At 46.3% G+C, this 125,971-nt stretch overlaps 1 protein-coding gene and 1 long non-coding RNA gene across 7 annotated transcripts; one reads left to right on the top strand and one right to left on the bottom strand.

Annotated features, from left to right (window-relative positions):
• On the bottom strand, positions 8,236–73,062 carry LOC8061248 (helicase and polymerase-containing protein TEBICHI). 6 transcript variants are annotated; one of them, XM_021445863.1, is made up of 28 exons: positions 72,905–73,062; positions 72,504–72,823; positions 72,253–72,370; positions 72,094–72,162; positions 71,045–72,001; positions 67,580–67,644; positions 67,335–67,440; positions 67,052–67,252; positions 65,582–65,779; positions 51,356–51,517; positions 51,024–51,263; positions 50,595–50,807; positions 50,098–50,448; positions 49,870–50,022; positions 44,010–44,216; positions 28,882–29,100; positions 28,680–28,797; positions 27,472–28,448; positions 25,604–25,798; positions 25,052–25,311; positions 20,644–20,833; positions 20,445–20,555; positions 19,977–20,329; positions 10,876–10,984; positions 10,659–10,799; positions 10,464–10,560; positions 8,887–9,084; positions 8,236–8,625 (listed from the first exon to the last, which is right to left on the bottom strand). In XM_021445863.1, exons 1-27 carry the CDS (start codon positions 73,046–73,048, stop codon positions 9,011–9,013), a joined length of 6,348 nt encoding a protein of 2,115 aa, XP_021301538.1. In that variant the 5' UTR covers positions 73,049–73,062; the 3' UTR covers positions 8,236–8,625; positions 8,887–9,010. The 6 variants fall into 6 exon arrangements, with proteins under 6 accessions (XP_021301538.1, XP_021301542.1, XP_021301539.1 ...); XM_021445867.1 differs by having other exon boundaries at positions 27,472–27,560; XM_021445864.1 differs by having other exon boundaries at positions 71,045–71,998.
• Positions 73,204–76,915, top strand: LOC110429632. The gene is made up of 5 exons (XR_002446732.1): positions 73,204–73,804; positions 75,121–75,173; positions 75,250–76,091; positions 76,405–76,487; positions 76,574–76,915. It is a non-coding gene; the product is annotated as an uncharacterized LOC110429632 (long non-coding RNA).

Genomic DNA, 125,971 nt, shown 5'->3' with positions numbered 1-125,971 from the left:
AGCTAGTTTAGAGTACTCTTTGCAAGTACTTTAGCCTAGTTTGTTCCCTCTAGAACACTATTAGCATAGCTTACCATAGGTTAGAACTAGAACCCTTAGATGTCTTCTCTATATCCCTTTAGTTCCCTTGTTTGATACTCGGGGGTTAAGTTTAGCCTTAGTTAGTCATTGCACGCTTTCTCCTTGTGGATAAACAAATACGATACTCGAGATATCTTTCCCGGGTGAAGTGCTACTTCGGTATATCCGTGCGCTTGCAGATTATTTCTTTGATTCTTCTGTAGTGCGTAATAAATACCAACAGTAAAAATAACCTGGTTCCACATGTACATGTCATTATTTGTATGTAGGTGCTCAATCAGGTACTTCATAGGGTCTTAGAGATAAAAATGGAAGAAGTAGCAAGACTATAAGTTTTCTACACAATTATAAACATCACGAGAGCATAGATCAAGGGGAATGGAGCAAGGCTGACACCCTGGTCCCACAATGAGGGGCTCGCCCAACCCCCACAATGTGGGCCTAGCTAGTGCCAAGCTGGCACAATCCATGCCAAGCTCCCCAAGCTTAGCCTCAACACTTGGATTACAAGTACAACCCAAATCAATGATCAAGGAGCAAAGTATATGGATCAATGGACCCACAACATAGTCATCGAAGCAAAAAATCAAATGGCACTTTGGATGGCAAGTGGAGACAATAGGTGAAGGAAGTTGGTGCGACCACCCTAATAAAGTGGGATCGACCAATCCCCTAGTTATGGGACCCACACATCCACTTCAATCCACCGACATTACCAACCTTCTAGAAGGCTTGGGTGGGCCCACCTATCAGATCCAGGGGTCACTCGACCCCTGCATGTGGGACATCCAATGTCGGTTTTCTCCAAGGTGCGCCTCAGCGGATGCGAGTCTTTTTGTAAGTCTTACATTCGAGTCTGTTATAGCATTTAATACTCTGGTCTAGTTCTTTGCATATAAACCTCTTACTGAGCACGCTGTTTTACTTTGGTAAATTACTCAAAGCATTGACCATGCTTAGAGTAGTAAGATAGTATAGACGTGGTGTCTAGACTATATCTTATCAGTGTGGGTTGCTTGTTCCACTACAAGACACCTAGAACGAGAGTAACAGTCCTCTCTAGGTGGAAAGTTCCTTGTTAGTGTGTTAGGCAAGTTAACTACAGTGAAAGTCGGGCTAAGTATAGTACCGCCTCGGTAGGAGAGGAGGTGGAAAACCTCTTTAACTCGATCTACTGTTTCGGTTACTGCCCCTAGTAAGGGAGGTGGTAATCCTCACTTTACATAGAGTGTCACGACCAGATATTAGTGCAAGTTAGACCTCTCTATACCCAACCTTTATCCTTTGATCACATCCTAGCGATCTCAAACCTACTTAGTTCACTTCATGTTCCCTCCCAGTGAAGGCTACATTGACTACCGTACGCTTACGGTATAACCGTTTGCCACTTTTGGTGTCAACAATGGAGTAATGTGAGACATGCCTATTGCCATGTGGGGCTAGGCTAGGGTGGCCACCCTACCCCCAGGGCAGCCGACCTAGGTCAATGCTAGGTGGGCCTCACCTCTAGTGTTCTCTAGAATCTTCTTTTGGAGTTGCTTTTTACACTAACATCAACCATATCTTCTCCTATTTTCCTATTTAAACCCTAAAAACAAAAATATACCAAAACTCATGGAACTCTATCAGTTTAACCCCTATCCTATGCATATATTTCATTATGAGCATCTATTTCATGTTTAGTTGACAGTTAAAAGTGACACTTAATAACCGTCAACAGTGACTAGCATGACCTCGTCCTTTCACCGCATGACACATAGCATGGCACGACCTCTCCTCCATCCTGACGCCTAGAAGGAATGGGGAGATGTCGAGCTCCACCAAGAACGCCAGCTCTAACAAAGGTAGGCACGCCCCACTCACTTTGCAACGATTGAAGAGACCACTATACCTTTAGTTCGGACAGACATCACCTGCTCTCGGACTGATGTCACTAGAAAGATGAAGATGATAATGAAGGCCATGACAAGCCCATGTCACCCTACATAGCTGGCGAACCAACACCATGCCAATAGTGTCATCACGTCTCGCATTATAACATCATGTCACACCATACTGCGACTTGGGAACAAGACCATGATGACAGCCATGCTAGGACAAGATGGCCCTTCCTTGCAAGCCAAGTTTACTAGATTTCTTCCTCCCATAGCATCACAACCACATGGTTGAGAGAACCTATCTCTTTGTATCGTGGCCTGGCCTCGGACTATAGGGGCAGCCAGCGCACCCTTCTAGATTGGGGACGTACTCTAGAGACTTCATTTAGGCAGTACTTCTCCACTCTCCTACCTCTTTCACTCTTCTTGCATACCCCATTATAAGAACTTTAGATCATTCAACAGAGGAACACACACTCGTACTATCTCTAAGTCTAGACATGGCTTGAACCAGTATAATTTTTTGTGTCTTTGGATGTAGCATCATCTTCCTAGAGCACTGTGACATATGTAAAAATTCACTAGTCAAAGTTTTGTAGAGAAGTGCATGATTTGGTTTAGGATAGATGGCCATACTATGAAGAGGATAAACTTGTTTGCATATCGATCATCAAGTGCCACTTGAGCGATCTAACTCTGCATATTCTTGGGGCGCATTAGAAGCGATGCTTGCATTGTTCTTGGGCTGACAGGTGAATAGAAGACTGTCTAATCCTATAAGGGTAGACTATCTGCCGTCTAATTTTCAAGTAGCAAGGTTGGTAGACAGATTCTATACAAGTCAACGAGTTCGAACGATGGACTATCTGGGATTTGGGACGGACCATCCAGGATAGCTATTTGAAACTCCAGTTAGGTGAACGATGGATTGTTAAGACCTATGGCGCAGACTATCCAGGGTGACCGTTGCAGCTCCCAATAGTTAGTTTTAGCATAAGGGTAGACTATCTAGGCCCTAGGTGGATTGTTCGGTGTACAAATTCCACCACACTTCCAAATGTCTAGTTTGAGGCCTTCCTCTATAAATAGAGGGGGTGGCCAGCCATTTGGTGTGTTGGGCACCTTGAGGACTTAGTGCCCTTGTGTGAGAGTGCTTGGGAGCCCACCAACTCACTTATGATTAGTGCCAATCGTATCCGCTAAATGTAAGAGCAATTTTATTATGGTGAGTGAGATTGCAAGTGTTGACACAAACTAAGCATATGGTGCTTGTTAATCTTAGAGGTTGCCACCTCCTAGATGGCTTGGAGGCTTGTGTGCTCCATTGTAGCATTCTCGGAGATTGAGTGGTGCTCTAGAAGCGACCGCTTTGTGAGGTGTGTTGTGCTTGCCCCATGGGAGATTGCGAAGAGCAACGCTAGAAAAAGCGAGGTGTAAAGAGCGTCAAAAGGTTCAGTTGGATCAAGTGCTAGAGCTCATGGTGAGAACTCCAAGTGGGAGAGTGTGACTTGAGAGTCAACACTAGGGAGAAGATTGACGGCAACCTTGAGCTTGCCTCAATGGGGGTTATATGGTTGGCAAGACACCTAACCTCAGGATAAAATCACCATGTCAACTTATCATCATCTTTCTTTGGTTTGCAATCTCCATACACAAGCTTTTATTTACTTGTTCATTACTTGTGCTTGTGTTGTTGCTCTTGCATAACTAGTTTACTTGTGTAGCAAAGTAGTTGCTCTCCTTGCTTGTGTAGCATAGAATGAGATATCTTGTATAACTAGTTAGCTTGTGTAGCCTTGCTAGTTACATTCTTAGTTTGTGTAGCTAAGTATTTTTTTAGCTTTCTAGTTTGGCTTGTGTAGCATTGCTGTTGAGTAGTGCTAGTGAGCTTAGTAGTGAGCTTAGGCATTGTGTGCTTTGTATACTAGCATGTGTAGGTGCTCCCAGTTGTTTGAGTACTAGTTCCATTAGTTTGTATGACTTTGCTAACTAGAGTTGCTTATGTAAGCTCTACCTAGCCTAGCACCTTAGTTGCTCTTATTAGAATCTTTATAAGGTTCTTGAGAACTTAGAAAGAGGGATGTAGTCTTGAATAGACCGATAGCTTTAATTCCATATTTATTTCGGTTAGTCATATAATTAATCTTTAGAAAAGACTATTTGCCCTCCCCTCTAGTCCGTCATCTCAACCCTACACTTCTCTGGATCAGCTTCTCCAAGATTCATTTGCCCACTAGGCTTCTCCTTTTGACCAGCGGGGAGTTTCTTATGTTGACGTGCACTTCGGGGAGTTTCTTATGTTGACGTGTCACACATTGGGTGTGATGATGCCAAGGAAGTGAATGACCATGCCTCATGTCTATAGAATAGGATGACAATGTGGTGCCTCTGCGCCTGTCAAGCTCCAGGCACCTAACAGATTTTGTATCTAGCTTCTGGCCTAGCCCGAGGTGAATGTTTGCCGACACCTAGAGTTGTGTGGGCTATGGGTCTACCAGGACACCCCTTGGCCCGAGAGTCTCCTCATCTCGGCCAAGTCCCCGGGCCCTAAGTGAAGGTGGCTAGAGCGGGCGCTTTGCCTTTCTTGGCTTGCCCTTCTAATATTAGATACTCCCTCGAGGGAGGGACATCTGCGTGCTACCAAGTCATCCCTAATTTGCTAGGGGGTGCATGAGCGCACCCAGTGCGTCTAGCCCCGAGCCCTTGGTTAATTTAGAGAGACAGTTGAGGGGCTAGCCAAACTGTCGCACCTTTAATCCAAGGACTTCACATACCCCTATGTTAGACTCTTGTCACTACAATATTAAAAGTAAGGCCTCATATTAGTAAGCTCTTTGCTAAAGTCTTATTGTCAAGCTTGCTCCACAATTAAAGCCTTCCATATCCTTTGGTGTCTCTTCTATTTACTCTATGTCGGGTAAATCTTGATGAGTACACTAAAGTACTCAGGGTTCTATTCCACCTAGTTGCAGGTGAACCGCTATATCTTAGTGCTATTCTTGCCCTTGTGGAGGGTCATGAATAAAATGTCGATGGACTCAACTAATATTCGATATATCTCATTTTTGCTTTTGCTTGGAGGATATTGTTAAAGGTAGCAATGTATTTTGATCTTATCGTTTGTAACCATTTTAAAACTTTGTTGATATAACATATCAAATTTGGAAAATTGGTATTCTATTAATTATTTGTGAACTTGGTTTGGTATTATTTTCACTGCAAACTCTATGTACGTGATTTGCATTTGCTTAATCAAGTACAACCTTGGTTATAAAGTTGATTATCGATATCCTTCATGACACTTGATTAACTACTAGGTTTATATGGGTTAACATGTGAGCATGCGGTCGTGATACTTGAGTTGTTAGTGTGATAGTGATGGGTGTGCACACGAGCACACATGAGATGTGTAGCTCCCGAGCCCTAGTAGATTAGGAGGATAAGTCATGGGGTTAATCGTACTATCAAGATTCATCCAATGGTTTAGGTAACTCCTTGTTTGATTTTGAACAAGTAAATAGTCTTTTCTAAACTTAATTATGTGGGCTAGACGAATCTAATATAGAATTAAACTATTCAATCTAGCCAAGACTACACACTTCTATTTATCACAAGCACCTTATGAGAGACCCTATACAAGGTGCCAAGCTAGTGGAAGCTCCCCTACACAATTCTAGTTAGCAAGGTCACACAAACCTATGCAATGTTAGATCGAACAAGTGGCACTAGATAACAGTTATCGGTATGGCTATCTGTCCAAGACTCCAATGATGAACTAGTGCCACTAGATAGAAATTAACTAAAGAAATATACTAGATCTCTCCCTAACCTCACTTTGGACGAACAATCAAGCCTGGAAATGAGTGGGAGGTGTCCTCGAGCTCATAATATGGATTAATGGTTCATTTAGAATGCCATCTCCGTCTCTGTGGTTTGGCATGAACTCCCGGACAAAGGCACAAAGTGGGAGAGAAGACATGAGGTCGCAAGCAGTGGACGATGAGAGTGAGGTGGAATCACGAAAGTAGTGTCAAACATCGAGAAGAAAGGTAGAAGAGACAGGATCGGATAAATGGGGTTGTTAAAGTGAGCAAGGGTTCCCAATCTTTCGATATCTTCTCATAACTATCGATTTGGTGGAGTTGAGACAAATTCATCCAGCTCCGAATAACAGGTTAGCAACCAGCGATGCATGGTTGACCTCACCAAGAAGGCTAATCTTTGCCCATGAATGGAAAAATGCAAGCAAGAGCAAGAAAGAATGCAACCAAATTATAGATGTATGATTAAACTCATAAAGTTAAGGTCTCACAGACCGATGAATGGCAAAATTGTTCTTGACAGGATAATCTAAGCAAAACTCTAACACTAAATGTGTGACCATGGGCCACGGCAATTAAAGAAGACCCTAGGGTCATGCAAGACCCCTGGCCATGCAGCAGCAGTAGGCCCACGTACCAGGCGCCATCTCAGGAGGTATTTCGGCCATGCAGTGGTAGCGCGCACTCCTACAAGGGCATCTATTCGACCTTGTAGTGGCACGACACCAAGTGCTCCTACCAGGTCGTCATCGCAGGAGGCATTTTAGATAGGTTCCATATTTATGGCATGTAGTTCCTTTCCCATCTCCATGCCTCGGTGCATTCCATATTTAGACCCATATTTAGCTTCCTATTGCTATGGCATGTAGTGCTTTCCATCTCCATGCCCCTGTGTATTCCATATTTAGACAGATTTTGAACTTGATTTGTTTTGATCATTCCCGATGACTCTAAATGAATTTGGACCTGCTACCGGTGCCATTGGAAAGGTTGTCTTCTTGGCTTTCTGCACATATAAAGTACGCCCAAATCTGAGCCCATATGTGACCTAGGCGACCAGTTAACACAAATTGCTCCTAGGCTTCAAAACATACTCGAAGTCAACTTGGTTTGGGGGGCCGTCTTGATTAGGACACCCTTGCTGGTCCTCATTGCCTACAAACCCTTCTCCAAGCATCTTATTGTCCTCTCCAAGGTTCCTAATCATTATTTAATCACTAGTTAGCAATCTATTCTCAAAATCGTAATAAAGAAGTGCTTAGGAACGAGCTCACCTCTAGATTCAATTGTCGCACGCGAGCTCTTGTGATTGGAACTTGAAAGATCAACGAAGGAGTGTTATGTGTATCCAAAGGAGTGATATCCTCATCAATTGTTGTGTTGAGCTTGATCGTTGGAGGTACTAGATAGGCTACTTTGTTCCAAAAGCCTGGCCGCACCTAAGGTTGCAACATCCCTCCTCTCTAGCCTCAAATCCACCACTCCTTAGAGCATCTCCAAGAGTACCTAATATTTTCTTTCTAATATGAAGTTTTAAAACTCCTAAAAAAGTATTGGAAGGAATAAAGAAGGCTATCTCCAAAAGTTTCTAATAATCCAACCCTAAAATATAGAAGACAATTTTACATAAAAAATCCTATACTATTTCTAAATTATCCCACCACTTTTTATATTCTTTCTTGTACATTTGCATCAGAAACCCTTTGCCACTCTTTATTCTATCCACACCCTTCCCCTTTAGATTAGTCGACAAAAACACATGGAAGAGAGGATATACGCTACTCTAAAGTGTGTAATTTTACACAGAATGGGGTAACTTTTCCTAAGTTCTAAAAGATTAAGAGGATGGATTAGAAGTTATTGGAGAGAAGTTTTTTCTCATCTTACTAAAAACTAAGGATTGAAGGGATTTAGAAAAATCTTGGAGATGCTCTTATAAGCCACAAGCTTTATTGCAATCACTTGGAGGAAGTTGTTGAAAACCTAAGGGAGCCACAAACAGTAGCAACTACAAAGAGAGAGTGGCCACAGTGTTTACTCGAGTGTAGACATGCACAGGGCTTGATTAAGGCATAGGAATAGGCGTGCTTGGTGTGGCACTATGGGCATGGCCTCAAAAGTGTTCTAGCACGCGGCAATGCTCGTACAAGGCTGTCACAGAAGATGGCCAATGCCATGGTGGGATGAGCAAGCACTCAAGATGTCCATGAACGTGTGGCATGCACTTGATTGAATTTCTAGATATGGTTATCCATGTTGCTTGTTTGGTTAGATGGATAGGGTAAACCATTTTTTCGTTTGTTAGATGAATAAGAATAAGAATACTTAACTGGTTGTATCTATATTATTTAAACAATAACCAGTTATAAACTAATAAATATGCACTAACACTCATTTTGTTATGATAATTACTAATTACAAGTTAAATATGTTAATTAGCACCGCCATTACCCTAATTGGCATACAAAACATGCATATTCACACTTATCAAATATAATATTGCTATCATAATTACAAGTAACAATATCACAAACCAATAATCCATAATTTTTTTGCTAATGACAGATTACAAAACATGGATGAACTCGCTAGGCAATTTTTTGGTGGCAGGGATACCAACACCTATATCTATATCCAACTCGTAAGCGAACCAAACATCCCTTTTCCATGAGGATATCCATCAAACCAAATGCACCTCCAAGAGATGCCAGCACGCCCTTTGACAGCATCTATTGGTGATATGATATACAAAAGGCCTAGATATATATAATTGCTTCTGGCATACCACATGGACCATCCATCATAACCACAAGTCCATAGCAAATTCTCAGTAATGGAGCTGGACACTGTTGCATTGATTTCACATATAATCAGCGATGACAGAAGACAGTGTATACATAGGAAGCAGTGAAGATGAACATCGTGAAGATGAAAAGGTAAACTAATTTCCAAAACCAAGAATAGCATTTGCGTGCAGATATATGGTTCACGGCATGCTTTATATCAATAGGTAAATACATGGACAATGCAGAACAAGAAACGATAGTGTTAAAAGGCTTCAAGAGATTAACTCTGCAGGGGGTGAATCAAACAAGAGTAGGGTTTACCATGGTCCCAGTGGGGCATATTGGAACTTGTTCAGCCTTCTTACAGAAAAATCATCTAGGCCCTTGCATGTCATGAAAAATTGGCATCCATGTAGCTTACTCCAAGTGACATTCACCATTTGCATCAACAAGGCTCAGGATAGAAGGGTTCTAGTGAACCCCAAGTTTTTCCCACCTTTATTTTTGTGCGCAAAGGTACTGAAATAAAGCAAACAACAATTCAGTTTTAGCTTGGTTAGAGCATCTCCAAGGGCTCCTTAAAACAAGACAAAATATGTTGTTGGACATGCCAATTGATGGCTCTTTACTGGCGGACACATATTTTCGAGCGATTTCTGTTCTTGACAAATAGATATAAAATCATATATACCATAAAATCTTCTAGGCTCTACATGATGAGAACCACACAGTAAAATATTAATTTTCACTGAAATGAATATTTTGCCTCTCTTCATAAATAAACAAAGTTAACAATGGTTAATTTGTTCATGTATTTGTAGGACACTAAAAATCATAAGATTACGTACATCACCAAATCATGACGATGCTAAAAGTATCAGCTCAAAATAATAAAGTTTCATATATCAATTAAGCTTGACAAGAGATATATCTATAACTCAGTTATGGTAAACATACCATTATGAACTTTATTATTTTGAACTGATATTTTTAGCATAGTCATGATTTGGTGATGTACATATTCTATAATTTTTCCAAAATTTTTAGTGTCCTACAAATACATTAATAAATTAACCATGGTTGACTTTGTTTATTTATGAAAGAGACAAAATAATCATTTTCAGGGCAAAACAATATTTTACTGTGTGGTTCTCATTATGTAGAGTCTAAATGATTTTTATGGTATAATTTTGAGGGCACTTATATGATTTTATATCTATTTAATAAAAATATTTTGTTAGGTACGGTGTCCACCAACCAATTTGTCAAGAACTAGAGTGTCTTACAAAAATCGCTCAAAAATAGGTGTCCACCAGTTAAGAGCCATCACTTGGCATGCAAATTTTGCCTTAAAACAACTCCCTAACTCTCTCTCTCTCTCTCTCTCTCTCTCGCTCGCTCTCTCTCTCTCTCTCTCTCTTTTGGGGGTGAGGGGAAAAAAAGGGCCCTTCAACACTAAAGCAATTGGTGCATCTGCCACCTCAACTCAGAAATATGCGGGTGCCTTCTGCTGGCCTTGGCAGCCATGTTCCCGTGAGAGAACAGGAACACGGAATGGAAACTTTGGAATGTTATTTTATAACATGGGAATGTAAATGTTCCCGTTGGAACATGGGAACGTGAAACGTGGCCATGTTCCTGTTCCCAGGCTTCTAAGTTCTATGCTCGCTATCAGTGCCCCCTTCATCGCAGTCCTTGCATGGTTCCCCCACCCCCTCCAGCCCAGGTTTCGAGTTTTAGGAGGCTAGCTGTTGAAGAAAGGCAGAAATAGAACTTCCAATTCATTTTGTTCACTTGGCATAACTATTAGATTACCAAGTAATTTTAAAGAGCATTTCAAGATGTTTCTCACGGACCGAACATAAGACAACCACCCAAGTTTAGATTAAAAGTGATACCCAATAGTGAAGCTGCTTCTTCCATACATATCTGTAACAGCCTTCCAGCCTGTGCTACCATGCATGGAACAACTTCCAATACCAACTCGTCATGCACCTACAAAGAAAAAAAAGTAGTTACATTCAACCATATTTGGAGCCAAACAGAGAAAAACTCAAAACGAAAATAAGTATCATGCAAGAGTCTTAAAAAACCTGCAAAATAAGGTGACACTGGCCACCAAATTCTGAAAATTTTCTTGTAACTTCATCTGTGGAATCAGTTGCCCTAGTTCTGTTGGTAATTACTGAATGAAGTCTAATCATAGCCACCTTGATAATATCAGCAGCAGAACCCTGGTAACATATGCACATTAATCATATAATCAACAAAATCGATCATATAAAACTATGTGAGACACTGCTATATTACCTGGCAAATAGAATTTACAGCTTGTCTCTGTGCTTTAGCTTTCTCTTTGCTATTGCCAGCCGTTATTTTTGTAAGAAAACGTCGGCGGCCCAATAAAGTCTCCACATATCTGAGAAGTGATAATGAATTAGAAACTTCTTTGATGTATGCCTAGCTGTATCATCTATATTGTGGTCCCCTGTTTAGTATCAAAACGCCTACACAATTTGTTCAGGACTAAAAGGTTCAAAGGCACTGTTGTAGTGTGCTAGTTGGAGAGAGAATTAGGGACCCATTCTTCTGTCTCCACTGGCCGTGCCCAGACATACACCTCTAGTGCTGCACAGTCTTCACCAGGCCAATGAGCTCGCGCTCGTAGGTGGCAAGTTTGGAAGGCTGGGGCACCATGGACAGACTGAACAAGCCGACTGGACAAGACCACGCCAAAACCAGCGCCCGAGGCATCGCAGTCGATGATGAACGGAGCCGTGATGCCCAACAACTGCAGCACCAGTCAAGAGGTGAGAGCCACCTCGAAGCCTCGAAGGCTGTAGCCACCACAACAGTCCACTGGAAGGCAACACGCTTGAGGGCTGTTTGTGGCGCGTTGATGACGCCATAGCTGTTGATGAAGCAGCGGTAGAAGCCTGTGAGGCCAAGCAAGCCATGCTGAGCACGGTGGGTCCATGGTGTTAGCTAGGACTGCATGGCAACAATTTTGGCTGGATCGCCATCCTTGGAGATGAAGTGGCCAAGGTACTCCACCCAACGCTCAGCAAATGAACATTTTGTGTGCTTCAGGAACAAGTTTTGCTCGCCATAGTTCTCAAGGCGTCGCCTAGGCGTCCAGGCGCCCCCCCATCGCCTTGCAGAATGGGCGCCTAGGCAGGCGCCTAGGCGAGCAAGGCGGGCGCCTAGGCGTCCAGGCACCCCCCATCGCCGTGCCTCGCCTTTACGCCGTAAGAACTATGTTGCTCGCACAGGGTGCTGAATAACACACGGATGTGCCCCAGATGTTTCGAGAGGGACATGTTGTACTTCAAAATATTGTCCAAGAACACTAGCACAGGGTGGCATAGGAAAAGGCAAAGAAACTCACTCATGGGGGACTGGAATGTTGTCAACCCATTCCTCAAGCCAAATGACATGACCACGAACTCGAAGTGGTCATGGTGCGTCCTGAAGGCCGTCTTATGGATGTTATCAGGTGCATCAGGACTTGGTGGTAGCTGCTGCAGAAGTCGAGCTTAATGAAGATCCACCTCGCGGAGCTCATCCAGCTATTCGTCCATGACAGTGACCTCGTACATGTCGGGTAACGTTTCAGCGTTGAGGGCGTGGTGGTCGATGCAAAACCACAAGAGTCATCATTCTTGAGCACGAAAAGCGCAGGTGACGAGAACGACGACATGCTCAGGTGAATGATGCCCTGGTGGAGCATGTTAGAGCACTGCTGCTCATGTTCGTCCTTCAACAGCTGCATGTAGCATCACAGGTGGACCACAATCGGACTCATGCCTGTAAGGAGATTGATCCGGTGATCCAAGCCCGATGGGTTGTCAAAGATGTCGCCGAACTCAACAAGAAGCAATTGCAGGGTCTTGAGCTAATGGCATCCTAAGACAAGCTCGTAGTCATGGAGAGGGAGCCTGACGTGCATACATGTGTGGAACACACGACTACAGCTTGTATTGCCCAATCTTCATAGTGGAGCCTAAGAAACCTTGATAACTATCATTACATGACCTGATGGAGAGGTAGCGCACTAACAATCAAAATAGCGACAGACACTAAACCTATAGAAGTGGAACAGTAGAACTAGTACCATAACCTTCGCGACTGCTTGCACCCTGGTGTCGCCTAGCTCGTAGGATCTGAGCGAGGGCGGGTCGCGCCCGTACATCATGCGGAAGGGAGTATTGCGCAGGGAGAACTGGAACGCCGTGTTGAAGAGGTACTCCGCCCAAGGCAGCCACCGGACCCATTGGCGTGGCCGATCCCCCGTCAAACACCACAGGTACATAACGATGACGCGGTTGGCCGACTCGGACTGCCCGTCGGAGTGAGGGTAGAACGCCGTCGTCATGTGTAGCTTGGTGCCCATCAATCTCATGAGCTCATGCCAAAAGGAGGATGTAAACACCGTGTCCCGATCAGAGACGATGAACTGAGGGACACCATGTAGGTGGACGATGTCGGCGAAGAAGGCTTAGGCGACGGATTCTGCCAAGTACGGATGAGCCAGGGGAAGGAAATGGCAGTACTTGCTGAATCGATCCACCACGGTAAGGATCACCGACTTGCCGCGTACGCGAGGGAGGGCCTCCACAAAGTCCATTGCGATGTCCGTCCAGACACCCTGAGGCACCGGTAGAGGAAGGAGCAGGCCCGCCGGCTGAAGGTGCTCGGATTTGTACTGCTGACACACCGTGCACTGGCGCACCATGTCTTGCACCCGTTGCTTCATGTTGGGGAAGTGGAAGTCGCGCCGGAGCCGATGCAAGGTGCGCTGGACGCCCTCGTGGCCGTCCTCATGGACCGCCCCCATGATTTCCTGGAGCAGCAGGGAGGCGGGCGGGATGTACAGCCTCCCGGCGAAGTGAACCATGCCGTCGACGAGACGCCCAAGGTGCCTGGTGGGACCCTGCCGTGATCTCAGCCGGGAGGGCGACGAGAGCCGGGTCGTCGAGCTGGGCTTGGCGTAGGCGGTCGATGAAGTCGAAACTATGAGACACAGGAGAGACCTCGAAACGTGTTTCTTGTTAAAGTAAATTAGACAATGCTAGTGCCATAGTGAGAGTACATGAATTATGAAGCTATTATGTAGGAGTTGAATCATATTCAGCTTGTATACCCATGAAAAAACTATATGTATATAGTGCAGTGACAGGGTTAGCCTAGTGTTAGCCTAGTTACCTTTACTTTGCTGTAATTGTTTTAATTTACCTAATAGGTTCCTTGGCAGCCAAGTTGAATATGGTGCCTTGTGAACCAAGTTGCTGGTGGACAGCATCTCTAGTTTGTTAGAGTCTGTCAGGGACATGTTGGAGTGCTGTCTGCCCTCTAGGCTATATATGCAGCAGCCCCCTCACCCTTGTATTCGTGTGGTTCTGGTTTTGCAATTTCAATACAATCCAAGCGGCCTCTCTTGACCAAGCTGCCCTCTGGCAGTTCAATCTTGTGCTTGCAATCCAGTTCATGCCAACAATTGGTATCAAAGCGATTGAGAGATCCTAGGAGCCATGTCTACCTCAAGCCAGAGAGCCAGAGCAGCACAAGCTGCAGCCGCCGCCGCCGCGGGCGCCTACCCAGAGGTTGGCGCCGTGGTGAACCCAGGGGGCGATCGCGCCAGGCGCTTGGCAGCGGCAGAGGCCGCAGCCGCGCAGGCAGCACAGGCGGCGCGGGAGGCAGCAGCAGCAGCTCAGGAGGCGGCCGCCACGGCCGTGGCTCTCCGCGCGGAGGTGGAGCCGCGCGCGTACGGGCGGAGGAGCCCTGATCCGCGCCGCGGGAGCCCGTCGCGGAGCCCTGAGAGGCATCGCCGGGCTCAATCCCCGTCGCCCGCTCGCCGTCGAGGACGAGGAGGCCGTCGCGGATCTCCGGTGGTCCAGACGGTGTACAAGGATGGCGGCGCGGGTACTCCATGGCCGATGCTGACGAAGTCGAACTACCATGAGTGGAGCACGCTCATGCGACTCAAGATGCAGGCCCGCCAGCTCTGGGACGCCGTCGAGTATGGCGATCTCCCGTACCACGACGATCGGCGCGCGCTGGAGGCCATCATCGCGGGAGTTCCGCAGGAGATGCAGGTGTCGCTCGCGGACAAGCTCACCGCCAAGGACGCCTAGGACTCCATCGTCGCGGGGCGCATCGGCGTCGACCGCGTCTGCCGCGCCACGCTACAACGACTACGCAAGGAATGGGAGAACCTCTCCTTCCATCTAGGGGAGCACATCGAGGACTTCGCCCTCCGCCTCGCCACGCTGTAGCAGCAGATGATCCTCCACGGCGAGAGGAACATGGACGAGGAGCGAGCGGTGGAGAAGCTTCTTCGTGCTACGCCCAGGAAGTACGCGCAGCTCAAGATCGCCATCGAGACCCTGCTCGACTTCCAGGACCTCACCATCGAGGAAGTCATTGGGAGGTTGAAGACGGTGGACGACCTCGACGACGACCCTGCGCACGAGCCCGTGTCCGTCGGCGGCAAGCTTATGCTCACAGAGGAGCTGTGGCTGGCGCGCCAGAAGAAGAAGAAGGACGCGGGTGGCGCGGGCGGCTCTGCTTCCTCCAGCGGCGAAGCACGTCGACGGCCGCGTGGCGGAAGGAAGCAGAAGGGCAAGACCGCCAAGGGAGGAGAACGTGACGGTGGCGGGCAAGGAGCGAAGGCAGGGAGGCGCCGGCGGCGACCATAAGGCCAACCGTGACGACCTCTGCCTCAACTGCCGTCGCCCCAGTTACTGGGCAAAGGACTGCCCCGAGCCTCAGCACGAGCGTGGCGGAGCAGCTCACGTCGCGCAGGCCGATGATGGCGAGGCGGCCCTCTTCCTCGCCCACGGCTTCCTCGAGTTGGACGCGGACCGCGGTTTCTGCTCCAAGGCCGACGTCGACATCAGCGAGCCCAGAGCACGCGCGTTCCTCAACAGCGGCGGCGAAGATATGCTCAACGGCTGGTACCTCGACAGCGGCGCCACCCACCACATGGCCGGACGTCGCGAGCTGTTCTCCGACCTCGACACATCGGTGCGCGGTACGGTGCGGTTTGGCGACGCGTCAAGGGTGGAGATTCAAGGCGTCGGCTCCATCGTGTTCCAGGCGAAGAACGGAGAGCATCGCGTGCTGCAGGGCGTCTACTTCATCCCGGCACTGCGCAACTCCATCATGAGCCTGGGCCAGCTGGATGAAGGAGGGTCCAAGGTGGAGATCAACCATGGCGTGCTGCGCATCTGGGATCCACGCAGGCGTCTTCTGGTCAAGGTGAACCGCGGACCCAGCCGCCTCTACGTCCTCCACCTCGACGCCGCGCAGCCGGTCTGCCTCGCCGCAAGGAAGGACGACACCGACTGGCTTTGGCACGAGCGGTTCGGCCACCTCAACTTCGAGGCACTGCACCAGCTCGGCCAGCACTCCATGGCACGTGGACTCCCTCTCATCAAGCATGCAAAGCAGGTCTGCGACATGTGCCTCGTCACCAAGCAGCGCCGGCGGCCGTTTCCACAGAAGGCCCAGTACCGCGCCGAGGACCCGCTGGAGCTCGTCCACGCCGACCTGTGCGGCCCGGTGACGCCAGCAACTCCTGGCGGGCGCCGGTACTTCCTCCTGATGGTTGATGATGCCTCGCGCTTCATGTGGGTCGCCCTCCTCTCCACCAAGGATGCTGCAGCAGATGCTGTGAAGATGATCAAGGCGGAAGCAGAGAAGGAGAGCGGACACGCGCTGAAGGTTCTGCGCACCGACAACGGCGGGGAGTTCACTGTCGCCGAGTTCGCGGACTACTGCGCCGGCGAAGGTGTTCGACGCCACTTCAGCGCACCTCACTCGCCGCAGCAAAACGGAGTGGTTGAGCGCCGCAATCAGACTGTGGTCGCCACCGCCCGTGCGCTGCTGAAGCAGAGGAGGTTGCCGGCCAAGTACTGGGGAGAAGCGGTCGTGACGGCGGTGTATCTGCTCAACCGATCGCCGACCAAAAGCTTGCTGGGCAAGACCCCGTACGAGGCCTGGCACGGGCGCGCGCCGTCGGTGAGCCATCTCAAGGTCTTCGGCTGCGTCGCCTACATCAAGGACTTGGGCCAGTTGCGCAAGCTCGACGACCGCGGGAAGCCGGGCGTCTTCATCGGCTACGCGGAAGGGGCAAAGGCTTACCGGATCCTTGATCCGGCCACGCAGCGGGTCAAGGTAAGCCGTGACGTGGTCTTTGATGAAGGTCGCGGCTGGGATTGGTCCACTCCGGGCGCAGGATGCTCAGCAGCGGCAGGGAGCGAGTTCACCGTCGAGCTCTGGACGCCGGGAGATCAAGGAGGGGCTCCTGAAGATTCCTCGTCGGCAAGTCAAGCTCCGGGGGAGTTCGAGCAGAGAGAGCCAACTCCAATTGGGACCTCTGCTCGGACACTGCCGCCATCACAAACGGCGCCACCACGCCCTGCTTCCCCTGCGCCACCATCGTCGGCCCCTGCTTCGTCTTCGACACCAGCGGCTTCATCAGGTCCAGCTGAGGACGGTGGCCGCGTGGAGTTCGCCACTCCGCTTGAAGAAGATGAAGACCGCCTCGACACCTTCCACGACGATGATGAGCCACTGCGATACCGCACGGTGGGCAACATCTTGGGCGACGCGCCTACACCAGAGCCTCCCCCGCGCCTCTTCGCCGAGCTCCACCTGACGCACGCCGGAGAACCGGGTAGCTACGCCGAGGCCAAGGAAGACCCTGCCTGGCGAGCGGCAATGGAGCGGGAACTTGCGTCGGTGGAACAGAACTCCACCTGGGAGCTGGTCAATCTCCCTGCCGGTCATCGCCCCATTTATTTGAAGTGGGTGTTCAAGCTCAAGAAGAACGAGCTGGTCGCGGTGGTCAAGCACAAGGCCAGGCTCGTGGCGTGCGGCTTCGTCCAGCAAGAAGGGATCGACTTCGACGATGCGTTTGCTCCAGTGGCACGCATGGAGTCTGTTCGGGTCCTCGCGCTGGCGGCTCAAGAAGGGTGGCGTGTCCATCACATGGACGTCAAGTCCGCCTTCCTCAATGGCGACCTCAAGGAGGAGGTGTGTGCAGCAGCCGCCAGGCTACACCGTCGCCGGAGAAGAAGGGAAGGTCTACAGGCTGCACAAGGCTCTCTACGGCCTGCGCCTGCGGCAAGCCCCGCGAGCGTGGAACGCAAAGCTGGACGGCACCTTGAAGGCCATGGGCTTCCAGCAGAGCGCCCACGAAGCAGCGATGTACAGGCGGGGCAGTGGGCGCACTGTCCTGCTTGTCGGCGTCTACGTCGACGATCTCATCATCACCGGCGCCGAAGAAGGTGAAGTGGAGGCGTTCAAGGCTCAGATGAAGAAGACCTTCGACATGAGCGACCTCGGCGCACTCAGCTTCTACCTCGGCGTCGAGGTGCACCAGGATGCCACCGGGATCACTCTGAGGCAAACTCACTATGCCAAGAGGATTCTTGAGTTGGGGGGCATGGATGGCTGCAATCCTGCCAACACTCCGATGGAGGAGCGTCTTCGACTGAGCAAGAACAGCACAGCTGCTCAGGTCGACCCCACTCACTATCGGCGCCTCATCGGTAGCCTGCGCTACCTGGTGCATACTCGCCCTGATCTGGCCTACGCCGTCGGCTTTGTGAGTCGGTTCATGGAGCGGCCAACAGTTGAGCATCAAGGGGCAGTCAAGCGAATCCAGCGCTATCTCGCTGGTACACTTGACTTCGGCCTCCACTACACCAAGGCTCCAGGCGGCACTCGCTTCATCGGCTACACCGACAGTGACCTTGCCGGCGACGTTGATACGAGCAAGAGTACGAGTGGATCACTCTTCTTCCTCGGCAGCTGCCTGGTCAGTTGGCATTCCATCAAGCAGAAGGTGGTGGCTCTCTCAAGCTGTGAAACTGAATACATTGCTGCTTCCACTGCTGCTACTCAAGCACTGTGGCTGTCACGGCTGCTGGCTGAGCTCCTTGGCAGAGGTGTCAAGGTGGTGGAACTGAAGATGGACAGCAAATCTGCACTTGCTCTGGCCAAGAATCCAGTCTTCCATGAGAAGAGCAAGCACATCAGGATCAAGTATCATTTCCTTAGAAGCTGCCTGGAAGATGGAACCATCAAGGCTGAGCATGTGTCTACTACTGATCAGCTCGCTGACATTCTGACCAAGTCTCTGGGCAAGGCAAACTTCCAGGAGATGAGGGGAAGAATTGGCTTGAGGCAGATCATCCCCAAGGCACACAAGGCTAAGGGGGAGAATTGACAGGGTTAGCCTAGTGTTAGCCTAGTTACCTTTACTTTGCTGTAATTGTTTTAATTTACCTAATAGGTTCCTTGGCAGCCAAGTTGAATATGGTGCCTTGTGAACCAAGTTGCTGGTGGACAGCATCTCTAGTTTGTTAGAGTCAGGGCATGTTGCAATCCAATTCCACAGGTACACAATGAGGAATCTGATCAATCACAACACACCCTCTGTCTTCTCTAGGGAGCTGATGCCAGAGAAGACAACCACCTGCCAATCCACAGCACAGAAAAATGGAGGCGCAGACAAAGGCAACCTTGTAAGAAGGATGAGTGGGCAGACACTAGAAGGCACAGATTCCACGAACAGGCAGATGAACAACAAACCAATCCGCAAGGGGCAGGAACTGAACGGTAACTGTGGAATATGGGGCGAACAAGCGGCGACAATCAGAGATGGGGCAAATGAGCAACAACACGCGACGGGTCCTCCTGCATGGACTGCACAGACAAGGGCAGTGACGAGTGGACATGATCTGCAATCCAATGTGCAGGTGAATGCGGTCCTCGATGGGCCACGCACTACAAGCAGGTGGAAGTTGTGAAATAGTAAGGGTTCACACGTTAGGCCACAACTAACTGAAGAAGGCCGGTAATGGGCATAGCCGAAGGTAAAAAGAAAATTTGGTCATGAGTGGATTAGATGAACCTAAGCCAAACCCTAATCCATGGCTTTGTTATCATATGACCAACCTTGGGAATTTCATAAGACCACTACTCTAGTAGTGGAGATGACAATATATATATACAACCTCATGGGCCATATGGGCCTATAGATAGATGGGCCTTACACTTAATATGTGCAACTGACCTTAAGCGGTTGTAGTATTAATAAAATGGCCTAAACTTAAACATCCAAATACAACCAAATTATCATGCATCATATTCACCTTAAATTATTTTGAGAAGCAGCTCACATACTAATGTTGTAAGACATGATAATACATGCTTAAATATGAAATATCTACAAAGTTCAAATATGAAATATCTACAAAGTTCAAATATGAAATATCTCAAAAGTTACATCTGGAGTAACACATTTTTCATAGAGCTCATTCAATGTTAGCATCAAAATCAAAGGGGCGATATTATATATAAAGAAAGAATAAACAGAAATTGCTACCAAGTAGACTAACCCTTTTTGGCGACAAGATAACACAACTTCATGTAACCATGAGGAAACACCAGGAAATAATCTCCTAAAGCTTTGAATCTTCTGTGCAGCATCTTCAGTGCTGCACTCAAGTTGTTCTGCAAGGGAATTTGCACCCATTCCATAAAGGATGCCGTATATCAATCTTTTAGTGTTCTCTCTCTCTTTGGAAGATATCAAAGCCTCTTCTTTATCAGCCCATCTTGAAGCAATCATGGTAAAAACATCACCATCAGGTTTACTTAGAAGTTCAACCAATGTAGGATCTTTAGAAAAGTGAGCCATTAAACGCAACTCAATCTGTGAGTAATCAGCAGTTACAAATAACCAGTTCTCCTACAAAATAAGTAGATCATGACATTATCTAAAGCATTGTTACAGGAAAAATATAGTCAACTATCCTAATTAAAGGGAAAACTTAATAAATACATAAAAGTCAACGGAGGAAAACCTTGGTCGGTATGAAAAAATCACGGACATTGATTTTATGATGATCATCCACTGACATGCAGTAATCTTTATTGCTTTTCCCTGTATCGAATTCCACCAAGTGCTCAACACACTACATAGTAACAGGGTAAATCAGTAGGTTATTTCTCAATAGCTGAAATCCAAACAAAACACACAAAACATTACTACGACTAAAGAACCTGCAGATTTGGCTCCTCCATGGACAAACGGCCAGTGGCAGTTGATGTCTGAAGCCAATTACCATGTATGATGTACCTTTGTGATTGCGTGCACAATTGAGCACGTGAGCAAATGGACCACAATGTGCCATTTAACAGTTTTGCTAATGTTCTGTGTTCCTTAATTACTGGGATAATTGGGTGTTGATCCCTGAGGAAACAAAAGAATTCAAAAATATTTTAGCAAAATGGACAATTAAAGTTCTACATCGCTGGGATAATTAATAGAAGCCTAAAGAGAGAATTATGTCCAGTTGATAAGGATTTTATAGTAAACTATAAAGCCAAAGCAATTCTATGTCGAGGAAAATTTGGGGCCAAGTGAAATCAAAAGAGTGGCATAGATTTTCAATCAAAAGGAAGGCCTGCTTGGCAAGGCAGTAGTGTTGCCTTGCTACAGATCTTCTGAGTGCATATAATAGGGTCATCAGCAGCAGCCTATAAACTGAAAATAAGGTAAACAAAGGGGTGACAGTGCTACACAAAGGGGTGACAGTGATACATATGCTTCTCTTTGGCATAAGCTTTTCCAAATAAAAGATATTCTTTGAACAAGCAATGAAAATGCACGTATTTAATTAGGGATGAAAAATGAGTTAATTCCATTAACTGACTCAAAAAAAACAGAAAAAGAGTGCATACTAGCACAAAGATAATCTAAAAGCATGCCCAGAAGATGATCAAATGATAATAAAATGTCGCCCACCAGCATTTTTCTAGCTCTCATAAAGACAACATAATAAATACCTTTACTCACACAGAGCTACCACTGGACCATCACTGACTACACACCAGATATACTGACACATTTAAAAATTTTCCAAACATAATGTTGGGATCTAAAATAGCACAAGTACTTCCAAAGATACATCCAGGAAGCCACGTATCACGTATCCGTTATGTATCGGATACAGATACGTGTCTGATGCGCCCAGGATACATATCCTTGAGGTATCCTTTTTTTTTTATTTTCACAAATTAGGGATAGATGGGCTGATACATATCAGCCTTGTGGATACGGCCCAGCCCAGTAAACAACCCTTCCTCTGCCCCTGACGCCTTAAGCCTCCGTCCGATGCCCACACTCCCGCAGGCCCGCGCCTTGCGCTGCATCCCCGGTTGGTGACGCCGCAACCCCGCTTGCCGGACGCCGTCCGCCGGCCACCGGCGATGAGCCTCCGCTCGCTGGCCACCAGTGATGAGTGATAGATATATACATTAGGCAAGTGTATATTAGGCAAGGCTACATTTAGTATGATTAGCACCTGTGTATATTAGGCAAGGCTATATTTAGTATGATTAGCACCTGCCATGTACTGCATGTACAGTCAGCCATACAGGCTATATATGAAGGTCACCCCCGCCCCGATGGGTGCATGGTGTTTCCCCATTCCCTCTATCATTCTACATGGTATCAACAATCAATTAGATCCTGGCCTTCCGCTTCCGCCTCCTTTCCCTCTCCACCTCTCCCTGTGCGCTGCTCCTTCCTGCACCTGCACCCGCGCACCATGACTGCACGCCGACGGTGCTGCGGCCACTGCCACAGCCGCCGCAGCAGCTCCTGCTGCCCCACCACCGCGCAGGCCGTCGTCATCCACCCCTACACCGCCGTCAACGTGAAGACTCACATTCCGGTGACCCTGGAGATGAAAAATCCCAATTTCACCAAGTGGGCTTCCTTCTTCTAGGCCCTGTGTAGCAAATTCAGTCCTCACCGCCACATCGGCGGACCTGCTCCTCTCCTCGCTGCTGATCCAGCGCGCTTGAATCTTGAACACCGTCTACGACTCCGTTCTTGATCTTGCCATCACCGACAAGAACCAGTCTGCCCACGAACTGTGGGTGGCGATCGAAGGCCTGTTCCACTCCAATCGCGCCCCCGGGCTGTCTATCTGCTTGAGGAGTTTCACTCCTTAAAGCAAGGCGACTCGACGATTGACGAGTACTGCCAGCGCCTCAAGATCAAGGCCGCTGCTCGTCGGGACATCGGTCACACCATTGAGGACTCCCAGCTTGTCCTCAGTCTCCTCTGAGGCCTCAACATGCGCTACACTGCCACCACCGACTACATCGCCAACTCTGCTGAACTGCCATCCTTCTCCAGGGCGCGCGAGATGCTCTCCCTCAAAGAGTTGCGTCTCACCAACGATGAAAAGACCACGGCTGCCTGTGCCATGGTGGCCTCAGGCTCCACCTGCACCTCTCCAGGGTGCCGCTCCATCTCATCTGGTGTCGTCACTGGCGCTCCCCCCAAGGGCCCTAGGGGCGGCAAGAAACAGGGCGGGTGGAGTAGCCCAGGCAACGGTGCTGGCTGGCAGAACAGGGGCAACCGCCCCATGGGACCATGGTTCTGCTACAACCCTTAGGCCTCCCATGGCGGCGCTCCACCTCCAAGCAACGGCTGGCAGTAGGGCACCAGCCCTGGCGGCTGGCAACCCTATGGCGGTCAGGGTCCCATGGGTGCACGCCCGCAGGCCCACACTGTCTTCGCTACACCTCAGGCATCTCCATCCACTCCAGCAAGGGATCAGGCCGGCCTCATCGCCGCCGTAAACCAGATGGCGCTCCAGAACTTCGAATGGGTCATGGACTCTGGCGCCACCTCCCACATGCACAACTCGGATGGTATACTCCTATCTCGTCAACACTCTTCTATCCCGTCCATCACAGTTGGCAACGGTCATCATCTTCCTATTTCTTGCATCGACACTTCAATATTACCAGGCCACGCGTCCCCCTTTCCGCTTCACAATGTTCAACATTACCATGGCCGAAAGTCACTCGACGTCGACACTCGTTGACTCTCGTGCCAAGCTATCTTCCTCGGAGGGCGCTCCCGTCGACGACCCCAACACGTACCGGAGTCTCGCCGGCTCTCTCCAGTACTTGACACTCACTCGCCCCGGCCTGGCGTACACTGTGCAGCAGGTGTGCCTCTTCATGCATGACCTGCGCAAAGCTCATCTCACTGATCAGGCGCATACTTCGATACGTGAAGGGCACGCTGTCGACTGGCCTCCACATCGGCACTGGGCCTGTTGACAAGCTAATTGCGTACTCCGACGCTGACTGGGCAGGTGCCCAGACTCCCGCCGCTCCACATCAGGCTTTTGCGTTTTCCTCGGCGACAGCCTGGTGTCCTGGTCATCCAAATGGCAAACCACGGTGTCCCGGTCCAATGCGGAGGCTAAGTACCGGGTTGTTGCTCATGTGGTTGCAGTGCTGTTGGCTTCAACTTCTTCACGAACTTCACGTTCCCTTGAAAGTTGCCACAGTTGTCTACTGTGACAATGTCAGCGCAGTCTACATGACAGCCAATCCGGTCCACCACCACCGTACCAAGCACATTGAGATCGACATCCATTTCGTCCGTGAGAAGGTGGCTCTTGGCGAAGTTCGCGTTCTCTATGTGCCATCCAAATATCAGTTTGCTGATATCATGACCAAGGGTCTGCCGATTTAGCTGTTTGAGGATTTTCGGCCCAGTCTCTGCATCTGAGATCCTAACGCTTCGACTGAGGGCAGGTGATAGATATATACATTAGGCAAGTGTACATTAAGCAAGTGTATATTAGGCAAGGCTATATTTAGTATGATTAGCACGTGCCATGTACTGCATGTACACTCAGCCATATTGGCTATATATGAAGGTCACACCCCCCCCCCCCGATGGCTGCATGGTGTTTCCCTATTCTCTCTAACATTCTACAATGAGATTCCAAGCCTACAACGTGGATCCAGGCTCCAGAAACTCCCGTGAGTTAATCCCCTTCTAGTTCTCGATCTCCTCTGCTTCTTCAGTTCTTGGCCGCCTGTTGCTTGATTTCTTTGCTCCTCACTGTCTTCCTCTCCCCATTCTCTATCCGTTCTATTTCTGTAGTGCAATTAGTGATTATTGCTTATTGCTTATGCAGTAGATGGTCTCCAAATATGAGCAGTGCTAGTGCCAATGCTCGTGCTAGGGGGACCTGTCCCTTGATGAACCTGAATTGCAAGCTGTGACTTTTGGTTTGGATGCTCCGCAGGTTGATGTTGTGGATAAGGGATGACAATGAGACAAATGAGGAATAGGAACTTGCTGCTGCATGAATTGCAAGCCTAAATGCCTTTTATTAATTTCCTAAATTTGAGACAACTATATTTGCGATGTTTTATTGTTACCAGTTTTAAATTAGACCTGCATTATTATTATTTTTTATTTTTGTTTTTTAAATAGTAAACGTATCTGCGTATCGGCTTTTTGGGAAATTGCTGTATCCATGTATATGTATCCTTCCGATACCGATACACATATCCGTATCCGTGCAACTTAGCAGAAATGACATGTTTATGTTCAGAATTAACAACAGGGAAAAATGAAAAATACCTTAGATGGTCCAAGGACTGCTTGTCAGTGCTAGGATGCAGCTTCCCTTTCTCACAACCTTTTGGAACTGGCAATTTTAGGTGTACATATAGAATGTCTGCGATGTCAGCAGTAGCATTTAGAGAGAAATTCTTGCCTGCTAATCTGTAAGCTTCTTTCTCCAGTTCCTTTAGCTTTTTTGTTATAATATGCCTCGCATGGAGACAAGCATCCATGTCAGCGCCAATTCCCCAAAGTTCCATATCAGCAAGAACATTAACCTGTCAAAATAAATGCATAGAGATATTCAAGCATAATACAAGCAGAAATATTGTATTCCGATCACAAGTGTCATTTTGGATATCAACATGGGTACGAATAGGATGATTTGACTGTTATACACTAACTTATACTACTATGAAGTGTATAAAACTATAGCAAAGTTGTAATGTTTTGAACTACTTTCCAAAAAGATTCTAGTTGTGCCATTTTCAGATATTCAATCCAAAGCATCAAAGTTTAAACAAGTTAACCGCATGCAACCCAAAAATTACGTAAGAATACGAATTGTACCAACGGGGCCTCGATTGTTTCAACCAAATCAGAAAGATTTTGAGTAAGTAATTTCTTCAGAACAGTATACAAAGCTCGTGTCTGTGCAGAACGTCTACAGCATCCATTGTGTGCTGCTTTGTGCATCTGATTTCTCCATCTTCCATCACGATTTGCAGCAGCAGCAGCTTCACTATGAAGTCGTCTCTTGACAAACTGTTTATCACAAAGGATGAAAATAAAAAAAGTACTACATTATTGGGAATAGCTCAAGCATCAAAATTAACAGTTGTGTATTGCTATTGCATAGTTCATGTTAGACTAGGCACCCTATGGGCTGGCCATGGGCCTAGCCCAAGCCTATTAGGCTGGGCTGCTCAATGCTAGAGAAACTAGGAATATTACCACCTTGTCTACCCACATGAGGTGTTAGTCCTATATACTATATAATCAGCCTATGAGGCCCAATGAAATACATCAATCAATTCCTGAGACATATTCGCTCTCATGGTATCAGCCGCCTAGGTTTAGGTCTTTCCTTCTGCTGCCCACACCCCACGCATGCCGGTCCTCTTTACCATGCTGCTTCCTATGGCACCATCTCCGCCTACCCCCAAGGCTGGGGACGACACAGACGCCTCCTCAGCACCATCCAGGCTGACGCCCTCGCCCATCGCCTCGCCGAGGAGAAGGCAAACAAAGCTGCTGCTGCCACTGCCGCTCAACGTCTCGAGCGCGAACGCCAGGACGCGCACGACACTGCCCTAGCGCTCGCCCTTCAGGCTGAGGAGGCTGCAGCTGCTGCTAAGGATCGCGACACCGCCGCCCAGTGCGCCAACGAGGCCCTGGCACGCACCACCAAGAAGTGTCCAGCCACAGCTGCTGCAGTTGCACAAGAATCCTCTGGTGCGACACCTAGATGCGCACCATCGCCGACCATCGACCTCCGCACCACACTACAAACTTCCGCAGTCTTGCTGGAGCTCTCCACTACACCTTCACCCGCTAAGACGTTGTGTATGTTGTTTATCAAGTCTGCCTTCATATGCACGACCCCTGGGAGCCTCACCTTGCTGCCCTGAAGCGAATTCTTCGCTATGTTCGAGGCACTCTTCACCTTGTTCTCCTGCTGCGACCGTCTACTTCGACTGATCTTGTCGACCGGTTGTCCGGACACCCGCAAGTTCACCTCGGGCTATGTAGTGTTCCTTAGCAACAATCTTGTCTCCCGATCCTCCAAGCGCCAGAACACGGTATCAAGATCCAATGCTGAAGCCGAGTATCGCACAGTGGCCAATGGAGTTGCAGAGGCTACCTAGCTGCACCAGCTTCTTCTCGAGCTGCATGCCCCTCTCCGGCGCACCACACTGGTGTATTGCAACAACATCAGTATTATCTACATGACCTCCAACCTGATTCGGCGTCAGCGAACCAAGCACATTGAGATCGATCTTCACTTCGTCTTGTTCTGCATGTTCCCACCTCTTCACAATATGCAGATATCTTCACGAAAAAGGGCTGCCTTCTTCATTGTTCACGGAGTTTAGGTCCAGTCTAAACGTGCAGAGTGGCTGACGATTTGACTACGGGGGTGTGTTAGAATAGGCACCCTATGGTCTGGCCATGGGCCTAGCACCCAAGCCTATTCGGCTGGACTGCTCAATGTTAGAGTAAATAGGAATAGTACCACATTATCTATCCACATGGGGTGTTAGTCCTATGTACCCTATATAATCAGCCTATGAGGCCTAATGCAATACATCAATTAATTCCTGAGACCTATTCACTCTCCGTTCATAAGAAATCAGACATAAAAAATGAGCATGAAAAGACAGGCAATCAGCAATGAAAAGCTAAAGGTATTGCAGAACACGGCATATATGATATACCTTCTCGAGATTTGGTACCGTTCTGCTTTCCTCATCAGGCCATAGAACCCACGCCAGCAGACATATATCCAATCCATTGTAGACAGAGACTGGTGATAACAACACATATGAGTTGTCAAGCACTTCAACTTTGTCTAGCATTTTATGGTCAAGATGAAACCTTTCAAGCCGTTGGCAAGAGATATAAGGTGATTTAAGTGCCTGAATCTGGATCTTTAAATTCCATGTCATTTTCTGGACACTCTTTTGTTGCATAATGTCAGTTATTTTTTCCCATCTTCTCTGAAAATTACCCCACATTTCCCTGAAGTCATTGTTACTAGTAGTGACTAGATCTTTTGGGAAGTTGCAGTAGTATATGGGGGAATTTTCCCAACAGACAGCCAACCCAAAAACTTCAAAAAGGTTCGAAGATGGTTTCAGCGATCTCCTGATAAAATGGACATCGAAGAAAAAATGGCTAGCAGCAGACCATTGATCAAGAAAACAGTCAAAGCCCCCTGGGAAGTTATATGCTTGGACAGGGCCTCTGTCAGCCACATCTCTACTACTCAATCCATCAGCAATTTCTGTTGACAAAGATGATGCTCCTCCCTGTCTAGTGATTTTCACATTTTTAGATAGTCCTGCATTCTCTCTCATTTGAATGGAAGGAGCAGGGTTTGCATCCTTTCTTAGACTGTATGTAGAACCCCTTGGGGTAGCATAATCAGAGCAGCTATTCTTATTTTTATCATCTCTAGCATGGGTACCAAAAGCTAGCTTGTTGGACTTAGCTTGGTCTATGGTATCTCGAGTTGGATAGTCCTCAACAGCTGCAAGTGGAGGTGCAGTGAACTGAGGAACTTCCACACCAAGTGACTTGAAAGCTGAGAATGCTGCTACTCTGGCGGCTTCTGCCTCCTCCAGGACAATTTTGCGAGCTCCGTTTTTTATTTTCTTGGCTATACCAAATTGCATTCGTTGTAAACCAGAATCTAGTCAATTCAACAGATTGACATTAGAGTAGGCTTAAAACAAGCAACAAAGTATCTGCAAGCTTATTACTGAACATATCCAGAAGCAACTGAAACTAATTTGTGCATCTGTAACACCACTACTACTACTACTACCACCACTGCTATTGTCAACAATTAGATCCATAGAGAACAAGTACACGAAAAAGGGTAGCAAGGAAAAGATCAAACCATGAATGCTTGAAAGAGTACCTTGCCCAGACCAAGCAGAAGATTCAAAAAGAGCTTTTGCAATTTCAGGAATAGATGCTTCAGCAATGGCAACAGGAGTACGCAGACCAGACTTGTACAAAGCCCTTGCACGTGAGCCCTATTTCATATTTTACATTAGCATACTGAAATAAGATGCAGCGACACTTAGATAATTCATACATGCATGGTAATTGAAGCACACCTTGACAAATGGAATTGATGTCAGTTCGGCAATCTCTGCCCTAACTCCAAAAGAAACACGATTTTGGAATTTCGAAACAAGGCCTTCTAAATCATTCCAACCAAGTCTTTGACAAAATGCAGAGACCATTGAAGCAAACCTGCCAGCATTTTCCTGCAGCGCCTGAATCATACCTCTGGCAACCTTAAATGTCTCACAAACATCAGCAATAGGAATCTCCTGAAAGAAGCATTACATGATGTTAGAGTATGAGTATTATAGGCCCATGAGGCCCATGTATGGCAACTATATTGCTACCCTGTCTAGGGTTAGCCTAATCAAGGAAATTGCAGTTTCTAACATGGTATCAGACTAGGGCTTTCCTCCCTCCCTTCCCAACTGCCGCCCCTTGCCTGGCTTGCCTGGCCGGCGCACCGCCGCCGCCGGAGCTCCATGGCCGACCGGACTCCTCCCCCACCTCCCCCCACCTACTTCTATCAATTTCCCCCTCTCCCTACCTCCCCAAACTGGGCTCAGATGGCCGCCGCCGCGGCCCTGCACTCTGGCGCGCCGCCTGCTGAAGCCCGTCCGCCCACAGGGGCCCTGCCTGGCGCCGCGACCTGTACGCCCGAAGTCGTCCACCGCCTGCGCCCCTCCCCGGCGCCACCTACACGTCCGCAGGGGCTTTCTCCTCCGTAGGGGCCTCCTCCTCCGTCGCACAGGGACCACCTGCGCCCAGTGCCGCTGCCGACGGGGCCTTGGCCGCGGAGAACCACGACACGGGCGCCGATGCCGCTGCCGTGGACGCTGCACCCGCCGTCACGGATGTGGGTTCCCTGGCCGCAGGGGCCGCTGCAGCTATGGCCACCGGGCTGGGGATGCCACTGGATGCAGCAGCCGCCACCAACAACGCCCTGCTTCGCGTCCCCGGCACCTCCATCTTCCCCGCCCGCCTCCACCGCCCGACTCCGCCCTTGCCGCTGCCCTCGTCGATGCCCGGGCCACTGCGGCGGCAGACCTGGCCAGCGTGCATGAGGCTACCATCACTTGGGAACGCGAGCGAGATGCGGCCGATGCCTTGTCCCGCCAGATCGCCGAAGCGAAGCAGCCCCTTGGCCTTCCTGCCTCGCCCGACGTCGGGGCCACATCCTCCGACTCGACCAGCCACCACGTGGCTCACACCGCGGCGGTCCTCTGGGACGATCCGGCCGACCCGCTCGTGGCCCAACTTCACTACCAGGCTGGTGGTGTCTAGAACATCTGGCTTCTGGTCCCGGTTGTCCTCGAGCCGGAGTCGCCTTCCTACGGCGGATGGCGGGACCTGGTCCTCCTGACCCTCCAACGTTATGCCCTCGACGACCACGTCCTCCTCGACACCGTGGGCACGGTCCCAACCGCCTCGTGGTTGCGCATCGACAACATCGTCCTCTCCTGGATCCTGGGGACGATCTCCCTAGACCTCCACAACCTCGTCTGCAACACTTTAAACGCTCGCAGGGCCTGGCTGGCGCTGGAGGGCCAGTTCCTTGGCAACGCCGAGGCCCGGGCTCTACGTCTCGATGCGAGCTTCCGGACGTTCGTCCAGGGCGACCTCTCCGTCAGCGAGTTCTGCCACAAGATGATGGGCATGGCGGACTCTCTCGACGACCTTGGCTGGCCCGTGGAGGACCGTATCCTGGTCCTCAACATCCTCCGCGGGCTCAACGATCGCTACACTCACCTCCAGACGTGGATCACTCGTCAGCGACCCTTCCCCACCTTCCTGCAGGTCCGTGACGACCTTGTCATGGAGGAGCTCCAGCAAGGAGTCTAGGTCGTATCGGTCTCCACGACTTCCTCGACTGCTCTCGCAGCTACTCCCCCACCGCTTGGTCCTCCTGCTCCCGGGCCGAGCGGGGGTGGGCGGGCCGTGGCAGCTGCCGTCGCCACGGCGGGGGACGGGGTGCTGGTCATGGGGGCAACACGGTGTCGGCACCTCCACGAGGAGCACCCTGGCCCACTTTCCACAACCCATGGTCAGAGCGCATCTCCATGTGGCCGTTCTAGGCTCCCAGTGGTGAGCCTCGCCCACCGGCGGCCATGCTTGTTGGTGTCCCTCCGGGGTTTAGGGTGTCCACAACCCGTGGTCAGGGCCGCATGGGAAGAACTATGAAAAGGAAGACGAACATGACGACCCAGTTGGCACACATGACACAAATGCTCATCTTGAGCCCAAGTACATCGAATATCGGAACTACGACTAAGCTGCATTAGGGCATCACGTCCAGGATGGTCGAGACGCTGGTGCCAAGTAGTGGAGGAAGTAGTGGCGGTGAAAGCAGCTGACAAAACGGACGGTGAAGGTGAAGCAGCCGTCGGGAAGCAAAGGGTGTAAAGAGGCCCCGTGCTCACATCGGAGCAGAGGCCAATGGGAAGCCAAATCCTTCACGGTATGACCAGAAGAGTCAAACTCGACAGAACAGGAATTGTCAGCTGTAAAACAACGAATAGAAAGAAGGTTGTGAACCATAGAAGGTGCAACAAGAACATCAGGAAGACGAAAGGAGCCATGAGGGCCGGCGGCACCCACGGATGTGACAGGAAGACACGACCCATTTGCCACCATAATGGACGAAGGAAGAGAGGAAGGAGGGTGAACCGAAGAAAGTATACCAGCGTTTGGAGTGGAATGGTAAGTAGCTCCAGAGTCGGCGACCCACTCTGGCCCAACAGGTGGTGTCAAGGCCATGGTGCTGAAAGAGTTCGCCAAGGCCGCCGGTTCCCAACCGGCAGGCCCAGGCGAGGCGCCGAGAGGTGTAGCCCATGGGGATGCGGAGTACGCGCCGGGAGGTGCCACCCACGGAGTCGCTAGGGGAACCCCGGAGGAGCACCAGCGAGCATGGCCGCTGGCAAGCGAGGCTCACCACCGGGAGCCTGGAACGGACACATGGAGATGTGCCCTAACCACGAGTTGTGTTAAGAGGGTCAGGGTGCTCTTCGTGGTGGTGTCGGCGTCGTGTTGCCCCCACGACCTGCACCACGTCCCCCGCCGTGGCGACGGCGGCCGCCACAGCCCCGCCCACCCCCGCTCGGCCCGGGAGGGAGAGGACCAAGGAGTGACGACAATGGTGGAGCGGTCAGACATGGCGGAGTAGTGGCGAGAGCAATCGAGGAGGACGAGGACCAAGAGACGGTCTTCGAGGGCGTAGCGGCGTAGAGTGAGGAGGACCAGGTCCCGCCAGCGGGCGTAGGAAGGTGACTCGGGCTCGAGGACAACCGGAACCAAGAGTCGGATCTTCTGGACACCCCTGGCATGGTAGTGAAGTTGGGCCACGAGCGGGTTGGCCGAGTCGTGCCAGAGGACCGCGGTACGAGACATGCGGTGGCCCGCCGAGCCAGAGGTGGCCCCACCATCGTAGGAGGCAAGAGTGATGAGGAGCTGCTCCGCCTCGACAATCTGGCAAGCTAGGGCATCGGTCGTATCCTGCTCGCGCTCCCAAGCGAGGGCTGCTTCCCGCAGACGTGGCCGCGCTGCCGCGTACTGAGCTCGAGCAGCGACGAGGGCGGAGGAGAGGGCAATCGGGGCGCTCCGCGGTCACCAGCGGGAGTGCGGAGCCGGGAAAGGGTTGAGCCGCCCCAGCCCCTGTAGTCGCAGCCATGATGTGAGGGCTGGCTGTCCACGGCGGCATGCCCAGGAGAGTGACCCCAGTGCGCCGGCATGGGCAGCGGCGGGATCGGCGACGGTGTCGCTAGGCTCAGCATCCTCAGTGCCAGCGACACCCCCTGCGCCCCTGCCCGCGGTTGGCAGCGCACCCGCGCCGGGCTACAGGGCCGCACCCGCGTCGGAGGCCAGGGCAGCGGCTGGGGAAGAGGGGCGAGGCGCACCCTGAGGAGCGCCGGTCGGAGGAGGTCGGGCCACGGCCGGCGCGCCCGCCCTGAGAGGAGAAGAGACGGTGGCGCCTGAGTGGTTGAGGGCAGCGGCGGCGACGGCCATCTGAGCCTAGTTTTGGAAGATAGGGAGAGGAGGAAATTGGTAGAAGTAGGTGGGGGAGGTGGGGGAGGAGGAGGCTGGCCGACCATAGAGCTCCGGCGGCGGCGGTGCGCCGGCCAGGCAAGGGTTGGTGGCGACGGGTGGGAAGGGAAGGAGGAAAGAAGGCCCTAGCATGATACCATGTTAAACTTGTGTTCTCTATTGATTAGGCTAACCTTAGATAGGTAGCTATATAGTTTCCATACATGGGTCTTGAAGGAAGATATGTATTAATCAATTATCGATTACAGAGGAGGGATTACATATATATAGAGGGAGTAACCAAGGAGCCAAGTTGTGAAACCAGCTCTTGGGATCTAGAGAAAGTAGCTAATAACTATAGCACATAAGTGCCCAGGCGCAGCACAGGTGCCTAGGCGCTTGCACAGTTACAGAGACATATTAAATGCTAACACGGCCCCGCAATCGAAGCTTTGCAGGGCCGAACGTTGAGACTGGAGCGGAACTCGGTGAAGACAGAGGAGGGTAGCCCCTTGGTGAAGACGTCGACGAACTGCGAGGTCGTTTGAACATGGAGAACACGAACGCCACCAATGGCAACTCGTTCCCGCACGAAGGTGAATGCCGTTAGCAAGAAAGAAAGTTCGGTAACTTGAGTTGTTGAACTCAAGACCATTGTCGCTTGAATGCCCTATACCGTAACTCCAAACTGAGTGCGGACATAGGCAAAGAAATCAGATAGAGTAGGGAAGGTGTCAGACTTTTTGCATAAAGGAAAAGTCCAGACATAGTGAGAAAAATCATCAACAATGACAAGGTAATACTGATGTCCTGAAACACTAGTAATAGGTGAAGTCCATAAATCACAGTGAATTAATTGGAATGAGTGTGTAGCACATGATGACGAAGTCTGGAAAGGAAGGCGAACATGGCGCCCAAGTTGACATGCATGACAAAGGGTATTGCAAGATCCTTTATTACATGAAATAGCTGAAGTAGAAGCTAATCTAGACAAGGCTTTGCGACCAGGGTGTCCAAGACGTTGATGCCAAAGAGTGGAGGAGATTGCTGCAAGGAATTCGGATGCTGGGAGCTGCAGAGGGTACAGGGGTCCCGAGCTGTTACATCGGACGAGCTCGCTCCGTGTGGGAAAATCCTTAATAGAGCAACCAAAAGGGTCAAATTCCACAGAACAGTTATTGTCAGTGGTGAAACGACGGACAGAAACAAGGTTTTTAATGAGATTAGGAGAAACAAGGACGTTGTTTAGATTAAAATTGTAAGGAAGATGAGTGGTGCCGGTGGCAGTGACAGGAAGTAAATTACCATTGCCAACAACAATAGAAGAGGGAGAATGAGCGGGAGGAGGGGAGAAGGAAGAGAGAATACCAGTGTCGGACGCCATGTGGCTAGTAGCACCGGTGTCGAAGTACCAGTCCCGCTGTGGCGGTTGAGTAAGACATAGTCTCAAAGCTTGCTGCAAGGGCCTGCTGATCCAACATAGGCCTAATGCGTAGGTGGCGCCGGTGCATGAGGAGTCGGAGCCCGGGGACCAGGCCACATATAGATGGACACAGTCCACGGGTTGTAGTAGTTTGCCGTAGGAGGAGCCGCAGGAGGAGCGCTGGTGTTGCCAAGCATACCCCTGAAGCCAGAGCCACTCCCGGAGGGACCGCGCCACCGCCTCTGTTATGGCGTGCCGCCACATTTACCGCGAGGATAACCATTGCTGCTGTTGCCGCCACTGCCCTGCTGTTGTAGTTGTGGGGGCGGCTGTGGCTGCTGTTGATGGGGAAGAGCAGCAGACTTGGAGCCACCAGAACCTCCTAGGGCGGTGAGAGCAGTGGCTGGAGGAGTCTTGGCCATGGTAAGCTCCTCAAGGCGAAGCTCGTCCCTTACTTGCAGGAACGTAGGGAGAGGAGTGGTGCGGCGCATATGAATGCCGATGATGGTGAACCGTTCATTCAGGCCCCGAATGATGTTGAGAACCAAGGTCGCCTCAGAGATGGGCTGGCCAAGGTCCCGAAGATCATCAGCTTTGCGCTTGAATTGTCGACAGTAGTCGTCGACTGATAGGTCCCCTTGAGAGAAGATGCGGAATTCTTTTTTTTTCTCGAACATGCAGGAGAGCTGCGTATCATTATATTAATAGAAGAAAAGAAAAAGTCTTACAGGGGCTAAACCCATACAGAGGCAAAACCCCACAAACACACACACCCATAGCCTTAAAACAAAACAGCTAAGTCACCGGGGAAGGAATACAAGGGCGACCATTGGAAAACCCCCTGCAGACAACTAAGCTGAAGCTCGGGCAGAGATTAGGGAGATCCCCTTAGCCCCTGCCGCACTCCACCGACCAGCCTCCTCCTTGGCCAGGTGCAGGACCAAGTTAACATTTGGGGTTGCATCGTTGAAAACACAATCATTTCTGTGCCGCCAAATACTCCAGGCGCCTAGGATTACCAGAGAATTCACGCCCCTTCTTAGGTCACTTTGAACAGCACCATCAATCTTTCTCCACCACTCATCGAAATTCTGATCAGCAGGTGCTGGAGCAAGGGTTGCAGCACCAAAATAAGAGAGGAAGGTGAACCAAAAAATTCTTGCAAATACACATCCCACAAGAAGATGATGGAGATCTTCTTCATGCTGGTCACACAAGATGCACAAATCAGGATGAGGGAGGCCCCTCTTTGCTAACCTGTCTGCAGTCCAGCACCTGTTATGGGCCACTAACCACATGAAAAATCTGCATTTTGGGGGCGCCCAAGTTCTCCAATTTCTCTCAAAAGGTTCAAAAGCGATGGCTCCATTAAACAGGACAGTGTAGGCGCTCTTTGCTGAATACTGGCCTGAAGAGGATAGGCTCCATACATGTTTGTCAGGAATGCTCTCATTCAGCTCCACCCTAGATAAAATATCCCAGAGATGGACATACTGAGTTAGAGCAGCCACATCAACTTCGCCCTGTAAGTCTTCTATCCACGGGTTCTCAGGAAGGGCCTCATTAACAGTACGTTTATTCAATCGCCTTTTGGGAACCAGAGCAACAACAAGAGGAGCAATCTCCTGGATTCCCTGACCATCCAGCCACTTGTCTTTCCAGAAGAAGGTATTAGTTCCACTCCCCACTTCTGTACGAACCGCGACCGGGATCAGCCCAGCGACCTCCTTGCTGACCTGGACCGGCAGATTAGCCCAAGGTTTGCTAGGAGCACTCCGCTCCAGCCAGGGCCATCTTGCTTTCAAGGCAATCCCCAATGTTTTCAGATCAGATATTCCCAGTCCGCCTAATTCTCGGGGGCGACAAACCTTGGGCCAGGCAACCACGCAATGACCCCCATTTGCTTCTCTTCTTCCCTTCCAAAGGAAGGACCTTCTAATCTTATCGATGGCTTTGAGAGCCCAAGGCGGAAGATCAATTGCCATAACAACGTAAATTAGGATACCCGTAAGCACAAATTGCACATGAATCACCCTGCCAGCACGTGTCATCAAATCAGCCTTCCATCCCAGGAGCTGTCCAGCCACTTTATCAATGATGGGTTGGACCTGCTCCTTGGTCAATTTTTTATTGGACAGGGGCAGACCCAGATACATGCAAGGGAAGTCCAAGACCTCACACGGCAGCATGTTTTGAACGAGGGTCAGGTCCTCAGCACAGCAGATCGGCAACACGTTGCTTTTCTGAACATTTGTTTGGAGGCCCGAGGCTTCCCCAAACAAATGCAGGAGCTGTAAAGATAAATTTATGTCTGCTGCACTGGGTTGGAGAAAAAGGGCGACAGCGACATCATCAGCATAAAGAGAGATCCTGTGCTGAATAGGTCTCCTAGATAAGGGCTGAAGCAGTCCGGCATCCTCAGCCCTAGTAACATCAAATTCAGGATATCCATAACTAGAATAAAGAGCATGGGTGATAGAGGGTCTCCCTGCCTCAATCCTCTTCTATGCTTTATACTCTCTCCCGGTATGCCATTGAGGAGCACCTGTGTGGATGAGGTAGGTAGAAGGAAACTGATTAAGTCACACCAGCGCACTCCAAACCCCAACTTCCTAAGAACATCCAAGAGGAAAGCCCAAGAAACCGAATCAACTGCTCTGGTGATGTCTAATTTTAGGAGTAATCTAGGCAGCTTCTGAGAATGCAGGTACTTCACTGTTTGCTGAACCATCATGAAATTGTCCCGAATGAATCTTTTCTTAATGAAAGCACTCTGATTTGGGGAGACCATCTCATCAAGGCGTTCTGCAAGTCGATTTGCCATAACTTTGTCAGTAGTTTGGCAAAGCTGTGAACCAAGCTGATAGGCCTGAACTGAAGTCCTTAACTTGCACGGCATTCGACTTTTTAGGTATCAAAGTTATGTAAGCCGAATTCAGTTTGCCTAAGTTTCTGCAATTACCACTCCACAGTGACTATGTCAGCCATTATGTCATTTTTTATAACAGCCCAGCAGCAGTTATAAAATCTGCCCGTAAAACCATCAGGTCCCGGGGCCTTATCTGGAGGCAGATCCTTGATCAGCATACAGAGCACGCGTGGTTCGATTCCCAAGGAACTGAGACTCGATCGTGAGCCAGATAGTACGGGTGGAGGCACCACGCTCGGAGACGATGTCGGCGAGGTCGTCGGAAATGGCACCGAGGAGCCAGGTGCGGATGACGCAATTCATCCTTACCTAGGAAGGAGACCCAGGGGTGACGACGTCGGAGAGGACATGGGACTCCAGCGAGTACTTGCCGAGGACGTTGAGGAAGGACGTCTTCCAGCGAGCATAGAAGGGCGAGGTGACGTCAAGGAGCAGAGGTACCAGAGTGCGGATGTTCTGGACCGAAACTGCTTGAGTATGGAGGTTGAGGATGACTTTGGCCTCTTGTTGAAGAAGGGCGTCGTCAAGGCCACTGTCGCTGCCTTCAGAGTCATCATCGCTGACGTGCTCGGAGACATCGTCGCGAGGAGGGGCAGCGGCACCACGGGCCGCGGCGGCGCGCGCCTGGGCATCGTGAAAGCAAGTAGAGGTGGCGTCGATTTCCGCCTGGGCGGTCGCGGCCTCGTGCTGGGCCGCTTCCGCGGTCGCGAGGGCAGCGGCGCGCACCTCCTGCGCACGGGCCTCCTGCATGGCGCGTTCGATGGCGTCGTCGCCGCCGTGAAGGGACATGGCGCAGAGCAGAGCCGGGCGCGTAGAGATGCAGCGCGGGCAGCGCAGCACAAAGGCGCGCTAGAAGCGGCGCTGGAACGGGAGAGGGAGCGCGCGTGGAGCAGCGCTGGCAGAGGAAGAGTTTAGTCTCGTGATACCATGAAGGAAGATATGTATTAATCAATAATCGATTACAGAGGAGGGATTACATATATATAGAGGGAGAACCAAGGAGCCAGGGTGTGAAACCAGCTCTTGGGATCTAGAGAAAGTAGCTAATAACTATAGCACATAAGTGCCCAGGCGCAGCACACAGGTGCCAAGGCGCCTGCACAGTTACAGAGACATATTAAATGCTAACAGGCCTGATGGGCCTAACTCTACTCCAACACTTAGTGCCTAAGAAAGCAAACCAACATATCCTCCTAATGTTGTTCCACACTAGCAAAGTCAAAATTGGCTCCTTCTTACAAGCTATCAGATAGTAGAGCAGTAGCTATTTTTCTTATCCAAGAAAAACAGTGGACTATGTCTATAGGAACCAACTTATAATACTATTTCGGGTAATGCTTTTTCGCGACCAAAATTGGGTAGCAATATCAAGTGCCTGAATTTTCGAGTTCCTTGAATGCCCACCCCAGGGTCTTGGTTTTGTTAAAGATATGAAGACTTCTATATTAGGCCTTTATGGCCCAGTCTCCTAGAGCTAGTCTCCTGGAACTCCAGTATTCTAAATATAGGCTCTCTAGCCTCTATATAATTAGAGCTCTACCTCTGGAATAGTTATGCTCTCATATCCCAAGGTTAGTAACATGGTACCAGAGCCATGGATTAGGGTTAGGTTTAGCCTCCTCTAAATCACCCACGATCCTTTTTTTTTACTTGGGATTCGTCCGCTGTTCTTCGTTGCGGCCGTTGCCGCCCATTCATCCCGTGGCCCGTCGCCACTTCATCTTCGCGTGGCCCGTCGCCGCGCCGTCCCTCCGTGCGGCCCATCACCGCGCCCTTCTGTGTCCGCCGTCCGCCTGTGATCCGCGCGTCGGGATTCCAGTGGATCGTCCTCGTTCCGCATCCGCGGGTGGCCCGTCGACCGACCGCGCGCTGCGCCGTTCCTGTCCGCTACTTCACCCGCGGGCGGTTCGTCACGCGTCGATCGGTCTACACGCGCGCCTGCGGGTCTTCACGCGCGGAACATCACGCGCCACTTCTTCCTCCGCGGGAGTCCAGCGGATCGACAACTCCCAGCCGCCGGTCCTCTGTTCCCAGCCGCCGGTCCTCTGTTCCTGCTCCTGCTCGGGTCTGCCTGCTTCTGCTGCTGGTCATTCTCCTCTGTCAGGAAACAGAGGAAACAGAGGATACTTGTGGTGCTCCGGGACTGCAAATCTTCATCAATCCTCTGTGCTGGTGGTAACTCTTCTTTTTAACATCAACAATGTCTCAGTCTGAGAAGATTAATGCAATTGTCATCAATATTACTCTTGATGGTCCGAATTATTTGGAATGGTCCTTTTGTGTTGAAACTGCATTGAGAGGTGTTGGTCTTCATTCTCACTTAACTGATGATCCACCAACTCTCAAGTCTGATGGTAGTAATGCTGCTGCAGTCAAAAGCTGGGAAATCAGTGATGGTAAAGTCATGGCTGCTATGGTTAACAGCGTTAAACCCACCATGATCATGAGTCTGCGTAAGTTTAGACAGGCTAAACCCATGTGGTCTTATTTGAAGGGACGCTATGTTCAGGACAGTGGTGCTCTTCAGCACACTCTTATGCAGCAACTTCATGTCATTGAACAGAGGGACATGTCTATTGATGACTATTATTCTGCCTTTGATCGGTTGATGGGTTCTTTGATCTCCATGGTACCTCAATGTACAGCTGGTCAAACTTGTACAGCACTTTCTTTTATTGAGCAGTTTCTCACTTACAGATTTGTCATGGGACTTAGGGCAGAGTTCGATTCTATCCGTACAAGGCTGCTTCATACTTCTACTCTGACTATGGCACAAGCATTGTCAGAATTACTTGCTGAAGAGACACGTCTACAGTCCCTGTCCTCTTCTGTGTCTCAGCCTCACAGTGTCTTGGCCACTTCTCATAGGAAGACCAGTACCACCAGAGAACCCTGTCAGCATTGTGGCAAGAACACTCATAGTTCAGATGCTTGTTTTGCTAAGTATCCAGAGAAATTGGCTGAATTTCGTGCCCGCCGTGCTGCTCGTGGTCGTGGTACCTCTTCCACTCCTCGAGGTTCAGGAGGTTCAGGATCTGTTGGATCAGTTTCTGTTGCTGCTACATCATCTACTACAGCTCCTTCGTCGTCTTGGGTGCTTGATTCAGGTGCATCTTTTCATGTGACATCTGATTCTTCTAGCTTGGTTTCTTGCAAACCCGTCACAGATGGTGCTTGTGTTCAGACAGCTGATGGTACATCTTGTCCTATCACTCACAAAGGGTCACTTTGCAATACTCATTTTGCTGTACCCAATGTTTCTTATGTGCCACAGTTGTCTATGAATCTCCTTTCGGTTGGTCAGGTTACCGACCAAAATTGTTTTGTTGGTTTTGATGACTCATCTTGTTTTATTCAGGACCGTCGCAGCGGACAAGTGATTGGGACTGGCCATCGCCGTAAAGGTGCTTCTAGCCTCTACGTTTTGGACACCTTGCGCCTTCCTTCCTCTGTTGGGTCTCCAGCTTCTGTGTCATCTGCTGCATTGTCATCTGCATCTTCCTTCGCTAAATGGCATCATCGTCTTGGTCATCTCTGTGGATCACGTTTGTCTTCATTAATAAATCAAGGGTGTTAGGTCCTACATCTATTGAGTCTAGCTTTCACTGTAAGGGATGTAAACTTGGAAAACAAATACAACTTCCATATTTATCTAGTGCTTCTTCTTCTGCTAGACCTTTTGATCTTATTCATTCTGATGTATGGGGTCCTGCACCTTTAGCTTCAAAAGGTGGTCATAAATATTATGTTATTTTTATTGATGATCATTCTCGTTATACGTGGGTCTACTTTATGAAACATCGTTCCCAGTTGTGTTCCATTTACCAATCTTTTGTTCGCATGGTTCACACGCAATTTTCTACTCCTATAAAAGTTTTTCGTTCAGACTCTGGTGGTGAGTATTTATCTGATGCTTTTCGCCAGTTTTTGTCTTCTGAAGGTACTCTTCCTCAGCTTTCTTGTCCTGGCGCTCATGCTCAGAACGGTGTTGCTGAACGTAAACACCGTCATCTTATAGAGACAGCTCGCACACTATTGATTTCATCCTTTGTTCCTTCTCATTTTTGGGGTGAAGCTGTTTCTACTGCAGTCTATCTCATCAATAGACAACCATCTTCCAAACTGTGTGGCAAATGTCCTGGTGAGGTACTTTTTGGTACACCTCCGTGCTATGATCATCTTCGAGTTTTTGGGTGCACATGCTATGTTTTACTTGCACCTCGTGAGCGTACTAAGTTGACTGCACAGTCTGTTGAGTGTGTTTTTTCTGGGGTATAGTCTTGAGCATAAAGGTTATCGGTGTTATGATCCATCTTCTCGTCGCATACGTATATCTCGTGATGTGACCTTTGTTGAGGATCGTCCTTTCTTTTACAACCCCTCTACTCAACCATCATATTCACCTACAGAGTCCACATCCTTTTTGGGTCTTCCTCCTATTTCTATAGATGATAACATCCCCACGCCTTCTCCTACTGTTACACCCATTCCTACTCCGCCGCCTCCACCATCTCATTCTTTTTCCAAACCACCTATCACACAAGTCTTCCGCCGTCGTCCAAAAGACCCAAATACTCTTCCACCTACTTCTCCCACTTTGGCCGGTCCTGATGACCTCCCTGTTGATGATTCGAATAATACTAATGATGAGTCACCTATTATTTCTAATGAGTTACAGGTTGGTCCGCGATATAATCTTCGTGATCGCAGCACTATCCATCCTGAAGAAAAGTATGGTTTTCCTCGGGTGAATGCTACTGTTGTTGAGCCATCCACTTATCAAGAAGCATGTGGTATTCCAGAATGGCAGTTGGCTATGTCTGAGGAGCTTGCTGCCCTTGATCGTCAAGGAACATGGGATCTTGTTCCATTACCGTCTCATGCCGTGCCTATCACATCTAAATGGGTATACAAGGTTAAGACCAAGTCAGATGGCTCTATAGAGAGATATAAAGCTCGTCTTGTTGCTAGAGGTTTTCAGCAGACCCAAGGTATAGATTATGATGAGACATTTGCACCTGTTGCTCATATGACAACGGTTCGCACTTTACTTGCAGTGGCTGCTTCTTCCTCTTGGTCCATCTCTCAACTGGATGTTAAGAATGTTTTTCTTAATGGTGATTTGACTGAAGAAGTATATATGCAACCACCCTCCGGTGTTGTTGCTCCTCCCGGATATGTCTGTCGTCTTCGTCGTGCTCTATACGGCCTTAAACAGGCTCCTCGTGCTTGGCATGAGCGTTTTGTGTCTGTGATACGGGCTGCTGGCTTTTCACCTAGTGATCATGATCCGGCCTTATTTGTACATTTGTCACCACGTGGTCGTACCTTGCTTCTCCTATATGTTGATGATATGCTGATTACGGGTGATGATAAGGATCACATTTCTCATGTGAAGCAACAACTCAGTGCTGAATTTCAGATGTCTGATTTGGGTCCTCTCAGTTATTTCTTAGGCATTGAGGTCAAGCAATCTAGTGAGGGATACTATATTTCTCAGTCTAAGTACATACACAGCCTCATCGCTCGTTCAGGCATCACTGATAATCGAATTGCTGCCACACCCATGGATCTTCACTTGCAGCTTCGTCCCACTGATGGAGTACCTCTTAAGGATCCCTCTCGATATCGACATATTGTTGGCAGCCTTGTTTACCTCACTGTCACCAGGGCCGATATTGCACATGCAGTTCATGTTTTGAGCCAGTTTGTTTGTGCCCCAACTTCTGTTCATTTTGGACATTTACTTCGTGTTCTACGCTACTTACGGGGGACATCATCTCAAAGTTTATTCTATGCGCATAATAGTCCGCTTCAGCTTCATGCTTACTCAGACTCCACCTGGGCGAGTGACCCGACAGATCGTCAGTCCATAACAGGGTATTGTATTCTTCTTGGTTCTTCCCCTATTGCTTGGAAGTCCAAGAAACAGGCTGCTGTGTCTCGTTCTAGTGCAGAAGCCGAGCTTCGAGCTCTTGCCACTACTACTGCAGAAATTATATGGCTTCGATGGTTGTTGGCTGATTTTGGGATTTCTTGTGATGTCGCCACACCCCTTCTGTGTGATAGCACTGGAGCCATACAGATTGCTCATGATCCTGTGAAGCATGAACTTACAAAGCATATTGGTGTAGATGCTTTCTTTACTCGGTCTCACTGTAATCAGAAAACTATAGCTCTCAAGTATGTGCCATCAGAGTTGCAATTGGCTGACTTCTTCACTAAACCACAAACTCGAGAGCAGCATCGGCTTCACTTACTCAAACTCAATGCTTCCAATCCTCCGCTTCCACCTTGAGTTTGAAGGGGGGTGTTAAAGATATGAAGACTTCTATATTAGGCCTTTATGGCCCAGTCTCCTGGAGCTAGTCTCCTGGAACTCCAGTATTCTAAATATAGGCTCTCTAGCCTCTATATAATTAGAGCTCTACCTCTGGAATAGTTATGCTCTCATATCCCAAGGTTAGTAACAGGTTTGATGCAAAAGGTGTGTTGGGTTGGGTGTGTTGTAACATATTTCGGTAGGAGTTTGTATGAGTGCATATGTGTGAGCGTGGTGGGTGTGTTGTAACTTATTTATTTATCCCCTTCTCAATGAAATTGTATGCAGCTCTCCTATATATTCTACAAAAATAAAAACATGGACTAATATTTTAATTAGCCATCTATAATGAGAAAACATTTCAACCTTTATTTCTCTATTGAACTAATTTTTATGTTCAGCAAATTAGGCTTTCTACCGATCTTGAGCACTATGAATTAACACATAACTAACACGCAATGCCTAAATAGTTCTTAGATTATACCTGAGCAAGCCTCGATAACATCAAAGCCACATAAAAGCGCTTTGACACTCTGAGTGTATGCTCACTAACAAGAGCATTTCCACCGGCTTGTGCTGACTTGTTACTTAAACCAGTGTTTCTCTGAGGCCTTCCACAAACAGGCATGGATGCTCCATGAGCCATGTGCATCAAGAAGGGTTCGATTACTCCAACCCGATTGCCTACTGACTGCATCGACCAACAAAACAAACAGAAATTGAAAAATGAGAGAAACTGTGTGTTCTATGAACTGAAATTGATAATGTAAGTAACAGTTTGTTTTCTCAACAAATACGGTAAACTTCAGAAAGATACGGTGTCACAAGTGGCCATGCGACAAAGCCAGTGTTAAGGAGGGAGATAGCCAGATAGGAACTGTTGATCTATCTATTTCTTACTTAATTCAAAGTAGATACAATCCAATCGCAATATAGATGTGGAGACTTAATCCTTAACAACTCTCTAGCGTTAAGGAAAGAGCCAACATGTCAACCCAATCTAATCTAATGTCTATTTTAACAAACCCCGGTGACAACCCAATCTAATCCAATGTCTATCTTAACAAACCCCGGACACAGCATGAATGGTAATGCATCTAGTTTTTGCATGAACAGTGCACACAGGCCCCAAAAGGTCTGCAACTAACCCTTCATCATTTAGGCCTTAATAGGATAGACATGACATACAGTTATAAATAATTTTCGCACTGTAATGATAACACCACTGATAAAAGAATAATGTTCTGCAGAAAACATGTTATCATGTCAGTTGTTCTGTTTTTTTGTTGGGCCAAAGAAAACATGCAGCTATTCAATTCTGAACGTATATATACCGTGTGTGTACGCTAGTTCCAGTGTGTACGCTAGTTCCAGTGATTAGGTGGATGATGGCAGTATACATGCAGCTAATCATTTCTGAACGTATATATACCGCATTTGACCTGGTTCAGCTGCGGGACCTGCACTAACACAAAAGACAAAGCTTCATGCGTGCTGTTCTTGCTTCTCGAGTCGTCGCCATATCCTCCCCACCGCTGCCATTCCAGACTGCTGCTGCATGCTGCCAGTGCCGCCCCTTTGCTCCTACTGCCCCTCCTGCATGTGTCGCCACCAGCGACCTCGCCATGGCCTCCTCTTTTGCCCCCCGCATGACCGCTGTAGGCATCTGCATCTTGTCGTACCTCTGCACCTACAGCCCAGCTTGTTTCACGGAGCTCACCGCTACCATTCGCCCATGGGAGGCCAGGGGAGGCCACAATCGTCGACTGCCGAGGGAGGCTTTGTGCCCCACCCACCCATTCAGATATATAGTGGGAAGGCTAATGACCATATCTGTTTCAGCTTTCACATACGACGACAAAAGGACTCTTGATGGCCTAGTGGTAAGGTGGGTGGGTGGCCGTATTTTTTAGCAATATGATCAATTACCAATATGCCGGAAGCTGAAGATGATTACTTAAGAGAGGTAGAAGTCGATCAAGGTGATGTGGCTTCACGAAATCGCAGAAAAATTCTCTAGTGGGGTTCTCCTATTTAGGTACAGTAGATAGTAGATATCCTTGGCAACCAATGTTTTCAGGTCGTCCGATTAATCGCGATTAATCGCGATTAATCGTCCTGGTCGGTCAGGAGTGCTCGATTAGGAGGTCCGACCCGACCAGGTCGACCAGAAACCTGGTCGTCCGATTAATCGTCCACTTATCGCGATTAATCGTCCGATTAGGGGACTTGGACGACCAGGCTGTGCTCTGTTTTGGGCCTTTTTGGCTGGGCAGATATGTGGGCTATTGGGCTTACAGCTTGGCCTATTAGGGTTAGAATAGAGCAAGAAGGCACGCAGGAGGCAGGACTCTCTTCCCGTCTCCCCTACAGCCGCAATTTCATCCCCTCCACCCGACTCCACTCTCCCTGTCTCCTCCTGAGGGCGAATTCCTCTCTTCCCGCGCGCGGATTTCTCTCTTCCCGCGCGGGATTCCTCTGTCTGCGCGCGATTCCTCCACCCCAGCGCACTTTCCTGTCTCCTGCCTCCTCTCTGCTAGTCTGGTGAGCAGCAGGGAGCCTTCGGCGCCCTCTGTCAGGTCCCAGGTGAAGCCATCGATCTGCATGATGAGCTACTCCGACGATGGTATGTGCCTTTCCCCTCTCCATCTTCTTCACTCCTCCCCATCCCTTGCTCTGCACTTCTGCAGCCTCTCTAGCTTTCTGCTACATTGCTTGGTGCTTGTTGTGATGTCCCTCTGCTTCTGTAGATGTGGACCGACGATGTGCAAACGTGGAAGTGATAATTCCTGTGCCTGACCTTGAAGGAGGTCCTCCAGAATCTGTTGGGTCAGATGCTGCCTCATCTGCTCTAGATATCCCTTCCATAATTGAGAGGGCTATAGCAAAACTACCTCCAGATCTTGCTGCCCAAGCTGTTGACAAAAAGAGGAAGGCAAGATCACAAGATCCAGGATGGAAGTATGGGTGGTGGGAAGATCCAACCAAGAAAGACTTTGTGACATGTATATTTTGCAGGAAGATAGTCCCTGCAGGCATAAGTAGATTCAAACAGCACCTTGCTGGGGGGTATGGAGATGCTGTTGGTTGTCCCAGTTCTCCAGAAATAGTTAAGAAGGAGATGTTGGTTTACATCAAAAAGAGTTCAAGGACTATTCTAGAGGCACCAGCACAAGTTGAAGATGAAGAGGAACAAGGTGTTGCTGCTGCAGAAGAAGTTGCACCTGTACGAGTCCCAAGTTCTGGAACAAAGGGTAAGCAAGTCAAGAAGAAGACTTCTCAGGCTGCCATCACTTGTTTCACTGTTAGTGCTGCAGCAAAACCAGCAACTCAAAAACAGTCCAGGTCAGTGAGTTCCATGTTGTCCAAGTCACCAGAGGAAGTAGTTGCAGAGAGGCACAAGTCCAAGCACAGCCAGCCTACACTTGAACAATGCACAAAGAAAAATAAGGAGGCCAAAGTAATTGTTGATGATCATGTTGCAGATTTCTTTTATGAGAATCGCATTCCATTGAATGCCATTAATTCAAGGAGCTGGGAAATTTTGTGTGAGTCAATTGGACAATATGGTCCTGGGTACCGCTCACCATCATATCATGAGATTAGGAATCCACTGCTTGAAAGAGCTGTAACTAGAACATCAGAGTTGAGGAAGAAGCATGAGGAGGCTTGGAAGGAATATGGTTGCACCATAATGTCTGATGGGTGGACTGACACAAGCCACCGCCATCTCATCAATTTCCTTGCTAACAGTCCAGCAGGAACTTTTTTTCTAGGATCTGTTGATGCTTCTAGTGAGATAGCAAATGCACCTATGTTGGCTGACTTGTTGGAGAAGCAAATTGATAAGGTTGGGAAGGAACATGTGGTGCAAATTGTTAGTGACAATGGAGCCAACTTCAAGGCAGCAGGGAGGCTTTTAATGGAGAGGATCCCACATCTTTTTTGGACACCATGTGCAGCCCATTGCTTGGATTTGTTGCTGGAGGACATTGGGAAGATCAAGGAATTCAGCACTTGCATTAACATGGCAATGAAGGTGACTAGATTTGTGTACAAGCATGGTCGTGTTCTAGATCTAATGCGAGATAAGATTGGAGGAGATCTTGTGAGGTCAGGTGTAACTCGTTTTGCCACTTCATTTCTCACATTGGCAAGCTTACATAAGCATAGTCGTGCATTGAGGGGTTTAGTGATTTGTGATGAATGGCATGCTCTTTCTTTCTCTACCACTCCAGAAGGCCTCCGCGTTGAGAACATTATGCTTTCAGCGGCATTTTGGGGCAAAGTGGAATTATGCCTAAGAGCTTCACAACCACTTCTTGTTGCTTTGAGGATAGTAGATGGAGATGAGACACCAGCAGCTCCTGAGATTATGGCAGCCATGGATGTTGCAAAGGCTGCAATCAAGGAATCTTTGAAACACAAACCAGATTTACTCAAGGAGGTACTAACATACTATGATAAGAGATGGGAAAACCAAATGGAGCAGCAGCTGTATGGAGCAGCCCTATACTTAAATCCAAACAAATTCTTTGCCATAAGAGAAAAAGACATGAGACAAGCCGCAAGGCTGAGGACCATGTTTAATAATGTAATGTGGAAGATGGTGAGTGATGAGGAGGAGCAAAACAAGATAAGCAATCAGGCAGATGACTATGAGAGGGCTGAAGGTGAATCCTTCTCAAAGCAAGGAGCAATAAGAGACAGAGATAGAAAAATCCTAGTAAGTTCTCTAATTTCCTTCTCTTTTTCTAAAAGCAATCAGCAAAGAACTAACAGTGGAATTCTATGCTTGGAATGGAAATTGCAGTTCTATGGTGGGGTGCATATGGTGGCCTGACATTTGAGCTCCAATGTTTAGCAAAAAGGATTGTTAGCCTATGTTGCGCTGCATCTGGATGCGAGCGTAATTGGAGTGAATTTTCTGCTGTAAGTGCTAGTGTGCTACTGTACTGCTATTAAATAGAATTTGGTAGCCTTAGCAACATTGGATTATTGGTATGTTATTGTGATTGTGCATTATGTAGGTCCATACTAAGAAGAGAAACCGGTTAGAGCATCAAAGGTTAAACAAGTTGGTATATGTCAGTTACAACCGGAAGATGGAAAACAGATTCAAAACAATTAGAGAGCTGGGTTCTAAAGGAAAGAGAAGCAATCCACTCTTGCTTCAAGAATTTCATTGGGAAAGTGAATGGGTCGATGAAAACTGTGGACCAGTTATGGAAGGTGGTGGCAATGATGTGACTTGGGCTCAACTGGATGAAGCTATTGGTGCGACCCAGGAACTAGAGGGGCGTAACATGCGCAGGACTGCTGCTCGTGCTGCTCGTGCCCCTGCCCCTGCCCCTGCCCCTGCCCCTGTGAGTTACACTTACACTAGGACCAAGAAGCGTCCAAGGAATACAGTGGCTCCAGATATTGAGGAAGATGATGATGAACACCAAGTTCAGAATGTGGAAACTGAATCAGCAACAGTCATGGAGGAGGATGAACTCAATGAAGTTCCTGCAACTGAAGATGGAGATGGAGACTTCCATTTCAATGATGAATTGCTTGATTAGATGGATAGTTGCCTACTTTTGTTGGACTATTCAATGTCAATGTTTGTGACTCTATGTTGAACACTTTAGCTTATTTGTAATGAAGACTGAACTAGTTGGACTTTGGTTATGTAAATATGTAATATGCTGGCCTTGTGGCTGCTATGGTCTGTTAAATGTTAGCTATTTGCTATTGCATTAAAGGTGTGTGAAGATCAAGACTGCATTAGTGTTGCTACTTGCTAATTATGGTTTCTTTGGTATTCCAGGCTACCAGCAGCAAGTCAGCAAAGAAATGGAGTTTGGGACAGGAATATGGAGGTATGGATAGTGCAGAAAAGAGAAGAAAGGAACTCCAACAAGTAAGTCACCAGTTTAACACTAATGCAGTCTTGATGCTTCCTTTATTGTGTATAATATAGTGTATATATAGAGGTATATATATATAGGTCGACCAGCTGATATGCCTGGACGACCAGGGACGACCAGGGGACGACCAGGGTCGATTAATCGACCTGGTCGCTGATTAATCGCGATTAATCGACTGGTCGGTCCCAGGTCGACCAGGATCGACCAGCCGACCAGAAAACATTGTTGGCAACCATAACAATTTTGACTTACATTTTCTTAATTCACTTTTGCTTCACATTTAGTTCAGCAGCAACTAAATTCATATTTTCCGAATTCACTTTCAACTATTTTCTAATGAGTACAGATAGAACTTGAATTTCTGCATATTCTACTTACAGTTTGATAATGAACTTTCAAGTGCAATAGGACAAAAGAAGACTTGCATACCTGCTCAAGAGAAGTAAGTTGCATGAATCTCTCGTAATATAATTCCCAATCAGGTTCAAGACCTACATTTATGGGTGTGACCAAGTAAACTAAATGCAAATCAGATGCCAGAACAAAGCCTTCTCTTGCCCTCGAAAGATCATCAAGAACAACCTAGAGCAGAAACAGAAATAATGCAAGATTAAACAATGCAATGAAATAATGAAGGAGCAAAGACAAGTATGCTACCAGTGATTCCTCAGGGTTGAGTGAACTTCCGAAAGCAGCTCTACCAAGGGGAGTAGCGGAGTATATCTTGGTCTCATGGTTCCAATCAAGAAACCTTTTATGGCATAACCAACGAAGGGAGTCTTGAGCTGACTTCACGACATCATCAAAAGGTCTCGTGGAGTTAAGCAGGGTACACCGCACATATCGATGAATATCATTTGCAGTTTGCACAATCCCACCAGCAACAACCTCCATAATTGCATGAGTCATTCCATTTTTATCTTCTGAGAGGCAGGACTCCAAGGGAGGGCAATTGCTTCTAATAATACCTGTAATTCTCTTGACCTCTTCAAGCCTGCATACAAGTATCTGCATGCATTTCAAATGTCAAATTATTAGACAAAAACAGAAATATCTACACACAAATAAAAAAATGAAAACAGAAGTAGTGAAATGTCAGAACCATTCTCTATGCACATTGCACAATGAAGTGGAACAATGATATCGTAGCTTACACTTTCTCCTTTTGTGTCTATTCCAGTTCGACCAGCACGGCCAGCCATCTGTCTATAGCGAGTCCCATCAATAAAATCACGACCTATCTTAGGCTGCCTGAATATAACCCGTCTAGCAGGCAAGTTAACACCAGCAGCTAAAGTTGAAGTGGCAGTCAGAACACGGACAAGGCCTTTACGGTAGCATGATTCCACAATCTCCCTCTCCTCAACCTGCCACAGAACAGCAGGAGATGATGCTCGTTGGATCAAACAGAACAGGTCACAGATGCTGAGCTCAATGGTCTGGCAGATCAGTTCCTAGCACCCTTTCCCAGTTGTGGTTAGGTGAAAGTGGCATCGCTTTATTACATTTAGCAGTGTACACTTCAAAAAAAAATATTGTTGATATTTTGTGTATCTTATGAAGATAGAAGATAACTTCCATACCGTAAGACCAGCATGATGATATGCAACACCAAAAGGAAGGGTTTCTCCCAATATTGGATCCAATCCAGCAGGGCACCTCCTCAAGGCCTCAATAGCAGCAGCAGCATCTGAAAACTCTGAACTAACGTCACTTGATCCAACAGAGGATAGTTTCAAGAACTTGGCAACATGTCTTGCAGTGGATTCACAGCCTTTACGACTGGAGCAAAACAAAAGCACAGAATGCCCCTGAAGAACAACCTGGAACAAACACAAGTAGAATATTCAATTTGTTTCAGAAGTAGTGGTTAACAGAGAAAAACTAAGGCCTTCAGAGCAAATATCAGATTTACCTCATTACACAGTTCAACAATATGATCTGGATCCTTGCCACCGTGGTCAGCTACTTTGGGAAGGACACGAACGACGTTCATGTCTTTATCAAATATTTGATTACCAACTTTGATGAATTCCTCCAGTGGAACTGGTCGAAAGTCAGTTTGATAAAGAGCAGCCTAGGATTACATAACAGCATAACATAAACATCAATTATAATAGGCATTCAACTATAAATCATTCATATTACCCAAACAGATCAAAAGTTAGCACCTTCACAAAATAACTTACTATTAACAAAGTAACTAGACAGCAAAATATGCTCATAATGAAGAAAACCTAAATCCTCATATATAGATCATGTATGATTCGAAATTGGAAAAAAAAATAAGTTAGTTATGCAAAAGAAGACTACAGAGAGAAGACCATAGTCACATAAAACGTGTTCACCACCTTCGACCCTTGGCCTGGGTTCGTTGACCCGAACCAGGTTCACACGTTCATTTTCGACCCGAAGTGTAAAAATCTCTCGCAAGTAGTGTACCACGACTCCGTACCTTGACCCCATCGACCCAAAAACTTTGTGACTATGGAGAAGACATCCCGATGGATTTGCCTTAAGTGAGGGGAGCGCAGAACCATTTAGGAATGTACTCACACTACCTGCGAGCACCTGGATTTGAGCTCAGGTGGGCATCCTCTCAACTGGAGGCTCTACCAACTGAGCTATTGAAGATCTAGGTTTCATTTTTAACTCAAATTTATCGCTAGAAATCTGCGAACAGGTAGCATATATTGTTGTCTAGTTAACCAAGCTATATTCCGTTGGGCAAAATTTAAATTCAAGTTGATAACAGTGCTTCCAGATCTAAGACCAATTAACCAGTATAGTGTGATCCAGATCTTTTGGTAATTGACCAGCACACTAAGCATACTACAAGAAACCAATGAACAACTATGAATGTCACTTGATACCAAGATCAGTGTTATCAGATCGCACGATTAATGACAATTAGTCGTGATTAGTCCTTTATTGTAAACTGAGACTCGATAAGGCTCTCGATTCGATCAGACCGACTAAAAAATTAGTCATCCGACAAATCAACGATTATTAGTCCGATAAGTAGTCTGGACGACTAGTTGGGCCAGCCCAAGGAACTGTTTTGCTAGGAAGAAATTGGCCCACTTTGGATGGCCTTCAGGTTTTGGTGTATATATATATACGGCAGCGCTATTCTACACCCTAGGTGTAGAATATTATTCTACACCGCAAGTCAAAACTGAGCAAAAAAAATACTGAGCAATACTGAACAACGTTCAGTATCATCCAGTCGTACACATAGGACCGTGAAATACTGAATAATACTGAAACACGGGTACTGAACAATACTGAAATTTATTCAGTATAACACTTTGGTGTAGAATAATATTCTACACCTAGGGTGCAGAATAGCACTTGTATATATATATATATATATATATATATATATATACTGAACAAAATTCAGTATCGTTCAGTACTTATGTTTCAGTATTTTATGGTCTTAGGTGTAGTAGTAAGTGATACTGAACGCGGTTCAGTAGTACTCAGTATTTTTTCTGCTCAGTTTTGACTTGCGGTGTAGAATAGCGCTACCGTATATATATATATATATATATATATATATATATATATATATATATATATATATATATATATATAGACTCCACTCTCTGCATGCTTCAAGAGCCTCGGCCCGAGGCCCGCAGCCTGCCTCTCCTCCACCGGCAGGTCCTCTCCCATGCCGGTGCTTCCTGCCTCTTCCCAACCAGCGCCTCCCGCTTTCAGCCGACCCCACTGGCGCTTGTAGCCTGGACCTGGAGTCAAGCACCATGCAGCAGCAAGCCAGCAATTGTCCCTTTGAAGCTGCAGCATTTCATGGTGAACAAGGAGGGGATGGGGGTGGAGTAAAGCAGTTCATGGTGAAGCTGAAGGTGCTGCTGCTGCTGAACCAAGTTCCTGGGCAAAGGTGTAGGCTGCTGTGCTTGACTGCTTGCCTCTTCCATTTACCAATTTATGGCCATGTTTACATATATTTACATCAGATATGTAGTATATGCATCATCATCAAATACATAGTATATACATGGTCGATCAGGTCATTTTTTTTAACACAATGGTAGGAGCTCTGCCTTTAAATTAAGAAGAAATAGAATTGACCCAGTTTATAAGGAAAACCAGGGCTAAAACCTCACATCACACAGTTAATCAAAGGAAAACTGGCCAAAACCTAAACACAACAACCCCGATGACTGACCCTGAGCAACCCACCTACACACAAACAACCGACAGAGCCCACCGTACGTCATCATTGATGGATAAGTCTCTGTTGGCTGGTGGTTGTGGGCTGCAGTAGGCAGCACATGGTCCTTGTGTAGGACAGCATCCTTGACTGCTTTTAGGACAGCAGTTAGCATCTGTAGGACAGCATCTTGACTGCTTTTAGGACAGCAGTTAGCATCTGTAGGACAGCATCTTAGACTAGCATCTTAGACTAGCATCTTGGCATATGCTGGCTGGTTAGCAGCCCTATAAATATGTATCCTCAACCCCTCAGGTTGGCATAGCATTGTGTGAGAAATAAACCCAGAAAATTGCCCCAACTCAGTGTGCTATCCTCTCAATGAGAGTAAGGATCCTGCTCACACCTAGAGCAAGGATCCAGCGTCTAACAAGTGGTATCGGAGCTGTAGTATCCTGTAGCCTAAGCATTTCCTGCTCAATCCCTTCTCCAGTCGAGCTCCCTGCCTCGCAGCAGCCCCGGCTGGCAGCAGCAGCTGTTCCGGCTGCCTCTGCTCTCCGCGCAGCAGCGCGCAATGGCCGCAGAAGGGCAGTCTCAGCACTCGGGCACCTCGAGCGCGCGGCGTCGGCAGGAGGCCGACCTCGCTGCAGCAGAGGAGCGCAGGCGAGCAGCGGCAGCGACCGCTGCAGCAGCAGCGAGGGCGTCGAGGCTGGCCCAAGCGGAGCTGGCAGCAGCCAGAGCGGAGGTGGAGGCAGCAGCAGCTGCAGATGCAGCGCGTGCAGCGGCAGCGGAGGTTGAGGACCTGCGCAGCAGTCACAGCAGCTCCATCGCTGCTGATGACAGTGCTGACCCAGACCGGGAGCTGCTGGAGAGAGATGCAGCACGCCGGCGAGCGGCGCAGTGGGCAGCTGTGCACGCCCACGAGCGTGGCCGCAGTCCAGACAGGCGTGGAGGCGCCGGCGGCGTTCCTGGAGGAGGCGCGCACGGCAACGGCGGTGGACGGGTCGAGGAAGAGCATGGCCTTCGCAGGCCGCGTGGCTCTCTCTCCCCGGACCGGTACCATGGTGGAGCCGGCGACGCTCCTGGAGGAGGCGCACATGGCAACGGCGGTGGACGGGTCGAGGAAGAGCACGGCCTTCGCAGGCCGCGTGGCTCTCTCTCCCCGGACCGGTACCGTGGCTACCACGGGTACCATGCTGTTGCCAGGGACGTTGGCCCTGGTGGTGGGTGGCCTACCCTCACCAAGACCAACTATGTTGAGTGGGCTGCGGTGATGAAGGTGAGACTTCAGGTGCTGCACATGTGGGAGGCAGTCCGGTACGGCGACGTCGACTACGACCAGGATCGACGGGCACTGAATGCCCTCATCGCTGCAGTCCCGACCGAGATGCAGTTCTCACTTACCAGCAAGCGGACTGCCAAGGATGCTTGGGACGCCATTGCTGCAGCACGCATCGGCAGTGATCGCGCCCGCAAGTCCACACTGCAGCAACTCCGCAAGGAGTGGGAGGACTTGGCCTTCAAGCCAGGTGAGGACGTTGATGATTTTGCTCTCCGTCTCAACACTTTGCTGCGGAAAGTGGTGCAGTTTGGTGACAACACCTACAGCGAGGAGAGAGCTGTCGAGAAGCTCTTCCGCTGCGTCCCCGAGAAGTACAAGCAGATGGCTCGCTCAATCGAGTCCCTGCTAGACCTCTCCACGATGTCGATCGAGGAGGCGATAGGTCGCCTCAAGGTCGTCGACATTGACGAGCCACAACCCTCCTCGGGGCCCAAGCTCCTTCTCACCCGGGAGCAGTGGGCTGCCGGGCAAGGTGACAAGAAGAAGGGGGAGCCTTCTTCTGCAGCAGCCAGCCGCAAGCGTGGCAAGCGCGGCAAGTCACGCAAAGGCGCCCAGGCCGGGGCGCAAGGGCGTGCCAACGGAGGTGCCCGCGGAGGTGTCCAAGGCGCCGCCGCCGAAAAACCCAAGCCGGCACAAGATGACTGCTGCAGGAACTGTGGTCTTGCTGGCCATTGGGCTAAGGACTGCAGGCAGCCACGACGCGCCCAGGCCCACGTCGCGCAGGCGGAGGAGGAGCAGCCAGCTCTGTTCATGGCACATGCTAGCGCCGAGCCATCTCCAGCAGCACCGGCTGCAGCGGCTCTTCTCCACCTCGACGAGGCCAAGGCACACGCCCTCCTCAGCAGCGGGTCCGGCGGCAGCGACAAGATCGATGGGTGGTGCCTCGACACCGGCGCCACCCACCACATGACAGGCCGGCGGGAGTTCTTCTCCGAGCTCGACTCCAACGTTCGAGGCTCCGTCAAGTTCGGGGACGCCTCCGCCGTAGAGATCAAGGGCGCCGGCTCCGTAATCTTCGTCGCCAAGAATGGTGAGCATCGGCTGCTCACCGGCGTCTACTACATCCCCGCGCTGAGGAACTCCATCATCAGCTTGGGACAGCTGGATGAGAATGGCTCGCGCGTGGAGATCAAGGACGGCGTGCTTCGCATTTGGGATCCTCGTCACCGACTTCTCGCCAAGGTGAACAGGGGGAGCAACCGCCTCTACGTCCTTCACGTACAGGTGGCGCAACCTTTTTGCCTTGCAGCTCGGCGAGACGATGAAGCCTGGCGGTGGCACGAGCGCTTTGGGCACCTCAACTTCGAGGCCCTGAAGCAGCTCGGCAACAAGGAGATGGTGCAGGGCATGCCGTGCGTCGACCACGTGGAGCAGTTCTGCAACACCTGCGTCCTCACCAAGCAGCGACGGCTGCCCTTTCCCCGCCAAGCAAGCTTCCGCGCCAAGGAGAAGCTGGAGCTCGTGCACGGCGACCTTTGCGGCCCCGTGACACCGGCTACACCTGGAGGACGACGCTACTTCCTCCTCCTCGTCGACGACGCGTCCCGCTACATGTGGGCTGTCCTCCTCGACACCAAGGGGGCAGCCGCGGACGCCATCAGGCACCACCAAGCTGCTGCGGAGAAGGAGTGCGGCCGCAAGCTTCGGGTGCTGCGCACGGACAACGGCGGCGAGTTCACGGCGGCTGAGTTCGCGGCGCACTGCGCCGACGAGGGGATCCAGCGCCACTTCACCGCGCCGTACACCCCGCAGCAGAACGGCGTCGTCGAGCGCCGCAACCAGACGGTGGTCGCCACCGCCCGCGCCCTCCTCAAGCAGAGAGGGATGCCGGCGATCTACTGGGGAGAGGCGGTGATGACCGCTATCCATCTCCTCAACCGCTCGCCCACCAAGGCGCTTGACGGCATGACGCCGTACGAGGCTTGGCACGGGCGCAAGCCGGTGGTGAGCCACCTCCGCATCTTCGGTTGTCTGGCGTTCGCCAAGGAGCTCACTCACGTCGGCAAGCTCGACGACCGCAGCACTCCAGGAGTGTTCATCGGCTATGCGGAGGGCGCCAAGGCCTACCGCATCCTCGACCCTGTGACACAGCGCGTCCGCATCTCCCGGGACGTCGTGTTCGATGAAGGGTGAGGCTGGACTTGGGACAAGGCGGTGGACGACGGCTCGGCTTCGACCCTCAGGGACTTCGCCGTCGACTACGTTCACTTGGAGGGAGCCGGGGGAGCTAGCAGCTCGTCCTCACCGAGCTCGCCCTCCTCGGCACTCAGCTCGCCATCAGCTTCGGCGAGCCCACCACCGCCTTCACCACCAGCGAGTCCAACACCACCGGCTACACCACGCACTCCTGCACCGGCTCCCCACTCTCCTGCACCGGCACCGGCAACTCCAAGGTCGGCACCAGCAGCTTTGGTCCGTCAGCGTTCGGTGGAGTTCGCCACTCCACTGTCCGGCGACGAGGATCGCATCGACGCCTACCACGACGATGAGCCTCTACGCTACCGCACCATGGACAACATCCTCGGTAACCAACGTGTCCCTGGGTTAGCGGTACACGACTTCGAGGCGGAGCTGCACCTGGCACACGAGGACGGTGAACCTCGCTCCTTCGCTGAGGCGGAGGGAGACGCGGCATGGCGTGCCGCGATGCAGCAGGAGATGGACGCGGTCGAGCAGAACCGCACTTGGGAGCTTGCTGATCTCCCTCGTGGTCACAGCGCGATCACCCTTAAGTGGGTGTTCAAGCTGAAGAGGGATGAAGCCGGTGCCATCGTCAAGCACAAGGCTCGCTTGGTGGCTCGAGGTTTCGTGCAGCAGGAGGGGGTCGACTTCGACGACGCCTTCGCCCCCGTAGCACGGATGGAGTCCGTGCGACTTCTCCTTGCGCTAGCTGCCCAGGAGGGCTGGCGTGTCCATCACATGGATGTCAAGTCGGCGTTCCTTAACGGCGATTTGAAGGAGGAGGTCTACGTGCACCAGCCGCCGGGATTTGTGATTCCCGGCAAGGAAGGCAAGGTGCTTCGTCTGCGCAAGGCCCTCTATGGCTTGCGGCAGGCACCGAGGGCGTGGAATGCCAAACTGGATTCCACAATGAAGGGGATGGGCTTCGAGCAAAGCCCGCACGAGGCGGCCATCTACCGGCGGGGCAGGGGACGAAAGGCCCTGCTGGTGGGTGTCTACGTCGATGATCTTGTGATCACCGGCACCGAGGAGGTGGAGATCGAGGCGTTCAAGGAGAAGATGAGGGCGACCTTCCAGATGAGCGACTTGGGCCCTCTCTCCTTCTACCTGGGGATCGAGGTCCACCAGGACAGCTCCGGCACCTCTCTCCGCCAGACAGCCTACGCCAAGCGCATTGTGGAGCTGGGCGGTCTCACCGGCTGCAACCCAGCCCACACTCCTATGGAGGAGAGGCTGAGGCTGAGTCGGGAGAGTACGGAGGAAGAGGTGGACGCGACGCAGTACCGGCGTATTGTGGGCAGCCTTCGCTACCTTGTCCACACGCGACCGGACTTGGCGTTCGCCGTCGGCTACGTCAGTCGGTTCATGCAGCGACCGACGACGGAGCACCAGCAGGCCGTGAAGAGGATCCTCCGCTACGTCGCGGGCACCTCCGACTACGGTCTGCACTACCCGAGGTGCCCCGGTGCGGCACATTTCATCGGGTACAGTGACAGCGACCACGCCGGCGACATCGACACGAGCAAGAGCACCAGCGGGACGCTCTTCTTCCTCGGCAAGTGTCCGATCAGCTGGCAGTCGGTAAAGCAGCAGGTGGTGGCTCTGTCCAGCTGCGAGGCAGAATACATCGCAGCCACTACCGCTTCTACTCAGGCTCTGTGGCTGGCTCGGCTGCTTGGCGATCTCCTTGGCAGAGACGCAGAGGCAGTGGAGCTCAGGGTGGACAGCAAGTCCGCCTTGGCCTTGGCGAAGAACCCAGTCTTCCATGAGCGCAGCAAGCACATCCGGGTGAAGTATCACTTCATCAGGAGCTGCCTGGAGGAAGGGAGCGTTCGGGCCAACTACATCAACACCCAAGACCAGCTCGCCGACTTTCTGACCAAGTCCCTTGGGCGAGTCAAGTTCCAGGAATTTCGCACCAGGATCGGGATGGCTCAGATACCCCACAAGGAGCCACACAAGACTTAGGGGGAGAATGATGGATAAGTCTCTGTTGGCTGGTGGTTGTGGGCTGCAGTAGGCAGCACATGGTCCTTGTGTAGGACAGCATCCTTGACTGCTTTTAGGACAGCAGTTAGCATCTGTAGGACAGCATCTTGACTGCTTTTAGGACAGCAGTTAGCATCTTAGACTAGCATCTTGGCATATGCTGGCTGGTTAACAGCCCTATAAATATGTATCCCCAACCCCTCAGGTTGGCATAGCATTGTGTGAGAAATAAACCCAGAAAATTGCCCCAACTCAGTGTGCTATCCTCTCAATGAGAGTAAGGATCCTGCTCACACCTAGAGCAAGGATCCAGCGTCTAACAATCATTGCCGAGCTTATCACACGAAAGCGATAAGCAGCTCCAACTTCCCACAGCGAACATCAGCCAAAGCCCTAACACGCCACCACCTACTCGCAACAAGCCCCAGCTTCCAAAGAAAGTGAACACAATGTGTCATTGTTGCCAAGCTTTGTTGCACCCACAACAAAAGCAGCTCTGACTTCACTATCAATCCATCCTAGGAGAGCAAAAGACATGCTGCAAACAAGTAGTGAACCCGAAAGAGCCCAGCCTTGTCGAAACCCAGGGCTTCCACAATAAATGTCCCATGCGGACCAACATTCACAGCACCACAGGATCTAGGCAATGCCTTCAGGATGGATACGACGCTGAGCACCGCCATAACCTCCCTAGGGACCCTAGGCGAAGCAACAAGGTAAGGGGAGACACCTAGACGACACTTCCAAGGAAGGGAATGACACCCCGAAGGTGTTGGTGTCAGCGTCTCAAGCTAAAGCTAGCCAAGGCTTTTGCCAACACATCTCTCCTCACACCACTGTGTGCCGTCAACTCAGCTGCTTTGGAAGCTATGATGAAGTTGCTCATCGTCAACCACCGCACGCAGCTCTCGAGCTAACGCAGAGCCATTGCAGGTGAAAAGCTATGCCCACAGCAGGGCCCTGCTATGGCAGGCCATGGCTGTCGTGCCCTAGAAAGACTGCCCAGAGACGAACCATGCAGATGTCGCCACCGACACAAGCCTGAGCAGGCTCGCACCTCCTATGTCGCGGTCGCAAGCTTGGCGCTTGCTTGCCTCATCAACGAGCACTCATCCCCAGTGGCCATGCCCACCCCCACACGCGGTTACTGCTGCAACCGCACCACCTTGTCGCCACACGTCCCACTCCACACCCGCCACGGGCCACATGCGGCTGCCAAGCTGAAGTTGACCAAGCACCAGAGCCGTGAAGCACCTAGCCATGCTCGAAGACGAAGCCAGCGGCAAAAGGGCCACCGCCCTCCCTTCCCAACCTAGGAGACACCCGATCCGGCTATAGTGTTAGTGGATCTAGGCACCACCCACCAAAGATGAGCGAAGAGCCATGAGAGGGTGAAGGGACAGCTGCACCGCCACCGTGCGGCCTCCATAGGCCCAACCGGAGCAGGGCTAGCCCAGAGACTAGCGTATCCAAGATCCAAAGGTCCGCCGCCAAGAGGAGCAGCTTCACAATACCATGGTGGACAAGAGCTTGATAGAGCCGACAAATGTTTTCAAGTCATCCGTATTAGAGATATGTGTAGTCTAACATATGTATATCATGTTACTTGTACCCCAAGTTGTATCTTGACAATATATATGAAAGACACCACCCTTAATCAGGTGTGAGGTGTTTTTCCTAATTCTCTACATGGTATCAGGAGTCCACGTTCCCTTCCGGCTTCTTCCTCTACTCTAACCCATAACCCACAATCTCCCGCAGCCGCAATACCAATGATATTCCACAGCCGCAATCACCTGCGATCTCCCACAGTCATGATCTCCCTCAGAGGTCATGATATTCCTCCTTCCCAGACTTCGCGTATATCACAAGGTCGCCCCCCCCCCCACGCGTGTCGCCTCGAGATCGCGGCCTTTCCCGCCCCCGAGCTTGTCCTCTGCTTCACACGGAGGCCTCCTTTGCTCCATGCGCGCTTGTCCTCTGGTCCTCTGCTTCTCGCGGAGGCCTCCATTGCTCCACGCGGAAGCGAATTCATCTTCTCTTGGTGTTATTCCATCCAATGGTGACGGAGCCCTCCCTCTCCTCACCACCAACGACAGCTCTTCGAGCGGCGCCATGGGCTCCATCCCAGCTGGCCCGATCGTTGCCCCTACGCCACAATCAATGTTTGCAATCACGTCCCTGTTGTCGTCGAGCTCAAGCATCTAAACTTTCACAAGTGAGCGTCCCTCTTCGAGTCTTTGGTGGGGAAGTTTGGCCTCCGGGGCCACATTGATGGGACTATCCCCGCCAACCTTGCTGATTCGCAATGGGTCATGGACAATGCATGTGTCCACAGTTGGCTCCTCAGGTCTGCTGGCCCCGATGTCCAGGACCTCGCCATTAACGGCGAAAAGTCAACGTGCCAGCTCTAGGTCACCATCGAGGGCCTCTTCCTGTCCAACAAGGAGCCCCGCGCCGTCTTCCTGCACAAGTTCTCCTCTATGAGGCAAGGGATCTCTCCATCAATGACTATTGGTCTACAGCCAACGCATGAAGACCGTCACTATGCCCTGAGCGATGTCGGCCATGCTATCTCGCCGTCCCAACTGGTCCTTAACCTCCTTCGCGGTTTCAACCCGCGCTTCTCCAACACGGCAGACAACATCGCGGACACTACACTGTTGCCCGACTTCAACACCACACGCTAGAAGCTCGTCCTCAAGGAGCTTCGCCTAGCTAATGAAGGCAAGATTTCCACCAAGACCGCCCTTCATGCCTCTAGCTCCTCTCGTGTCCCTCTGCCACCGTGTGCTTTGGCGCGGCACAGGGACAAGGCGGTCATGGCCATACCACCGGAGGTGGCGGCAGCACATCTAACCGCAACACAAAGAAGAAGGGCAGCCACAGTGGTGGTGGCTGGCAGCAGCAGCAAGGTGGATGGCGCGCGCTCTTGTCTGGTCCGTGGGTCTGTTAAGGTCCACTACACAGCCAGAACCAGCAGCAGCAGCCTTGGTTCTGTCCGCCGCCACAGCAGCCAATGTGGCGTGGGCAGGGGCTGCTTGGACCTCCTCCGCGGCAGCAGCAAGCACACTCGGCTTTCACTCCAGTCGAGTTCTCCACTCCGGCTTACTCCACCAACCACAGTTCGCTCCTCCGCCGGGTCCTCAAGCTGGTGGATGGAATCAGGCGGGTCTCATCATGGCATTGGATCAGATGGCACTTCAGGGTACAATCCTTGGGTTCTGGACACTGGTGCCACATCACACATGGCTTCTTTGGATGGCATATTACTCACCCGTCTTCCTCCTTGTTCTTCATCCATAATTGTGGGCAATGGTCATTCTATACCTGTAGTTAGTCACGGTACTTCTATCCTTCCCACAGCCAATACCTCCTTCCATCTCAACAACATTCTGGTTGCGGCTGACATAGCGCGCAATCTTCTTTCTGTTCGTCAATTTACACGTGATAATCATTGTTCTATCAAATTTAACGCACTTAGTTTTTCTGTTAAGGATCCATGGACGGGACGCGTGATTCTTCGCTGCAATAGTAGCGGGGATCTCTACACCATCTCTCCAGCTTCGCCATCCACCGCCGCTAGTTGCAGTCTCGCCGTCACGTCCACCTTATGGCATCACCGTCTTGGTCATCCGTCTGACTGCGTCGTCACTTCCCTTAGAAACATGTCGATAATCACATGTAATAAAACAGCACGCTCATTGTGTCATGCCTGCCAGCTAGGAAAACACACGCGCCTGACTTTTGCTAGTTCAGTTTCCATTACATCAGAACCTTTTGCTCTAGTTCATTGTGATGTCTGGACCTCCCCTGTTCCTAGCACTTCAGGTTATAAATATTATTTGGTCATGCTTGATGATTTCACTCATTATTGCTGGTCCTTTCAGCTGCGTCAAAAATCTGAAGTATATGGTCATTTTGTTGATTTTATTGCCTACGCTCAGACTCAGTTTGGCTGTGTACCTAAATGCTTTCAGGCTGACAATGGCACAGAATTTGTTAACCATGCCATGTCTTCCTTTCTATCAAGTCGTGGTGTCCTACTTCGCCTATCCTGCCCCTACACCTCTTCACAAAATGCCAAAGCCGAGCGTATGCTTCGTACTATCAACATCATTCGCACGCTGCTGATCCATGCTTCCATGCCGCCTTCTTACTGGGCTGAAGCACTGGCTACAGCAACCTTCTTGCTGAACCGGGGCCCTTCCTCTTCCGTCAGCCATCAAATCCCGTACCAGCTTCTCCATTGTTCCTTACTGGATTGTTCTCAGCTTCACGTGTTCGGCTGCCTCTGTTATCCTAACCTCAGTGCCACGGCTCCCACAAACATGCAGCTCACTGCCGGCCATGTGTCTTCATCGGTTATCCCACCTCTCACAAGGGTTACCGTTGTCTTGACATCTCTACTCGGCGGGTGATTATATCTTGCCATGTGGTTTTTTATGTCCATTTGCCGCCACTCCATTTATGCCGGCTTCACTTGATTTTCTTCTGCAGGATGTTACTTCAGTCGCTCCCTCTGTTCTAGAGGTTGAGCAGCCGTTGCCCCAGGACCTCGACAATCCGGCTATCATCTTGGCTGCCCCTGCTCACCTCCCAGTACAGCCGACTGGCCCTGCTCACCTCCCAGTACAGCTGGCTGTTCCTCCTGAGCAGACACCTAGTCCAGCCCTTGCAGCACCTCTGGGTGGGACTGGCTGGTTTGGCCTCACATATGGGCGTCGGCCCCCTGCACCAGTGCCGGCTGATAGGCGTTTCAGCGGCAAGGTGTTCCAGCGGCGGTCTTCTGAAGCTCAACCGTTCCCCAGCACAGTTGCGTCAAGCCGTCAACTTCTTCGACTGCTGCTGGTGTGACCAGTGCGACTGCTGCTGGTACGACCAGTACGGTTGCTGCTCCTCAGTCACCTGCACCAACCCCCAGCAGGCCTCTACTACCTCGTGTTGTGCACGGGCCTCAGCGTCCGGCTGTTGCATGAGCAGGCTGTCAAGAGGATACTCCGCTACATTGAGGGCACCACCGACTACGGCTTGCACTACCCGAGGTGTCCCGGTGCGGAGCACTTCATCGAGTACAGCGACAGCGACCTCGCTAGTGACATCGACATGAGCAAGAGCACCAGCGGCACTCTGTTCTTCTTCGGCAAGTGTTTGATCAGCTGGCAGCCACTCAAGCAGCAAGTGGTGGCTCTGTCCAGTTGCGAAGCGGAGTACATCGCTGCTGCCACAACCGCTTCGACTCAAGCTCTCTGGTTGGCTCAGCTGCTGGGCGATCTCCTGGGCAGAGAAGCTGAAGCAGTGGAGCTCAGGGTGGACAGCAAATCCTCCTTGGCCTTGGCGAAGAACCCCGTCTTCCATGAGCGCAGCAAGAATATCCGCATTAAGTACCACTTCATCAGAAGCTGCTTGGATGAGGGGAGCATCAAGGCCAGCTACATCAACACCCAGGGCCAGCTAGCCGACCTTCTCACACAGTCCCTTGGGAGGGTCAAGTTCCAGGAGCTGCGCGCCCGAATTGGAATGGTTCAAATCCCTGAGAAGGCTCCCCACTAGGCTTAGGGGGAGAATGATAACAATAAGCCTTGTTGACTGGGATATTTAGGAGTTAAAGCTCTATGGGTATTAGGAGTAGTTGGTGCATATGTCAGCACCCTTATCTTAGCATCTACTTTAGCATATGCTGTCTACTTTAGAGCATCTCCAGTGTTAAATCGAACTGAACTGACATGGTTCGGATGGGTAGAGTTTGGTTTGGGAGAGCTGCAGTGTGGCGTCGGTGGTTGAGCCAAAGAAACAATAAATAAACTAGAAGTGATCCTAGCTGATGAGGTTTCACAGGCAAACGCCATCAATGATCTGTCCTATACAAGAAATTTTTTATTGGACAGCCACACCATGGTTCGACGCTTCAGTTGGGTTCAATTTTAGCTCTGACAACAAGCAGTCAAACCGTGTAGTGTTCTCGGTTCGCTTTGCATCTCCCTCGGTTCGCTTTTGCAGTACACTGGAGGTGCCCTTAGAATATGTTGCGGCTTTCTTAATAGCCAAGTTTGCTACTCTATATGTATCCTTCAACTTGCCATAGTTGTGGCTAAGGCTAATGGAATAGAAAAACTAGCCCCAGATCCTGTGATTTGTGTCCAACATTGATGAAGATATCCATGTTAGGCTTTGAAGAAAGGCAGCAAAAAAATGCCTTAAAAAGTTGAAAAAAATATATAACTAGGATTAGGAAGTTCCATTGCTCACATATTTATCAGATGCCTCTGAACTAATTATCATCTTATCAGATCTTGGCTCAATGATACAGGTTAACTTTCCTTTTTTTGAAATATGGTAAATGAACTACAATGCTAAGTTGAACTTTTGTGGGTTAGTAATGTTGTTTCTCACACAAACAAAGCATCCCTTCATTAAGTATATAAAATTAGGGGAAATAAATATCTTACTTGAAGCCAATCAGCTACTGCAGCAATGTTGGGCATAGTAGCACTCATACCAATTATCTGCAACCCATGACTTGCCATCTTCCCACTGCTAGAGCCTGAAATTTCTCCGCTAGATGACTGTGAAGTCCCTTCACCAGCAGCATATCGAAGCTTTGTGAGCATCAGTTCTAAAAGATACCCTCTGTGTTGGTCACCAACCTACAATGTAATTGCATAATTTGAGATCTTAACAAGTTTAAACTATATATTACATCATGTTTGACAAATTAAGTCAAAGGAGAAAGGAAGAAAGGACCAATTCAGGGGCATGGGGAAAGGTAAATAAAAACAGGTAAAGATGCAACGCTATATGCTTCCTTAAGTAGGGGCTGGGTAAAGATGCAACGCTATGTGCATCCTTAAGTAGGGGCTCGTGGATAGTACTACTGTCATAGAGCTTTAGCCAAATGGCGAGCTGGGAGGCTACTGGTCCTGGGCCCAATATTACAAATCTATGAGGGAAGCCCTGGGGAGCGTCGAATGCTTCCTATTTGATTTGCATTTGCTAAGGCTTAAGTATGCTGCCAGAATTCATTGAGTGCCAGGATCAATGGCACTTCTCTTTGTTGCTTTCTTGTTTACTGACAATTGTCAAGAATGACAAACCTTTCTTATTTACAAATTGCTCTTAATGATTATGACCTAACAATATGGAAACTCAGGTAACAGGTAAAGTAACACATAATATTACTAGATTAAGACAAGATGGGTGATGACTAACCATACCAAACCTTGAACAAAAAAAGAACACCCCAAAAAAATTAAACAGTGATGCAGTAGGGATAAAGATACATCACTTGGACTAGATCAATGGTCCTAGGCATTGGACCAAATTCACTCCCAACCGGCCCAGGTGCAGAGAAGAGAGAGCAGGCCAAATCCAATTAGAAGTTCTGATTGATGTATACAGTACACCAATATCACATACACTTATACCAGAATTTGTAGTGCTCTTAGTTAGCTATGATAAAACCTCTAGTACTTACTATGCTAGTACATCATTTTTTTTCTTGAACATGCAGGAGAGTTGTGTATCATTGGACTAATTGAAGTACGTCATACAAAACGCATACACACTACTCTGAGATCCCAGATAGTACCAGATCTGTAGTGCTCTATCTGTTTCATAAAACAAATCCAATTCCACAATGCACACTGGCCAAGGGGCACTAATAGCTAACAACAGGCCAACAAATATCCTCATTAAATGGCAATAATCTCATACACGCTATTAAAAGAGGGCAAAGAATAGAAATATTAGAATCATTACATTAGTATTCTTAATGCTTGCTGAAATGACAGTTCCCAAGGCAATGGACTTGCATTACAAAATATAGGTGCGGTATGAATAACCATGAAAGTACCAACAACAAAAGGTTTAAGGCAAAGAGAGGATGTTCTGAGCAGCACTTCAGTTTTAGACAAGCTTACCATATGAAGTTCATCTATGACAATTACACCAAGTTCAGAGAGGCGGCCATCCTCCAACAACTTGTTTACCAAAGAGTTTGCCTTCTCTATGGTACATACAGCAACTGCAGTATCTTTAGGAAGTGAGCCTCCCCCCTGGTTCCCATAGAAGCTACGGACATGCCTACCCAGTGGCTCAAGAAGTTGTTCAAGATGTTCAGCCTGTAAAAGTTAAATGAATATGAATAATCAAACACAAGTATGTTTCAGACCATTCCAAAGCTGTATATAAGTATTTAAAAACCTTTTCAGCACATATTGACACATAGGGAAGGACAAGAATTGCCACATTCCCACTTGACAGTATCCGCCTCAACATCAGAACTTCAGCGACGAAACTTTTACCAGCACTGCAAATTTATCAACAAAAAAGATACACATAAGATTAGATAGAAGTGAAACTTGGAAAAAAGAAAACAGTAGGCATCTGAGAATGTTAAGTGTGCAGGTATGTCCACATATGAACAGACATGAAAGATCTGCAAACACCTCGTGGATGCACAATACACAAGATTCCTTTTGTCCAAGACACCTTCCACAAGTAAACATTCAACCTGCAATGGACATGGGAACATAGCCCAAAGGACAATCAATATGAGTTGCAAGCAAGGATTATATTTAAAGAAAGGAACAATATTATTTTTCATCATAACATTCTTGAAAACTAATTTATTTACGAACTCCCTGATACTTATAATGATAAAAAGGATGGAGGACATTACTGAACAAATCACAGATACAGATTAGTTGACAAAAGTTTGCAGCCAACATTTTATTTTGGTTATCAAAGCAGCCAAACCATAGATTAACTCACTGACTCCAAGGTGAGTAACAATTGCAACTTATGAGAATGTGCAACCACACAAATACCCGCAAAAAAGGATGTCTACACAGAAGGTGGAAACAGATGCATAAATGATCATGGACAATTTGGTTGAAACAACTATGAAGCCTATCCCTTTCTTTCTCTCGCTTAAAGCTGTAAAACGTCTTTCTGTTTCCAACCATTTGGGAAAGCTAAAAGCTGAAAGCCAAAAGTAGGTCCAAGGTGCTGGTTAAATTGTAATATGTGAAAGCAGAGAAGAAGCACTTTTCAGAAGCTGAACCAAACACAGCCTGTGTTTGATACCCATATTTAAAGTGATTAGTATATTGGCTAAACTGTAGTTCCAGTTTCTATATCTGTTTGAACTACTATATTTCTAGCAATTTGATCGACAATCAAGATCGATATATTGATTATAATTAATGCTGAAAACTTTATTGACACATAGGACCCACATTTTGCAGACATGCCCATGCGTTGCAATAGGAGAAAACCCCCTAGCATGCCCTAGCCCAATAAACATATCCCAAAACTTAATTTTTATACATGAATTAGCACCATTGTTAGGCAATAATATTTATTTGCATATATTTAAAACAGTGCTCGAAAAATTGTAGAACTAAGCCCATAATAACTAAAACTTAATTTGGCCCCAAACTTATCTTTCAGCCTATCCTATGCTGAAGGAGAATATAATTGGTGGAATATTTGATATATTGCATTGGGTCTCATAGACTGATTGTATAGGGTACATAGGACTAACACCTTATGTGGATACACAATATGGTACTATTCCTATTTACTCTAACCCCCCTCCCCCCCCCCCCGCGCAGTTACAGTCGATGCGCCGCGTATGCTATGGCTGGAGAAGAAGCCGACGAGTCCTCATGCAAGGCGGTAGCCCTTTATACCGATGTCGAGGTAGTCGAGCGTAAGGGCACAGTAGCCGTGGTCAAAGAAGTCGTGCTGAAGATGGCCAAGGTCGACGTAGTTGTAGTTGGGTTGCGTGTCGATGGAGCTGCAGGCACACAAGGGGCGCCATGGTAATGACGGAGACGCGTCGAGGCAGTCGTCGTGGGAGGAGGCGATGCCGAAGTCGATGCAATCAGGACCGTCGTAGAAGAAGGGCGATGACGCAATCGAGGCAGACGAGGTAGGAACGGGAGGGTCGATGCCGAAGTCGATGCAATCAAGCCGCCTAAGCACCGAGGCGCAGCTAGATTTGCCAGATCCAGCAACGTGTCGGGGACGAAAGCACGCGTCAATGTTGTCAATACCAAGCGTACAAGAGAGAGGGCTCCAACCGTATGGTTGTGCTAGACGAAGAAGAAGCAATGCGGGAGAAGACGCGTCGGCGAGCAGGTCTCAGCGACGACGCGAGTAGTGGCAGCTCGATGACGAAGACCCAATCAGCAGGACGAAGACCTTGTGCAGATGGATGGTGCAGCAGGGATTGCACAAGTCATCGATGCATAGGTGACGGCGATGTAGATGCAACGACGAAGCAAAGACACGGGCGGCGGTGCTGCGGCCCAACGAGGCGACATAGCAGCAGCCCTATTGCTCGGAGAAGATGCGCGTAGTGCTCGGAGACGGTGTCGATGAAGTCGATGCCGATGCCAGAGTAGAACGTGTGAGGTCGACAGGCAGTGGGCGACTCAATCCCGATCAGTGATCGGGCAAACCAAAAAGATACAGCAGCAGGAGATCGGGTGTACCCAGCAAGACGGCACGACGGCGGCAGTGCGACCCGATCCGACGGCGCAAGGCGCACGACGGGTCACGAACACGTGTGGTCGAAGGCGCCAACACGGATTGACGAGGTGGAGATGGGCAGATCCACTCGACAACAGCGACACGCCAGATCTGTCGGGTGGCCGGGCCTGGCAGCCACCACGGCGGCACGGGACGGGGCGAGATTCATTTGCCTCCATGCGACGAAGATCAGGAAGGTGTTGACGGCGACAGCCAACGACGAGTCCGGGGACAAGGCCACGGCGGCACCTCGGTGATGATGTAGGGGAGATCCCCATCTGCTGTGCGGCGACGACGATGGCAACCGGATCAATAGGATCAGGCGCCTAAACAGGGGCGCTGCCCCCGGCAGAGATCGACCTCTCCCCGGGGGCGCGCAGTGCGGAAGCGGCGGCGGCTAGGCTTAGGATCTAAACCTAGGCGAATGATACCATGAAGGAGAATATAATTAGTGGAATATTTGATATATTGCATTGGCTCTCATAGACTGATTATATAGGGTACATAGGACTAACACCTTATGTGGATACACAATATGGTACTATTCCTATTTACTCTAACATATGCAACTGAACGGCATATATTAGAAGAAACAAAATACATCTCCAAGAAGCAGACCACATTCGTCCTGACCCACTAACACACGTGCGTCCCACAAGGACCTCCACCCTAGGTCCGAAAACATGGCCTCAGAGATGGCAGCCAACCCACACTGGCTATTCAATCAAGAACAAATGGCTCTTAGCGAACGGAAGTCCTGACCAGCCATAAGAGACACGCAGGAGCAGCTTGAACCCACCTGTCATTGGGTGGAAGGGGGCGACAAGAAGAAGAAACGCTATTCCTTTTAATATTATAGGTAGCTATTTATGTAATTTTACTTGGCTCCAAATCTTGTACTTGCCTAAATTTGGTCATGTCCAGGTTTCTTCCGTGGCCAAATTTTCGCTTAGCACAGTGGGGGCACAAACTAAACAGGCCTTCAGACAGATCTAAGAGAGCACTACATTATTCGAGAAAAAGGAAGCAAAAACATTAAAAGGGTGAAAAAATAAAATGTCGTGGTAGCAATACAAAAGAAAACTTAAGCTTTTCATATGAATCCGTTGCCATATAATTGGTATCTACACCAGTTGACATACTAACTTACTAAGTACTTGTTTTGGAGACGTACTTATTACGATACAAATACTAAAGAAGCTTAGCTTATGAGCAAAAATAATTGGTAATGGTAAGCCTACTAGTAGAGAGGGCGGCAGTAGTTTGCAACACTTTGCTGGAGAAACTTTCCAACACAGGCAAAAATGGTCAGGTGAAAGAAAGCTAGCAGCCAGAGATTTATTGAAAAGATAATTAGGGAAAAGAATCCTAACCTGCCAAGGGTACAGCTCTGAAATGCCTTTTTTCATGTACATAGCACAAAGTTCAGGAGGAAGCCAACTTGATAGCTTTGACTGATCCTTCAGAGGAATGGAGCTACTAGGTGTCCTAGCTTCCACTTCCTCAGAAGCAAATTTACTCTTGGAATCTACCCAAGTCTTGCAATTATTTGAATATGCAGCAAGTGATTTATTTTTATTGTGGGTTGGCTGATTGAGATCTCTACTAATAAGATGAGAATCCCTTGCATCCTCTTGAGTTGGGTGAACATTCCCTTCAATTGTTGACTTGAATACACCCTGACATCTCATGGTCATGGCTGCAGAATCAGTGTGCAAATTACTAGCACTTTTCTTCATCACATCCACAGGGTCTATGAGATTTTCCTTTCCTAGAAGGCCACTGTCTTTCAATGTAACATGGTCTGCTTGTGCACTACAAGCTTCACAGCTGCCTTTTGCTTCAAATTTTGAACATGAAACTTTAATATCATCCTCATGAAAGAAATCCAGCTGCTTCACAGGCAAAGGGGAATTAATTATATGCTGACTGTTTACTGCCAGTGATTCAACTTTATTTGACAATTTCTCCATATGATGTGTATCATTGCTTCCTACTGTATTTTGACAGTCAAGTTCATCCCTTTCTGATCTACAAAGAGTCTTAGAGCATACTGCTACTGCACAAGATGACTTGTCTTCTGCTGCATCAAATTCAGGCCTTCCGCGGACCTTATCAGCTTGGGCAGATATCCCATCAGCGAGTTCAATTGCTGCATTCCAGAACTCCTCCCCAGGTGAAGTAAGGGAATTCCTCGATACAGACTTTAGGGTTTCCACAGGGGCTAGAGAAAACCCAACTTTTCTCTGTGCAGTACTTGGGGTAAAGCTACATCTTTGCAAGGCCGAAAACCCAACACAACTCACCTGTTCCCCCTCAAAAGATTCCTGCTGAAAAGAACATAATGAGAAGTTCAAAAGGAAAAAAAAAAAGAAAAATAAAGAAACGGTTCCAGATTTGACTTGTTAAGGCATAACCAAACCTCCACAGCCTCTGACCCACCATGGTGATTGATGCATTGTTTCATGGAAGCCACGTTATCATCTAACTCCTGCAAAGAACCAAACTAAGAGTTGAAACTCATGAATCACTTATTACATGATGACGCTAAGGATGGAAAGATAGTGTATCTTGGTCCAACCTTTGGAGCTTCCAAACCACCACAATGGGCAACTCGCTGCTTCTTGACACAGTCATTGTCACAAGGAATCAAGAATGACTGGGTCGCACTCCGCTTCTGTTTCATCCCCCACTGCTCGCTGTAATCACAGTCACCCGTCAAAGGCAGGATAGCACTCGAGCAACAAGATTACACCCGTCATTTGCAAAAGAACAGTTCTTGGCACAAATATATTTATAACTCCCCTTACGTTTCACACTGAGCGCACTCACCTGCAGGAATGGGACAAGAAGTCCGCCGTGCTCCTCCTGAGATCAAAGTCTGCCCCGTCACCTACCACCGCCACCACCGGAGCCGAGGAACCGACATCGACATCCATTGCTGCCGAGAGGCTCCGCCTGGCGCCCGGGTCCCCGCCGCTGGGCGACCTCACGGGGAGCACCGATGCCGCCGCCGCGGCACGGGTGGAAAGCGAACGGGCGAGGTAGCCCTCCAGGGACCCCTTGGCGCCGCCGGGGCTCTCATGCTGCGTCCCGGGTCGCGGCGACCCGTCCTTGCGCGACGAGGGCCTCCGCTTCTTGGCCGGGAAGAACTACGGTGAGCCGGATCGCGGGGAGAATTAGCGCTTGGACGCGAGGAGGCGAATGGGCGAGGAAATAGGTTAGGGTTTTACCTGGTCGATTTGGGGCCGAGACGAGCCCGACGCCATTGCGGAGGGAAAGTTTCCGGAAGGGTGTTTAGTTTCTTTTTGAATTGTTTTGCATAGCCACGGAGCGGCGGAGGTGAAAGATTGAGTCTGACTTTGGCCCTGTATCATAAAGAGCTAGTTTATGCTGGTTTAGGCTTAGGCCCTGTTCCACCAACTAAATTTTAGCTAGCTAAACTTTAGTCACTTTAGTAGCTAAAATTCCAAACACATTGACTAAAAGGAGCTAAAATAGTTTAGTTTCATTAGTCACCTAAGAGTAGCTAAAATAATTTTAGCTAGCTAAAATTTAGTTGGTGGAACCAAACAGGGCCTTAATCTCCTACAACAGTAAAAGATGGACACCCGTTTTGTGCGACATTCGTCCATCGGGTTTTCGTCCTGTCTCGTGCGATGAGGAAACCCGCCCGGCTCTCTCTTCTGCAAAAAAAAGGAAAGTGCCTGCCTCCTCCTCGACAAATCCTCCTTGGCGCCCCCTCGACGAATCCTCCTCCACGCAGAGCGGCCGCCTCCTCCTCGACGAAACCTCCTCGGCGCCCCCTCGACGAATCCTCCGCCACCCAGATCCCCCACACAGAGCCCCCACGCAGAGCGCCCGCCTCCTCCTCGACGAATCGGCGACCGCCTCCTCGACGAATCCTCCTCGGCGCTCCGCTCCTAGATCCTCCGAGACAAATCCTCCTCGACGCCCGCCTCCTCGACGATTCCTCGACGCCCCATCCCAGATCCTCCTCCACGCAAAGCCCCCTCTCATCCTCCTTGGCGCCCCGCTCCCAAATTCTCCTCGGCGCCCGCCTCCTCGACGATTCCTCCTCGGCGCCCCGCTCTCAGATCCTCCTCGACGAATCCTCCACGCAGAGCCAACCGGTGAGCATCTCTAATGTGTAGCATTTTAACTCTGGTTAGCATAATCAGTAATGTGTAGATAATCAGTAACAAATGTGTAGATAATCAGTAACAAATTGTTTTTTAGGAAATTAATTGATAGAAAATAAGTTACTTTTGGAAATTTTGATAGAAAAAAGTTACTTTTGGTATTAATTGATATGCCGGTTCATCTTGACTGATGGGGAATGAGATGATAAAAGTTAAGTGCTAGGCAATTAAGTTAAGTATGGTCTTGTTCTAACTCAACCTACCCTGGTACTTGCTTCCCTGATTGTGCAAATCAGTAGATGGTTTCTCAAAAAATGAGAAGCTATACTGTAGCTCAGTCTAATGCATTTAGAGGCTTCATTCCTGAGAATATTGTGTATGACCTAAATAAATATGGTTATGGATATTTCACTTGCACATTCTGGATTGCTGCTCTGCAGATAAACACAATTCATCAACTGTCTATTTTGTGACTTGCGTTATGTATTGTTGTTTCTGCAAATTAACACAGTTCATCTCTAACAGCTTGTGTAAGTTCAATCCTTCCCCTACCCTTTGTTATTCTTCTTCATTTCTTTTATTTTTTGAGAATGATTTGCTGTTAACCAACTGTCATTTGGATTGAGTTCTCATATTTTTTTGGCAATGCTATGTTACTCAAGTTGCCTTGATGTGGTCTGGAGCTAGGCAAAAATCAGTCAATTGCATTGTTGGCACAGTCGATTTATCTTACTGTCAAAATTATACTTCCTAGAAGAGAGGTCTAAAAGTTCAAAACAACTAGCCTGTAATGAAAATGGTGATATCTTCTTCTATTCTATCGGTGCTTGCAACCTTCCAGCATACAGAAATTTGGGTTCAAGGTTGCAGGGCTCAGTCACATGACAGCTTTTTGGACGTGGTTGATCTATGCAGCTTGGATCTAATACATGCTTAGTGATTCTTGCAGGCCAAACCCTAAGGATTCTATAGTTGCTGAAAAATCAATGTTGCATAGTTAATTATTTACGAAAACAATCAGCATAGTAGGCACACCTACATAAGCTGATAGATATACGCCTTATCTACATCTACCCTGTTGCCATCTCTACTAATATGCAGGGATTAATTAGTCAAGGAATTGACCTTGCTTGTGTTGCTAATGAAATTTACCTAGCCGTGTGTTTAGTGAATAAGTTATCGCTTGACACCTCTACCATTATACATTACTTATTTTATGTTGTAGCACGTAGATAACCTGATATCTTTACTGTTGTTTTGCAAGACATCTTATATGAACTATTTTCCTTCAACAATGTGTTCCGCAGATTATAAGAGCTAGAAAACTACTATTGGAGCACTCCAGTATAAAACAATAAAGGTAAGCAAATTTTCACATTAATTTCTGTGCATTTTGAAAATTCAGGGTGAAGCTTTATTAGAGCCCCCCCTCGTAGGTCCTGCCCGCGAAAGCCACCGCTATCTCCTCCTGATCCGCATCCCGCTCGGCGGCGGCGCCTGCGCCTGCATCTTGCCGGTTGCCAAACTCGACGTCGCCACCGCCGATCCCGGAAGCTGGTGAGGGTTGCCGGAAGCGCCTGCCTCTTGCCGGTTGCCGGACGCACCTATCAACCGCTGGTGACGACGAATCGACACAGGAAGCTGGTGACGAGCTCGGCACAGGAACACGACGCTGGTGAGGCCAAAGCCATCCCGCTTCTTTTTGCTTTCTGCTGTGCAAAATCTGCCAACCCTAACCGCTCAACCGTAATATCTTTTTGTGTTGTTGATCTCCTGGTCATCTTGCAGTCTGAATTTCTAAATTTTCAGTTTTAAATATCTTATTATCCAGTTTTCAATTTTAAACAATGTAATATGTGCTATCTAATTTTCGCGGTGCTCATACATTCTCTATTCTCTAATATATCCAACTTTTAGTTTTAACAATATAATCTATGCAATTTGAACTGGGTATCGCTGCCTGCTATAATTTTATATGTGGAGCATTGGTTGCATTTTTGCAAAGATCTTGACTGGTAGCCCTTATTCCCTGAAAAAAATATTGTTTACCAGACTGATCTCTTTGTCAAACCATTGCCAGATACTATTAGCTTGTTCATCTAAGCAAAGAGAGAAAGCTACTTTGCGCATTCTTCATTGCTCAAGCTCTTGTCATTTTCAGTTTGCATTGCTGTTATTTAAGCTACTTTGCGCACTTGAAGTTGTCAAGTTGGTCGAAGGGCAGCTTGTCTTGTCAGGTTAGCACAAAAGGCAATTGAACCACTTCCAAAGAGCCAAGGTATTACCGTTATCACCTCATAAAACACATGTTGTCATGTTCAGGTGTTCCAACCATCTGATCCTCTTAGGTTCAAATGGTTTTGAAAACCTTAAATGATAACTGGTCTCCTTGTCACAATGCCAATTCTGAATTTTTTTTTGCTCTTACTCAACCATGTCTGTTAGCCCTCTAGATCCAAATAGACCCATATTGCTCTTCATAAGGTCCTAACCGTAAATCAAAACATGTTGAATTATGTGTTTTCGTCTAGCTCATGTGTATTCCTTCTTTGGGAAAGCTAGAGCATCTAATTTCTATCATCTGATATCAGGAAGAGATTGTTCATAATGAAACCTATACAAAACAATGAAGGTCGTACGCCATTTGCAGACTTGACAAACTCCATTAATGGAGGTAATTGTTCATACATTTTTCCAAACACACTCACTTGTATTATTGGTGGTGATTAAGTAAATTTGTATGAACTTATTTTCAAACAGCTGTTCATACAACATCAAATTCACAAGTGCAAGCTGATGAACGTGTGCAATGTAAAAGGGATGATGAACGTGTGCAATGTAAAAGGGAAAGAGAAAAGGCAAGACATGCAACAATGACTCAAGAACAAAGGGATGAAAAAAATAAAAAACGTAGAGAAAAATATCATCAAAAAAGGCAGAAACTTCACTAGCTGCTGGGTCTAGAGGTCCACCGTATTCTAATTTTCCGTTTTTGAATTTTGTATTACCATTTTTTCGTTTATGTGAGACATATAGTATTGTATATCACCTACTTGTATTAGTCATTTGTTTGCTTATTTAGAATATAATTATGTTGTACCAGATGGATTTAAATCATCCACGGAAAACACCAATGGCTATGAAGATAGTGACTGGCTACATCGATACAATTCATATAAACCTATGCCGAGTGATAAAGAAAACACATGTACCATTTTGCTTTTTTTTACTGATTAATTATTATTTTGTTCTTGTGTTTGTATGATGGTAAGGCTAAGGTTAATTTAATATTATTATACATATGTAGATAATTACTCCGATAGATGTGTAGATCAAAGTGGCATGCTTGACTTGACTGTTGCATCACCTGATCTAAACCCAAGTACATTATTTTTTTATTAATGTTATCTATTTGAGAAGAAAAAATAGAGTGGCCAACCCAATTGTCATTCATGACAATGTAACACGGAATTAATGTACCTCTATAATTTATTGGAAATCATACTTTTTTTATTATATATAGGTGTTGTCAATACATCCAGTCCCATCAATGACATTGTCACGTGTCCAAAAGAGCGTAAGCGCGAGCTAGATAGAACACGAAGGGCTGCAATGTCTACTGAACAAAAGGCGCTAATAAATAAGAGATAACAAATACATATGGTTTAACTATTTCTATATATTGCTGATCGTGAATCTTGATACAGGTACTTAAGTGGATTTCTCATCCTACAGTATATGTCTGCATAGAATAGACCACAAGCCACACACATTTATACCGTGAGTATAACAGTTTGTCTCAGTTTTTAAACAGTTTGTCTCAGTTTTTATACAAGTTTTTTTTCATAAAAACGTAGTATTATCCATGCGAATTCGTGGTATTTTATCAATACATTTATCAATTCGTGGTATTTTAGGAGGAACTTGAAAAGGTAAGTATATACAACAGTAGATACATAAAATACCACGAATTGAAGTTTCTGCTGTCACAAATTGGATGTGCACTCAACCTCTGTGTGTCCAGATCCCAACCTCTATACGGTCAGCAGCTCAATTAGATAGGCACAACTGCATAAATGTGATGTCAGCATTTTCTGACATCTTGGGACAAAATTGGATGGCGGCTTGAGGTCCTTGGCCATCTACTTGGCCAAGCTAATGATCTCCTGAGTTGGGATCTGCTGGCTAGCCGCAAGGAAGAAGCGAATCAATCCACACAGCGAGCGAGAACGTGACGCGAACCGGAGATGAATGAAGTGAGGAGCGGATGAGGTCAGGTACCTTGCGGGTTCCAGGTGAAAGTGTCTCTGTAGCGCTGGCCGTCCACCTCGATGTCGACACATATTGGCTTGAGGTTCTCCCTCGTCGGCCTATAGCGCGGAGGAGGCGGCCGCGCCACCGGCAGCTATACCCGCAGCTAGGGGACGCGCCCCAGCCACAAGGCCAGCCAGGGGAGCCAATTGGGAAGGTGTTGGCAGTCACTATGAATGATTTTATAGTGCCAACTTAGACTAAAAAGAAGAGGAATAAACATATTTAAATCACATATGCTTTTGCTATTGACATAGTTCCACTTGTACCATGGTATTTTGTTTTGCAAGATTTATAATGTGACAAGTGGAAGAAAACAATAAAATAAATAAAGCGCAAAAGACGAATTCACAAGTGCGCAATCAAAAATAAATGAGAAGCCCACCTTCAACATCGAACTGGACCCAATCGTAACTGAAGCAGCAAAGGAGGTCCAGCAGGGAGCAAGCCACGCGAAGGTGGTGGCCAGGTGGGGCCCACCAGGTTGCGGGCGCAACCTTGGTGGCGGCAAACCGGCCCCACCTTTCTCTAGCGGTTGCATGCCGCCATGCAAAGGACGGTTTCACCTACTACCATATTTAGATCCCCCGAACTGTCCTAGTTGGGCTATAAATAGATGGCTCCCCCTCATTTGTAAAACACACATCATTTGGAGTCTACATTTCCTCACACCTCTCACTTGTATCTTTAGTATTAGACTAGTAGTAGAGCAAGGCAAGAGCTACCAAGGAGAGCTTGTCTCCTAGGAAGAAAGGATCCTCTTGGTATGAATCATAATCAGTCTTCTTCCATGAGCAAGTTCTTGTTATCTTTGTATAATTGTACTTATGAACTAGAGTATAGTTATATCTATATCATGTTCATAGTATATGAACTAGTTCTTAGTTCTTGCGCTATGTCCTTGATACATTCATCCCTATTCTTCATCGTTCATCTAACTTATATGAATAGAAGTAAAATTAGGGATGAGATGATGGTTCACTGGGCCGTTCCGGTTGCTCTTAACCTAGCCTGTCAATCCGAAGGGTTGGGGCCCGCGGGGGTTAAGAGTTGTTTCCAAATACGTGAACATGGTGTTCACGTATGCGGAGATCAGTGGATATGCGGGTATCCCACGGGCAGAGGGGTAGGTGGCAGGGTGGTGACAGCCCTGTCATCCTTCGTATTCCCCCACGTTCGGATATTCGGTAGGAGTCATGTAAAGTCTCTATTGACTGGCAGACCAGCTTTGGGGATCTCCCTATCATCTCAAACTTGATCCTATCTCTAGACATGCTAGTTAGATGACTTACTAACAGTTCTTAGCACAGTTATATACGAACCATGCCTGCTCAGTAGTTATATTCTTTTATTCTTTATTTTATCTTTTATCCTTGAGGATGACCCAGATGTGTGTCCACTATCTCCAAATATCATATCTTACCCCTGTTTACTCTATACCTACCATGCATTTTAATAAGTAACCATGTTATAACCATGCTAGATATAAATGCCTTCCTACGGGAATTATAAATACGACACCCATTTACGGGGTGAAATGCTACAATGATAGTTCTGTGCGCTTGTAGAGTTATTCTTATTTCATACTGAGCTATCGATTGGCGTACCTAAGTACCTTTACTTAAGATTGTAATCCTTGTGCACTCACCCGGCGTCGGACCACAGCTTTGCATATCGTAAGTAATCTAACATTACTAATCATCAGTACCAGATTGCACTGCCTAGGCCTGCGCCGTAAAGAGCCTTGGGTTATCATTCTGAAGTGATGGTGGTTAGGATATGCCAAGAACGTTTCTAGTGTTATCATTAGGGATGGCTCAAACTCTATCTTTAGTGGTTTCGCTAAGAAACGCCAATAAACATTTCTGGCGCCATTGCCGGGGAAGGCATTTAACATCTTGCTGGAAATTACATTGATTGCATAATAAGCATGGGTAGTCATAGTTTAAACAGGCTAACTTTGCTGTTTTCTTCCGTCTTTTTATTGGAATGAAAACAGGATAGTGTATGACTGCTTTTGACCTGCCGGACAACTTCCTCAACAATCCAGACAAACTAGTAAGGAAGAAAAAGGCATTCATCACTTCGTCCTCTGCTACGTCACCGGCAGACAAACCAATCACCCCTGCACCAACCGTACTTTTCGCGATAGCCAAGACTCTCCGTGACTACTCCACTCCCGTTGTTGCCAATGTGCCTGTTGGGCCCGCTGTCAATGTTGGGAATGGCAACTTCGAGATCCGTACTGGCCTCCTCTCGATGGTGCAGGCAAGTCAGTTCTGTGGCTTGCCAAGCGAAGATGCCAACGCTCACCTTCAACACTTCCTTGAGTTGTGCGACACTATCGTCATCAAAGACGTCGCACAAGACAGCATCAGGCTCTGTCTGTTTCCTTTCTCCCTCACGGGAAAGGCGAAACAGTGGTTCTACCAGAATAAGGAAGCTGTAGACACCTGGAACAAGTGTTCCGCGGCATTCCTCGCTAAGTTCTTCCCCATGAGCAAAACCAGTGCTCTAAGGGGGAAGATGTCCAACTTCCAGTAGTCTTCACTAGAGTCCATCCCCCAAGCATGGGAAGGCTCCAGGAGTACATCCGGGCCTGTCCTCATCATGGAATGGAAGACTGGCTAGTGCTCCAGAACTTCTACGAAGGCCTTACGGCCATGTCAAAGGGGCACTTTGATGCTGTAGCTGGAGGTGCCTTCCTTTCTCTCACCATTGCCCAAGCTACTGCCCTCATCGAGAAGATGGTGGCAAACCAAAGTTGGGGAGAAGGAAGGAAAACACAAAAAGGCTCAAAGTCCGCCAAGGAGACGGAGCTGTTGGCCGCAAAAATCGACTTGCTGTTACAAAAGATGGACGACACTATAATCAACACCAACACCGTCCAAGCCATAGACTCACACACATCGTGTGAAGTCTATGGTGACAATGGCCACTCAGGGAACAATTGCCCTGAGACCCAAGAAGAAGCTTCATTCGTCAACAACGGGTATAGGACACCTCAGCAAGGTAACTGTAGGTGGTACAATCAGCACTTCCCACAAGGTAATAACTTCTCAAACTCTTTTTCAAATCAACCTTCCTTAAAAGATCTCGTTCTGGAACAAGCTAAGATCAATGAGAATCTTACCAAGAAGCTGTCCTTTAACGACAAAGTTTTTGAAAATATAAATGCTAAGCTTGAAGCTCTTTCTTCGTCTGTTAAAAATCAAGCTAGCTTTAATAAAATGATAGAAACACAGATGACTCAGATAGCTACTTCTATCCCTGTCAACGACACGGGGAAGATTTCGACGCAACCCAAACCTTTCTCTGAGTTTGTTCATGCAGCTACAGGGCAACGAAGGAAGAAGAGTCTCGCCAACGGACTATAAACGTTGTGCCCTTGCCGAAAGGTCTTCGGTATTTATAAAAAAACATATATATATATATATATATATATATATATATATATATATATATATATATATATATATATATATAAGGAAAGAATTTGTATCTGATAGGGCCGCACTATCATCCAAGCTTGGGGGAGGTGCCCCCACTCAGGTATTTTATTCTAATCCTCATTGAAAAAAAGGAGAAGAAAGTTTTTATGTTTATAAAAAGTATATAAAAAATATTTTATTTTCTACCTCTCTCTCATTTTATAAAATTCCTTGTTTTAGTCTAAAATAAAATTTCTCCAAAAATCTTATAAAAATCATTTCTTGTTTTTAAAGGCTTTTAGATTTTCAAATCTTATTTTTATTTTTTTTAAAAAAATAAAAAGTTTGGAATAAATTTGTGGAAAATCAAAATCTGGAGCAAGTTTTCGAACCAGACCCATCAGCAACCGACTACTCCCTTGGAGTAGTCGTTGGAGGGCACTGCCAAAAGGGGAGGCAGAGTGGGGCCCACCAGGTTGCGGGCGCACCTGGTTGCGGCCGCACCCTGCCCAACGGCTACTGGCTGCCGCCTTGTGGCAACGGCTAGTGACCGTTGTGGAGGGGGCTCCCGCGCCTGCGATCAGCTCTATAAATAGAGAGGATCCCGGGTGGAGCACCTCACCCCTCTCACATTCATATTTTCTTCACTCCCTCCATCTTCCACTTGCTCCACCATTCTTCACTCTTGTCCACATAAGCTTTTGTGCAAGAAAAATCTGCACAACCTCTTGCTCAAGCTCAAAGTGCTAGCTACCCACCAGGAGTGGAATCGGTGATCGAGTTTCCGGGCTACTCCGGAGAGGTCGTCGCTCGCGCAGGGGATCCAGCTCGAGTGCTCCTACACAAGAGGGCCAACCATCTCAAGATGAAGGGGAGACGCTCACCGGCCACGCCATCAATGAAGTCGACGCCCCCTTCATCGACTTCGAGAGTGATCGGGAGAAGCAGGCCTACGAGCTCCTGAAGGAACGCGTATTCCTACACTCGCCGACTTTGGACCCCGTCTTCCTCAAACAGATAGGTATGGATGTAGAATTTAATACCGTTTTCGAGCATGTTGGTTGGAGCCGAGTTGCCCCCGTTCATGAGCTTGGATCACGTCTTCTGACTATCCAATTTTTGGGCACTCTGCAAATCGTCGACAATGGTATTTCTTTATGTTGCTTTGGCATTGAGTACTCTCTCTTCTAGAAAGATGTGGCGGCACACTTAGGCTTTAATGCGCACTGCTCTATCAATTTGGATTTTTCCCTCTCTGGTTATAATCATCATAGTTTCTGGCACCTGATCTCGGGACAGAACATTGTGGGAAAATTCCAACCCAATGCTAACAACATCCATCATCCCACACTTAGGCTTTTGCATAAGTGGCTTGCTTGTTCTTTTTTCTCTAGGGATGATACCCATCTGGTTTTGGATCTTGAGTTGAAGATGCTTTATGCCATGCTTAAGAAAATCAAAGTTGCACCGATTTATGAAATTGTTAAGCATTGGCTGTATTCTTTTAAAACTGCCACACCTATCTTGTGCACTTCACTCATCACTCGTTTGCTGCTAGTGTTAATCCACAGGCTGCTAATTCTATTGTTTACCTTACCTCTCCTCACTTCATGATTAATGAGTGTTATCTGGCACAAGCCCATGTGATCAAGCGCAATGCATCCGGAAATGGGTTTGTGTTTTATTTTCCGGGATATATAAACGAGATTCCGTTACCTAACCCAGATCTCGCTTTATATACTTGCCCATCTCTCACCTTCGAGCTTGTTGAGAAAGAAGAAGCTCGTAGGAGTTCTACTTCTCGTAGGGAATCACGCAGGATGAGGCAAGAGGAGGTAGCACAACAAGCTCAACCAACCCAGCCTACGCTAGCACCAGCTGCACCAGAGAGGGGATGGTCCCCAACTATGACCACACCTAGGTTCACCCCTGTGTATGGTTATGGTATGGGGTATGTTCCTTCACCATATGAGGCAGGAGGCTCGGGCTGGCAGGAGATGTACGGAGCAGGAGGCTCTAGGGGACAGCATTCACACGAGGCAGGAGGATCTGGGCAACCACATCAGGAGCACACCCTAGATGAAGAAGACATGCCACCTCCTATTCGCCCTCAGGTCACCCTAGACTCCCTTAACACTCGCATGGGTGGACTGGAGCTCCAGCAAAGACAGATCCAGGGTACGCTGAATGCCCACATCTAGACTTCCACCTAGTGGCATCACTAGACCCAGTAGAGCTTCGTGGACCTAGAGGACGCAAACCGTCGACGGCACGAGGAGCAGTTGGCATTGCTACGGTCTATTGGATTTTTTCAGGGTCCACAACAATAAGCTAGCTTGGGGGAGAACCCTCATAGAGGTAACATGTATCTTATTTTCTTGCACTTCAATTTTAGTATTTAATTTTCAGCACTCTTTTCTTTATATATATATATATAAATTCCTCTCTCATATGTGTTTTAATATGCTAGTTGCTCTTCTGCTGAAATGATGAATAGTTGCTCTGTCTATAATTCTTTAGTGTCTAAGTTATAACTTAGTATTCATCAAGATTTAAGTTTGTTGGCTAAAAATGTCCTATTCTGAAAACTTGAAATCTTGTGGGTTGTGAATGCATGATCCTTTTATAAGTTGTTGCTAGACATGATATGGTACAAATAGATTTTGCTATGACTTTGTCTTAAGAGAAACTTGACATTCAAAATTTTCTTTTCAAAAATTTAAAACAAAGGGTTCCTCAATGATTATGAAATACTGTTGACATTCGTTAAGTGCAATAAGAATAAGAAAAATTCCGCAAGCGCACAAAACATCATCGTAGCATTTTATCGGAAGTATTCCAGGTATCGTTATTTATATTTTACCACTGGGAAGCTAAGGTCAAAGAATCTTATAACTTACCATGCATCTACTAATTTAATAAACCAACTAGACTAAAATAGGGGTAAATGATATATGATAGGTAATAATATAAAGGTGAGAATTCTATGATAAATGAGTAGATAGCCATAGCGGGAGGACAACGGGAGAGATCTGGGTTCCTGTATACTTCTCTATTACTTCAGTTCTATGATAACAAAGAATGAATTGATATAGCAATCACATATTAGCACTTTGGGACATCAGAACACCAACCACAGAAAGAGATGAGAAGGGGGCTGGGAAGCTCTGACTACGGTCCTACAAACACCGATCCGAACGAGGTGGAATACGTCGACCGTTAGGGCTGTCACTACCCTAGAGCTACCACAACAATCCGTAGGACTGGGTGTAACCTCAGGTAACCTCTAGTATAGACACCACGTCTACACTAACGATTACTACTCTAATTACCATGAATAACTAGAGCACTCAATGCGAACGGAGATCCTATGCCAAAATATAACAACTACACTACTCGATAATAATAAAGGCATAAAAGTAAATAGAGAAGATAAATATATTAAAGCATAAGTCTTACAATAAATATAAAGACATACCAAAACTCTGAAGACTTCTCCAGAACTGGAGCGCAGCTCCGCTCTCCCTAACTCCCGACTAGAACTAATCTACTACATTGGAATGTCTAGCCCTAATTCTCTATAGAGGAAAGGTTATCCTTCGAGGGCACTTCTCAACTCTATAATGATATCTTCTCCTCTAGGGGCCAGGGGCCTTGCTTATATAGTCCTCTTCCTTTGTGCGTTTTTGGTTCAGCAGGCGATGTGGTACTAAACTTTCCATCATATCTCATTAAAATGCACATAGGCCTTAATGAACCAAAATTTGGGCCCAATTAATCCCGCAGCTCTTTTATGTCGAGTCCTTCTTTTATTAATATCTCTTGATTCCGAACTCCGAATATAGCAAATAATATATGCATTTCGATCAGTTCGATGAGATCTTTGTAATGGTGTACTCCATTCTGTGATTGGTGCTTGTACCAGGGCGGGCACCCTAGGATCAAGGGCGGGCGCCCTGGTCCAAGGTCCGTCTCGGCTCCGCTTCGGTCGAGTTGCTTCTAGAGTCTTCCTGATTATGGAAAATTACCGGACACATTAATTCTCTTATGTAAACCCGACGTGTGGGCTTTTCCTTCATATTTCCTGATAACCCCCTGCAGAAATAGACAAACACCAAAACTCGTGTAAATCTGTTAGATGAAACCCTAAGTCTAGGTGTCGGTTGTATTTGGATCCTTTTTCATCATTAGTTGACGGTTAAATGTGAGCATTAAGGACCATCAACAAATACCTACCAAGGCCAGATGACTTGTTACTCAGTTCTTAAAACCTTTAGTCATATGCGGCTTGCGGAACTTTGAGTCAGGTCAAATCTCTGAGATCCTAGAGTGAGATTATGGTCATTCACCCATGATTGAGATTCACTTACACCCACCAAATAAAGCCGACTCTTACACTGAGAAGTCGCGCACAACATGCACCCTTCCATCCACCAATTTTTTTTGCCAACTCTTATCCTGAGAGTTGTGCCTAAGCTTTCCACCAAATAAAAATGCCAAACTCTCATCCTGAGATTAGCGCATCCCCAAATTCACTCCTTACTTTTTGTCCTCATGACATCTCTTTAAATTTCTCTGATTCCATTCATCAAGACATATGGGCTATAGTTGAAAAAAAATATATATCCAAAGGGAAAAGCCAAAAAGGCATAGACGGGAAAGAAAGAAAATTAATATTTTCCTCGTCATGAAAAAAATTTATTAAGAGATAGAGCTCATATGTTTTCCTCTTCCTCTCTCTCTTATCCTCCAAATAAAAGAGAGTCATGATGCAAAGGAGTGACCAAAAATATTTAGAATTAGGATTTCCACCAATTCCTCATACTCCACACACTTGCACATCTCAATCAAGGTGTATGATTTGTATCTCCTCATGGTCCGTGCTTTGACTCAGCAATACAAGTGCCGTAAGTACGCCCACCTTTATACCTACCCAAAACTCCACTCTCAGCCTTAGTGGTAAGGTTTAAAGGCAATCACATAATGCCTTTGGTAAGGATTATACACATTGAGCGATTGAGAGAATCATTCGAGGAACTCATTTATTTTGCAAAACTTATAAAAAACCTCCGGATTGATAGTCTATCAAAAGATGAATGATTGGTGAGTCTGTTACAACTGTTCTATCTTGCAACCACCCAATAATTTGGAGAAGCTAAAAGCCCCATGGGAAATTAAGGTAAAGAGTGGATAGTATGCCAACTTATTTAAATTGCGAATGAATGCTTTGTTATAGTCATGAAACTCCTGAATTATATCGGCATAGTAGCAACTCCTCATCAACAACCATACTTAACTATTTGCTCGGGACGAGCAAAAGTTAAGCTTGGGGGTCTTGTTGGCAGTCACTATGGAGGATTTTATACTGCCAACTTAGACTAAAAAGAAGAGGAATAAACATATTTAAATCACATATGCTTTTGCTATTGACATAGTTCCACTTGTACCATGATATTTTGTTTTGCAGGATTTATAATGTGACAAGTGGAAGAAAACAATAAAATAAAGAAACCGCAAAAGACGAATTTACAAGTGCGCAATCAAAAATAAATAAGAAGCTCACCTTCAACATCGAGCTGGACCCAATCATAACTGAAGCAGCAAAGGAGGTCCAGCAGGGAGCAAGCCACTCGAAGGCGGTGGCTAGGTGGGTCCCACCAGGTTGCGGGTGCACCTGGTTGCGGGCGCAACCTTGGTGGCGGCAAACCGGCCCCACCTTTCTCTGGCAGTTGCATGCCGCCATGCATAGGATGGTTTCACCTACTACCATATTTAGATCCCCCGAACCGTCCTAGTTGGGCTATAAATAGATGGCTCCCCCTCATTTGTAAAACACACATCATTTGGAGTCTACATTTCCTCACACCTCTCACTTGTATCTTTAGTATTAGACTAGTAGTAGAGCAAGGGAAGAGCTACCAAGGATAGCTTGTCTCCTAGGAAGAAAGGATCCTCTTGGTATGAATCATAATCAGTCTTCTTCCATGAGCAAGTTCTTGTTATCTTTGTATAATTGTGCTTATGAACTAGAGTATAGTTATGTCTATATCATGTTCATAGTATACGAACTAGTTCTTAGTTCTTGTGCTATGTCCTTGATATATTCATCCCTGTTCTTCATCATTCATCTAACTTATATGAATAGAAGTAGAATTAGGGATGAGATGATGGTTCACTGGGCCGTTCCGGTTGCTCTTAACCTAGACTATCAATCCGAAGGGTTGGGGCCCGCAGGGGTTAAGAGTTGTTTCCAAATACATGAACATGGTATTCAGGTATGCGGTGATCAGTGGATATGCGGGTATCCCACGGGCAGAGCGGTAGGTGGCAGGGTGGTGACAGCCCTGTCATCCTTCGTATTCCCCCACGTTCGGATATACGGTAGGAGTCATGTAAAGTCTCTATTTACTGGCAGACCAGCTATGGGGATCTCCCTATGGTCTCAAACCTGATCCTATCTCTAGACATGCTAGTTAGATGATTTACTAACAATTCTTAGCACAGTTATATACGAACCATGCCTGCTCAGTAGTTATATTCTTTTATTCTTTATTTTATCTTTATCCTTGAGGATGACCCAGATGTGTGTCCACTATCTCCAAATATCATATCTTACCCCTGTTTACTCTATGCCTACCATGCATTTTAATAAGTAATCATGTTATAACCATACTAGATATAAATGCCTTCCTACGGGAATTATAAATACGACACCCATTTACGGGTTGAAATGCTACAATGATAGTTCTGTGCGCTTGTAGAGTTATTCTTATTTCATACTGAGCTATCGATTAGCGTACCTAAGTACCTTTACTTAAGATTGTAATCCTTGTGCACTCACCCGGCGCCGGGCCACAGCTTTGCATATCGTAAGTAATGATGGTTAGGAAGGACAATCTGGCATTACTAATCATCAGTACCAGATTGCACTGCCTAGGCCCGCGCCGTAAAGAGCCTTGGGTTATCATTCTGAAGTGATGGTGGTTAGGATATGCCAAGAACATTTCTAGTGTTATCATTAGGGATGGACTCAAACTCTATCTTTAGTGGTTTCGCTAAGAAACGCCAACAGAAGGGCGGTGGTGGCTAGGGTTCCTAGGATAGTCGCCGCCGTGGTGAATGCGTGCGTGGCGGCGCAGGCCGACCAAAGGCCTTGCGCATGGTGCGACGTGCATTTTGCCCGCATGCCCTGGCCGGCCCTTGCGATGGTGCCCCGACTCCACCCCTCGCTACGTGAGGGTGAGGGCGGAGAGTAGAGATGACGCGTCAGGGCGGAGAGTAGAGATGACGCGAGGTGAGGCTGTAAGGTTGTGATCATACTTCTAATCTGGTCCGTCTAATCTGTAGGACATGTGCTGTGAGTCGTTGATCTTGCAGGTGAGATTTGCCTGGAGAAGATTTCAATTATAGTAGAGATGCATTAGGTGATAGGAGTTGAATGAAACCGTTGGTGCATATTTCCTACCTCGTCCACTATATGAAACTACCTGAACCCTTACTAGTATAAGGAAGACGTTCTATGCTTAGCTATGCTTAGCTCGGTAGAAGTCGGGTGATTTCCTGTCACCTGTGAGAGATAGGTGAATACTTGATCACGGTTGGCTATATTTGCTATCGTGGAAATAACCATGTGCTAATAATGAAATGAGACCGGGCGGGATGACGATAGTGAAGCAACAAGACATGGAGGTCTTGGATGTGAATCTATCCCCGTCTATGTCGTTTAAGGACCAATACGCTGTACGTCCTCTTGTTATGTTGAACGCATGCCTAACACTTAGTTGGCTGGATGAGTCGTTCCGACAAAGAAGCCTACAATTGCATCTCCAGCCGGATACCTCGATCGGTTAAAGTGCGCACCCCGGTTAGTAGCAAGGATGTGCGGAGAGTCAATGGCGTAAGACCGAGGTGTCAGGTTAGAGTCCTGACCCTGACAGATTGGCAGTCCCTAGTGGTGTGGCGCCGTACGGACCCGCGAATTGGTCCGGAGTTGTGCTAAAGGTGATCCGAGCTGCCCTCACGAGGTATGCTTGGGTGAGTGCTAGGAATACCCCTCCAGCTGGATAGGAATCGATTCGAGTCGCCGTCTCTCCCGGATAGTGAGAACTTGACTTGAGCAGCGGCAACGTAGAACTCACTAAATAAATTTAATGGTTATGATGATGATGATGGCTACATGATAAATCGGATATGGTTATTAATGTGATGCTTATTAATCAAGTGATTGCTATGGAATAGGTGCAAATCTAGCTATGGTTGCTTTATTGAACTTGATGCTAAAATATGGACTAAAAGGTTGAAAGTAAAGACTCATGATAGTAATGCTCTTTTTGGTAAAGTTATGCTATCCAACCAACTCCACCAAATAGCCTTGAATATCCTTGAGAGTCTTTTATTTCTCTCCCGTCGAGTAAGTCTAGCTGAGTACATTCGAGTACTCAGGGTTTATCCCACCCTGTTGCAGGTGAAGTCTTCAGTATGCTAAGGATGGTGGCTAACCGCCTTTGGGCTCGACGATTCTATATAGTGTTCTTATCTACATGCTTTTGTCGGAGAATGTCACTTATGCTAGCAATGTATTTAGAACTTATGTTATTGTAATCAATTGAAAGCTATGTTGTTTTCTAATCGATCTGGAAAATCCAAACTTGTATTATTATTTGTGAACTCTTTTGTAATAATATTTCCGCTGCAAATCTCTGTGTATGTGATGTGTATTTGCTTAATCATATGATCTTGGTATAAGGTTGATTTACCGAGGTCCTTTGTGACACTCGGCAGACTACCGGGTTTATATAAGTGAGAGTATGCGCGTGTCAACGTGTTAAACGGGGATAGTCATACTTAAACTTGTATAAATTGGGCGGTTCTGTTACAGTTGGTACCGGAGCAAGATTAAGTATAATACTATCAGGTACACTGTTTTAAAAACAAAGTTTTGATTTTAAAAATTCTATTTTGACTAAAACTTTAGCTATAGGCAAAACTTGTCAAAACTAAATTACAAAAACTATGCTAGCGACAACCTCCAATTATGCCCAATTAAGGACTACTAGGTGGCTTTATGTAAACTGATACTAACTATGGGGGGTTTACTTATTGCAACTTTTACTTTCGTCGTCCATACGACGTGCAATAGTATGGATGCCACTTGCTTGAGTGGTAATGCATGGATCTATATGCCTCGACACCCAAGGTAAGAATGTGAGTTGTGAGAGCATGACTGTCCAACCGTCGGTCTAGGGGAGAGTTAGCTGTGGTTACTGGAATATTTACATGTTACACACATGTATATATGAAGGTACTTAATTATGGGTTAGTTGGTATGACCGTGTATACATGTCTCTGTGTATACATGAGCGTGCTTCACATGGGTAGTATGCTGCAATATATATTCAGGAATATATATTAGAGTATTTAGCTTTCAACCTAGAGACCAGACTTACATTTCTATACTTATATTATTGTTGGGTTGGGCTGAAATGAAATTCTTCTGCAGGTACACTAACCACGAATGCATAGATTGAGTGTAGTTGACGACTAGCTTTATGTCGAGAGAGTACGTGTTATGCCACCGACATAGAACGTGATTGCCACCTTAGGCTGGCAATTTTGTGAGGACGAATAAGACGAAGCATGCATCCTTATGATTGTTGCATTATGTATGACAATGCTTCTCTCATTTTGTTCCAATAGTTAGTAACTTGTGAATGATATGATGTTACTATTTTTCTTGTGTGAACTTATACAAAAATTTTCCTTAGTCCATGCTACTTGAATAGTTTCCCTTGAAAGTAGTGTGCTATGTGTCTAGCCTTGAATGTTTGCTTCTATAGGAATGCTAAGTTAGTAGTAGCAAAAACTATAATCCTTTGAAAACTAAAGCTTGTCGGTGAACACGTATGTGAATATTTTCCGATGAATCCTCTAATGTTAATTAACTAAGTAAAAATATGGCCTACCTATAATAGAAATAGTTAAGGCTATATGCTTGAATTTGTAGGTGTCCGCTTGTTTAGCCAAGTGGTGAATACGTTGCTCACGCAAGTGTTTGCAAATGCCTTAACCTCACTTAAGCAATTGTGATTCTTATGTTAATTCCTCCTTGTCACCAAACTAAATTATTATTTGTCAAGATAATAATGTTTGTAGCTACTGGAGTTATACATGTGTGTGCTCTCTTGTTAATAGAACAAGGGAAAACATTGCTTGATATGTGTGTTGAATTGTGGCTGCTAGAGCAGTTTGTATTCTAGTGGTGTTTTCATGACAATAATGGTTTTTTCTGTAATTATAGTGAATACCAAAGTTGTAGCCAACCTCTATATCTAGTTTATCCTAAAATTTGATGACCATAGGCATGATGGTTTAGGAGTTATGAACTTTTGAAGTTTGTTGTCAGATCCTGATCGTGTTCGGAACAGATCTGAATGTTTAGTTTGTTTGACAAGTGTGTATATAGAATCATGTCCTGGAGTTAATAGAAGAAGTGTAGCACATTTGTAAAGGTTTCCAAAATGTCTTAGATCACTACTTTTGGTTGTATAAATCTTATGTTATGAGCTTGTGAATTAGAATAACAGAATCTGTCAAAAATCTATATAGATATGTCTTCTTTGTATTGTTTGTGCTTGTTAGCTGTAGAAGCACCTTAAGATGATAAAAAAAATTATAGATAACTTGATAAGTTTTCCATAACATTAAGGATCATGTTTGTTGTATCAATGGAACTTTAGTTATCATTTTCTAAAATTCATGTCAAGTTCTCTATACAAGTTTAGGCAGAGCTGATTGCTATTCTTTTTCAACCTTGTTGAGTTTTGAATTAGCTCTATAGGTTTGTTAACCTTTTGAAAGGTCCTAATATGGCTAGAGTGGGGGGGGGGGGTGAATAGCCTATTTAAAAATCTACAAACTCACTAGAGCAAGAGGTTAGTAAATAACAAAGTGTAGCTTTTTGCTCTAGCTCTAATGGGGTGTTTGCAAGCCACCTATCCAACAATTCTAGTTGATATGATCAGTAGGCACACAAGAGCTATGTCACTACTTACACTAGAAAGCTACCTAAAGTTTCTATACAAGTAAGTAAGCTACTCTAGTTTACGGGAATGTAAAGGAGATGATTTGATCTTTATACAGCCGTGTAGAGGGGATGAACCAATCAATAATATGAAATCCAATCACCGGAAGAAATGCCAATCAAACACAATTGAGACACCATTTTTTCTCCCGAGGTTCACGTGCTTGCCGGCACGCTACATCCCCGTTGTGTCGACCAACACTTGGTGGTTCGGTGGCTAAGAGGTGTAGCACGAACCTCGTCCTTACTAGGACACCACAAGAACCTACCCACAAGTGAGGTAGTTCAATGACACGAGCAATCCACTAGAGTTACCTTTCGGCTCTCCGCCGGGGAAGGTTATAGTTTTCCAAACGTGCCGCCCGGCACGGCACGGACACGGGCACGGCCAGGCACGGCACGGCGCGGCACGGCACTATGCGGCCCGGCGGCCCGGCCGTGCCGTGCCTATAGTGCCGGCGTGCCAAGCCCCCAGCCCAGGCACGGCCCTATGGCCGGTTGGCCGTGCCGTGTCGTGCCAGCTAGCACGGCAGCCCGACGTGCCTCGTGTCGGCCCGTAGCACTCGAGGCCGAGGGTGTCACACTGTCACCGCGTCCAGCGCTCGTGTCCGTCGTCGTCGTCGTCGAGGTCGCATCCCCATCCACGGGCGCTGGAGACGTCGTCGTCGGGGGTCGCATCCCAGACGAGCGCCATCGCTGCACATGTCGCGACGTGGTCGCGGCCAGAGCTGCTCGCCGCGCCGTCGTCGTCGTAGCGTGTGAGCTCTGAGCTCTGCTCGCCGCGCCCCAGGACGCGCGCCGCGTGGAGTCGTCCCGACGAGCGCGTTGCCGCCACCCCCATGTCGAGCTCGTGCTGCCGCTCGCCACGCCGAGCTCGCACCGCCACCCCGCGCGGCAGCGGCGAGCACGCTACACCACCATGCGCCCTGGGACATGTGGCTGCTATCCTAGCGAGAGGCCAAGAGCGAGAGGTGGAGAAGGCTGTTCGGTCGGAGTAGGAAGGAGAACGAGCTAGCGACAGGAAGTAGCTAGAGAGAATGCGGGCATGCGGCCGTGGCTGCCGTGCGACGGTGCGAGAGGTAAATGAGAAAGTGTGAGGATTGGGGTAGATTTTATACCTAGGTTTTCTATCAAGAGTTGCATACTATGGTTAGAAATACTGGAAGCTGATCCAACGGCTAAGTTCAATCGGGCCATAGCCGTGCCGGCCCTTTTTCCGTGTCGTGCCTGGGCCAGCCCACAGGGTGACATTGCGGCCCAGGCACGGGCACGCCGGCAGGCGGGCCGGGCAGGCTAGTGCCGTGCTTTCTCGGGCCGTGCCCGTTCTGGCCCATCGTGCCCGACCCATCTGGAAATCTATAGGGAAGGTACAAGACCCCTCACAATCACCGGGAGATGGCCACGAACAATCACCAACTCGTGCCAATGCTCCTCCGCTGCTCCAAGCCATCTAGGTGGCGGCAACCACCAAGAGTAACAAGAAAACCGTAGCCAAAATGATCCCCGAGTGCCACTAGATGCAATCACTCAAGCAAACGCACTTGGAATCACTCCCAATCTCACAAAGATGAATAATCTATGAAGAAGATGAGTGGGAGGAGTTTGCTTAGGCTCACAAGGATGTCTAGTAGTCAAGAATGCTAAGAGGGTGAGCCCTAAGCCGGCCAACAACTATTTATAGACCCCTCAAACAAAAAGAGCCGTTGGCTCTCTCACTGGGTCGAACTCGGGGTCACCGGAGGCTCTTAAAGGGGCACCAGACGCTCAACACTTGCGTCCGGTGCTCCAAAGTCAGCCACGTGTCAGAGTCTAACGGTAACCTGCAGAGCACCGGACGCTCTTAAGTTGGCACCGGACGCATCCAGTGCACACCGGACTAAAACTCAGGGAGGTCTACAAACTCGTACGGTCAACGGACGCTGAGCACCGGACCGTTCGGTGCTCACCGGACTTAAACCCAGGGAGCACTGCAAAACGGATCTCACACCGGACACATACCATCGGACGCTCAAGCCTACGTCCGGTGCCTTACCCTAGCTGGGCCAGGCACTGACTACACCAGACACACAGACTCAGCGTTCGGTGCCTCAGTGGCCAGCGTCCGGTAAGTGTTTCTCAGCGAGAAACACTCCCACGACTTCTCCAATTTTCCCACCGGCGCAATAGAAAATGTGGACTTCATTTTCTCAAAAAGTGCCGAATCCCACCTCACTTCTCTACCCTTCAGACTCCACCTCCTTCTCAAAGTGTGCCAACACCACAATGTGTAAACCAACAAGTGCACGTGTGTTAGCATTTTCACAATCATTTTCTTCAAATAAGTTAAGTTAGCTCACTAGGTTCTAAATGAATGCACATGAACAATGACACCTATTGGCACTTGATAACCGCTTAGCCAAAGAATTCCCCTCTTTATAGTACGGCTATCTATCCTAAATGTGATCGCACCCTCTATAGTGTCTTGATCACCAAAACCAAAACCCTAAGCAATACCTTTGCCTTGATTTCCATAGGGTTTTGTTTTTCTCTTTCTTCTTTTCCAAGTTGAGCACTTGATCATCTTGTGGTCATCACCATCATCACCATGACCATCTCTTGCTCCATTACTTGGCATGTACCAACCTCATTAAGTCTACACACACTTAGCATAGAGGTTAGTATTAAGGTTTCATCAATTATCCAAAACCAAACTAGGGCTTTCAATCTCCCCCTTTTTGGTAATTGATGACAACCCTTTTTACAAAGATTTTCAATAAAATTTTCTTGGATTCATGTTGCTTGCCCAAGCATTTTACCATGTGCAAAGGTTATGGACAAGTTTCATAAACCCAAATTGGTAGCAATTGCTCCCCCTACATATGTGCTAAGAGTTTGGATTTGAAAGCTTGCACATATGCTTGAATAGGAAATATAGGAGTTAATTTCTACCAAATGATGCTAAGGTGTAAAGAATGGACCTTTGAAGCGTGATACCAATCGGAGTTGCCAATGTACACCATCCTTAGCACAATTAGTAACTAGACATTCACAAAACTAGAACACCCCGTGAGATCAATCATTTTAAACAAGGTTCTAGTACCACTTGTGAAATAACTAAAAGGTCTAGTTACACTACCTATGCATACTAGTTCTACATTTCAACAATCAAACATACAACTAGCATACACCACACAAGCAAGGTATTGGAGTGAAAGTTTCTAAAGCTAATGCTAATGCAAGCAAACATATGTGATGCACATTCAAATGCAACATACAAGTTTATGAGCTTGCTCCCCCTACTTGTGTGCTTCAAAATTTTAATTGATCCCCTTCTTTTATCATGTTACTCCCCTATGTTTGTATTTCTTTTGTGATTTCTCTCCCCCTTTAGCAAATCTTTGGGAAATTCTCTCCCCCTTTGTCATTAATGACCACAAAAGGTGAGCTCAAATTTTAGATAGGTTAGTGTGAAACCATGTGAAGTGAGATCATTTTACCAAAATGGTCCAATCTAGATTACTTGCCTAAGATATTTAACTCGGTTTGATCCAAGGACAAGATTCTTCACACCTCTAGGGAAGGGTTATCTTGTACCATGTTGAGTTAAACACTTATAGCTCATATTCTAGATCAAACACTAGGATTGCAAGTCCATAAACGTGTCATATGCTACCACTAGATCAAGTCAAGCATAAAAGCAATAGTGGTACCATACAAGCATCAAATTCATTTGATTTTTATGAATGAGCCTAAGACATGTAAGGAATGACTAGATGCACTAAACAAATCCTTAGCAAAGATGGAGGACATGTCAAACAATTTCACCTTGCTTTGCTCGAAGGAGAGGCATGTCATATAGTGGGGGTGCATCAACACATATTTGAGAAGTCAAGTATGTTGAATTCATTCCTTAGCTTGCAAAACCTCTTCTCATCAAGTGGCTTGGTGAATATATCGGCAAGTTGATCATCGGTGCCTATACTCTCAATGCAAATGTCCCCTTTTTGTTGGTGATCTCTTATGAAGTGATGGCGGACATCTATATGTTTTGTTCTTGAGTGTTGAACCGGATTGTTGGTGAGCTTCACGGCACTTTCGTTGTCACATAGCAATGGCACTTGTTTGAAGTTGATTCCAAAATCCTTCAATGTTGCCTTCATCCATAGAATTTGTGGACAACAACTACCGGTCGCAATGTATTCCGCTTGGGCGGTTGATAGTGCAACACTATTTTGCTTCTTGGATGACCATGAGACAAGTGATCTACCCAATAATTGACATGTGCCCGATGTGCTTCTTCTCTCAACTTTGCATCCTGCATAGTCCGAGTCGGAATATCCAACAAGTTCAAACTTTGCACCTTTGGGATACCACAAACCAACATTTTGTGTATGCTTTAAGTATCTCAATATTCTCTTTGTTGCCTTCAAATGACTTTCTCTTGGTGAGGCTTGGAATTTTGCACACATGCATACACTAAACATGACATCCGGTCTTGATGCGGTCACATAGAGTAGGCTTCCAATCATAGACCGATATAACTTTTGATCCACTATATTTCCACTTGTATCATTATCTAAGCTTCCATTTGTTCCCATTGGAGTGCTAATTGACTTTGCATCATTCATACCAAACTTCTTGAGCATGTCTTTTATGTACTTGCCTTGACTCACAAATGTGCCATTCTTCAATTGCTTGATTTGAAGACCAAGGAAGTAACTAAGCTCTCCAATCATTGACATCTCAAACCCATTAGCCATCATGTTTCCAAACTCCTCACAAAATTCTTGATTGGTTGATCCAAATATTATATCATCAACATAGATTTGCAACACAAACAAGTCCTTGCCAATCTTCTTGGTGAAGAGTGTGGTGTCAACCTTGCCTATCTTGAAACCTTTAGAGAGTAAGAAATCTCTTAATCTCTCATACCATGCTCTAGGTGCTTGCTTCAAACCATACAATGCCTTTCTTAGCTTGTAAACTTGGTTGGGTTTCTTGTCATCTTCAAAACCGGGAGGTTGCTCAACATAAACTTCTTCATTTATGTAGCCATTGAGAAATGCACTCTTGACATCCATTTAGTAGAGCTTGATGTTATGAGCACAAGCATCGGCCAACAAGATCCTAATTGCTTCCAATCTTGCAACCGGGGCATATGTTTCACCAAAGTCAAGACCTTCAACTTGAGTATATCCTTGTGCTACCAATCTTGCTTTGTTTCTTACAACTATCCCATCTTGATCTTGTTTGTTGCGAAAGACCCATCTAGTACCAATGACATTGTGATCACTAGGCCTCTCAACTAATTCCCATACTTAATTTCTCTTGAAGTTGTTAAGCTCTTCATGCATAGCATTTACCCAATCAACATCTCTTAATGCTTCATCAATCTTCTTTGGCTCAATGTGAGACACAAAGGAGAAATGCTCACAAAATGATGCTAATCTTGATCTAGTTTGCACTCCTCTTTGAATATCACCTATGATATGATCCAATGGATGATCTCTTGCAATATTTGTTGGTTGGAGTATTTGCACTTGATTGCTTGCACTTGGTTGATCATGAGATGATGTACTAGCTTGTTGATCTTGCACTTGAGTACCACTTGTACTAGCTTGATTTTGATCATGAGAACCACTTGCTTGCACATTAGAGGTAGGAAGCACTTGATCTTTGTCATCTTCAACATCAATCACCTCTCTAGGCCTTAAATCACCAATATTCATATTCTTCATTGCATCGGCCAATTGAGTGCCTCTCACATCATCTAGATTCTCTTCTTCCACTTGGGAGCCATTTGTTTCATCAAACTCAACATCATGCACCTCTTCAAGAGTACCACTAGCCAAATTCCAAACTCTATAAGCTTTGCTAGTAGTAGAGTAACCAAGCAAGAAACCTTCATCACATTTCTTTTCAAATTTACTCAATCTAGTGCCTTTCTTCAATATGTAGCATTTGCAACCAAAAACCTGAAAGTATGCAATGTTGGGTTTTCTACCATTCAAGAGCTCATATGGTGTCTTTTCCATCATTGGGTGACAATAGAGTCGGTTGCTATAGTAGCAAGCCGTGTTGATTGCTTCGGCCCAAAAAGAATGACTCACATTGTACTCACTCAACATTGATCTTGCCATGTCAATCAAGGTTCTATTCTTCCTCTCAACAAGACCATTTGATTGTGGAGTGTACTTGGCCGAGAATTGATGCCTAATGCCAAATTCATCACAAAGCTCATCAACTCTTGTATTCTTGAATTCACTTCCATTGTCACTTCTCACTTTCTTGATGGTTGTTTCAAACTCATTGTGTATTCTTTTGACAAATGATTTGAAGGTTGCAAAAGCATCACTCTTGTCACCAAGAAAGAATACCCATGTATATCTTGTGAAATCATCCACTATCACAAATCCATATTTGTTTCCACCAATGCTTGTGTATGTGGTTGGTCCAAATAGATCCATATGCAACAACTCAAATGGCTTGCATGTACTCATGATGCTCTTCTTTGGATGAGTGTTACCAACTTGCTTTCCGGCTTGACATGCACTACAAAGCTTGTCTTTCTCAAATGTGACATCTTTCAAGCCTCTAACAAGATCATGCTTGACTAACTTATTCAATTGTTTCATTCCAACATGACCAAGCCTTCTATGCCATAACCAACCCATGCTAGATTTAGTGAGCAAGCATGTTGACAATTGAGCTTCACTAGCATTGAAATCAACCAAGTATAGATTCTCATATCTAAAGCCTTTGAATATCAAGTTTGAGCCATCTACACTTATGATCTCTACATCATCAACTCCAAATATGCATTTGAAACCAAGATCACAAAGTTGAGCTACGGATAGCAAGTTGAAGTTCAAGCTCTCTACTAGTAGCACATTGGAAATGCTCAAGTCATTGGATATAGCAATTTTACCAAGCCCTTTGACCTTGCCTTTACCATTGTCACCAAATGTGATACTATCAACACCATTGTCATCATTTGGATTGATTGAATTGAACATTCTTGAATCACCGATCATGTATCGTGTGCACCCACTATCAAGAACCAAATGCCTTCCTCCGGCTTTATTGTTCACCTACAAAACAAATCAATGTTTCTTAGGTACCCATACTTGTTTGGGTCCTTGGAGGTTAGTGACTAAGCTCTTTGGTACCCAAATGGCCTTCTTCTTTGGACCCACAATTGGTGTACCAACAAACTTAGCATGCACACCCTTCTCACTATTGGTAAGCACATAACAAGAATCAAAAGGAATGTAAGGTACATTAGCATTTTTCTTGTTCTTGTTCATTTTGTTGCAATTAAGCTCTAGGTGCCCAACTTGCTTGCATTTGTTGCAATACTGACCATTGCTCTTCACAGAGCTAGGCTTGTGAGTTGCAAAGGCTTTCTCGCCCTTCTTGGGGGTATAGCCTAATCCCTCTTTGTTGAGAGAAAACCTTTGGCTACCCAAGCACTTTAGCAAGCGGGCCTCACCACCATAGGCTTTGCCTAGGGCGTGAGTGAGCTCATCCACCTCTCTCTTGAGAGTCTCATTCTCAACCTTTAGTGAGGTATCACAAGTGACACCGACACTAGAAGTAGAGGTAGAGTTGGTTGTGGTGGATGAAGACCTACAAGAAGAGTTAGTGGCAACAACAATAAATGGGTTGGGTGATTCTTTAATTAAGTCACATGTTGTGCCCACATCACATGATACAACAACCTTTTCTTTGTTCTCTTCTAACAACAAGGAGTGAGCTTTCTCAAGCTTGGTGTGAGCTTTGCCAAGCTTCTCATGGGCTTCCACTAGCCTCTCATGATTAGCATTGAGCTCATCATAGGATTGCTCAAGAGCTTTTAACTTCTTGGTCAATTCTTTGCACTTCTTGTTTTTAGATTGAATAAGTGAATCGGCTTGTTCTAGCATGTCCATGAGTTGTTCATTAGTGAATTCATCATCATTATCACTATCATGTTCATTTTCACTTTCACTTTCACTCTCATCATATTGTACCTTGTGGCCTTTGGCCATGAAGCATGAAGGAGTGTCGAAGAGTGATGACTTTTTGATAGCAATGCTTGCAAGCACATTTTTAGCCCAAAGTCCAATTTGGCCCATAGGAAGCCCAAAAACGCATTCCACCTGAGCCACACCGTCGCATGCCACGTGCTCGACCAAACGCTTCAACGAGTGACACCTGCTCTGGACGTGGCGACCATGCAGAGAGCACCCCACATCCATTGCTGCCACCTCCACCTTTCCTTGTCCTATCTCTGTACCATTGTGGACGAGCACCAGAGAGTCTCCCGGTCCTCCTCCACTCCCTCAACGCTCTCCCAACTCGCCTCACACTCCTCTGCTCCGCTGAGTGAGCACCATGGCCATGGCCTCCATAGTGAGCAGCGAAGCTCTTCCTGGCCGCTGCAGGTGAACGGCCTCCCTTGGAGTGCGTGTGTGTGGGTGTGTCCGACGCCAGTGAAGCCACGCCGCCACTCCATCCATGCTGACAAGCCCCCTCCGACCGAAACCGGCCATCCTCCTCCGTCCTTTGTTCTGGTCGAGCAGAGAAAGAAGAAGGACCTCGGGTTAGAATATAAAACAACTCAGGGTTCCAGATGCGAAGCCAATACTTATATGAATAGTGCTTATGGGCTGCAGCGTGATTCATGAAAATCCAGGGTACCCGGTGCAAGATCTGTTTTCCTTTTCTTTTGTTTTTGCAGATTTCATGGATGAAATTTGGAAATGCATAGTAATTCATAGAAAAGTTGGAAATTAGTAAATATAGACTTTTTGGAATTCTTGTGAAATTCTCTATGCAGTAGATCTATATTATTGCATGTTTTAGTTTGAAGTTTTAACGGTAAAAATAGATTTGTGCAGTTAGGTTTTAATTGCTTGCTATATTTGTCTTTTTCATAACCACTGTATTATTACTCAAATAAATGTGAAAATATTGTGACAAGCTTTTCATATGATATTAGATGTCTGGTAAAAGGTTCATGAATTTAGGCATGAAAGATTAAGAGTTATAAAAATAACAAATGCCCTGTGTTTCTTTGCTCATATTCTGAGTAGGTCTGCATGTTTATATTTTTTGGCTCAGTTAGGTTGTGAATCATGCCTGGATGAAAATATATGAGTTGTAGTACTTTTCATAAGCTTTCTATCAAGCTAAATAGCATAATTTCTGGTCAAGCATATGTTTAGTTATAGTGGGTTAAAGTACTGTTTCAGTTTCTGTCTAAACACAGACAGGTTTGCATTGTTTGTTATTGAAGTCCTTGTTAGTTGTAGATTTAGCTCTAGATGTTTATAACAAAGTTGTTCACAATTTAGTAAGATTTCTAGAAAGTACATAACCATAATTTATGGGCATATGAACCTCAAGTTATGGCTATTTAATGTGGCATGATAGATTCTGTCCATGTTTTGAACAGAGATGTCTTCCTGGGGCTTGATAAATGGTTTATAATTGTAAATAAAAATCTAAAAATGGAAAATGTTGTTCCAGTACAATTCTATGATATTTTTGTATAATGTTAATATATAATATGGTCATGTGTTTGAAGATAATATGATTTGTGCATTTATCTTGCTCTCACATGGTTAATTGCAATAGCAATTTGTCTTTTTCATAGATGTTGCTATGCTTATTCAAATGCAGTTAAATTTGTACAGTAGACTATGGATAGTATATAGAAGCTACTGTAATTTTCTTAGAATTTACTGTGTATGTTTGGTATATGTTCTTTAATTCACCTTATTATCCAAATAAATTAAGAAATGCATTAAATAAATTTATTTGGTAATGACCACTATATTTTCTGGTGTTCTTTAGATATGTGCAAACTGTTGATAATAATGGTTTTGCTCAAATGCATGTTTGAAACATAAGTTAATAATTAATTGTTTGCAATTGTTGTTTCTGGACAGTTTTTGGAACTGTTTGGATTACACTATGTAAATGGTGTTTTCGGGGAATCTTGTTATTATCATAGTTGGAGATAATTCATTTATCTAGATGCATACAAAATTCGGTGGTATTTGGCCTTGTGGTTTGTGAGTTATGTCTGTTCAAAGTTTGATTCTAGAAATGGCTGCTCTCTGTTTGTGAGGGACAGATTCTGGAACTTTATAATTTCGACCAGCTTAAGTTGAGAATCATGCTTTGATGTCTGAATATAAAATGTAGATAATTTCTTAAGCTTTCCATAATGTCTTCTTGAATATATTTTGGATTTGTGTAACTCCATTTATAATTTATTTTCTCAGCTGCTGTTAACAGTCCTAAAAATAACAGATTTCTTGTATTGCTGTTGCTTGGTATATTGCTATGTATGACTCATGTCTTTGATAATGGCCAAGTTAATACACCTGAGATCTTGTGAATTATGTATGCCATGTCTAATATGTTTAGTGTTTCATTCTTTGTTGTCTTAATATGTTGGTTGTGTAATCTTTAAGTAAGCAATGATGAGTGCTCAAGTATGTTTAGTGTAACCCTACTCTTGCCTTGCTTCCTGTGTGTGATGCATTCTCTATTGCACTTCTATATGTTCATGCACTTGCATCTTGCATGTCATTTAGGTACGCTAGATGAACCACGTGAAGGACGTGACGGTGGACCTATCGGGATGATGGAAGGGCTACACAAGTGTTGTGAACTTGAGTGTCGTCAAGATGGCGCAAGCTAAATTAACTGACTTGTGTCGGATTCCAGGTAAGCCCCAGAGCATTTTAAGTCTCCTACCCTCTCTTTTTTACAAAAGCACAAGAGTATAACTTTATATGATGCATTAGGTGATAGGAGTTGAATGAAACCGTTGGTGCATATTTCCTACCTTGTCCACTATATGAAACTACCTGAACGCTTACTAGTATAAGGAAGACGTTCTATGCTTAACTATGCTTAGCTCGGTAGGACCGATACGCTGTACGTCCTCTTGTCATGTTGAACACATGCCTAACACTTAGTTGGCCGGATAAGTCGTTCCAACCGCGAAGCCTACGAGTGCATCCAGTGGCGGACCCAGGAATTGACCAAGACTAGGGCCAAATCCCAGTAGCCAAAATCTAAAAGTTACATTCTATAATATAGTTTATAGGACTATATATATACACACGTATGTTAAAAAAAATTCTCAAGCAAAGTTTGCAAATCCAGAGAACTTTTTTAACTATATAATTAATAGTATGATACAATAGCTATGAAATATCAATGAACATTAAAAAATAAATACTTATTGTCTAGTGAAGATTTATTGTTCTTGTTCACCAACTCGAAAGAAAATATGATGCAATAATCCTTGTTCTCTTTATCTAATTGGAATTAAAGTTCACAATTACTGGAAAATTGAAGGAATACGAATACATTCATACCTTCACTTCACGTTCACGGCGGCTTCAGGCTCCTCGCTTCTAGACAGGGGGCTTCAGGCTTCTCGCTTCTGCCCAAGAAAGAAGCCCACGCGTCTAGGGCTCTAGCGGACCTGACAGCTAAGGGGCGAGGCCGCAAGGGGCGAGCCACGACCACGACTCCACAAGCGTGTCTTGTTGTCTCCGCATCTGGGAGAGGACGTGGTCGGCCCTGCCGCCCTGGGCGGTCGAGGCAGCGAGCCGAGCAGGCAGGGGACTGGCAGTGAGGGAAGGGGCCAGGGCAGGGGCGAGGCCACTGTCGCGCCGATGCCGAGCAAGAGGAGGGAGGCCGGAGCGGAGCTACGGAGGCGATAGGCGAGGCGTGCCGCGTGTGGCGGCGTCAGCGCATCCGTGCGAGGCTCGGGAGCCTGAGCGACTTTTTTGCCTGGTCTTGGTCTCTCCTAGTTTTCTCCTTAATAGGCTTTTTTCTTGGGCCAAAACTGAAGAATTGCTCCTAAATTTTCTGGGCCACGACTAGGGCCATAGCCCTACTGGCCCTAGGCCTGGGCCCGCCCCTGAGTGCATCTCTGGCCGGATACCCCGATCGGTTAAAGTGCGCACCCCGGTTGGTAGCAAGGATGTGCAGGGAGTCAATGGCGTAAGACCGAGGTGTCAGGTTAGAGTCCTGACCCTGGCAAATTGGCGGTCCCTGGGGGTGCGGCGTCATACGCACCCGCAAATTGGTCCGGAGTTGTGCTAAAGGTGATCCGAGCTGCCCTCGCGAGGTATTCTTGGGTGAGTGCTAGGAATACCCCTCCAGCTGGATAGGAATCGATTCGAATCACCGTCTCCCCCGGATAGTGAGAACTTGACTCGAGCAGCGGCAATGTAGAACTCACTAAATAAACTTAATGGTTATGATGATGATGATGGCTACATGATAAACCGGATATGGTTATTAATGTGATGCTTATCAATCAAGTGATTGCTATAGAATAAGTGATTGCTATAGAATACGTGCAAATCTAGTTATGGATATGGTAGCTAAAATATGGACTAAAAGGTTGAAAGTAAGGACTCATGATAGTAATGCTCTTTTTGGCAAAGTTATGCTATCCAACCAACTCCACCAAATAGCCTTGCATATCCTTGAGAGTCTTTTATTTCTCTCCTGTCGGGTAAGTCTAGCTGAGTACATTTGAGTACTCAGGGTTTATTCAGCCCTGTTGCAGGTGAAGTCTTCAGTCTGCTAAGGATGGTGGCTAACTGTCGGTGGGCTCGGCGATTCTATATAGTGTTCTTATCTACATGCTTTTGTCGAAGATTGTCACTTATGCTAGCAATGTATTTGGAACTTATGTTATTGTAATCAATTGAAAGCTATGTTGTTTTCTAATCGATTTGGAAAATCCAAACTTGTATTATTATTTGTGAACTCTTTTGTAATATTATTTTTGCTGCAAATCTCCGTGTATGTGATGTATATTTGCTTAATCATGCGATCTTGGTGTAAGGTTGATTTACTGAGGTCCTTCGTGACATTCGACAGACTACCGAGAGTATGCGCGTCTCAACGTGTTAAACGGGAATAGTCATACTTAAACTCGTATAAATTGGGCGGTTCTGTTACGTTTCGTAGATCGGCCAGATGTTTTACAAAATCCCCAGACATAACCAGTACATCATCAATGTAAATTTCCACCAACGTGCCGATGAATTCATGAAAAATAAAATTCATGGCTCTTTGATAACTAGCACAGGCATTTTTCAAACCAAAGGTCATGACTATCCATTCAAACAAGACAACATGACCTGGACATCTAAAGGCAGTCGTGGGACTATCCTCTTCAGCCATGAATATTTGATTATAACCTGCATTGCCATCCATAAAGCTGATAATCCGATGCCTAGCTGCAGCATCAACTAACAAATCGGCAACATGCATTGGATAGCCATCCATTGGCGTAGCCTTGTTGAGGTTCCTAAAATCAATACATACGCGAAGTTTTCCATTTTTCTTATAAACAGGAACAACATTGGAAATCAACTCTGCGTATCGACATTGCCGAATAAACTTAGCTTCAATCAATTTAGTTATTTTGGCCTTAATATCAGGGAGTATATTAGGGTTGCATCGGTGTGTTGGCTGCTGATGTGGTCGAAATCTAGATTTAATAGGTAATCGATGTTCAACTATCGATCGGTCTAAACCAGGCATCTCAGTATAATCCCAAGCAAGGCAATCTTTATATTCCTTTAACAAATCAATTAACTGTTGTTCACACTTGGAATCTAACTTAGCACTAATAAAAGTAGGCCTTGGCCTATCACCACTACCAATATCTATTTCTATTAAATCATCAGCCGATGTAAACCCCTGACCTAACTTTCTATCATCGGCAAACCTATCCATTAAAACTCCTCTTCAGAACCAACTGCTTGGATCGGTGTAATTTCATAATCGGCAACTCTGAGGATCTCCTTCTCCCAAACTTCTCCTGACATGCACCTAGTTCGTTCATAAGTATCTCATTCTGCCGATGCGATGATGTAAGAAGAATCACCAGGGACAACCTCAATCTTATCTCCAACCCACTGTACGAGGCATTGATGCATTGTAGAAGGAACACAACAGTTGGCATGAATCCAGTCCCTTCCTAGAAGCAGATTGTATGCACCCATACCATTAATGACAAAGAACGTTGTCGGTAAGGTCTTGCTGCCGATAGTCAATTCAACACGTACTGCTCCTATGGCTGGCGACACATTGCCCTCAAAATCCTTCAGCATCATATCGGTTTTGGTCAAATCTTGATCACCTTTACCAAGTTTCCGATACATCACATAAAGCATAATATTAATTGCAGCCACCATCAATGAGTATTTTGGACACTAGCTGCCCGTCAACTCTTCCTTTAACAAACAAAGCCTTGAGATACTGTCTCTCATCATCGGTGGGTTTCTCAAAAACAGCCATCATTGGATCTAGTGCCAACTGAGCTATCTGATAAGAGAGAACAATTTCTTCTTCATCACTGGAAGGTGGGAGGAACTCCATCAGCAACATAAACACCATATTAATATCTGCCGATGGACCTTTGCCCTTATATTCTGATTGCTGCTGATTTTCAGGCCTTTTACTAGAAGAACTCTCCTCCCTGTACAAATCTTCCTGGCGCTCATGTTGCCTCCTCCTCCTCTGTGTCTTTGTCAAGCCCTCAGGGCACCATCGAGGAAGCTTGGTTTTCCAAACCGGCTGATAACGGGTTTCAGTCGAATCTACATGGTGTATATTAGGATCCATGTAAAATATTTCCTCATCGGGAACCCTTGCATTCGCCATTTCCTCAAGCTCTTCTTGATTCCTTGGAAAATAACAGACATGCCTACCAAGCCGTTCATGTACACTGAGCCTACCCCCAGCCGATCATGTACTAATGTTCTACCTCTGATCGGCTCATTAATGGACAAACCCCGATTATCAGGCCAAAACCTCCGATTTAGCCGATTGGTCCGGTAATAACCATTGCACTCAGGACAATTTTCAATAGTTGGCAATTTGATGCATCTTTCTCAACAGTTAATGAAAAACAGGCAATCCTAATGATCTTTATGCCGATTCCACTCTTCTCGATGCCTCTCTTCCTGCTATCGTCTATATCGGTCTTCACGTTGGCGGAAATTCTCCTGTTGTCTTCTTCCCAATTGCCGCTGATGAGTGATCACAACACCAGGTCAAGGAGGCCTTTTGGAACTAGTATTTTCCTCCAATAGACCCTTTCCTTTTGCATCATCGGTAGTTACCTGATGTTGGGGATCCACCGATGCGCTTTTCTCAGCAACCTCTAATGTTAATACCTTAGTCTTTCCCTTGGCATCCAACATGTTTGTTGGAAAAGGATGTTGGTCAATTTTCATCGGCTTCTGAGCTTTAGAATTATCAAACTTAATTCTCTTAGATTCTATAGCCGATTGTAACTGTTGCCTGAACACTTTGCACTCATTGGTGCTGTGTGAAGTTGCATTGTGCCAATTGCAGTACTTGATTTTCTTCACCTCCTCTACCAATGGGATCACATGGTTAGGTGACAATTTAATCGGTCCTTCTTGAATCAAGAGATCAAATATCCTATCAGCCTTGGTGATACCAAAGGTGTACTTTTCTAGCTGTTTCTAACCAAAAGGACAAGATATCGCCTTTTTGTTTTTAACCCACTCAGCCAAGCCGATAACTGGCTCTTCATCAGAATTGGAGTCCTCTGCTTCATCGACAAATGACACCTTTTTATTCCAATTCTTTCTAGGTTCAAAAACCCTAGTATCTTGATCAGAGATCCTTTGTACCAGATGGCTCAAACTTTGAAACTCTTGAGAGGCATACTTATCCTTGAGATGTGGCAACAAACCTTGAAAAGCCAAATCAGCAAGCTGTCGATCATCCAGCACCAGACGTAGCACTTGTTCTTCACATCTCGTAATCTCTACACAAAGCCTTCCACCAATTTGTCATTGCGTTGTCTCAACCTTACCAAATCAGTCAGCTTCTTTTCATGAACTCTAGCAAAGAAATACTTATGAAACTACTTCTCTAGATTGGCCCAAGTAATAACAAAATTTGGTGGTAATGATATGAACCGTGTAAATGCTGATTTAGACAGAGACGATGAAAACAATCGAACTCTTAATTCATCTCTATTAGCCACCTCTCCACATTGAATAATGAAGCGGTTGATGTGCTCCATTGTTGATGTGTCATCTTGTCCAGAGAATTAGGTAAAATCCGACACCTTGTACCGATTTGGAAGGGGAATCAAGTCATATGCTCGAGAATATGGTTCCGATAAGAATAAGTATTAACCTTGGCCTTTATCTCAAACTGATCCCTCATAACTTCTGCTATCTTATCAGCCCAATAAGCATCAGCTTCCTATCGATGAACTTGCTGAATCTGTATAGGAGGCATCTGCTGATATGCTTCCATGTGTCTCTGTGGGATGCGACCCCCTGCAAATGGCATATTCATTACTGCTTGTGTTCCACCAATCTGCTGAACAGGATTCACTAGCTGAGCTGCCGATGCTTGATTCTGAAAGCCAACTTGCATATGACCTTGGTGAATCCCTGCAACTTGATGGTTTGGCTGTATTGTATGCTGGATCGATAACTGTCCAGGACAACCATTATTAGCGTTCATTGGCACAAAGCTTGCAGATGGTTCATAATTTGCTGTCATCGCTGGATTAACATAGCCAGCTTGAGACATGAACTATGCTATAGGGTGATCCATAGTAAGAGTTCTCTGTTGCGCCGGCAATGGATTTGCCGACGAACTTGCATTAGGTACTTGAAACGACGGCATATGAAAACCCCTTGACATCGGTCGCACAGTAGTTGATGTAGCGTATTGAGACACTTGAGTCATCGGTGAAACTGGAGGAGCCAATGGAATAGGAGCCTTTCCTGCAGTACCAGACACCTGAGATAATCCAGAATTAACGGTGAAAAACTCCGGAGGCATATCGTATCCCCACCAATTAGGAGGAACATGGCTGTTTTGGAACACAGACCCTGACATAGCTGATGCCGATAGTTCAATATTAAGTTGAACTCGCCCACCTGAAGGCATTGGATCTAATCTCATCGGTGTAGATTGACCATTAGGCACACCCGCCGAGGTTGGAGGAGAGGTAACCTCGGTACCCGCAACGGCTGAAGGAGCCGTTGGAGCACTTACCGATGGCAATTCTGGTTGATGATAAGCTGGTCCATAATAAATTGGTGGTGCTTGTCCTTCTTTGAAAGTTCGAAACATAGCATTATAAATAGTGTTTGACTGCACATTGGAGTGATTAATCAAAGCATGATTAATAGCAGAATTAACCATTTCTTGAAGTTTACCAGGATTAGAGTCAAAAGTAACCTACCTAGGCAACGACAGATCTTACTTCTAGATGACTTCTTCACTCCTGTTCAAGCTGAACGATATCAAGCAAAGCTGTCTGTAATCCGCCATAGCTTTTTCCATGGCTTGCTTCTACTCCTCTTTGAGATCTTCTTCTGTCACTGTGATGACATTGTCTGCATCGAGCTCAGAGTTGAACAGGTTGATCACGTTGACTTTGTCCCACTGGACATGTCCAAAGATGTGTTGATGCAAAAGTGGATCTACAAACACAAAGGGCTAATACCCGATCCCATATCCAAGACGTGCTAGTCGATTTGACCTGTTAATCGACAAGGATGATAACTCAAGTACTTTAGTCCCGACAACAACGATGCGCCCAGAAGTCATGGCTAAGAGGTACTCACGCGGAACTCGAGGATCATTGAGATTTGCACCAGAGCAACGCAACTCACCGAATCGATGAGAACTCAAAAAAAGAAATTATGCAAATTGATGAAATCGTCGAAAAGTAAGTAGATGCAAAAGTACGAGTAAACTTGGATTTGTTATTGATTGATTCTTACATTGCTCCTCGGCCTATATTTATACCCTATCCTAAAGAGTTACAACCAAATACGACTAGGATCTGATTATAAGACAAAACAAGACTCTTACATAAGGTATACTCTATCAAATATAGAAAATGACATCTATCTACTTTTGTGTCCGCCTCAATCACAATGAAATCTTCAACGGCTCCTGCTCCATCGGCATACTCCCTGTCATCATAGGATTCACGAGCAGTAGTCTTCATTCCTCCATTTATCGACATCAAGAATACACCATTATAAGCTCTATCGGCAATAGTTTTAAAATTGCCATCGACAAACGTCATCTCTGGTCTCACTAATCACCACTTCTGAATTTAAGTTAGGAGACAATCCTTCCATTGACCATCACCTCTCATCGGCAACAATTTCCATTGGCTGCTCTTCATCGGTATCTTTCTGTTAGCACAATGCAACAACTTGTCCACTACCGATTAGTCCGTTTTGATTATCTTGACACGTGCCAAAAGCGGTGTCAACACCCCCACATCCCTGACCATGACGTCTTCCTTGCATTTATGTCAAGCACCACCTGCAAGGACGTGGTGTGGGAGTTGGGGCGTAATCACCCGCAGACCGTCAACACAGCTGATGGACGTAGTGGCCAACTATGCGGCCGGTGAAGAGGCAATCGGCGCATTCTTCAGCCACGAAAGTGACAAGGGAAAGGTGCTGGCAGACGACGATGAGGGCCCTAGTAGAGGACCCAAGAAGAACAATAATAATAAGAAGAAAGCACGACAGAACAAGTGCGAGGCCATCAACGACGATTTTGTTGCCGCAGTCGAGCGTAAGAAGCCTTGAGCCCCCCCTGAGGGGGCTGTCTTTGACAAGATGCTCAAGGAGCCTTGCCCTTATCACAAGGGAGGGGCCAACCACAAGCTCGAGGATTGCCGCATGCTGAAGAAGTACTTTGACAGCCTGGGGCAGAAGAAGGATGATCAGAAGAAAGACAAGGGCGATGACAAGGTTGGAAGCAAGGACGACGACGGGTTCCCTGCAGTCCATGACTGTTACATGATCTATGGCGAACCCACGACACAGCTCACATCTCGACAACATAAGAGGGAACATCAGGAGGTCTTTGTGGCAAGGATGGCAGTGCCACAATACCTCAACTGGTCAAGCAGCCCCATCACATTCGACCGTGATAACCATCCTAACCGCATCATCAGGCTCGACGTCTATCCGCTTGTCGTCGACCCCATCATCGTCAACACTCGACTCTCCAAGGTACTGATGGATGGTGGTAGTAGTCTCAACATCATCTACGTTGGGACCCTTAACCTCCTAGGGATCGAGAGAGCACAACGCCAACCCAGCGCGGGAGGCTTCCATGGAGTCGTACCAGGGAAGAAGGCCCTGTCGGTGGGATGAATCAACCTACCGATCTGTTTTGGCACGGCAGCCAACTTCAGGAAGGAGACTAACTTTCAAGGTGGTGGGTTTCTAAGGCACCTACCATGCAAACATCGGTCGCCCAAGGTATGCCAAGTTCATGGCAATCCCCAACTACACATACCTCAAGCTGAAGATGCCGGGCCTAAGGGAATCATCACTGTCAGCTCCTCCTATGAGCACACCTATGAATGCAACATCGAGTGCATCGAGTATGGGGAAGCAGTTGAGAACACCACCGAGCTCGCCTTGAGACTCAAGGCCCTTACTGCTGAGGCACTAGAGCCAAAGCGCCATGCGGGCGGCTTCGAGCCAGCGGAAGGCACCAAGAAGATCCCACTCGACCCCGACAACTCCGACGGCAAGGTGCTGACGATCAGCGCCAACCTCGACCCCAAATAGGAAACCATGCTCGTCGACTTTCTCTGCGCGAATGCCAATATGTTTGCGTGGAGTCCCTCTAATATGCTTGGCATACCGAGGGATGTCGTCGAGCACTCCTTGGAGATCCGAGCCGGCTCCGAACTAGTGAAGCAATGCCTACGTGACTTTAACGAAGAGAAGCACAGGATCATTAGGGAGGAGGTCCACAAGCTTTTGGCGGCCGAATTCATCAAGGAAGTTCATCATCCCGAGTGGTTAGCAAATCCTATACTAGTTAAGAAAAAGAATAAAAAGATGAGGATGTGTGTTGATGATACCAGTTTAAATAAAGCATGTCCGAAAGTACCATTTCCTTTACCACGCATTGATGAAATTGTCGATTGTACTGCAGGATGTGAAATGACCCTTTCCTTCCTTGATGCTTATTCCGGCTACCATCAAATAAAGATGAAGGAGTCCGATCAGCTCGTGACTTCCTTTATCACTCCTTTTGGTATGTACTGTTATGTGACCATGCCCTTTGGCCTTCGAAACGCTGAGGCGACATACCAATGGTGCATGTTGCACGTCTTTGGGGAACACATAGGGTCGACGGATGAGGCCTATGTCAATGACATCATGTTCAAGTCGAAAAAAGTAGGAAATCTGATATAGGACCTCGAGATCACATTTAGCTATCTGTGCGCTAGTAATATCAAGCTCAATCCTGAGAAATGTGTCTTTGGCGTACCACAAGGTATGCTGTTAGGTTACATTGTCTCTCAGCGCAGCATCGAGGCTAACCCCGAGAAAGTCTCGGCCATTGCCAAAATGGGCCGATTCAAGACGTCAAGGGCATACAAAAGATAACGGGTTGCCTAGCAGCGCTAAGTCGTTTCATCTCTCAACTGGGAGAGAAAGCCTTGCCGCTGTATTGCCTTGTAACAATGGCCGAGCGCTTCACATGGACCCCCGAGGCAGAAGAGGCCCTCGACAAGCTCAAAAGGATGCTGACCTCCGCTCTAGTCCTAGTGCCACCTCAACCTGCCAAACCTCTCGTCCTCTACGTTGCGGCGACAACTCAGGTTGTCAGTGCAGCCGTGGTCGTCGAGAGGCCTAAAGAAGGACACACGCTTCTAGTGCAACGACCAGTCTACTTCATCAGCGAGGTGCCCTCAGAAATGAAGGTACGATACCTATAGATACAGAAGCTCATCTATGCAGTGATCCTTGCTCGATGTAAGATGCAACACTACTTCCTCGGCCACCCGATCACGGTAGTCTCGTCCTTTCCCCTAGGCGAGATCATCTAGAACCAGGAGGCCACTAGGAGGATCACCAAGTGGTCAGTCAAACTCATGGGGGAAGCCCTCACCTACACACCCTGTAAGGCCATCGAGTCTCAAGTACTAGTGAATTTCATCATGGAACAGACCGACACCCAGCTCCCCCAGCACAAGTCCAAGCAGAGCTCTGGACAATGTACTTCGACGGGTCGCTCATGAAGACAGGAGTGGGCGCAGGCTTGCTCTTCATCTCACCCCTCGGCGTTCACATATGGTACGTGGTTCGTATTCATTTTGCAGCCTCTAATAATGTCACAGAGTACAAGGCCCTTGTCAACGGGCTAATGATTGCGATCGAACTTAAGGTTCGATGCCTCGACGTTTGAGGTGATTTGCAGCATGTCATCAACCAAGTCATGAAGGCTTCTGATGACGGTCCTTAAGTACCAAATATAATCATCAAATAAATAAAAAAAAGGATCCAAATGCAACCAACAACCAGACTTAGGGTTTTATCTGACAGAATTCACGAGTTTTGGTGTTTGTCTATTTCTGCAGGGGGTTATCAGGAAATATGGAGGAAAGGCCCACATGTCAGGTTTACATAGAGATATGAACGTGTCGCGCAATTTTCTATCATCTAGAAGAGTCCAGAAGCCACGGGAACAAACGGGAGGCCGAGCGGGCCTAGGGGCAGGCGCCCGCCCTCCCCCCTTGGGCGCTCGCCCTGCTACAGAGACCAATCAGGTCCCGTCTCGCGGATTATGCTCCACCGACCTAAAGGATCAGGGAAAACCGTGCGATTAAGGTCGGTTTAATCCGACTGTTGGGTATTCTTAACATCATTACCAAAAGTAGACTTAGTTTTCCAATTCTGATAACAGTGCCAAAAATGCCAATCCTATCCCTCATACCACTTAAGCGAAGTTGTCATCCCCAGCATGACATGAGAGACACGGTATTGAAATATGCAATTGCTCATCTAAATAAATAATGAATGGGATATGCAAGCGCACAGATTAATACCGATGTAGCATTTTAACCGGGAAGTATTCCAGGTATCGTTATTTATATTTTTTTACCACTAGGAAGGGATTAGTAACCATCAATATTGGTTATAGAATGAAATATAAGATTGAGTATCTATCATTGCATGTATAATTGAGAACATTTATCTAACTCTTTCATACAGGGGTAAGTGTCACATAAAGGATATATGAAGTAACGAATAGTGACAAAGATAATTAATCTGATCAGCATAACTTAGCCACATATAAATATGATAAGCACCTCAATTAGATATTCTAGCAAGTCATTAGCATGGTTATTAGAATGAACTACAAGAATATTTCTTAAGTTATTCTCAACTATATAGTCTAGCATATCACAGTTAGTGCAAGCATACTTAGCAATCATTGTGAGACAAGACTACGCCCATGCATAGTGATATTAGCAAGGAATATAAGAAACATAGCAATCACTCCCCTGTAATAATGTTGCTCTGCCAGCCCAATACACGAGAGGGGGACTATATAAGAATCAATGAAGCTGTCACTATCACGAACTACCCCACAATCTAGCATATTGGGTACAATCACAGATAAATACGGTATAAGCACCATGCCTACACAATATCTATCATTTACTCATGGATCCGATGGATAAACGCTATACGATCCTCAACATGTATATAAATCCAATCTAACTAAGCCAAGTATATAACTATGATAGACTAAGAACAATATAATCTTGAATATAAACAAGTAGAGCAAAGTCATAAGCAATATATTGAAGTAGAACAAAGTCATATTCATAATATTGAAGAACAAAGATGAACAATTAGAGAATTACCAATAATCCTCTTGACAGATCCAGAAACCAATCGAAGATTGACTCCTTCTAGTTCTAATCCTATGTAGCTATGCTAATCTAGATGTCTAATTGAGGTGGTGGCTCTAGGCTTGATCAGAGGCTTCTTCTCCCTTGAGAATAATGAATTAGGGTTGAGAGGCTCCCTCCTCCAGGGGCCAGAGGGTCTGGTTTTATAGTCCCTCCAAGTGAATATGGGCCGTTGGATCAAACCGACATTGATTGAACGGTTATCCTTGATCCTTTAGGTTGGTGGAGATCGATCCCGAAAGAGAGTCCTGATTGGACTCAGAAGGGGGGCGGGTGCCCTGGTCACCTGGGCGGGCGCCCAGGGCCAGGCCCCAGTCGGCCTCCGCTTCCTTCCCATGGCTTCTGGAGTCTTCTAGATGTAAGATAATCACGCGGCACGTTGATATCTCTATGTAATCCCGACGTGTGGGCCTTTCTTCCATATTTCTTGATAACCCCCTGTAGAAATAGACAAACACCAAAACTCGTAGAGTTCTGTCAGATAAAACCCTAAGTCTAGATGTTGATTTTATTTGGTTCCTTTTCTTTGTTTATTTGATAATTAAATTTGATACTTAAGGACCATCCACAAACTCCCGAGCTTACCTCTTGCTCGTCCCTGAGCAAGGATAGACTCAGTGATGGATCAGAAGTTGTTGCAATATCTTTAAAAATTGATGGTACACATGCTTTTAAATAAGATCTCACTCTGAGTTAGAGTAAACTGTCAAGACTTAAAACTTACTTACTTTACCTTTCACCATGGGACTTGTAACCGTCTCTTCTGTCTTGAGTAGTTAAAAGATAGAACAGTCTAGTCAAGTGCCATGTCTCTTATTCTTGATCAGCTATAGCTCTAGAGTTTTTGTAGATTTTCTAATAGAACTCAGAGATTCCTTGTATGACTCTCTTACATCTCTCTTTTGTGATATTTCTGGATCCTTACCAAGGCAGTGATGGTATATGCCTTCTCTCAAGATATGTGGTATTTGTGGTATAAGGCATAGTGACATTGCCTTCTCTCTCACCCTACTCTAATAAGGCTTTAATATCTGGAGCTCATAGGTGGGAGATAAAATATACATACTTATAAGACATTTATTGTATAGTCAAACCATGGATCCAAAGAAACAAATCAATAAGTCAAATTAAGATGTGCATGTGTGGCGAATGAATGGTGTATGGTGATGATGGTGATAACAATGGTGAAAGTCTAATTCTACTTTTGCTCTTTTGAGGGGATACATACCTTCCTTGCTTTTTGAAACTTTGTGAGGAGAATGAGATGCTCTATATTTTCTGTTTTCTTTCCTCTCAGGTGGGTATCTTGTACCCCTAATTCTACTGTCGGACACTTGTCCATTTTTACCTCTCGTCTCGCTTTTTCTTTTCTTTCGAGGTTCCGGGCACTTGCCCCTTTTTATTTCCTCGTTTTTTAGAGCATTCATCTCATGAAATAATATAGCAAGTGGTAGTAACAAGATAACTTGAGCATTTATTTCACAAGGGAAAAATAGAAATATTTTTGGCCATTCTCTCCCGGATTAGGAGTAGAATGTTTTTGGGTGGTTCTGGAGATGGAAATGAGTGGATATATGTGGATGGTACTTCCGGAGTAGAAGCAGAATATGTGAGTGAACGTGCAAGTGAATCTTGATTTAACCACATGACAAGCTCCTAAGGGTCTACACAGCTTGACCACACTCAATGCTCATAAGCAGTAAAAAGTAAATGTGTGGCTCAAAGTCTAGCAAGCATGTATATATGGCTGTGGTAGGGATTTAAACTCTCATCATACAGGAACTCATCATGCAACATTTTAACGATTTTCAAAGATAAAATTCTCCAGAATTCTAGCATCTCTAGGAACAGATAAACAGCAGCTCAACCTTTCCATATCACATCTGTTAACAACTTAGACTTCAGATCAAGTTTTCTTCCCACAATTTTAGGTTTAGAGCAAGTTTTAAATTATAACAGCTATGTCTAAACTTGAGAGAGAATTTCAAATTTTAAAAATTAGGCAGAGCAACTATTCATCATATCCATGCTAGAGTTTTATTATTAAGATTCAGTTTAGCATAGCCACTTTATTTATTTATTAAGCATACTAAGCAAAAGACATATATATATAAGCATAAAATCTTTATTTGGTTTTCCATAGTTATGTATATTTATATTTTAATATAATATAAGTATAAAGATAGAAATACTTAGCGGGATAAATGGGGGTGCTCTCCCCCAAGCTGAATTTTGACGTAACTTCTCCTGATGTAGCTAGCAGGTGGCAGAGGTGTATTTGAAAGTCAGCAGCATTCTGACAGCGATTAGAATGTTCTCCATCTGCTAGTCTTCTCGATTCTTAAATCCTATGGAGCTCAAACAGACAACAAAGCTTTGTGGAACTGATTAGGTGTTAGCATAAATATCTAGCCTTTATCATGTTGAGTCTCCTCAATAAATATTACTCCCTGTTTTTATATTTTCATTTTATAAAGCAGAAAAGAAATATTTATTTTATTTTTATGCCACCACAGTGAACGTACTTATGGGTATTATGCCACTCGTATACTCACATGGGGCTTACTGTTTTTTAACATTTTTATTTTCTTTTTAGGATAGTATGAACATAATTAACTAAGCAAACTATTTTAAATAATTGAAAGGGAAAGGATAACTACGAAGTTTACCTCTTGGCAAGGCGTTCGGTGTTTTTAAGTCCTCCGAACGGGACTCTCCGTTTTCTCAGTTGTCCTGGGATTCGTTGGGTGGCGTAGTCGGTACATCCGGCAGCGCCTCCTCTTCATGTATAGTTATCTTCTCTTTCCATTCCTAACTCGGTGCTACGGTCTCCTCAGGATAATTCTGTTTAAACTGTATGTCTTCTGATCTTACCACTTCTCCTTCATAGTCTGCCCATCTGTCCTTGATGATTTGTCTCCTCTGGTTGCGGTTGCGTTGTTTTCTGACCTGCTTAGAGTCTACAACGATATAATTAGGGTCAGTAAAATAGCGGCGTACCTTCTATGAGGGGAAGTGCATATGGACTTCTCCGGTTCCAATGTAGATGATTGCTTTAACGGTGCTGAGGAACGGTCTTCCAAGGATGATGGGTGGATCGTATTCGTCTTCTCCCATGTCAATAACCTAAAAGTCTGTGTAGACAAAATGATCGTCTATTTTGACAGGGACGTCAGTTACTATTCCTTTAACTTCTCAGAATGTCTGATCTGTCATCTGGAGATGAATGTATGTTGGTTTTAAGGGCATGGTTCCGAACAAGAGCCGATAGGTGACTGCGACCATTATGTTGACGCCTGATCCGGTGTCACAAGTCGTCTTGTAGAAGTTGTATCCATTTATGGAGCAATAGATGCTTGGCATTCCTGGGTCATCCTTCTTGGTCAAAAATGGTGACTTAAGTTGATGATCTTGGCCTCCATGAACTGCAGTGACCATCTTAGCTGACTCGGTCCACACTTGCTTGTTCCTGTTCCTCCTGTTGGTCCTCTTCCTTGATTCACGTCTGGATTGATCTGGGATTTGTGTAGTCTTGTTCTTGAAGGAAACGTCTCCTTCTTCTCTTTGATGTAGAAACTGATCTTGGCAGCACTAGCGTAGATGACAGCTCCCGAGGTGTTTAAGAATAGCCTTCCTAAGATGATAGGTGCCCTCTCATCATTACCGGTCTCTATTACCATGAAGTCTGCTGGGGCGTATAAGGTACCAACTTGGACACAAAGGTTCTTCAATATTCCTTTTGGAAAACTTATCGTCTGATCTGCAAACTGCAAACACATGGTTGTTTCTAATAAAGGATATGTAAAGAATTTTTCATAGAGTACCCTAGGTATAATGTTGACACTAGAGCCGAAGTCGCAGAGTGCTTCTGGGAAGTCCACCATGCCGATGAGATCGGGATGACGGGGCATCCTCGATCGCCTCTCTTGACCGGCAGAAGGTCAGTAGTAACTTCAGTGACGGGGTTACTCCAATTACCTGCATCAAACATGTCTACAAGATTTGCAGATTCTAATCCTTCCGGTTGTGATGGTATACCGGGGTTAGTAGTAGGAACAGCAGCAGCTATTTGATTTAACTGAGATTCAATCATTTTATTAAAGCTAATTTGATTCTTGATGGCAGTAGAGAAATTATCCATTCTATTATTTATATTTTCTAGCATTTTATCATTAGATGCCAATTTCTTAGATAGGTTATCCATTAGCTTTCCTTGATTAGACACTAACTCTCTTAGAGGTGGAAAATTATTGTTATTGTTGTAAGAATTATTACCTTGATAATTACCTGAGTAGTTAGGCCTCTGTTGATTCCAACCGTGATTTTGTTGAGGACGGTTGTAGTAGTTGTTGTTATTGTTGTTGATGTAGTTCACATCCTCAAGCATCTCAGGGCAGTAATTGCCTGAGTGTCGAGTATCTCCACACTCCTCACAAGTCATGTGAGTGTCGTAGATGTGCATAACTTCTTTCTTATCTCCAGCTCTATCATCGAGCTTCTTCATGAGCAGGTCTAACTTTGCAGACAGCATGTCTACCTCCTTGAGCTGATGCATATCTCCACCTCTCTTGCGTGTCTGGGTCCTTTCTTCATTCCAGCTTTGGTTGGACGCCATCTTCTCCACAAGAGTTGTGGCTTGTGATATGGTAAGTGATAGGAATGCTCCTCCAGCTGCAGCATCCATGGTTTCTCGAGCACTGTTGCCGAGCCTATGATAAAACATCTGCATCAGTAGCCAACTCTCCATTCCATGATGGGGACATTCTAGGATATAATCTTGGAAGCGCTCCCATGCTTCTCGAACAGATTCATCATGTTGTTGCTGAAAACTTGTAATCTTCCCACGGAGAGCATTGGTCTTGCCCATGGGAAAGAACTTAGCCAGGAAGTTTGTTGAGCAGAGTGCCCACGTAGTATTCTTCTCCTTTGTAGCGTAGAACCACTGCTTCGCTCTTCCTAACAGTGAGAATGGGAAGAGGCGAAGTAGTATAGCATCTCTAGGGACTCCTGATATGGTGAATGTGTTGCATATCTCCAGGAAGTGTTGGAGATGAGCACTATGCCTTCCCACAGAACTGGTTGGATTGCACCAAGTTGATAAGTCCAGGCTTGAGCTTAAAGTTGCCATCGATCTCTGTAACAGGTCCAGTGTGGATGTTGTCCGTAGTGGGAGCTGAGAACTCACGGATCGATTTGTTCGCCATGGCTTCGAACTCTGAAGACAAGTTCCGGTGATCTTCTTGATTGGATGCAGCTTCTTGCTATAGTGTTGATGATCTCTTCTTGAGCTTGGCTCTTGTTTTTCTGAATAATGCTTCGGGATTGTCAACAAAATTTCCTAGAAGATGTCTTCTATTCATTCATTACCCTGCATAAGATAAAATAGAAAAATATCGGGGTAAAACTGTATGAGAGAATTGATAAGCTTAGTCACATTAGTGATGCGAATGATAACTCAAAATCCTATATTCATTCTTGATTAGTAATCAACCTTCCCCAGCAATGGCGCCAAAAAATGCTTGTTGGGTATTCTTAACATCATTACCAAAAGTAGACTTAGTTTTCTAATTCTGATAATAGTGCCAAAAATGCTAAACCTATCCCTCATACCACTTAAGCCAAGTTGTCATCCCCAGCATGACATGAGAGATGCGGTATTGAAATATGCAATTGCTCATCTAAATAAATAATGAATGGGATTTGCAAGTGCACAGATTAATACCGATGTAGCATTTTAACCAGGAAGTATTCCAGGTATCGTTATTGATATTTTTACCATTAGGAAGGGATTAGTAACCATCAATATTGATTATAGAATGGAATATAAGATTGAGTATCTATCATTGCATGTATAGTTGAGAACATTTATCTAACTCTTTCATACAGGGGTAAGTGTCACATAAAGGATATATGAAGTAACGAATAGTGACAAAGATAATTAATCTGATCAGCATAACTTAGCCACATATAAATATGATAGCACCTCAATTAAATATTCTAGCAAGTCATTAGCATGGTTATTAGAACGAACTACAAGAATATTTCCTAAGTTATTCTCAACTATATAGTCTAGCATATCATAGTTAGTGCAAGCATACTTAGCAATCATTGTGAGACAAGACTACGCCCATACATAGTGATATTAGCAAGGAATATGAGAAACATAGCAATCACTCCCCTGTAATAATGTTGCTCTGCCAGCCCAATACACGAGAGGGGGACTATATAAGAATCAATGAAGCTGTCACTATCACGAACTACCCCACGATCTAGCATATTGGGTACAATCGCAGATAAATACGGTATAAGCACCACGCCTACACAATATCTATCATTTAGGGATCCGATGAATAAACGCTATACGATCCTAAACATGTATATAAATCCAATCTAACTAAGCCAAGTATATAACTATGATAGACTAAGAACAATATAATCTTGAATATAAACAAGTAGAGCAAAGTCATAAGCAATATATTGAAGTAGAACAAGTCATATTCATAATATTAAAGAACAAAGATGAACAATTAGAGAATTACCAAGAATCCTCTTGACAGATCCGGAAACCAATCGAAGATTGACTCCTTCTAGTTCTAATCCTATGTAGCTATGCTAATCTAGATGTCTAATTGATGTGGTGGCTCTAATCTTGATCAGAGGCTTCTTCTCCCTTGATGGAACAATGAATTAGGGTTGAGAGGCTCTCTCCTCCAGGGGCCAGGGGGTCTGGTTTTATAGTCCCTTCAAGTGAATATGGGCCGTTGGATCAAACCGACATAGATTGTATGGTTTAGATTCATCCTTTAGGTCGGTGGAGATCTCCCGCAAAGAAGAGTCCTGATTGGACTCAGGGGCAGGGCGGGCGCCCTGACCAACTGGGTGGCCGCCCAGGGTCTGGCCCCGTTTCGCCTCCGCTTCGGTCTCGTGGCTTCTGGAGTCTTCTAGATGTAAGATAATTGCGCAGCACGTTAATATCTTTACGTAATCCTGACATGTGGGCCTTTCTTCCATATGTCCTGATAACCCCCTGCAGAAATAGACAAACACCAAAACTCGTGGAATTCTGTCAGATAAAACCCTAAGTCTAGATCTTGATTTCATTTGGATCCTTTTCTTTATTTATTTGATAATTAAATTTGATACTTAAGGACCGTCAACAAACTCCCCCAAGCTTACCTCTTGCTCGTCCCTGAGCAAGGATAGACTCAGCTATGGATCATAAATTGCTGCAATATTTTTTAAAAAATTTGACGGTACACATGCTTTTAAACAAGATCTCATCTCTGAGTTAGAGTAAACTGTCAAGACTTAAAACTTACTTACTTTACCTTTACCATGGGACTTGTAACTGTCACTTCTGTCTTGAGTGGTTAAAAGATAGAACAGTCTAGCCAAGTGCCATGTCTCTTATTCTTGATCAGCTATAGCTCTGGGGTTTTTGCAGATTTTCAAATAAAACTCAGAAATTCCTTGTATGATTCTCTCAGGTCTCTCTTTTGTGGTATTTTTGGATCCTTACCAAGGCATTGATGGTATATGCCTTCTCTCAAGATATGTAGTATTTGTAGTATAAGGCATAGTGACATTGCCTTCTCTCTCACCCTACTCTAATAAGGCTTTAATATCTGGAGCTCATAGGTGGGAGATAAAATATACATACTTACAAGACATTTATTGCATAGTAAAACCATGGATCCAAAGTAACAAGCCAATAAGTTTAATCAAGATGTGCATGGCGAATGAATGGTGTATGGTGGTGATGGTGATAACAATGGTGAAAACAATGGTGGTGGAAGTCTAATTCTACTTTGCTCTTTTGAGGGGATACATACCTTCCTTGCTATTGAAACTTTATGAGGAGAATGAGATGCTCTTCTTTTTTTTTCTTTTTTTTTCAGGTGGGTATCTTGCACCCCTAATTCTACTGTCGGACACTTGTCCATTTTTACCTCTCGTCTCACTTTTTCTTTTCTTTCGAGGTTCCGAGCACTTGCTCCTTTTTATTTCCTCGTATATATTTTTTTAGAGCACTCATCTCTTGAGATAATATAGCAAGTGGTAGTAACAAGATAACTTGAGCATTTATTTCACAAGGGGAAAACAGAAATATTTTTGGTTATTCTCTCCCGGATTAGGAGTAGAATATTTTTGGGTGATTCTGGAGATGGAATGGGTGGATATATGTGGATGGTACTTCCGGAGTAGAAGTAGCATATATGAGTGAACGTGCAAGTGAATCTTGATTTAACCACATGACAAGTTCCTAAGGGTCTACACAGCTTGACTACACTCAATGCTCATAAGCAGTAAATATTAAATGTGTGGCTCAAAGTCTAGCAAGCATGTATATATGGCTGTGGTAGGAATTTAAACTCTCATCATACAGGAACTCATCATGCAATATTTTAAAGATTTTCAAAGATAAAATTCTCTAGAATTCTAGCATCTCTAGGAACAGATAAACAGCAGCTCAACCTTCCCATATCATATCCGTTAACAACTTAGACTTCAGATCAAGTTTTCATCCCACAAGTTTAGGGCTAGAGCAAGCTTTAAATTATAACAGTTATATCTAAACTTGAGAGAGAACTTAAAATTTACAAATTAGGCAGAGCAACTATTTATCATATCCATGCTTAAGTTTTATTTAGATACAGATTAGCATAGCCACTTTATTTATTTATTAAACACACTAAGCAAAAGACATATATAAGCATAAAATCTTTATTTGGTTTTCCCATAGTTTATGTGTATTTTAATATTCTAAAATAATATAAGTATAAAGATAGATAGAAATACTTATCGTGATAAATGGGGGTGCTCTCCCCCAAGCTGAATTTTGACGTAATTTCTCTTGATGTAGCTAGCAGGTGGCAGAGGTGTAGTTGAAAGTCAGCAGCATTCTGACAGCGATTAGAATGTCCTCCGTCTGCCAGTCTTCTTGATTCTTGATTTCTGTGGAGCTCAAATAGACAACAAAGCTTGTGGAACTGATTAAGTGTTAGCATAAATATCTAGCCTTTATTATCTTGAGACTCCTTAATAAATATTACTCCCTGTTTTTATATTTTTGTTTTATAAAACAGAAAAATATTTATTTTATTTTTATGCCACCACAGTGAATGTACTTATGAGTTTTATGCCACTCGTCTACTCACATGGGGCTTACTGTTTTTTCACATTTTTATTTTCTTTTTAAGATAGTGTGAATATGATTAACTAAGTAAACTATTTGAAATAACTGAAAGGGAAAGGATAACTACCAAGTTTACCTCTTGGCAAGGCGTTCGGTGTTTTTAAGTCCTCCGAACGGGACTCTCCAATTTCTTAATTGTCCTGAGGTTCGTTGGGTGGCGTAGTCGGTACTTCCGGCAGCGCCTCCTCTTCTTATATAGTTATCTTCATTTTCCATACCTGACTCGGTGCTTTGATCTCCTCTGGATAATTCTGTTTAAATTCAACGTCTTCTGACCTTACAACTTCTCCTTCATAGTCTGCCCATTCGTCCTTGATGATCTGCCTCCTCTGGTTGCGGTTGCGTCTTTTTCTGACCTGCTTAGATTCTTCAATGATATAGTTAGGGTCAGTAAAATAACGGCGTACCTTCTCTGAGGGGAAGTGCATATGGACTTCTCCGGTTCCAATGTAGATAATTGCTTTAACGGTGCTGAGGAATGGTCTTCCAAGGATGATGGGTGGATCATATTCATCTTCTCCCATGTCAACAACTTGAAAGTCTGTGTAGACAAAGTGATCGTCTATTTTGACTGGGACATCAGATACTATTCCTTTAACTTCTCGAAATGTCTCATCTGCCATCTGGAGCTGAATGTATGTTGGTCTTAGTGGCATGGTCCCGAACAAGAGCCGATAAGTGACTGCGGCCATTATGTTGACGCCTGATCCGGTGTCGCAAATCGTCTTGTAGAAGTTGTATCCATTTATGGAGCAGTAAATGCTTGGCATTCCTGGGTCGTCCTTCTTGGTCAAAAACGGTGACTTAAGTTGGTGATCTTGGCCTCCATGGACTATAGTGACCATCTTAGCTGACTCGGTCCACACTTGCTTGTTCCTGTTTCTCCTGTTGGTCCTCTTCCTTGATTCACGTCTGGATTGATCTTGAATTTGTGTAGTCTTGTTCTTGAAGAAAAACGTCTCCTTCTTCCCTTTGACGTAGAAACTGATCTTGGCAGCACTAGCGTAGATGATAGCTCCCGTGGTGTTCAAGAATGGCCTCCCTAGGATGTGTTGACGGTGGATATACCATAGAAATCCACATACAAAACACCGTCAACATGCCTCGGTTGCAAGAGGAAACGACATGACATGAACATATTTTATCCATAACTAGTTCCACTTGTACTCTTAGCTTGTTTATGCAGGAACAACAAATTCAAGACATTATTTGACAAAGCCAACATCAGAATCATCAAGAGGAGATCGAGGGGACAACAGGTGACACCCTGGGCCCACAGGGAGGGGGTCGCCCGACCCCTCTTTGGTGGGACCCAGGTGTGCCACCTACTCCACCGACATAAGGGACCATTGTGGACACTGCTGGT

Source organism: Sorghum bicolor, chromosome 8, assembly GCF_000003195.3.
Source record: "Sorghum bicolor cultivar BTx623 chromosome 8, Sorghum_bicolor_NCBIv3, whole genome shotgun sequence".
Classification (NCBI taxonomy): domain Eukaryota; kingdom Viridiplantae; phylum Streptophyta; class Magnoliopsida; order Poales; family Poaceae; genus Sorghum; species Sorghum bicolor.
Note: the sequence above shows the minus strand (reverse complement) of the source record. Positions and strands in the feature narration are given on the sequence as shown.

Bases quoted from the DNA above. Each gene is read 5' to 3' on its own strand.
- LOC8061248 (XM_021445863.1), bottom strand. From the start codon at position 73,048: ATGATACAGGGCCAAAGTCAGACTCAATCTTTCACCTCCGCCGCTCCG. The intron at 50,449-50,594 runs GTAAGCTACGAT...AAATGCATGCAG, and splicing joins TAGACACAAAAGGAGAAAGT to ATACTTGTATGCAGGCTTGA. The intron at 50,023-50,097 runs GTAGCATACTTG...TTTCTGCTCTAG, and splicing joins TCAACCCTGAGGAATCACTG to GTTGTTCTTGATGATCTTTC.